This window comes from Lissotriton vulgaris, chromosome 4_1 (genome assembly GCF_964263255.1).
Source record: "Lissotriton vulgaris chromosome 4_1, aLisVul1.2, whole genome shotgun sequence".
Lineage (NCBI taxonomy): Eukaryota > Metazoa > Chordata > Amphibia > Caudata > Salamandridae > Lissotriton > Lissotriton vulgaris.
The window spans coordinates 1,549,964,625-1,550,108,803 of record NC_141691.1 but is presented as its reverse complement, the minus strand read 5'-3'; the positions used below and the strand labels follow the sequence as shown (position 1 = coordinate 1,550,108,803).

Here is a 144,179-nt window from a genome sequence, read left to right as displayed (position 1 = left end):
CTTGCTCTATCAGACAGAGCCCTATTCTCCTGACCTCCAGGAAAAGTCTTAAAACCGTGGGTCTTCCAGTTGTGAGCCGATCATCAGTGGTTTGCTTTGCTCTAGATTACGTGACGTATGGCTGTTTTCAGCGCCGGGACACTGCAGGGAGTAGCTGTGCGCTTCATAAATATGGGCTAACATAACGTAACCTTAGCTTTCCCCACAGAAGTGCTCCATATATTCGATCAAAGTCCACGTTCAAATTTATAAAACATAAAAGCAATTCTTTCTTTAAGCCTTTACATTTGTCAGCAATTGTAATTACTGCTAGCGTGTGGATGGTGGTTCCATGGCCTTTCTAAAACCCTAACTGATCGAATGGGTTTAGGCTGTAGGACCACTCGACTAGGTCGTCCAGGACTAGTGAAGCCAAGTATTTGGCCTACAAGTCAATGAGCCCAAATAACCTGTAATTGACTGGGTTTGAACGGTCTCCACCCTTGAAGACTGGGTTTCTAAACAAGCCTCTCCAGCTGATGGGTATTAATCCAGTTGCCTCCACCTCTTTTAACAACGACGTTAGTGGGCAGGCCAACTATTCCCACTCTAGTTTGTATATGTGATGAGTAGAAAAGAGAGGTGGCCCCGCCAACCAAGGAGACCAGGGCACTACTTGACAGTAAAGGAAAAATATATCCCTTGGAAAGGAGAAAGAGCTCAGATTCACACAAACACAATGTACTCAGGCTCATAAATCGCTGCAAGCAGGAAGTGCACATACACTAGAATCACTTAACTAAAATACCACCAGGCACAAAAATGTAGTGTGAAAGGCTTCACTCGTCAAAAAAAAAAAAAAAAAAAAAGGCGCATATTTTAAACATTACACCTCGAATCTAATAAAAACCATGGTTGCCTTGCAATTAAAAACACAATACATCCAATGTACATTTAAAACCAACACATTGTACTGGTTGAGACAAACATATGAACAATAACACCAAGATGTCGCGATTTTTAATAGGAAAATCAGGTTTCACAAAGATATGCAATAAAAAACAGTGGAAACCTAACCAATACCCTATTGCACAGTCTAGGCGTTACTGTTACAGAACCTGATCCAACTTCTGACGTAGAGTTCATATCATTACGTCCTTCATAGTTTGTTACAGTAATTTTTCTCTACTGAGGGATGATCAGAAAGCTAACTGCTAATATCACGTGGGACAGTAAAGTGAGCAATGTACTAAACGGTGCCATGGATCCTTAAAAGGTGTTATAAGAAATAGCATTTTCTTCATTATAAAGTGACATTGTGCGTTTTCTTATTTAAATGAGTTTTTCTATCGCAAAAAGTAGAAGTTGTTACTTTCAATTTAGCTGGGAGAACTTCAGCATAATTCACAACTTTTATACATTTTATCAAAATTCAAGTCAGTTAAAAGGTTGTGTAAAAAGTGCAAAACAATGTGCACATTTGCTTAAGTAAGCATTCCGAGACAAGTGAAAGTGTAAAGCAGCAAAGTGCAAATAGTCCCCGTAAACCCATGAAATACATTATTGAAAAAGGACGGTTTTATGACAACGTATTCTCCTTCAAAAGTAACACTGCAAAAAGCGAGCCACCAGAGCCTTGCGTCGGCTAACTGGAGTCGGTATTACAATTACAATAGGACAGTAGCTACTGCCAGCTTAATTTAGTTAGCCAAGCATCAACATAGTTCATAAATGTTATAAATCTGAACAGCATTTGCAGATTATCTCATTTTAAACTGAAAATAATGGAATGGTGGGAGTTCTTGATGTTTGACCAGTTGAAAGAAGTACAAAAACACTTCCAATGTTCTGTAATTAAAACATGTGCATTCGATGTTCATTAACTATTCTGCTTTAGACGTGCATAGCCTGCACTCCTGCGTGCTTCGCTAGTGTAACCATTTGGGGAGAAAGAACAACGTTGGAAACCAAATCGTATTTGAGGATAGAGTTGCTTGTAACTGGATTACTAGTCAAGTGCGAAATTTGCTTTGTGATTTTATTTATTGGAATAAATGCAGAAAATGTGATTTCCGATATCTACAACACATGGGCATTTGGAGATTTTAAGAAAAAGGAGTTAAGATCAGGAGATTTCAGAAAAGACAATTCATTTGTTAGCAAATATGAGATGTAAGACTATTGTTTTATTTTAGGATACAATTTGAAGAATGCAGATTTCAAAGCGAAATACTTCTCTAACAGGCCTAACTCCATTCTGATCTATGACTATGATTAAGTATGTGGGAGAAAGAAAATGGACCTATACATGTGCATTAAAAACAATGATCCAAGTTTGGCAGGAAAGGATTCCGCTCCATATGCTAGTGTGGAAATTAACTTAGACATTGTAACTTTAGGTATAGATGATAATGTAGAATTTTTTGTTGATCTCAAGAAGGGTTTTAAGGCAAAATAGTGAAACTGCTTTTGGTTTTAAAGAGTTTAAATGTTTTGGATGATCACCTCTTTCAACAAACCAAAACACCCAAGTATTTATATTTTAAAATCTTTTCAACTGGTTGATGCAGCATACCTGGTTTGAGCATCTTTCTGCCAAAGACCATTTCAGTTTTATCGAGATGGACATTCGTACAATACATATAGCAAAAGGAGACAAACTTGTTTAATAACCGCTGGGGTTAGAAGCACAAAGATGTTGGCAGATTGAATAAAAGTGATCTGTTGGAAGACAATTTCAGAGGGTAGCACTCTGCCTCTTGGAGATGGTGACTAAAATCTGAAATATACACAGATTGAAGAGTAACAGGCAAGCACACATTCTTGTTTGAGTTTTCTAGGCGTATGAATGTTGGCGGAAACTGACCGGTTTGTCATAAGCTTAACCCTGATCCAGGATCTAACAGCTGAATGGCACTAAGTAAATGTGGAGGATGTTCCAATTATCCACTTTTTCCCCAAAGGTGATTTCCGTTACCATGGTCAAATGACGAGCTGAAGTCAAACGGGTGTGCATTATGGATTTCTTAATCAGCATGGAATAAGTCACTAGATCGGTGGTGCTAGCCGCTGCTTAAAAACCAGAATGATTAAACAGTAGTAGATTGTATTTATTGCACTATGCGCCCAGGTATTTAGACTAAGCAATATGAAAATAAACAGTGAAAATGTGCGGTCCAATACTCAATGTCGTGTTTATAAAGGTCTGCAGGCATGCCATTTGGGCCCAGACACTAGCATATGTACTTTTTTCTATTTAGATCCTTTACTAGTTGCAGCGTACACACAGTTGAAGCAAGAGGCAGGAAACGTTTGAATTAGTGAGCCCCTCGATTTGAGGTGAACAGCTCTCATAAACAGCCCACATAAAGTGCAACAATGTGGGCTACACATCATTGTGTGTGGAACATGGTTACCATGCACATGGATTGCTCCAAAATGTCAGATGAAATGACAACTGGATATCTACTTAAGAAATTATGGGGTGAGCCAGCTCCCTCACATTTGATTTAACATGCCTGTTTCAGACCATGCTAACAAAATGAAATACAAATCAAGCGAAACACTAGAAATGTCCAGCAGACCTATTGCTGAAACTCAAATTAGCGTCTACAAAAAGGCATGCAATTTTGTATTTTGCGCAATGCAATCCTTCATGGTGCATTTTATTTTAGATGCACTGAAGTGCACCATTCAGCCTAGATAAAGGAAGTTGGAAAGAAGGTCAGGTTGACCAATTTTTCCAGCCCTAACACTTAAGGCCCAATTAGGTGTCTGCCCTGTTGAATGCACTAATAATCGCATCCAATAAAAATTGTGCACCAAGGTGTTCGGAATGTTATCGATGCTGTAATTATTGCGTATTCTGATATTTGGGGTAATAGCATACTGATGTTGGTGCTCCTCGCACTAAAATCCACATGTGCCAGTAAATACTGGCTTTTTCTACTTGTTAAATTTCAGCAAGTTTTACCGACCAAAATTTAATGAATGAAGGGTGCCATATTTATTGCACCTGGTAATTACCGTGTGCAATAAACATCGATCCACTAGCAATTCGGATTCCTGCACAAAACGCTTGTGCACAAACAGGTCATTTGTAATCAGATGCCAATATGCACCGCTGTGGTTTTTCCCAGCTTGCCTAAAATATAGAGTTATTTTAGATTGACTAGATTCCCATCTTTCGCTATTATCGATTACAAATCTATCCCTCAACTAGATGATACTGTGTGGCAGAGCTCTGACTGCGCAAGAACAGGAAGTGGAGCCCAGGAGCGCCTGTGGAAACCAAGGTACACCACAGAGCAGCAGAGTTGCCTGCAAGGATTATTTCCTTTAGCTCATTATGTTGCATGTAGTAACCTTCTACTGTTGCAACGAAGTCCTCCGATAAAGTACGAGAAGTTCTCAACCTGCCTCCTGTTTAGCACATCTAGTAGGAAGACAAAACAAGATAAATTTTCCTGTTTCCTTGGCTGCTTACGTAACCTAGGGGAAAAGTGAATATTGAGGGGGTAGGGGGATAAAGTTCCAAATTAAAACAATGTTGTACACCAAAGTGTTATGGTGTGCCTAAACAAAACTAGGAGTTTCACACTTTACAGTTGTGAGGTAGGCTTAAACATCAGCCCAATTACTGTAGAACCTGGGTCCTGAAAGAGTAGGATGACAACCCAAAGAAGCAGGTGTTCACATACCTCTGAGGTCATCCCCCACTCTGGGAATACAAACTCACTCCTTTACAAAGCAAGAGTAGGTACATTTCCAGGATGGGATGGGTCACACGTCTAAAAAGGGGTGCAGGGGAAGAAGTGAGAGTAGGTAACCATGCAATTGCATTATTTTACACATTCTACTCATACCATCTACATGAAAATTGCATATACATTTTGTGAATCAAAGTGATGTGACTTGCATTTGCAAAAGTCAAATCAGGAGAAATACACTTAAATGCCAGATACTGAAGAGTACACAAGAATTACCACAACACATAATTGTCAAACACTACATCAGATAATTATTCTTCAGGAACAACGGGGCTAAGAGCCCCTTTCGAAATCCTGAATAAAGCACTGGACACCATTACAAATTACTTTTTTGCCTACTAACACCCCCCCTCCATACCACCCCCCGCCCCCAAGAGTACTTGACACATGTTACTCATGCCAGCCAACTAATTGATGGGCCAAATAGGACCACAATAACTTGAGTTTGCAGTGGAACGTGCAGCCTTAGATTGGCTGACGGTTACAGCATGAAAAGTTATGTCTAAATATACTACATAGCGCCAAATGCATTTTTCACCCATGTTTAGGTCTGCATTTGGCAGCAGCAATCTCAGTTACACATATCAAATCATTGCAAACCAACGTTCCCAATAAGGTCAAAGAGAGCAATAGTACATTTCCTTTATCTTTCCACCATACCTGGATCTATTTTAACCTATTTTCTGTTTTACTACCTAGACAACGCTCTCTAAATAGGTGATTGATAAACAAAGTACTTTTTTCACTTTTCAAAAAAGGACCCAGCAAGAGTCCCCACTAACTCAAAAAGGACATTGAAACAAACTCCACATGAGCAAGACGGACTGGCACAGAAATTGAATACCCTAGAGAAATGACAAAAAAAAGACCTGATCAACAAAAGTTAATGTCAAAAATCACTCTAGGGGGAACAATACTCACATCTGAAAAATACCTAGTGAGGTGGCCAACAAGGATCTCAAAAACTATGTGAAGGCTTTCTTTAGACCTGTGCTCTAAGAGGCAGGCTCAAAGGACATATGACTAGATCATACTCAGTGTTCCCGCAAAAGAGAAATCTAGCATTGAAGGCGTTAATTAAGGTCCATGACTTTAAGGAATAAGAAACAATTCCAGCAGCTGCACACAAGAAAGATTCAATGGCCTTCAGAGTTGCCACACTTACATTGTATCAAGAAGTCTCCTCACTTACTTTGGGAAAATGGAAGAATTTCTAAGATATTACTACCTTTCTGAGACGAGGGGGTATAACAGAGTAGGGTTTCATTTTCTGTTTAATACTTCCCGGTCAAGGGCAGGAAGTATTTGGGAAAGAAAGTGGCAAGAGTTATCCTGGGCCTCTCTGACAGCAACGAAGCCACACACAACAAGAACTTGCCTCCATGGGGAGGAAGGATGCCGAGGAAACTGGGGTCTAACCAAAAAAAGGACTAGGCCCATAAAGACAGCAAGTGACTGCAACAGCGGAGCAATTAAGACTGTAGACATCGGAATAGGATTATGCTCACAATGGCTTTAAATTTGAAGCCGGGAGCCCATCTATGCTGTTGCGTCTATACCAATGAATAAGGCTACTTCCAGGCAGAGTTACATGTTCTCAAATGCACACATCAGTGACTTCACTTTCCCATTTGCTTATTTTAACAATGGCTCTTATTTTGAAGGGATCGCCTGTTCACCTATCATGGTTGCAAATTCGGTATCTGCTGCAAAGAAGCCAACGGGGCTCTGTGTCCTATACGTAATATCAGCCCCTTTGAACAATGCAGGCCATCCAGGACTACATGATCTTGACGGCAGCTATTTGTTATTAGTGTATTATGTATCTGACAGTTTCTTACACCAAGATCAGCAATGCTGCATTTATGTTTAGTTATCCTATTCTCGATGCATGCAGAGATATGCTACAATAGAGATTGCAGACAATCAAGTATACCTGCATGGAATCAGTAGCTTATTGCGCAAAGAGACATAGGATGCAGTACGAGCATTTATAAGCTGTATAAATTAATGAGCCCCGATGTCCTAAAGAGGACAAAACGCGTAGGCTGTTCTTGACTAAAGCTGTTCTTTTTGGGTAAACTATTAATCAGGATGAAATAATCATTGCATTGGATTCAGGAATGGATTAACACTTTTGTTGGAATTTGGATTTTTAAATTCTCTTGCTTCGAACTGTGGAGAAATAATGTTGGCGAATAAAGAACTTAAGAAAGAATCTGACACTGACTTCAATATTAGATTGGTTATTTATTGTGAACTAGATGCTCCTATCACTATTTTTATTTTTGGCACGTTATTGGTCTTAACGGTGAGCAATAGGAAGTAGAGCGCCCAAACTAATAAGGACTTCATTGGACTATTATAGAAATATCTCACCAGTGCATACTAAGAACTACCCTCATCATTGTTTAGTTATTGATTATTCTACACAATGGATGAAGTCGTGCGACCTCAAGGAAATTCTACATTTATTTGTCAACGCCTTATCCTTACCCTCAATGGTTATTATTTTCACCAAAGATTTGTGGTCTGCATGTAGTGCACACTGTTTACCCCACATGAATGATGTGAAATGTTCCAATGCCCACACACAAGCTAAAGTATCTCTCAATTACAGAGTACTTCTCTTCAACTATGGTCCAGGCATGTGAGGCAAATGCTTTGGGGACTTCCCATCCCTATTTTTCTGCTTTAGGACACTACCAAAGCCATTATTACTGGCATCCGTTGTCACAATGTTCAACGACCCAGAATCAAACCTATTCAAACCTGGGGCAGTAGCTATAGCCAGGAGCACTCCAATTATGCGGCAGGAGAGGGCCAAATTATGCAGCAGGGTTGAGTAAATTGTGAGGCAAGAAAAGGTAAATTATGCCACATAATGTAGCACATTTTGTAATAGTATTATTTCATTATTTTAAACTTGGTAGCACTGTCTGCACCTTATTAGTACCAGTTTAATACCCAAACATAGCAATAAGCAACAGAATACAGTCAAACTTTAAAAAAGGAGCTTCTACTGTGCAGCAACACATGCTGCTGTATTTTTAGTACCCTTTGATCCGTTTGAGCTACAAACAGTTTTTTAAATCTACAGATCATGGATTATGCTGCAAATATATAGTTATGCAGAAATCAAAGTGGCCGCACAACTGCATAATTCCAAAGGGCCTGGCTATAGCACTATGTTAATAAAAATTTTAGCACTTCTTATGCCTGTTCAACTTTTAGCCCCTTGTTCTCCAGAATGTTCAATACCTGTTGCAAGATGCCATGTTCCTTCTTACCCTTTTGAAAACTTGTCATTTTCCATTTTACCAAACAATTGATACACCAATCTTTGAAAAACTGCAGCAGATTATGCCAATTCGAAAGACATCCTCTTATGCTGATAGCATACCACTAGGGGTGATAAAAGCTGTGTACTGTTTGCTTCCTTTAAGCATGAAATGTGGTGGTAAGCTAGTGACAGATCAAATGTCAAAAACTATTTAGCACCCTTCACTAAAGCTAACATTACTGAAACTTTTTGGTAAGAGGAAATTTGTCAAGCACAAAGTTGTCAATCAAATGGTGCATGTCTATGCATAGCCTAATCTTACCATTGATATGTTGTGCTACCACCACAGGAGAAATCCACTCAGGAGACTGAGATTTCTTTTAAGTCAGCATTAATCAATTTCTCCAGTTGTTTCTCAACTTCCTCCCTCAAACGAATAGGAATATTCCTTACTTTGTGAGTCCTTGGAATTTTTCCATCCTTCTAAACAATTGTGTTGAAAGTCAACTCAGTTACCAGCCTTACCACTGTAACCATAATGTTACCTGTACATTCACTCTTATCCAGAATAAAAATTTTAATAAGATAATTTGGGTTCAATACCACATGCAAGTCTAAACGTACAGACAGATCTGCAGATCTATAAACCAGTCATTCATGTTTCAACAACTTTTTCAAACTCATTAGTTTCCAAGGGTGCTCCCATGGTGCTAAAATGCTCACCCACCTCTAAGCCCACTAGACCTGCAGAAAGCAGTCTAGAACAAAATGTCCAACATATACACCAATGATGGTCAAACCAATTATTTGCACGAGTGAAGGTATTCCTACTATTTCCTTATTTAGGAGCTAAAATAAAGTTGGCGCTCCTTGTGGACAAAGTTATTCCAATATATAGTATTTGCAATATTACAAACTTATGTATATACAATAAATGTAGTATTTTTGAGAGAAAGAAAAAGAAGAAATGGATGTGCAGGGACTTAACTTTTATCAGAAAACAACATTAATTTATTTTCATTCCAAGCTTTTTTCATTTATCATGAAAAACAGTGGTTACTCCGAGGGGGAACGTGCAAAGAAACAGTGCCAAAACACGTGTTCGCTCAGAGGAGTTTCAGTCTCAACAGTGCTGTAGATTGCCACTAATTAAAAGTACACACCAATAACAGAAAACCCTTAATGTGTCTGCTGCCAATCGTCATAATGGTGCTGCCGGCTAAGTTGCATGGCCATGATGCGCCTATGTGCGTATTCCTAGTAGTTGCCAATGGGCGGTCGTAGAAAAGTACAGTGCTCCTTAATGCCAACATAAGATGTTTACAGCGCAATAGTCTTGTCTGTTAATGGCCACAACCAATGGCCGTAAATTACCCAGTATCTGCGAGGAGGAGAGCCTGCCAATTACGTGATACCGCCACAAACCGGAAAAACTTAAGAGGGAGTAATAAATACGCCAGCCCCGGTTAAATTAGCGAAGTCTGATGTTTAAAACAAATATCACTGCAAACTGTATTCTCGACAAGCCCTCTAATCAAGGCAAAGTTCCCTAGAGTTGTGCGTGGGGCTCCTGACAAAAGGCTCACCTGTTTGTAGATCGTTCTACGCTGGTAGAAACAAGGACCATTTCCTGCGAGCACGTCTAAGGTTATGCGCGCCGGAGCCAAAACTCCCCCCCGCGCGTGGAGAATAGAAAGGGGAAACAGACTACCACCTCGGCTCGTCTTTTCCTATCACGCTCGTAGCGGTGCTGGAATAGACTGCGAGATTCCTACCTATTCACATGTGTGGAAAAATTATTTAAGGGATCAATACGTGTTTATACACTTTAGGAGAGGGGCATATTTAATACCTATTCACACGCTGTGTCATTTCCTATCGTGATATGAGCGGTGCTTATGGTGCATGCTACAATTACAGTCATGCAATTTAACATTCTGGAAAAATATGGCGATATACAAAGGGAACCACTACCTGGAACAGGGGTATATATCAACAATTGGTGCATATTTGAACAATGCTTTAATAAGCACACACAACTCTAGGGAACTTTGCCTTGATTAGAGGGCTTGTCGGAAATACATTTTGCAGTGATATTTGTTTTAAACATCAGACTTCGCTAATTTAACCTGGGCCGGCGTATTTATTACTCCCTCTTAAGTTTTTCCAGTCTGTGGAGGTATCACATATTTAGCATGGTCTGCTCCTCGCAAATACTGTGTAATTTACGGCCATTAGTTGTGGCCATTAACAGACAAGACTATTGCGCTGTATACATATTATGTGGGCATTAAGGAGCACTGTCCTTTTCTACGACCGGCCATTGGTAACTACTAGGAATACACACATAGGCGCATCGTGGCCATGCAACTTTGCCGGCAGCACCAATTTGATGATTGGCAGACGACACATTAAGGATTTTTTGTTATTGGTGTGCACTTTTAATTAGTGGCAATCTACAGCACTGTTTAGACTGATAAACTCCTCTGAGCTAACACGTGTTTTGGCGTGAGACTGAGAATAGACTTATTTTACACAGATCTTGTACAATTAAATTGTCATCCGGACTGACCCCTGGGCATCCGAGAATAAGGAATTATGTTTCAGACATAGCTCCCCTAACCGCTATGCTTCTAATGCAGGTAAGTACCAATACTACTTTATAGTGATAGTTTTTGGATGTGCAAACTTTAGTGGTTGACTGATACCTTCTCTCCTTACCACTAGATGAGGTTTCTAAACCACAGGCTGGTTGCCTCCCTGCCCACCCGGTCCTGTCATGAGGAACTCGCAGGCAACGGTCTTACTGTCCCATATGCCACAAGTCGAGTCGTCGACAAACTCATTCCCTTGTCCCTGGACGTACCAAGCCCCTAATGATCACGTGCCACAGATAACTACAATCTGTGATTGTAATAACCAATGTAAATAGACCATGTAAAATATATGAGTTGGCCTTGACACCAAGGTTGATACACTTGATCAATCTCACTTTGAACCTGCCTACTTTCTCTTCTAAGATTTCACACTGGGAATACTTCCCCACCCACTCATACCTTCAAGTACTGTTTCTTTGCACGTTCCCCTCGGAGCAACCACTGTTTTTCATGAGAAATGTCAAAAAAGCTTGGAATGAAAATAAATTCATGTTGTTTTCTGACAAAAGTTAAGTCTCTGCACATCCATTTCTTTTTTTTCCTTCGCAAAAATACTACATTTATTGTGCATACATAAGTTTGTAATTTTGCAAATACTATATATTGGAATAATTTTTTCCACAAAGAGCACCAACTTTATTTTAGCCCCTAACTAAGGAAATAGTAGAAATACCTTCACTCGTGCAAATAATTGGTTTGAGGACCACTGTTTTTCTATATCGAACGTTACACAGGTCCACAGACTTGTCTGGGTCACCCCATACTTGTAACGGCAACATATACACCAAAGCACACCAAAACACTTACTTTTATCCTCAATCAGTAGTACTGCAGAGACCACCACAAAATTTTGAAGTTCAGTTGGCAAATTTCCAATCAATAATCCATAGTGGTTGATGTATCAGGTCACTCTTATTCCATTCATAAAAATGCTGTCTTTTTTCCTTGAATGGAATAAAATAGAGTGACCTGATACATCAACCACTGTGAATTATGGAGTGGAAATTTGCCAACGGAACATCAAGATTTGGTGGTGGTCTCTGCAGTACTACAGATTGAGGATAAAAGTAACAGTGTTTTGGTGTGCTTTGGTGCAAATGTTGGACACCATATGCAAGTTTCCCTGGTTGGGCCAACTAGGCGAGCACCGACGGGCCCTTGTTATTGATGTATAACTTGCCTATGGTTCTTTAATCTGAAAAATCAATGTCCTATACCTCAGCAACTCTATTCTCTCCTCCTTGAAACTTTCAGGGATAATATCAGGGTTTGTTTAGACTCTCTCTCATTCAACTTGTTTTGAACAAGTTGTGCCAAACTTCTCCATTAACAATAGCATATGGAGATTCAGAATTAGCATACAGGCTAACATGGACTCCTCATATATACACACCACACAATGGTTTATTTCTTTTAGTATCCTGTCCACTTACATATATTACTAAAGACGTTTTGCTATCAGTATTTGGCCTCTCACATAATGGCAAGAATTTATGAGTTTCAAATCCCCGCTTACCCACAATATTTCTTAGCATGACAATCTTGTAACTTGCCAAACTTACAATCTGGAGATAATTTCTTAAGAGAAGCAACATACTCAACCGTTTCGCTCTCCTCATTTCTTTTAAAAACAATTATACTTAATAATACTAATACACACATGGGGCGAAAAGTAACTATTGAAATCACTAATAGCTTTCTTAGATTAGTATCCCACCTCTTACATCTTTAGATATATGCTCACAGACTTTTGGCCCTTCAGGGGCTACTGAATGCTAAAAGAAAAAAATATATATTTTTGATGAGCTGACATTTTACCATCCTAATCAATTGTTTCCAAATAATTAGGACTGTGCTACTTCCATTCTGCCCATTTCATACGTACTTGGTTCACACCACCAGGAGGACAAAATGGTTGAGGCAGAGCAAGTGAGTAACTCTGTGAAGAGATTTGGCAGCTAAGGTTGTAATTTGGAAAGTGAGGACAGAAACAAAAAGGAAACGGTTGTCTAGTTGTGTCCCAATTTCACCGCAAAGGACAAATTCAGTGTTCATGCTTCATCACTGAAAACTATACGCTATCCTCCAAGCATGAGCATCAGGAGAGACACTAGTATCATGTGCCACACTTCACAAAAGAGGACAACACCAGTAAGAGGATCAGAATGGCAGGAATGTGTTCACCAATACTGAGCTTCAAAAGCCGAGTTTGTAAATTATGCAGATTATTTTATTCTTACTGTAACTGGTACCTTAACCTGGAAACAATGTAGGATCCTCCAATTTCCCAAAATTATAAGCGCATTTAAAGCATCCACCAATTAACTGTAATGCACCACACAAACACACACCTTTTAAATAATGTTCAATGAAAGATGGTGGCACGTAGAGTAATCCAGTGTTTGCAACGCCGGGTAAACACGTCACACAATCAGCTCCGAAATAGTGGTGTAACAGACGTAAACAGAGCTGCATGCAGAGGCGGAGCTCAGTGTCGTGTGAAGGAACCATTCCTGGCGACAACCATCCAGAACGCTGACAGCTTCATATGCGGGGACCAGAGCTTGATTTTGTGCCCAGAGTTGAATAATCCAGGTAACGGTGATCGATTAATTCCTTAAGAAAGTTGAAGATCAAAGCACAAACCATGATGACTTGATGAAAGGCTGATACCCATAAGCTGTGTTCCACAAACGTCTTTTACTCATTAAAGATTCTTACATAGCTCCCAAAAAAAATTGGCTCAAGTTTCGTGCACGTTTTTGTAGGTGTCTCAGGAACTAAATCGCCAATCTTGTAACATAAGGTCCAAGGCAAAATTGTAAAATAAATCCGTGTTATTCCAACACAAAAACCAGCCAGCAACAGCACTGCCAACTGCTCAGGATCCTCCAGTCAACTGCCACCAAAGATTTGAAACTAAAGAAATACAATTCTAAAAACACAGTGAACAAACATTATTCACAACAAAGTAAAACATAACACAGCCCTCAAACAACACGTTGTGGCCTTAATTTGTCACTCATTTGTTTCACCCATTGCACTTTGAATAAAACATGGGTTGTGGGGCACAAAAAGGATCAAGAGTATTAATTATATAGCATTAAGAAGAACATTTTGCACAGATCGTTGTTTCCACCAATAACAAGTAGTCATGTTCCATGACTGGCTTTAATGGGAAAAGGTACTGTTTTTGATTTTTAAAAAGATTCTTTCCCATACAAAAATGGGAAATTGACAATAATTGCAGGACACCTGACGTTAAAGTTGCTACATGGAAATGTTTAATAATATATTATGGATCTGATAGGTCTTCACAAAAGGTCATCTTTAGCATAGCTGGCTGCCCAATAACATTGATGCCCAACGTATGTTCCCGAGGCATAGCCCATGGAACTGTTTATTATGGATGCCCCTTTAAAACAAGCACATGGCTCCTTCGTACACATTAACAGCATCTGAGGAAACGGCGTGAAAATACAAAAAAGAAAGATAAATATCTTGCAGTACCAAAGTACATAGCAAGGACTTCCAATTAGTGAAATCATCAGTGCCTGAACAGGGAAGTATTTCAGTGTTGCAGGTGTCAGCTTATACCAATAAATTACTCAAAAGTGTCCAAACACAAAATGTTGTCCCAATTGACAAAAATAAAAACTTTAAAAACTTCCAACCCTTGCGTGTTTGTTAAAGTGGTCGTGTTTAAACAAAAGAAAAACAAAAAAAGCACTCTAAACACGACCGTCAACGAAGGTAAACGAGGACGATTAAATCAGGGTCCAGAAAAACCATCAATTAATGAACAGTTTGGACAATCGTAGCTGTAGAATATCTACCAAGTTCCACCATCTTAACAGTCTCCTACTCCTTTCATAATAAAAAAAACGTTATCAGATGGACTCGTTTTCATGAAATAACGTAGAGTCACAATATTGTGGGCATAATCTCCAAACTGATACCAGTGACTTAAAAAAAAAAGCCAACGCTGCGTACAGTACTGCACCTATGGCTGCATTAGTTATAATCACTTGTTACTATTGCACAGTGTTTGGTGGTGGAGTTTCGCCATTCTGTGTATTAATGCACTAATCTATATATACACATATATACATATATATATATATATATATATATATATACACACACACACACTTTTTAGAGGGGGAGGAGTCTAAACTTCTGTATATCGAACGCCTGCTTCCTCAGGCAAATATGTATGAAACCCCTTGCTGCTTGCTTTATCTGCGCTATTTGTTTTGCCACTTTATTTTGAGATTTAAACTATATTGGGGGGGGTCGATGTACCACTAACATTTAGATTAAATCTGTGTCTCACCCCTTCTATTCAAAAACAGGCGAAGCACTCAATATTCATGCCGTAAGTATTATAAAATAGTAGACTGCTGATGGTATAGGCGGTGCTTCGTGCAGGGGTAAAAAAAGAGGCGAAGCAGATCAAAGTCTTTCAGGAGCCCACCACTGGTAGCAGTTTAGTCCCCGGGATGCAAACTCTCCCATTCAGCCACCACCCTACAGTTCATGTCTCTTCAGTTCACCTTGCATTTCATTTTTATTTAATAACCTCCACGGAAACAGTTCTCAATAAGACCAACATAGCTTTTGCTGATCACTGCTTACCCTCGTTCAGAAGAAATTTGAACGAATAAACAGTGCGGCTGCGAAAAGGTTCAACACAAAGAATTCAAACAACAGAAGAACATACAGACCCAAAGGCATACAATAATACTCGTGCACCTTTGCAACCACTAGAGTTCTAAGAAGTAAATTACATGGGTTATTGTCAACCTCGGTCCAGGTACAATGCACATGAAAAAGTATCAACGGACATAATTACCTAGATGCAAACTCCACAGACCAAGACGATATATGTGCACCGAGAAAACTTTTCTTCAAGGAAAATTGCCAGCGTCAATTGCAGGTTATGATGACATGAACATAACACTCAAACCTAAATCTGATGGCATTTAGGTTTTGCTTCTATGAACGCTCAATCTACATCAGTGAATGGTTTAATAAAGTGGATTGCCTAGGTTTAATTGGAGCGGGGACAAACCCAATATTCATGAAATGTATGCAACTATACCAGGATATTTTCCTCCTGGGAAAAAATAACATTAACTAATGCACATTTCAGTAAACGTGCCCTTGTTTATTTTCTGCAGAAACATACGACCACGACTACCTGTATGCAGGGCGTTACTGATCCTTAAACTAAACTGGTACAAACAGCAAACATTTTTACTATCAAACCCCAGCTAGAGGGACAAGACTTACAGCTAACCGGTCATCATTGTGGAAAACGTTTCTGAACTTAATAAACATGGCGGGCATTGACAGATACAGTGAACTACCAAAAGTAAAGACTTTTCAAACCTCTGTGACAACCACGGCCCGATGCTCTACCATCATTCGGGCAATTCCTCCGATGCTTTTGGGCCACTGAAGAACACAACATCAACAATTGAAAGGAAAATAACAAACATGCATCGAGGCTTTCAAGAGTACATCCATTCGAGATACCCTCACAACACAATTGCCCAGTAAAATAAAATAACTGGATGCCAATTCAGATAAAGTACAATGCAAAAGGCCACTGATTCATCTACCTACCGATAGATGGAGACGGGGCTGTCAAACGTATTCCACTGGGAATAGGCACATATCCCAATACACTCTTGATATCATGCTAAAGGGAAAACATGCGAAACAGATGGCAAGTCACACTAGAAGAACAAACTAGTTTATTTCGACCGACAAAGCCTTTGTTATGCAACCTGTTGCCTTTGTAAACAAGGCAGGGCGTGTCTATGAGCAGCTTAGAGAAACATTTTCCTTTAAACAGTAACCCTAAAATGATGCTCAAACTGTATGCATATCACATGGATGGATGTGACACTTCTGATATGAAATTAGTTATTGTGCAGTAGATTACTTAGCATAAAATATATGGCAGTGTTCCTAATCAACAACCTTCTGAAAATAGATGCAGAATTGCTAGTTTTTGGTGAAACGGGGTTCTTAGATCAAACGGGGCTCCCCAGAGATTAATATACTTCACCCAGTACACAAAGGCATAATTTAGGTCTGATTGGTCACATCCAAACTAGGCTGTACCTAAAATCAGTCACCCTTAACAGCCAAGAACGGTTATTAATGGACACATCCAACGGACATATCAATATAATAAAAGGTACAGTAGGTGTCAAACCAAATGATTGTTCCTATTCAATTTAGCCTTTGGTTTACATTAATCCAAATACGCACTAGTTAAGGAGTCATGCCACAATCACGTAAAACAAAAAATATAGTTTTGTACCAAAGGTCATTCACCAGTAAATGGCCGCGAGCAAATAGAGAAGCTGCATTGTTTTACTGCAACTAAAAAGGAAAGCTAGTAAGCTGAACGTGTCGCCGGTCGCATGCACGAATGCAGTTTGTGTTGGGGGGGGAGGGGGGACATGAACCTGGATGTGCAGCGCAAGTTGAGTAACATACGTCAACACCGATCTATCCCTGAACGTGCTTAGATGTCAGAACGGCTGTGGCTCCCACTGCCACGTTACCAGAGCACGAGGGGCTGTTACCAATGAAAACACACGAAAATCCGTCAATCATACAGAGAGCGGACGGCCTGAAAGTTTCTTTCCACTGCGGAGCCGAGCAGCGTGCCCCAGGCCCTCTGTTATTACCGTCAATGAATGGGCCGCAGTCAAATTAGAGCTGCCATTTTAGGTTACGGGTTAGAGAGCTTCTGTGTGGAAGGAAATACACACAGCAACTCAACCGGAATGCGTGTTTTCAATGTTACGATTATTTTACGTTTTCACACATATGAACGGAGAAAGGTGTAGGTCTGGGAGAACAGGGGCGTGGGACCGTGCTGAACAGCCCCTTGTCTTGAGTCACCCATACTGCGGGCAGGCAGGCAATTCAGCTTTACGAACACACATTTACGGGTTTCACCAACTGAAAACTAAATAAATCTCCCTATTTCTAATCTGAAAGTCCTCGTATTGGGCAGGCACTTTAAATAACGACCATCTACTCGTACAGGAATGAGTCCTTAATGAAAATATGCTGGTTTTTGTTTGGAAGAGTCCGGCTGGGAAAAGGTAGAAGCCAAATGCTGCTTCTTTCTGTCTTTGTCCGTGGTTATAAATACTTGCTTTGGGAGAGAGAGTCTAGAAAAGCACTTCAAGAAGCAGGCTCCCCACGTGAGATGATTAGCATTTGGGAACCCCTTGGCAAGGTGTTATCCCTCTCATATGATCGCTGCTGCCCGTAGCTCCTTCTGTCTCTCGACTAGTGCCTGCCCTGGAGGAGCTGCGGACGGACAGGACAGATCAATCAACGCACGTATGATAGCAACCCCATCCCCCACTCAAAGTCAGGAAGGGTGACTAATGGCCTCAAATCACCTGAATGGTGAACGTGCGCTGACCTCCCACTGTGGAAGACGGCCCCCCACCACCTCAAGACTGGGCCACCAATCATTAGAAAAAGAACGATATCTGGAAATTCAGTCATTCACCCGGCAAAGATATGGGTTGGCGAGAAGAGATAGTCCCTGACACTATCCCCGACACTAACCCCCTCACCCCATCGAGAACCACACCGAGCAATTCAGCAGGGTTCCTCGTTCACCCGTCTCTGTCCCTTTAAACTTCGAGAAACACCCCCAACCCTCCAACCGCAAGGAGGCACACTTTGCTCAACTTGTTCCACAACAACAGAGACCGCGTGGGGAGCCCCCGTCAGGATCTTGGGGTCCCCATCCCAGTCCGCGGCCCTCAAGCAGAACTTTCCACTGCTTGATTAAACAAAACAACAAGGGCAGCGCGTGGGCCCCGTAACACCGGATGTATAGGTGCACCGGCAGCCCGCACCCCGGGTCCGCCTCCCTCCAGGAGGTAACCCGAGAGCAGACACAGCCGATGGATTATTCACGAGGGCTCAAGTGGGTCACAGAGAAGAGCAATGGCAGCTCCAGGTGCTGCCACCCGCCAAGTGTCTGCTCTGTCGCCGCTCGTGCCCCTGACACCCCTTGACCCCGAGGTGCGCCTCGGCGCCCGCTGACAACTCCCTCACCCCCGAGCTGGCCTCGTTGGATCCCCCCACCTGCCACCCGTCTCCCGTGCCTCGTGGGGCCTCCCAGCACTCACCAGGCGCCGGTCAGTGTGTGTGCGGCTCGGTGTGACGGCTCCTGCCCGAGCGCTCACTTCCTGCTGTCGCGGCTCCCGTGCCGCCTCCGCGGCGCTCCATATTGCTGTTTGCCGCGGGGCTCCGGCCCCTCGTGTCCCGGGCTGCTTCCCCCCCCTCTGTGCGCTGCGGTGCCGGTGTGCGCGCTCGGGTGCCGGTTCCTGCTGCCCGCCCGGCCCCTTTGTGTAACCTCACTCGCTCCAAGTTTAATCCGATAGTTCCCGAGCACGAGCGCGTCCGGCACCAGAGAGAGGCAGAGCCCTCGCGCCGCTCTCTCGCGCTCTGGCTAGGGGCCGCGCACGCGCGCTCTCGCACGCCTGGGCTCCCCCTGGGGCCGCGCGCGTACACGTTGCGGAGGACACCCAGGCCAGGCACGCGTGCCCGCGCGTCTCACCCCTCCGGCTTCTGCTCACCCCACCCGCCTCTCCTTCCTCCCTCCGCCCTGACGTCACCCGGACAACTGGCATAATTTATGCAAGAATCCGGGCGGCTGGGGGAGGGGAGCAGGGGGACACTCATTCATGCACAAGTTTTTTTCCTCCCTCAAGAAGGCTATTTCTCCCTCCCTCCTCTCTCCCCGCCAGTGCAGGGGTCGATGGGGCTGTGGAGAAGAAGCCGGGGAAAGAAAACAAGCTCGGCCTGTCTTGTCCTCGCACGTTTCACATCCTCTGAGTTGTGCGCACCTTCTCCATGTTGTCAGAGCCCTCCCCGCGCGTGCTCCCAGAGCGTGTCATTAGGGCTTCGTGAGATGGAGGAGCTGCGGCTCTAACAGTAAATGGCTTACCTCCCATATATTTGTTATTGCTTATTGGCCACCTTTGTAGCGCTGTATGTCTTGACAGACCAAACACTGGGGGGCTTCTGTGCACCTAGGCATCCACATGCCTTATTCAGGAGCCTGCCTTTCCCCCTCCAAACTATTCACAAAGTCCCTCCAAATATAGGGGTGTTACTATACTGATGCATATAAAACCATTCTCAATGCAGTCTTTACATCTCTTACAGCTCTCAAACGAATTTATATTTCAAGAGTTTGCCGTCCATTTTTTAAATCTAATAACGATTTCAGGCTGTGACCCTCTAAAATCGCGTCCGAGTTCTAATCATTTTGAACGGAATATTTAGTTTAAATAATAGTTAAAAAAAAAGCTAACGCCAATTCGCACTGTTCTAAGGTGGGAAGCTATTTTCCATCTCAATTTGCCTATAATTGTAATTACTCGGATTACTTCGATTATTTCTTTTCCGACGAACCAATAATCATATGGTAAACTTGAGCTCTAACCTTTCCAGTCAACTATCGTTCTCTCCTTTCTACTGTCACCTTCCATATATTTACTACGAATATATGAAGAGGAGACTTTACTATATAGAAGTAGATTTATTTTGCACACCCTATTCTCCTTTCTATGTTTTTCAAAGGTTGTATTCAAATGTATCAACGGTAGAATGACGCACGCGTTGAACCCTTTACCATTGTCCTAGCCTAGACTTCAGCTGTCATACTGTCATACTTCGGCAACACACTTCATCCATGGATGCCCCACCCGCTCCTACCACGAAGGTGCTTCACTGACCTACTGTACTCAACCAAGACCCTTTACATACCCTACAAATACATCTGTGGAAATGTACACACTGTGGCTCGGACTTTCTCTCTAGTCCCCCAACCAGGAGAGCACAATGTCCCCAGAACACAGAGCAAACTAAAAGTTAGATCCCGTTGTACAAGATCAACAGTGGTATGCACTCCCCATAGATACCGTCATTTGTGTAAAAGACAACCTGACCCTAATGATAAAAATGCCTGAGGTTTCATCCTTCTAAGCACCATGGGACATATTTATGATCCCCTTTGCGTCATTCTTGCACCACGCAACCTGGTGCAAGAGCGACGCATATGATTAAGGAGATTTATGATGCCACGCAGGGCCACAGAAAGGGAAAGGCACATTCAAGAGTGATAGAAGAAATAGAAATGGGAAATTGCTAAAGTTAGCATCTGGTTTGATAATTAGTGATGTCATAGAATGCCATCAAAGAGGGGATTGATGGAGCAAGGTTTCGTACATAAAGAAACTTGCTCGGATTCAATACTCTCTAATAACATATAATAATGTAACCAACATGTTTTGTGAATACTAATAAATCCATTACACAACATATTTTTCAGCAAGGGGAAGCTTTTAAATGTGGTTTACTAACCAGTAACCAGAGTGACATAAAATGGCTGCCGAAAATGCAGGAATTTTCTGCGCATGCGTCTACTGCATCTATGTAGTATGACGTCCTTTGCTTGGTGGGAATTCTTAGCAGCTGCGCAGTAGTATTTAAGATGGCCGCTTGACTCGCACATGCTGATGCACATGCTGTGCTAAAACTAAATCTTGCTCATTCTACGAAACTGCTAATGCTATAGTTAAAATATAATAAAGGGAATAGAGTATGAATAAGTGGTATACAGTGCATTCATTTATTTTCGAATTCTAATGTGTTTTTCTTTGACTTTATTATTAGTTCGTATTTGGGCCTGAAGGGTGTCTGAAATTTCCATCTTGGAAATGATGCGCACATGCAAGGAATCATGTCAGTCTGTGAGCCATGACATTGAAAGCTTGCCAAATACAGTATGAAGCAGAATACGCGCCTGGGAACGTCAACTCTTGACTCGAAAAGAGGGAGAGACTGTAACAAATGTTATATACACTGTAAATGAAATTATATGAAATACGGGTGGAATTAAAGCATGGAAAATTGAAATTAAGGGGAGGTAAGATAGAACAATAAAACCTAAGAAAATGACATTACATTAGTATGATGCGATGACCTCTCCCCATCCCATTGTCCAATCAGGAGTTAGGAATACACAAATATTGAAGCATTGGGGTGTGGTACATACAGTGAGAACAGTATAACTAAGGTAGGCTTAGCCAGTTAGATTGTCACTGACTTGTCAGTCTTGTCATTGACCTGTCACAGACCCATCATTGAAGCAGAAGACAGCGGACGCCACAGAGGTCAGAGACGCTGTTCGAGCACTCTGACAGAAGAATTGAGGGGGAGAGTTGGAGAGATTGTGGAAGGAGAAGAATTGATCCATCTGGAAAGGAGAATAATCGTGGAGAATAGTACCAGAGAGGGGTGCGACACTGGCGTTGCACTTAGAAGAGGTCACCTGTCCTGAACTGTTGGCTCCTGACTATTTGGGAGTCCCTTTTTCCAGCCCTTGGCCAGGGGTTGGTATTCATACCATTCTAGGGAAATATAAATCTGTGTGGTATGTCCTTGTACTGTTTTTCCTTTTCCACCCCTTCTGTCGTAATTTGACAGTGATCGGGTTAGCGTTAAGCTTTGCTACACGTGCTTTTCCTCTTATCTTGACTATAGTTGTCGGACGCCATTTTGTATGTATCGGCGGCCATTTTAGAGAATGCGTTGCCTCGTGGTCAGCATGCCCTTTTGTCCTTCCTCTGTACCACTGACCACTCGAGTTTGCCCAGCAACAGGCTATTTTTAGTAATGGTCAAGCTCACACATGCGCAGTTTAGATTGACCAGTCATCACTTAGGAATGTTCCGCCAAACTGACCAGTGGTGTTATAGCTCCTCCCACGAGTTGGCTGTGTTCCAAAAATGACCATATATGTACCTAAAACTCTGTAACTGTGTACCGCCTACCTTTTTATGACTGTAAAACTGTATAAAAGAAGGATTTGCACCGATGTTCGGTGTGATACTTCTTGCATTACCGAAGGGTGCTGTAGGAATGTCCCACCACCCCATGGGGTCTTAATAAACTTGTCTTTTGCATTTTCTAGTTTCCGTGCCAACAGTTCTTATGGTGTAGAGGGTATTCTGCGGAGTATGTAGGCCTGGAGGACCCAATACCACAAATTGGCGACCACGAAGGGACTCATCGGCGACTCGGATGCCCGAAGGAGGGGTCGTGACGAAGGATTGGAAACTCGCCATGGACGCGTACGCTGCCTCTGAGTGACCCGAGTCTTGGCACCCACGGTGTTTTCTTCCTTTCCTTCTGATCTGACCTTCCAGGTGGCGCCGGTCCCCGACTGAGATCCTGCTCGTCTGAGTTGTCGTACAGTGCCGATTTGGCTGATTTGATCACAGACCTTGGCAGTTGGAACCTGGATATCTGAGATTTTGGTAAGCTTGTGATTGGTAAGGTAGTCTGCGGACGCTACAGCGGTTCTATGAATATATTTTGAGTTAGCTAACATTTGATTCTGTGATTTGAACTATATGTGCAGTGCCCTTCACATAGGCAGGCATGTAGAGATATTTCTCTAACTTTGTTTGTGTTTGAGCGGCACATTTGTGTGAAGTATAGTAAGTGCCATTTTTGTGGTATCACGTTTCTGTGATACTTTTTGAACATGCCTGTTTTAAGCACACTCCGAGGAATGTGCTGTCTTGGAAATGGTACCACTTATCGATTAAATGAATCTCAGCCGGCTCCCCCAGAGGGGACACCTAATCGTGAAATGTATGTTGAATTTGGCCTTCCCCCTATATTGTACAGTAAATTATGGAATAAATACACCAAATCTGATCCCGAGTTGCAATGGCCACTACATGGGTCGTTTGATTTACGAAAGGTTCAGTTTGTGGAGCAATGTTTGTTTCAGCGCAGGTCTAGACAAGATATGTTTGATTGTGTACGAATGTGGGAGAAAGCAGTGCGTGAACGAATGAAGCGTGAGATTGCCTTGGTGGAAAAAGAGCAGCGCAAGGCTGCTCGAGATAAGGCTTTACAGCTAGAGGAGAAGGAGTTGCAGGAAAAGAAAGAGAGGGAGGCACGGGAACGTAATTTGCAAACGAGCGGTCAATTTCCTATTCGGCGTCCGCTTTATCCTGTCCTTACTAATGAAGTTGATGATTTTTCATTACTAGATCGGTGCCCGCCTCCGTATGTTTCGCCTACGGCCCCGGACGAGGACTCGGACGACGATGGTCGAGGGAGTAAGAGTAAAAGGTTAACTGCCGGTGAAGATGCGGAGTTGCGCAGTTTTGCCTGCAAACTTAATTTGAATAAAATAACTATGTCAGAGATTAACATTGAAAGAAATAAGTGGTCAGAGAGAGAGCAGTTGTATTTTTTAAGTGCTTTTGGAGATGAAGTTGTAGAACGATTTAGGAAATATTCAGATGATCTAGAGCCTAAGGACATATCAGTTCATCGTGAGAATATGCGTAAAGGTTTATTTGTTATTGCAGATGCCGATGGGTTTCTCCAACGGTTGGTCCAGCTACGGGATGAGGCGTCCAGATTGCGGGAAGCACAAAAAGCATCAGACGAGTCTGCGCCGGGGTCGACGGAGCAATCCAAAGAGTGTTCTATCTTTGGAGCAGATAAGAATTCTAAAGTTCATGTTATGCCTATGCGTGAAGCCGCACCTTTGTATGTCCCCCCCAAAGGGCAAGGTACCAGTGATGATAAATTGTCCGGGGATGCAAAAGGGTATTTTATATATAATTGGGTGTATACGCCTTGGAATAGAGCAGATGTTATGGCATTGAAAAACGCTTTACCTGACCCCCGTAAAAATCCGGCAGCTTTCTATGAAGGAGTGGAGGGGGCTATTTCTTCCTGTGTTATGACACTAGTTGATATCGATCTTTTCTTTGGGTTAATACTGCCCCCTGATATGTGGAGAGCAATTCGTAAGTTTGATGACCAAATGATTTTAGGAGCGGATTGGAAAGCTATAGCTCAATCTGATTTAGACAGGGAGCCTGCATGTAAGCCTTGCCAGTTAATTCTAGATCTCCCAACAGCTATTTTGAATAAATTAAATACGCTTGTTCCCCCTAAAAAGATTGATTGGACTATGCTAGCCTCTTGCAAACAGAAACAGGACGAGTCGGTATCTGACTTCTTTTCACGTTTTGAAGAAGCGTTTCATGATTACAGTGGTCAATTATTAACAGATGATACGGGTAGGCATTTGTTTGTCGATAAGTATGTGGCTAATCTCCTACCGGAGATTGCAAAGCGATTTAAAACTAGTGAAAGTTCCTGGACCACGGCGACCCCTGCGTCTTTGTTAACTAATGGTCAGTATTATGAGCGGCAGGAATTAGAGGCTAAAGAAAGTATCAATAAGAAAGCGAAGGAGTTAAAGACGAAGGTGATGTTGGCTCAGGTTCGTGCTACGCAGCCAAGAGGGAATGATAGAGGCAGGCGAGGAGGGTATGGTACGTCTTATGGTCGTACCGACATTGCTGAGGACCAATGTGCATACTGTAAAGAGTTTGGGCATTGGGCTGAAGATTGTCCGGTGCTTCGTGAGCAACGTAGTCAGCGTGGTCGAGGAGGTGGAAGGACACAGAATAGTTATTCGGGGGCGAGAGGTGGAGCAAGTGATCGTGGTAGATTTGAGGCGAGAGGTCGTGGTCAGGATGATCGTAATACTTTTGATCGACGGAATCAGTATCAGATATCGGAGGGTGAGAATATGGAGTCTCAGGATTATGTGCACGCATAGGATTGCTTAGGATGGGGTGTGGAATCGGTTGAAGTGCCAGTAGATCAAAGAGGTCCATATGTATCAGCGGGCGTTATGGGTTCTACTGATCAGTTTTTGGTTGACACAGGAGCTACTCGCAGTGCTCTGTCTAAAAACTTGGTTCCAAGGGCTCCCCTGTCTGGCGAAACGATTACATGTATAGGGTTCGATGGCACACCCTCTCCAAGCCCACTGACACAACCTCTTACATTTTGCATTGACAGATTCTTTGGTCTGTGCCCATTCTTATTGTCACCTCATACCCCAGACAATATTATGGGCATAGATTTGCTTAAATATTTTCGAGCAACAATATGCTGCGCTCCTGAAGGAGTGCGGGTTATTTTGAATGACAATTATCCGGATGTAGGAAGACTATGTACCATGCATGAAATTGAAGCATTAGCCTCTCTCCCACACACGTTATGGGCTACATCAGACACGGATGTGGGACAGATGCTCATTCCGCCTATTCGAATAACTGTTAAGGAGGGAGTGTCTTTGCCACGTGTACCCCAGTATAAGATATCTAGAGAAGGTGAAATTGCTCTGACGCACATTGTTCAGGATTTGATTATTGCAGGAGTTGTGGAGGAAATTCCCTACAATGTTTGTAACAGCCCGATTCTTCCGATCCTAAAGGAAGACACTGACGACAAAGTCTATCGATTTATTATTGATTTGAGAGAAATAAACAAAATTGTAGTGCCCCAGTACCCGGTGGTGTCTGATATCACCACCTTACTTACTTTGGTCCCCCCCACTGCCACCACGTTTTCTGTAATTGACCTTAAAAATGCCTTCTTTTCCATTCCCATCCATCCCGACAGCAGATATCTATTTGGCTTCACGTTAAATAATAAATCGTATAGATTTTGTTGTGTTCCTCAAGGCTATACAGAAAGTCCTAGCATTTATAGCCAGGCTTTAAAAAGACAGCTTGATTCTTTTGATCTGCAATCTGGAGTAGCTCTTATCCAGTATGTAGATGATCTTTTACTGGCTGCAGACACATATGCACAGTGTGAGGAGAGTACTCTTGCTTTGCTCTCCTTTCTTGCTCAGAACAATCACAAAGTTTCTAGGAAAAAGTTACAATATTGTAGACCAAAGGTGACCTACCTCGGTCATCTTTTGTCTAAGGAGGGACATGCATTAACATCTGATCGAATTCAAGCAATTTTAGATACACCAGTCCCCCGCACTCAGAGAGATGTGCGTGCCTTTATAGGTTTAACGTCCTTTTGTAGACAGTGGATAATGGGGTTTTCACACATTATAAAACCCTTGTTAGCATTATTGTCCAAAACTACACCAATGCCTCTTGAATGGACAGATGAATGTCAGAATGCTTTCGAACAATTGAGACAAGCCCTTTGTTCTGCACCAGTGTTAGGTACACCAGATTACACAAAGATTTTCACGTATGTGCACGAGAAAGATGGCTGTGCATTGTCGTGTTAGTGCAGACACACGGGGATAAGCAGAGGCCCTGTGCATACTTTTCGGCAATACTTGATCCTGTGGCACGAGGATTACCTGGGTGCTTTCGAGCAGTTGCAGCAACAGCAATGGCTATACGGCAGAGTGAGGGAATAGTTTTGTCACACAAATTGTTGGTGTTAGTTCCCCATGCGGTAGATGCTTTGTTAAATCAAACGAAGACTCAGTATCTCACGAGTGCACGTTTAACAGGATATGAGCTCACACTTTTGGCGCCACATATGACTCTAAAGAGATGTGCTACCCTGAACCCTGCCACTTTATTGCCGTATCCGGTTGCTGAGGGCCAGGAGGAAGAACACCATGTTTGTGTTTTCCTGACTGAAGAACAAACAAAGGGTCATGTCGACTTACAGGATACGCCACTTGCAGATGTGGATGGGGAACTGTGGGTTGATGGATCATGTTTAAGGCTGCCAGATGGCACAACTTCTGCAGCATATGCGATCACGACACTTAAGACAGTGGTAGAAACAGCACGAATACCACAGAAGTCGGCCCAAGCAGCGGAGCTAATAGCTTTGACAAGAGCCTGCGAATTGAGTGCTGGCCTATGTGTGAACATCTACACAGACAGCCGGTACGCCTTCGGAGTAGCGCATGACTTTGGCCTACTCTGGAGAGAGCGTGGGTTTTTGACTTCGCATGGAGTACACATCATGCACGGAGAACTAGTGCGTGATCTTTTGAATGCGTTACTTTGCCCAAAGAAAGTGGCGATAATCAAATCCAGTGCACATAAAAAGGTCACTGACAAAGTGGGACAAGGCAACGCTTTTGCAGACAGTATAGCAAGACAAACGGCTATGTCACGAAATGACTCACCAATGTATGTGGTGAAGTCACAGGCTGAGCGATGGCATGATGCTAGAGAGGAGATACTAGACATTCAGAAATCAGCGTCTGAAGCAGAACTCGCAACCTGGGCAGCAGAGGGAGTGCTGGATGATGAGGGTTGCTGGCGAAGCAAAGATATAGAAAGATGGAAATTGCCTGCAGCTTACTTGCAAGCGATGGTCCAAATGACACATGGATTGGCACATGTTGGAGCTCTTGCAATTACTCGATTGCTAACGCGAGTTTGGGAGCATCCTGAGATTGCCAATACGGCCAAAAGAGTAGTGCAGACCTGTCTGATATGTTTGCAGCACAATCCTGCAAAAGGGACCCATACTCTGAAAGGAGGGTTTGTTCCACCTACTGCACCGTTTGAAGTACTGCAAATGGATTACATCCAGCTTGAGCGTTGTAATAACCTTAAGTATGTCTTAGTGGTGGTGTGTGCTTTCAGTAAATGGATTGAGGCCTTCCCCACGAAGGATAATACAGCGTTGACAACAGCTAAGGTTTTGCTCAAAGAGTACTTCCCTCGATACGGCGTTTGTAAATTTTTGTGGAGCGACAATGGTCCTCATTTTGTTGGGAAAATTGTGGAATATGTGATGAAGGGATTGGGAATTCAGCAGAAATTTCATGCTGTGTTCCATCCTCAGTCAGCAGGTCTTGTTAAGCGATATAATGCTACTCTGAAATTAAAGCTAGCAAAGATTGTGGCATCCACGTCTTTGAAATGGCCAGATGCCCTGCCATTGGCATTGCTATCTATCAGATCAGTGCCCCATTCCCGAACTGGCCTCACACCTTATGAAGTGGTGTTTGGAAGGCCTATGAATATATGGGGAGTTCCTAAGCCTCGATTGTTACATGATGTGCCTTGTACAATGATGAACGATTATTTGGCACGATTAACAAATGATTTACTTTCCATTCATCAACAGGTTCGAAAAGCGCTCCCCGACAATTCCATTGGAGAGGCTCACAATCTTCATCCTGGGGATCATGTTATGATCCGTTCTTTCGAGAGAACAAGCAGCCTGGAACCGAGGTGGCGTGGTCCTGAACAGGTATTGCTGGCAACTCGTACGGCTGTGCGAGTCACCAACAGGAAGCGGTGGGTGCACTCTACTCACTGCCGCCGTGTCTCTCCGGATCTGGTGAGCCGAACTGTGCTGTCTGATTATCAAGACATCTTGGACGAGGAGAAGAGCCCAGCTGTAACGTCTGCCGAATCGGAGGGAGCCTTCCCGGACCACACTGTTTCTGGAAGAGAAAGATACAACTTACGACCACGATAAGCAGTTTTTTTTTGGTGCGAGACTGGTTGAGTTACCGCTCTGGGGTTTGTGAAACGGAAGCCGGGAATATCAAGGGGGGGGGATCTGTTCTGCCAAGTGTAGCGACACCTGTCTTGAATCTCGGAGAAGAAACCAACAGCTACCTCGGAGCTCAGCACTCCTATTTTTATTTTTTAGTTGTGTTTTTGAGACATTTTGAACTTTGAACTATGGCCTCTTCTGCAGTGCGAGACAAGAGAATTCTTGGTGCTGTATTATTTGTACTGACAATTGTTGTGATAGCTGTGATAGCCTGGGTAGTAGAATTTGTGGTACCGGTGCGAGAACATTTGTTACCAACTACCCCGATTCCATCTGAACATTTTCATTTTACTCTGCCTTATCATGAAGAGCGACACCGACAAACTTATTTGAACAATAGTTTTATTCAGATTCTGCATCACACTCACAATATGACTAACACTTCGAACTGCTGGGTATGTGGGATGTTGCCTGGACATCAAAAGAAAGGAGGCACACCGCTTATCCAACTCCCGTTTTCTCATAATGGTTCTTGCAATGCCTGGTACACCCTCCTATTCACTTTCCGATGGCCAACGAAAGGGGGCTGCTCTTTTGACTCAATAAGATATGTTATAATGATCGAGATGGTTATCCGCAAGCTGAAGGAACTAAGTTTGAATGGGAGGAGTTCCGCCCCGATAATGTGTCAGCACCACGAGTTTATAATAACCAACGGAGTGTCAATATGTCCAATTCTCATGTAATTACTGTTATCGATACCAAAGCTGATCTCTGTGTTCGTAATAAAGGTACAATCCCAGTTGGCAGAAGTGAATGTAACACCACTCTCACCTTTGACACTCCAAATGGCATTTCATTTGTGGCCTCCCGAAATACGTATTTTATATGTGGAAATAAAGGCTATCATCGTCTCCCTATAGGATGGTTAGGAACATATTATATATCCTTTGTATTACCCCCTGTGTTTATTGCCCCGCCTATGTATCATAACAATTACATTCTTTATCACGATTTCATATTGAATCGGGTAAAGAGAGCATTAGTTCTTGAGGACATAGACCAAACGGACACTGCGTTGCAACAATATGTCGATTTTAATTTAGGCCTGTTTTCTTTTGTTGGAGCTGCTCTGAATAGTCGAAAAATACGAAGGTTAACTCGTGTTGTAGAAGCTGTTGCCAAGGATAGATACTGCTTTTGCGTTAGGAAATTTAACTGAGGAGCTTCAGATAACTAGAATTGTAACGCTCCAGAACAGAATGGTATTATATGTAGTATTAGCTGATCGTGGAGGAGCATGCTGCATTATCGGAAGTAGTTGTTGTGTATACGTGCCAGATAACTCACCTTCTGTGTATGATGCCATATCCAAATTTCATAAAATTGCTGCTGAGATACATCCTGATAATGGTACATGGACATTTTCGGGGTGGTTTTGGTCAATACTTAGTACCTGGGGTTGGAAGTTACTGACGATTCTATGTGTAATAATTGGGATATTATTCTTTTTATGCCTTTGTATCCAGTGTGGCCCTGTATTATGCTCTATGTGCCTTTCTGCTTGTATTCCATCCAAACAAGCTTTTGCTAAACATGAACAAATGATTCATAAAGAAGTGGCACAGATTATGTCTATTGATATAGAAGATGAGTACCCCGACTATGTCCACTATGAAGTAGCTTCAGATAAACGCTAAAAGGGTCGTCTGTCGTAATTTGACAGTGATCGGGTTAGCGTTAAGCTTTGCTACACGTGCTTTTCCTCTTATCTTGACTATAGTTGTCGGACGCCATTTTGTAGGTATCGGCGGCCATTTTAGAGAATGCGTTGCCTCGTGGTCAGCATGCCCTTTTGTCCTTCCTCTGTACCACTGACAACTCGAGTTTGCCCAGCAACAGACTATTTTTAGTAATGGTCAAGTTCACACATGCGCAGTTTAGATTGACCAGTCATCACTTAGGAATTTTCCGCCAAACTGACCAGTGGTGTTATAGCTCCTCCCACGAGTTGGCTGTGTTCCAAAAATGACCATATATGTACCTAAAACTCTGTAACTGTGTACCGCCTACCTTTTTATGACTGTAAAACTGTATTAAAGAAGGATTTGCACTGATGTTCGGTGTGATACTTCTTGCATTACCGAAGGGTGCTGTAGGAATGTACCACCACCCCATGGGGTCTTAATAAACTTGTCTTTTGCATTTTCTAGTTTCCGTGCCAACAGTTCTTATGGTGTAGAGGGTATTCTGCGGAGTATGTAGGCCTGGAGAACCCAATACACACTTTCCGGGTACCAACAGTATTAGATTTACTCAGTTTCCATATATGTATTTTACTTGATCTTAATGCACATGAAGTTGGTGTTTGACATGTACTGGTATTTGACTCACAAAATGTAAGCATAGATGAAGGTTTTAAAACTCTCCCTAGTCTGTGATTATTCAAATAAAAGTAAATGTAATTCCTACCTATTCTGCTACAACCTGATCCAAAGGACCAGAGGAAGTTTAGAAATTGGGTAATGAAGTTTGGTAAGTTATGGTATAAAGTGAATACATTATACGGTTAAAATAATCCTGATTACCAGTAGTAACTATCAGTTTAAGTATAAGGGTTTAAGGGCCCAGGTGAGTGTGGTAGTTTTTGAGTAACCCAAGCTGGTAAGTATTGCGCTGCATCAGTATTTGCTTGGTTGCAGAGCTATGGTTAGGTTTAGTTAAGTTAGATAGAATAATTGTATATTGATTTATGTATTAACCAACACCCGTATGTATTGTTTTATGTTGTCAAGAAGTCCCCGGGGATAGTGAATAGCGGGTGGTAAATGGAAGCCACACTGCAGTGAGGTTACTTGCCTTGATGAAGAAAATGTGAAAAGTTAGGTAAAACTTAAAGCCCTGGTTAGTGTTATTTTTAAGTATAAAAAGTGAGAGTGATTGGTAGCAAAAGAAGTTTGTGGTTGAAACTTTGGTCTTATATCACCTAGAAAGGGTAATACTGAAGGAGTAGCAGGTTCTTTGATGCTTGAGTGAAGAGTAAGCAGAAGAGGTTTTGCTCATAGTGTTTGAAGAGTAAACGAAAAGGTTTTAGTCGCAGTGGAAGAAATGGACTTTTCTTTGAAATTTAGTAAATCAGGTACATTAGCGAATGTTTTTAAGTTGTTAATTAATGAAATACGTAAGTAAGATTGAAAGAAATTAAGTTTTGAATTACCTTGTAAAGGAGGGGTCAGTCGCGTGTGCTGCACTGACGTCGCAACGAGCCGCGCTGGGATTGATTGTGATGGGGGGTGTGTAGCTGAGGTAAAATTGTAAAGGAGGGTTGAGTACAGAGGAGTGAAACTAAAGTCATAGAAAGCCGCGCAAGCATTGGTTAAGCAAAAAGGTAAAATAGAACTTGATCAGTCACCAAAAATAAAAGACGCTCTGGTATTAGAGAAGCATTTAAGTAGAAGAAAACAATTGATTAATTGGTCAAAATAAAAGTTTTAGTGTTAATAGACAGTTGGAATTGTATGTGAACCCTGATCCAACCATTATTGGGACACGACCAGATAGGAGATTCATAGGTTTTGCCCACGAACAGTATATTAGAGGAAAACCAAGAACAATTGTCGGAGAGAAAAGGAAAATTTAATTTATGCAGAAAATAAATAGTTATTTTAAAAAGGATAAACCCACTAAAACTAGAGAAGGAATTATTATTTCACCCCCGAAAACCCCTGCATCATACATGATGATAGAAAGAGGCTATCACACTTGTGTATGGTTAGAAAATTGGATAGAATCCACACAAGATGATGGAGTATTAGCATTCCCAGAGTACGGAACATTTAATGGGATAATTTTACACAATTTATGAACTCGCATGAACAAGTTAGAACCAAGACCTAGATTAACACAGTACGAAGCCTTGGAAGAATGGAAAACGGAGGCCTTTGAGTGAGACAGACCACGATGTGACAGAAATTTGAGTACATTTTATCCCAGATTTCCTCGTGAGACCTGAGACAAACAGATGAAACAATGGAGGCAGGCCATGTTAGTGGAAGGATGATATCCTGTATTTACTACAGAAGACACAACAGGAAGTAAATGTACAGAGAAAACAAAGCATTTAATGACTAGTAGTGGAGATTCAGAAGATGATTATTTTGAAGAGATTTGAATGAAAAATCCTCTACCTAGAGGGTTAGCGCTCTAGTGCGCGAAGCGTATAAAAACAGCAAGCCCTGCACGCAGTGCAGCGGACGCGTGCAGGCAGCTTAGTCCATTCTGAATAGCTGTGTTTGGGGACATATTGTCTTTTAACTTTTTTAAATACTGTGTGGATATTTTGAATAGTTTTATCTGGCTTCTTTGCACATCACAACTTGTAATTTTGCACTAACCCATTCTCTAGTAGCTTTTTGCTTTAGCCTTGCCTCCCGGTCCACCGCAGTCTCTACCGTTTATTGTTGCGGGTGTAGGAGATTCCATTGCTTCTTTGCCAGCTGGCGAGGCGCGGCGATGGGGGGTTAGCGCTCTAGTGTGCGAAGCCTATGAAAACAGAATGCCCTGCCAGGGATGCTGGTTCTTCTCTGCCAGGTTTAAAGGTAGGGATTAGGTATTCTAGAGAGGAACCTTTGGAACCGTGCAAGGTTAAGGTCCATTGCAAACATATTTTAAACCCAGAAACCCTGGCTAGGAAAGGGTCTTCTTGTTGTATGTTTTGTGATTTTGGTATTATAAGGAGAGGAGAGGGGAGCTCTGTTATTACTAAGGCTATAGGTACTCCCTCCTTTACTGAGGACTCAGTACAGGGCTTCCTCATTAATGCTAGATCCCTGATTGAAAACAAAGTGGCTTTTAAAGATTTTGTTCTACAATGAAAACCGGACTAGGTGTTCGTTACTGAAACGTGGGCTAATGATTACTCAGGTCCTGACCTTGTAGAGGCATCCCTTTTGGATACTGCCTTACCAGATCAGACAGGGCAGGACTGCGAGGGGGGGAATGGGTATTTTGTTCAGGGATACTTTTATCTGTCGCTCTGAACCACTCACCACATTTCTCGACCAGTTCCAGGCTTTATACTTCTCTATAAATACGCATCCTACAGAAAGTTTTTCTGGTGTTCTCTGTTACTGACAACCTGGCCCTAGGACATCCTTCAGTCAGGATTTTTGCAATCTTTTGGAGCTCTACCTAGAATGAACACATTTTAAACTTTAGCTTAAGCCACAACACACAAACCCTCCTGGAAAGTATGAATTGCTTTGGCTTTTCACAACTGGTTACATCCCCCACATATGCGACGGGCCACACCCTAGATGGGATCTTTTCTAATGATCATCGTATTAGGGTGGGTAAGCCCCTTCCGCTAGCGTGGGCAGACCACTTTGCCATTCCCTTTAATTTAAGGGTCTCGGCATCTTGGAATACTCGATCTGAAAATAGGAAAGTGGCTGACAAACGGAATCTTAATCTGATTAGTAATGAGGCTTTCGCTAATCTTTTCACAAATTGTCAGCTTCCATGACATTTAGGCGCTAATTTAGCTGCAGACGAGTTATCTAAAAAATTATTAGCCGTTAAGGACACCTTAGCACTGGAAAAGTTTCATTATTCAGCAAGAAAAAGGCCTTCCTCACCTTGGTTCTCCGATAGACTGCGTAAGTTGAGACAGGAGTGTAGGAAGCAGGAAAGACTTTGGCGCATTGACCTAGCACCTGCAGGCAGAGAACTGCATAAACAATACTTGAAAGCATACAAAGCAGCTATCATGGAGGAAAAGGGAAGATACTATGTTAAACTCTCAAAGTCGATTAAATCCTCCAAAGAGCTCTTTAACATTGTTAACTCCCTTATCTCTCCCCCCCGGTTATTGACCCTGTTTTAATTCTTGTAAACTTTGTAATTTGCTTATTGTGAACTTTTATGGTGTTTTTTTAAACTACTGAATAAAGTTATTATTGAATTGAATTGAATTGACCCTGTGGAGTCTTCACAGGAACTTTGCGACAGGCTTTCAGCTTTCTTTTGCACTAAAATCTCAGATATCTATGCCCAATTGGAGGCTTTAAATTCAAATAAAGACTTAGATGCCCAGCCTGTAATTCATCCAACGGAAAGTTCCAGCAGGAAGGTTACCCTTAGGTTACTTGCTTTTCCGAGTATGTCACCAGAGATTATAGGCCTTTTATTAGAAGGAGCTAAGTATGTATCTCCCATGCATCCTTGTCCCCTAAAGGTCCTAAAAAGTGCTGAAGATGTTATCATACTGCATCTCACTACTGTCCTAAATTTAGCCATCTCGGAGGGGCAATATCCCCTGGTATGGAAGGCGGCAGTGTTTAGGCCACTTCTAAAAAAGCCCTCATTGGACCGATGGAACTGAAAAATTATCGTCCCATTTCCTTCTTGCCTGTCCCAGCGAAGATTTTAGAATCTCACTTGAATTCCCATCTGAGTTTCTATTTGAGGGACCATCAAATCCTTGATGGTTCACAACACTGGTTCAGAAGCTGTCATAGCACAGAAACTGCTCTCACTGCGGTTTTTGACAACATTCGTACACAGGTGGATGCAGGTCATACCACCGTACTAATTTTACTTGATCTTACCACAGCTTTTGATACCTTATCCCCACTGAGACTTGTCGAGCGTCTCAGGGAGCTAGGGATTGGGGGCTCAGCTTTAGGGCTTCTTTCCTTAGTGAGCGGACTCAAACAGTGAAACTGGGACATTTCTTTTCGGATCCATCTCCCCTATTATGCAGAGTGCCTCAGGGCTCTTGCCTGAGCCCTACGCTATTTAAAATTTATGTTGCCCCGCTGGCAAAGGTGATAAAATCTTTTGGTTTGGATGTATTATCGTACGCCGATGACACGCAAATAATGGTGTCCATCACTCATAACATCGGTGACTCCACCCGCAATTTTAAAAATTGGATGCAAGCAGTTTCTTCATGGATGGTGCAAAACAATCTGACATTAAATGGCGAGAAGACAGAGGTTCCTATTTTTGGGGACAAGTTGGACATTTGGTCCGGGGAGTGGTGGCCTGACTCTCTGGTCACTTGCCCAAGTCCCGTCTCCCATGGAAAAAACGTGGGAGTTTTGGTGGACAATTCCCTTTCTTTGAATCTGCAGATTAGCAGGATGGTGGCTACCTGTTTTGGACTAATCAGGCTTATAAGGAAGATCGCGCAGTTTCTTTCATTTGCCTCATGCAAACAAGTTCGGTACAAAAGGGGGTGGTGATGGACGGAGCATCTGAATCAATCAAACACTCACACCCAGTCAAAAGATCTGGGTTTAATCCATCACCGTTCTTTAGCCCACTCTGCCACCCCAGTTCAGACATGGCTATATGCAAATCAGTCTGACCCTGTCCCTCATGGGAACAGTGCAGCCCAAACTGCCAAGTCATGTCTTCCCTGGACCGGAAACAAGCTTCCGAGGACCGGTTTCTGGCATTCCAGCCGTCTTCAGCCCGGCTTGCTTGAATCCAGTGGCACAGTGAGCAAGGGACTCACGTCTGAGCATACCCTGCCACACTTATGGCGGCCAAAAGCGGTACAAAAGGGGGTGGTGATGCAAATAAGTTGTCATTGCGCTTATAGTGTCCAGATTGGACTATTGTAGTGCCCTTTATTTGGGCATTAACAAGGGACTGTTGCGGTGCCTGCAGCTGGTGCAGAACGCCGCTGCCATGCTGGTGATGGACTTGCCTAAATACAATTCAGTCTCAGCTTATCTTCTTTCTTTGAATTGGCTCCGTATGGACCGCAGAATTATGTTCAAAACCCTCTGCCTCATTCACAATGCTTACTACGGTCTGGGTCGTGATGGCATTAAAGTTTTATTTCAACACTATGCTCCCACTAAGAAACTCAGGTCAGCAAGCAAACACCTCCTCACTGTTCCTAGGTTTAAAAGGGTGAGATGGGACAGGAGAGTCTTCTCAATTGCCGCGGTCAAATGGTGGAATTCCCTCCCTGGGGAAATTTTGGGGCAACAATCATACTCTCTTTTTCAAAAGGTTTTAAAGACCTGACTGTTTCCTTAGAAGTTTGTCTGAGTACGTCTTCTCCTGCTTGCATATTGTTCTGCTGATAGCGCCTTGACGCCCTTGGGCTAAGTTAGCGCTCTATACATTTTATATTCATTCATTCACCTTATCAAGAAGAGTTTTATAGAGTTGCACCTAGTGCCCCGTATCTAAAAAAAAACTTTGGTTCCACAGATAGTGCATGAGACCACACTAGAAAGAGTATTTCAAGACAAGGAGCACTAACGATACCAGTGACTATAGGTTCTGTTGTTCCCTTATATGGGTATAAGCCAAACTGTCCCAAAACTCCTGTTATGACCACACCGAGAACACAAACTAGAAAGGAAAAAATAATAATTGACAATCAGGCAAGTGAGTGTGCATCGATAATTTCTCTAATGGATTTGCCAATAAGAGAGCCATTAAATGATTCCTTCAGAAAAGACGCACCTGAATGCTCAAAAGAAGTAAAAATTGAAACACCCACTGGAACAAAAAGTGCCACTGTAGTTACCCCAGAAGAAATAGAAAGATGAGCACGAGAAATAGAAAAGCCAAAAACAAAGCCAAAGATATTGGATATATTTACATTAAGAGTAGAATTAGGAAAAATGATTGCTGGAAACGTAGGAATAGAAAGATTAAATACTTTCAGTGAAGAAGAGTTCTTATTCATATGCAGAAGCATCACTCGAAATATGAAAATATTTCATGAAAAATTAATGAATTTGGCTTCAGAAATGGGCGTCGATATAGGGAGATGCAAAGTATTACAGAAACCGTATAGAGCAGACTTCTCAGACAAAGATTTAGAAAACATGAATGTGTCAGGAAGGAAATTACAGATAAAAGAATTGTTGACATTATTGCAAAAATGGGGAGATTTAGATAGGTGGAAAAGGAGATGGGCAAAGAAAAAGGAAGAAGCACAGGCAAATCGAACAACAGCTGAGTATCTAATGAAAGAAACAGAAAAGGTTGAAAGTTTGTACCTAAATGAGAGAAGTTCCAGGAGGAGGGTATGTGCGTGTCCCATGGACCAGACAGGATATTTTGCCATAGACAAATGATTTTCCTAAGCTTAGAGAAAAACCAGTAGAATGGTACAGGCAAGTTGAAAGGATTGTGAAGGTTTCAAAAGTTTTGTTGAAGAATCTAGATGCTTTATTTGACATTGTCGTTCCTACTGATTTATGGGCAGAATGTAAAATTACAGTAGATTAGCCTACTGATGAATACCCAAGAGATGCAAAGACAGGAGCCCCATCAGAAGAGGTAATGAAGAAATATCATCAGGTAATCACCTTCCTGAAGAGAAGATTCCCCCAATGGAAACTGATTGGATGAAAATAGATAGAACCACCCAAAATTAGGACGAATCAGTACATGCATATTATGAACGTCTCTTACAGGTGTTCAAATAGTACAGCAGGTTTGAAAACATTGAAAACAAAGACATGACTCATTTTGTGTATAACTTTGTGTCTGGCTTGAGGTTGGAAATATCGCAAATGATTAAACAGCACATGTTATGCTGGCAAGCGAAGCCTATTGATGATATCCTTAAATATGCAAATTACTGTGGGCAGGAGATTGACAATAGACAAAAGAAATTAGAAGAAAAAGTAATGTGGGCCCAAGTTAAGTTAGCAGAACAGCAACAGCTTCAGTTAAGTAAACAGGCAGAAAATCAAGGGAAAAATCATGGTAAGGGTGAAAATAGTGGGGGCAAACCTAAAGGGCGTATGAGCAGAGAAGAAGCAAAGAAAAAGTTTCCTTGTAACAGGTGCGGAAAACTGGGGCATTGGAAAAACGAGTGTAAGCTTAAACAGAATAATATTATCCAAAATCAAAATTTAAATCCACAGACACAGAATGAGGTGTTAATGAGTCAACCACAGCAGGTTGTAAACATACAGAATCAGAAAAACAGTATCTCCACAGTTTCTTTTACAGGATACATTCTTTGAAAACTATGAACAATGACGGTGCCTGAGAGGGGAGGAAGATGAATGCATACTTGGTGCATCCTTGCCGGTAGATCCGTCAGGTCCCTACGTAGATGGTAGAGTTGAAGGAAATTACATCACCTTCTTTTTTGACACTGGTGCTATCCGTTCTACTGTGAGAACAGCAGACATCCCCAACCTACCCTCTCGGGAGAGTTGATCCAAGTTGTAGGCCTTTCTAATAAACAAATTAGGACACCAATTAACGAACCAATGGAAGTATGTATTGGCAACTTTAGAGAAATGCATTCGTTTGTGGTGTGCGACTTAAGCCCCGTAAATCTGTTAGGAAGGGATCTCCTATGCAAATTTAACTGCACAACATTCTGCACACTGGATGGTGTTGCAATTCAAACTCCAGATGGAGATGGAGTATATAAAATGATGTTAGCAAAACAGGGAACAGAAGTAAATGACGAACCTACACTGATGACCCCAGATAAGTTACCTGAAGAGGTCCAAGATACGGTAAATCCTGATGTATGGGATTTTACCAGGAAAGAAGTAGGATTAATGGCAAATGTAGATCCAATAAAGATAACTGTAAAGGAAGGTGCAGTTTATCCAAATACTCAACAGTACAAAATGAGCCCAGAAATTAAAGCAGGAGTTGCAGCTGAAATTGATCGATTGGTTGAGCAAGGCATTCTAAAAGAAATAATGAGTAGCACTTGTAATTAACCCATAATTTGCATATTGAAACCTAACGGGAAATATAGGGTAGTCCAAGATTTGAGAAAAATTAACAAAATTGTCATACCACATATGCAGCTACCACAGACCCAAAAAGAAATAAGAATGTTTCTTGGAGTTGTAGGTTATTGCAAGCAATGGATTGTGGGATTTGCAGTACTAGCTAAACCATTGATCCAAATGACCAAGAAACAAGCAAAGGATCCAGTAGGATGGGATGATGAAAGCATGACAGCTTTTATAAAACTACAAAACTGTTTATGTGAAGCACCTGCTCTTGGTATGCCAGATTACTCGAAAGAGTTAGCATTATTCTGTGACATGAGAGATAACTGTGCACTTTCAGTCCTGACACAGAGACATTGATTAATGCAACGTCCTGTGGCTTACTTTTCTGCTACTTTGGACCCAGTGGCATCTGCTCTGCCCGGGTGTTTAAAAGCTGTAGCTGCAACGTGTATGAGTCTGAAACAAAGTGAATCCATTGTAATGGGACATCCTGTAAAAGTGTATGTTCCACACTCAGTTGTAATTCTACTGACAAGAACCCGAACTCAGGGGCAGATTTACAAGCTCTTTGCGCCACTTTTGCGTCACTTTTCCTATGTTAAAAGAGACACAAAAGTGGAGCAAGGGGCTTGTAAATCTGCCCCTCAGTATCTTACGCCTAGTCGATTGACTAAATATGAGCGAATCATATTAGGGGCTGAGAATGTAGACACATGTACAGTATTGAACCCAGCAACCTTGTTGCCAGATCCACATTGTGAAGAGGTAAAAGATGAAGTCGAACATGAATGTCTTGATGTCATTGAAATGAGTACAAAACTTCAACTAGACATACAGGAAGAACCTTTACAGAATGCAAAACATGAACTTTATGTTGATGGCTCATGCATGCGTCATGAGGAAGGAGGATTGAGTGTTGCTTATGCCGTGTGCACATTGGCTGGAATTGTCGAAGCATCCTATTTACCAGGAGTCAAGTCAGCACAAGTAGCCGAATTGATAGCTTTAATTACAGCTTGCAAAATTGGGGAAAATTGAGAGCAACCATTTACACAGATATCCGGTATGGTTAGGGGGTTGTGCATGACTTTGGCCAGCTCTGGATGCAGAGTGATTTCATAACTTCTTCAGGAACCCCTATTAAAAATGAAAATTTCATAAACAAATTAATTGAAGCAATTCAATTGCCAAAAGAAGTGGCTGTGGTCAAGTGTGCTGCTCACCAGTCTAGAAATGATAAGGTGACAGCTGGCAATCGTTATGCTGACCAAGTTGCCCAACATTGTGCAAAATACAAAATAGCATTAAATAAGAAAATTCAAGCATATGGAATCAGCTGCTAACTTATGCCACTTAAAGGTGTAGGGACATAGAAAGAAGTGAGAGACTTACAGAATGAAGCAGACCAAAAAGAGAAAGAAGAATGGGAGAAAATAAGTTGTCAGAGAAGGGCTGACGATGGTGTATGGATTTACCTAGATGGAAGACCAGTGTTGCCTGATTGTATGCTTGCACCCATGGCTAGAATGTACCACGGAGACACTCACATAGGTAGAGCTGCTATGATTAGACTTTTCAGACAAGATTGGTTCAATGCATGGTTCAGGAATGTCGCAGAGAGTCTTTGCCAGAGATGTTTAATTTGTCAACAAATGAACCCAGGCAGGAAAAATTGGAAAAGCAGAAGGTCCATTTATAAGACTTCAAATAGATTTGATTCAGTTACCAGTCTGTCAAGGACTAAAATATGTACTTGTCATAATTTTTTTATTTTCAAAGTGGGTGGAAGTCTACCCTACCAGAAGGAATGACAGCTTAACAGTGACCAAACTTTTGTTGAGAGAACTTATACCTCATTTGTTTATCCAGTAACAATTGAATCGGATAGAGGGTCTCATTTTAATAATGAAATAATTCGACTGCCCAGAGGCTTCTGGAGTGGTAGAACAATTGAATGGCGCAATAAAGTAAAGACTGGGAAAAGTCTGTGCATCCATCCCACTGGAGTGGGCTGATGCTTTACCTCTTGTTTTGATAGGACTCAGAAGTATACCACACAAAAAGCAGGCTGGAGTCCCCATGAAATACTCATGGTAAGGGCAATGAGGCAGGCATGTATATCAGGACACAAGCTGTTGAATATATCTGATGATTTGGTTTTGGAGTATTGCAAAAAGTTGGCTGACCAAGTGCGTTCTATCTCTCACCAGGTTGGAGAAGACACTGATACCAGGCAGCTGAACCCTGCGCATGATCTGAATCCTGGTGACTGGGTAGTAGTGAAAAACCACACTCGAGAATCGTGCCTAGCACCAAAGTGGGAAAAGCCACATCAGGTTATATTGGTTTCAACCACAGCTGTAAAATGTGCAGGCTTGCCTAATTGGATTCATGCAAGCCATACCAAAAGAGTGCCAGAACCTGACGAAGTAGATCCACAACAAACTCAAACAGTTGAGGTGGCTGACGGTTGTACAGCTGAAGGATCACGAGAAACAGATCCTGAGGTAGCTGAACAAGAACAACCTAGCACTAGTCAGGATGACTGGATCCCATTAGTGGATATACCTGATTTTATTGTGAGAACAAGAAGTCAAACTCGATTAGAGAGACAGAGTGATAGTGAGGATGAAACAGGATTAGAAGAACATACTCAGATTAAAGAAAATAAAGCTAACACTGAATCTGAGGAAGACCAGATAGGGAAAGAGCAATGTACTCAGACAAAAGAAAATAATAGCAACATCCACAAGTCTGAGGAGGGATAGATAGCATTTAGAAAAAACACCCAGGCAGAAGAAAAACAATAAATTAAAATACCTGAGCAGGACCAGTTAGGAAAAGAAAAACAAGTTCAAGAAGAAGACGAACAAAGCCAAATCAAAGCAGATCCTGAACAGGGCCAGATAAAAATAAAAAGAATACACCCAGGCAAAAATAGCTAAGGTAATAATCCCTGGACAAAGTCAGAGAGAGAGGAATTCAGAAGACAGAAATAATCAAGTTGTGCCACAAATTAATGAAAATAAAAGAGCACTTGAAGGAGTTAAAAGCACATTGCCAGCTAAGAGACTTAGGAAAGGTGATACTTGGCCTGGTATTATTAGGAGACTGAAATATCGCCTTAAGAAAATAAGTGAATAACTGGATCAAGTAAATGAAGTAACAAGTCAATCTGGACGGTCCACTGAAAAGCCAAGAAGGAGAAGTCCAAAATTACAAAGACTGAATAATAAATTCAAAGGTCCTGAATGGACATATGTAATTCTTGAAGATTTCGAGAATTTAGAAATAAGTGGAGATAGTGATGAATAATTAAATGCTGATCGAATTGATGAAGCAGTGAGACCAACTTGAAGAAAGACAAAGTCCCCAGGTTGAAGTCTGTATAAAAGATAGAATGGCGTGCAGCATTACCATCTCAATTAATCATACTCACCTGGGCCCATAAATATTCACACCTTGAACCGGTAATCCTGCTTCTACTTACTGCCTATCAGGATTTTTATTTTCTTAGGATTTATACCTGTACACCATGACTTACCAAACCTTTGTCACCTATGCTATACGTCCTAGGGATCGAAAAGGGAGTTAGCATAATAGGTAGCAATTTAAAAATGTACCTTTCCTGTAATAACCACAGACGCGGGAGAAGTTTTAAACACTTTATCTATGCAAAATTTTGATGAGTCAGTGGCCACAACAAAGTGACCAGAAATTCTACAAGTAAGAATATAATCAATAAGACATAGAGTCTGCAAGAAATTATAGTAACACCTTTAGACATTAGTACCTGGGAAGGGTGAGAAAGAGAAATAGCACAAGGACACACCACATGGATTATATTTACCTAGAATGATGTGAGGACCAACACTGGCCATGGGCTGGGACAAAGAAAGGCTCCCGACTAATCAGGTGCCAACGGGACAGGACAGTTGCAGATCAGGACAGGTAACCTTCACTAGTGCAACGCCAGCGTCACACCCCTCTCTACGCCAATTTGGTACCCCGACTGGGTAATCGATACTTCTCCCTCAGCATACCTCGATTCTTTTGACAAAGTGCTCCGCCAGCACCTCTGATCTCGATTCTCCTTCGCAAAACCAAAGGGGATGATGGACGGAGGGTTGAACATTGCAAGCACTAACCCCCAGTCAACTGATCGGGGTTTAATCAATCATCATTCTTTAGCTCACTCAGCCACCCCAGTCCAGACATGGCCATATGCAAATCAGTCTGACCCTGTGCCTCATGGCAACAGTTCAGCCCGAACTGCCAAGCCATGTCTCCCCAGGACCAGAAACAAGCATCCTGAGACCGGTTTTGGGTTCATAACCCTCATCAGCCAGGCTATCTTGAATCCAGTGGCAAAGTGAGCAAGGGACCCACGTCTGGGCATACCCATCCAGGTTATAGCCACACACCGTCTTGCCAACACCAGTAATAATTGTAAAAACTTTTAGGACAGGTTCCTCTTTTTGGGCTTGGGTACCAGTGCCAAGAGACAATGGAGAGGATCCAGAGCAATCCGGAGTTTTGTAGCACGGCCAATATGGTCCACCACCTCCCTCCAAAAGCTACCAACCAGCAGGCACTCCCAGGCCAGATGAAAGAACCCGGCTCTCTCGGCTCCACACTTAGGGCAATTGTGTCGTCTATCCGCAGAGATGCGATTCAGTGAGACCGGGGACATATAGGTACGGTGGACAAAGTTAAAGTGGATTAACTTGAATCGTGCATTACACAAGACTTTTCGGGTCAGGAGGCCAATTCGTTTACGCGGTCCCGGCTCCAGGGTCAATCCTAAGTCTGCCTCCCCGGCCGCCCAGGACGGGGCGGTCGGTGGGGTCGAATCCTGTCGCATAGCTGAGTATAAGAGGGAGACCAGCCTCCTCCCTCTACCACATGATAAGATGATGTCGAGGGTGTGGGTCAGCGGAGGAACCTCCAGGAATTGAGGCCACGTTGTTCTAGCTACTTCCTGGAGCCCTCTATAATGCAGATATTACCCCCTGCCCAATTCGAAGGACTCCGTGGCCCGTTCAAAGGACACAAAGGTGTCATCTGGATAGAGGTCCGCTAGAGTCTCACAGCCTCCGTTCCGCCACTCCTGATAGGACACATTCTCTTCCATTCGGAGCACCGGAGCCAAAATCCACACTGGCAGCTCCCTATGGAAAGGGGCTCGCCTCAATATCCTTTCGACAAACCGCTGCCAGACTCCCGCTGTGTGTCGCACCACATATGGCAAGGTTTCATCTGCTCCTCTTCCCTGCATCAGAGCCTCTCTCAGAGCCTTCTCATTAGCTCTGCCCGTCAGTAGTTGTAGTTCCCAATTGTCCACATCAGCGAACCACTGTGCAGCTGGCAAAAGCTTTGCTGCATAGTAATAGAGGTCAAAGCTCGGAGCCTCCAGACCCCCCTCCTCCCAACTCCGGACCACAGAGCTACTCTGCTACGCCCGCCCGCCCAAAGCAGAGAAGTGAGCACCGAGTCGAGTGTTCGAAATATCCAAGGGGGAAGCGGACACAAGGTATTTTGCAAGATATACAGCATCCTGGGAAGCATCACCATCTTGGCGATCGCCAAACGTCCCATAAGGGAGAGAGGGAGTGTGTTCCAGAAGGACACAGACTGGTGAAGGGTCTTAAGCACTCGGTTGGCGTTGCGGGCTAGAAGGTGCTCATCGGTCAAGGCCACCTGAATGCCAAGATAGCCTCAACCCTAGACACGGAGGGACAATATTCGGGTCGGCAGCACAGCCGGCCAGTGGGAAAATCAACAATTTTCCTGGATTGATGCGCAGTCCAGAGGCTGCGCCAAAGCGGTCCAAAATCTGCATCAAAGCGGGCAGCGAATCGCTGGGAGCCGTCAAGTAGAATAGAGCGTCGTCAGCGTAGAGGGAGATCACGTTTGTGGTCACGCCCACCTTAATGCCCCACTGCTCCAACTCAGTGCACGCGGAGACCGCCAAGGGCTCTATTGCCAGGGCAAACAGGAGCGGGGAGAGAGGGCACCCCTGGGGGGTGCCCCTCCCGAGGGGCCACTCCTCAGAGCGGGCCGATCCAAGTCGGACTCTAGCCCGGGGCGCCCCATAGAGCACTCGGATCCAATTGCAGAACACCGATCCCGAACCCCGTCCTCTGGAGCACTTCTAATAAATACCCCCAGTTAACCGTGTCAAAGGCTTTAGCTAGATCAATGGAGACCAGTACGTGTGAGTCCTCCCTCCCACGCACCTCATGGAGGATATGGTTCAGACGCCTCAGGTTCATCGCCGTGTTACGGCCAGGGAGGAACCCACATTGGCCTGGGTGGATCAGGTGGCCATATGGGGGGCTAAGCAAGTAGCCAATAGTTTAGTGAGGATCTTTGCATCTGTGTTGATCAGGGTGATGGGCCGGAATGCTGCGGGATCAAAACCAACCCCACCCGGCTTCAGGATCATGCAGACCTCTCCCTGGTTCATAGTAGGTGGGAGAACGCCAGCCTCCAGGGCTTCGTTATAGACCTGCAACAAGAGGGGGGCTAGGACTCCACCGAACGAATGGTAAAATTCAGGCGGGAAACCATCCCCACCTGGGGTCTTAGCCCGTGGCAGGGCGGCCAATGCCACTCTGATCTCCTGAAGAGTTAAGCCAGCATCCAGTTCCTCCGCCATTTCCCCCTAAAGGGCCCGGAGATCCAAGTCTTGGAGATAGGGCCGGTAGGAAGCCTCCGTGATCGAGGGGTCAGCAGCATACACGGTCTCCAGATGGGATCGAAGGACCTCGAGAATAGCAGACTCCGAGTGCATCACATTCCCGGACGGGGCCCGTAGGGCAACTATCCTCTCAGGTGCGAACTCCCTTAGAAGAATCCAGGCCAGCAGGCGGCCAGATTTGTCACCCTCTCGGTGGAGGCGCTGTCTGTATTGACCTAAGGTGTATTTATCAAGGCGAGTGAGAATGTCATGCACAGACACCTGGGCCGTCTTCTCCGCCATCCGATCCGAAGTGTCAGGATCCGGCCGAGACTGACAGAATCGAAGCACGCTCTCAGCATCATGCAAGTCAGAGAGTAGCTGTTTCCGCACCGCATATGTGAGGCCCATGCAGGCTCCGCGTATCACCGCCTTCAGGGCTTCCCACCTGGTGGAGTAGGGTATGTCACCACTCTCCCAGTTCAAATCTATGTAGTCCGACAGGGCAGTCGCCACATGTTCCCTTCCCACCTGGTCTTGGAGGATGTCAATCGGCATTCGCCAGGTATGGGGACGGGCAGCGTGGTCAGCCCACTGAGCCATGCATGTTACCGGGTCATGATCCGACAGAAAGCGGGCCTGGTGTGTGACCGTCAAAGTGAGAGATGGGGGAAGATTGTCCTCAAGGACGCGGTCCAATCTGCTATGTGTCCAGTGAGTCGGGGTATGGCAAGTAAACAGTCTCTGTGTAGGGTGACTCACGCGCCACACATCCACAGCCCCCAAGTTGTGCATGACTTCCTGAAGGCGCGCCGTCATACGCGGCTTCGTGCCAGACCGAGGGGGGTGTCTGTCCATTTCGGGGTCCAAAACGCAATTGAAATCCCCAAGCCAGAGGAAGGGGGCATCTACCTCAGAAGCAACAAGATCCTGAAGGTGGGAGAAAAAGGTCGGATCAGCAATATTCGGTGCATAGGACTTCAAGAGTAAGATTTCCCTGTCATCCAGCTTGATCCGCAAAAGCAGACACCTGCCTTCAATGTCTGCCTCAACATATTGGACAGCACAGGGAGTCCCAGGTGCCACCCAAATAAGGACGCCCCTGGCATACGTGGAGAAGGAGGAATGGAACATCTGGCCGCTCCACTTCTTGGATAGCCGCTGAGCGCCCTCCTCATCAAAATGGGTCTCCTGAAGGCATGCCACGGAGACCCCATGCCGTTTAAGGAAGGAGAGGACCCTGTGTCTCTTGGTGCAAGTACCCAAACCGCGCATGTTCCAAGTTAAGAATTTAAAACCCTTGGTTGAAGACTGTGCCCAAACGGGCCATTTAATGCATACATTGCGACCTGCCACCCCGGGGCCCAAACACCAGACGGACCGGGAGGAATAGTCCACCCAGTCAGCCACACAGAAACCTGAATCACAATATACTTGATGCCAGTAACTCTTTCCGCACCCTCCCCAGTCCACCCTCCAAACCCCCCCCAACTTAGAAACCCCTCAACAACACTGCCCCCCCCACCCGCGAGCATAAGGACAGCAACAACCAAACATGCTACCCCGCCCTTCCCCTGCCAGTGCCAGGACGTACACAGCCACCCCATTCACCCGCTCAACACACACTCACACACAACCCAACCAATTCCACCCACCCAGCTCCCCAAGGGGACCCAGCTTCGCAAGACAATCTCTAGGCATGTCTGCTGTTATCAGCCTCAGATCGGCTCGGTCCTCCGTCCAGGAAATGCGGATCCCACCCCTCATACCTCTGTCCAGCGGAATGCAAGTCCTCCGTTCCACCCAGCCATCCAAGGACTCCCAGTACAAGTTAAAAGCATCAGTGAGCCAGCAATGTACGATCAGAAGGCCCACCAAGGACATTAAAACATTAACAAGACAGTACCTCAGGCTGGAGCCTCCTCCATCCGTGGCTTGGAAAGGCCAGTTTCAGGGATCACCGGGGCCATAGAATCCGTACCGGGTATAGTGTCTTGCAGGGTATCCGGAACCAAGATCTCTCCAGGGGCGGATGCTGTAGGAGATTCTGGAACGGCTCCCGCCGACGACAATCCCATGCGGAGAGCACCATCAGCTCCCACCGAAACCCGGGGCTCCAGAGAACCCCGCGATCCAGATCGGCATCTCCCTCTGCACCGACGCCGTCGCTGGGGACGGGTCCCCCACGACTCACGGGGACCACCACGTTCACTGGGGGACAGATCGTCCCCCCTTATCTCCAGCCACTCCCACACCTCCGCCGGGGATTCAAAGAAGTGCGCCCGGCCCTGGGAGATTACCTTGAGTTTGGCCGGGTAGAAGAGCATGTATTGAATCTTCATCTCCCGGAGTTTTTGTTTAACTCCCAGGTAGGACTTCCGCTGCTCCTGCACTTGTTGTGTGTAATCAGGGTATATGGACACTCGGCTGTTTTCGATTGTGAGGGACTCCGCTTCCCTCGCCGCCCTCAGAATACAGTCACTGTCTTTGTATTTTAGGATCTTTGCAATTAGAGCCCTTGGAGGTTCACCCGGGCGCAGAGGGGGCACCAGAGCCCTATGCACCCGTTCAAGGACAAAAACACTGGACAGGCCTTGCGGACACAGATGGGTGCGGATCCAGGTCTCTAGGAAGCGCTCTGCATTGCCCACCTCCAGTCGCTCCCGCACTCCCAGGACCCTGATGTTGCTGCGATGGGCCCTCCCTTCCGCGTCCACTGCCCTTCTCTCCAGAGCTCGTGTAGAGGCTGTAAGGTGTGCGACCGACTTCTGCAAGAGGCCACCTCCCCCTGCAGCTGAGTGATATTACCTTCAGCGTCTGTGACCTTGTCCGTGACCTTTCGGAGATCTGTTCGCAGCAGATTAACATCTATGGAGAGAGTCTCTATCTGTCTCTTGAGGGCGGAATGGGATCCCTGTATGGCCTTTAATAACTCCGCCCGGGTCGGCTTTACTGGACCATCTCCACCGTCCTCTGGACCAGTCTGGCGAGTAATCCTCTGCGATGGCAGGCGCGGCTTAGTATACTGCATAATGGTATTAGGCTGGGAAGACCTCGAGGACCTATCCTTGCGTGTCGCCATCTGGAGGAGAAAGTCACACACCATTTGCGATGCGCCACAGAGGGTTCCCCCCAGCCACCCCCGGCTAGGCACTCAGTGCAGGGACGTCCTGAAGTTTGAAATGCCAGGTGATTTAAGCTCTCCACCAGGTAGCTCCGAGCAGGTGCAACTCAGGATGTTATCACACAGAGCCGATTTGTAGTCGGGCCAAGCAGGGGCAGAGAGGCAGCCCACCCCGCGTACCACAGTCCAGCTCTCCGGAGAACTCCCCTTGATGGAGCGTCCAGTGACGTACAATCCACCCGCCGGAACAGGCGGCAGGATCTGAAGGAATCCGGTTGAGGCCAATGGCAGAGCCCCTGCGCCGAGGCGGGCGCCCGGAGCGACGTCCGTCACCTCCTAAAGCAGCAGCGCGATCTCCAAGGCACCAGGGGCATCCCCTCGCAGTGTGAGTCCGGTGGCAGCTTAGCTCCGGTCAGCAGGCCTGCAGCCAGTGTGTTCCCGGGGCGCAGAGAGACAAGCGCCTCGGGTGAAGGACAAGATGGCGGCCAGTGGGGGAGGGGTGGCGATCCGGCTGCGTCCACTCCCCGATGCCCAGCAGTTCAATTCGCCTCAGGTCGTGCCACAGCCCCCCGGGCCCCCAGAGAGCAGACAGAAGCCCACCGCAGGGGCGCTCACCCATTGCGAGGCTCCGCTCCACTGCAGCGTCCAGAGGAGGGGTGATCGCCGCGACTCCTTTCCACCGGGCGCAAGGGCCGCCAGTTCACCGAGGCCGGCCGGAGTCACCCAGCCACTCACCAGCGCCCGTCAGATGCTGTTGCAATCAAGGAAGGCTCCGCCAATCCTGGGCTCGACTCTGGGCCGGGTAGAAGCCTCGTACGAGCGGGCCGCCTCCTCCGCAGCGCTCCGGTAGGTTGCTCCGGAGCCCTCAGCGCTCCTCAGTATCACCAGGTCAGTTTACGGGGGTTTCACGAGTCGCCACCTCAGTGCGGGGGCTCCCCCAGCACGAGGGAAGCTTCGGGTGTTTAAAGCTGGATAAAAAGAGTCCAAGCAGGATCTAATTAAAGGATAAAAGGGTCCACAGGACGGTAGCTGGCGGAGCTCACGTCCTGTCGGCCATGCTGCTTGGCCACGCCCCAATGTAATCTACAAGGTAAATTGTCTTTGTGTGCTTCAGCTATATCTATTGCTTTCATTGTTAGAAAATATTCACCCATAAACTGTGAATCTCTACTGCTAAGGACAGGATTCAATTTTCTGCATATAGAAATTTCAGAAAAAATGAAATCTATATTAGAATAATAATACTGTAACTGTAAATAATACTGTAAATTTCCAGTTCTAATAAACAAACTAGTTAAAATACTACATGAAATACCATATGTCAGTGGTAAATGATGGTAAGTAACTCCTTCTGCTACTGATGTCGGTAATATCATACAGACATAGCAATCACTAACTTGCATTGTCTCTACATAGTGTACTAATAGATTAGCAAACACATTCAGATCCGTCTCATTTCTATTTCTACTATGAAGTAATTCAATCTCTTCTGGTGCTTCTAAATCTACTCTGCCTTGTTTAAGGTTTGCTACCTTTCCATGTATACTAGTGTCGTTCTGTTTATTACCAGTCATCAAGTAAGGAATTGCTATTGTCAGTCCTAGCCATGTCATAAGCACTATCAATACACTGCATATGCATATTTTACAGCATGTCTTTATACAATTTCTTTTCGAGTTTCCAGTAACTCTAGCATTAGCCATTTTGAATAAGGAGCCTTAGCCCCTCTTTGGAAACTTTGCACAGAATATAACTGAATTTATCTCAAGTTGGTCTCACTTCTTCGAAAAACTGATCAGCAATCAATTATTCCACACTTTCATCACTTTCATCACTGATTTCCAGATTCTCAAATTCTTCAAGAATTACGTAAGTCCATTCAGGACCCTTGAATTTATTGTTTAGTCTTTTCAAGTGTGGTCTTCTTCTTTGTTTACTTGTCAATGGTTCAATTTGACTTGTTACTTCATCCACTTGTTCAGGTTCTTCATTTATTGTGACTAGGCGATATTTCAGTCTTTTAACAAAACCAGGCCAAGCATCACCCTTTCTGAGTCTTTTAGCTGGCACTGTGCTTTCAGATTCTTTAGATGTTCTTTTGTTTTCTTTGAGTTGTGGCACAATTTGATTTGCGTCATCTTCAGGTATCCTCTCTATCTGACCTTGTCAAGGCCTTATTACAGTTGATGTTTCTGCCTGGATGGGTTCTTCTATACTAATCTGACCTTGTTCAGGATTCTGTTTTGTTGGGCCCCCATCCCCACACTCTCTATCCGCCGTCGCGGATATCCGGCCCCCGGGAAATTAGTAGGAGGGGCATATAGCCGCCTCCTCCCCTGGAAGGGGCCTATGGCCGTCTCCCCTTAGGCGACCCATCCTTAGTGGGTGCCGCCTCCCCATGGGAGGGGCCAATGGCCGCCTCCACCCGGGCGCTCCCATCCATAGTGGGTGGCGCCCCCCTCTAGGGACCTTGAAATTACTGCTCACCGATCATGACCTTACCGCCACAGGCCGGATAGTTGACCGGCTATCCGGCCCCCCCAACTCCTCCTAAAGGTCATGCTTCCTCAAACCCCTTAGCGATGCTACAAAGTCTCCTATGAGTAAAACATTCCCCTCCCGGGACAGGTGAACCCCATCATTCAGATACATGTGATCACCCCGAATACACCCATGAGGAATACTATGCAACTGCGCAGAGCGAAACAATCTACCAATTTTGTTGTTTACCTTCTTCACCGAATGGTTCAGTGCTGACACTGAAAGGCCCCCCCGCCAAACTTTCCTGGGAATCATGTGGGACCAGGCAATCGTGCACCCCGGGATTCTTTTTGCCAACCAGCTAACAGCAGACAACACTTGCTCAAACAACACTCGTCTACCCAGTGTCACCAAGTCATTGCCCTCCAGGTGTACTATGACTACAGATGGCGGTGACCTTTGCCGCCCTAAGAGACCCTCAACAAATGACTCGAATTGGTCAATACAGAGCCCGCCCTTCCCATGGAAGGTCACTCTGTACCTGTTTTCCCCAGCTGCGCGAGTCGCGTCACCTGCTTTGAATACGTCCCCGGCGCGCCTCACTTATGAGTGGCCCACGACCCATACCACTCTCTCTCCAGTCAGTGCTCCTTGACCGCTGGTCTCCTGGTGCTGGGTCGACTGCAAATTCCGCCCCGCGTGACAGGCTCGCGAAACTGTAATTCAAACAAAAGACAAGAAGCGTGAGTGCATGTCACTTGACTTTACAACATGTGCAATCGCACATACCTTCTGAAGCAATTCGAGGACCATCGTCCCAACTGTTTCACTTCATCCGCACTCTGACCCCTGGCTGTAGCCTAAGTAGCAGCCCCTATCCTAAAGGAGTGGGTCACAAAATCACACGGGTCCATGCCCGCGGCAGCGATTGTCAGTGCTAACACCCTCTGGAACTGAAATCTCGTCAGCGGGGTGCCATCCCTGTGCCTCAGCAAACTCCCCCCCCCATGTAGCCGCCCTCAGTGCCAAGTATTCCTCTATACACATTATCAGGCACGTGGGGGACCCTCGCATGCGCTGCACAACAACACTATGTCCCGTAGCCCCCTGGTCGGTCTTGGACCTGGCTATCGTGACTACCATCGAATCACCCCTAATTAGGATGTGATCCCTGCACAAGCCTCCCTCAACGTCTTTCTTATTCCTTGCGACCAGTTCGCTCACCCGCATAGCCCCATGGAATGCTAATGTGAAAGCCGCCCGGAACAGAACTGCTTCGAATTGGGAGGAGCATGTCTCGATTAGTTTCGCCATGAGCAGGGACAACCTTTCCAAGCCAATCGGGCGCCTCTCATCTTGCTTGTGACCCTCAAGGCGCTGCCAGCCGCGAAGGGCTTTTTTCGCCAAAAAGGAACTTGTTGGGTCTTTTATGCCATGCACCTGCGCCATGAATAAAATGGCCGCCCTGTGCCTATTGGCCGTTGCCGCTGATCGGCCTTCTCTGTGTAGAGCTACCAAGAACCCCAGGAAGGATTCCTCCTGACCCCAGTTCTGACTCCCTGTCAGACCCAAAAATGTGCAATAGGAACGAAACGCTCCTTCGTATGCTTTCCTCGTCCTGGGGGCTAAGCTTGCTGCCACGAGGTCTTGTAATCCAGGGCACCGATTAGCCAGAGCGCTTCGGGGAATGGTGCCGCCACTAGGTCCGCTGTAGGTAGATAACCCGTGAACGCCTGCATATGTGAACGAGAGAGTGCATCAGCTGCATGATTCAGTACGCCCGGCACATGTTTCGCCCTGAACTGTACATTCAGTCTCATGCAAAGCAGCACGACTTCTTTCAACAATCTCAAGATCCATTTGCAGCGTGCTGCCTGTTTGTTAATGCATTCGACCACAGTCATATTATCAGACCAAAATACCACAGAGCGGTCTCTGAAATCGTCTGGCCATGCCATCAGAGCAACAAACATAGGGAATAGCTCCAGGAACCCAATGTTACTTGTGAGACCACTGGAGTGCCAACACGCCGGCCATGTTTGCGCCGACCATCGGTTACCAAAAATGGCGCCAAATCCCACGCTCCCCGCCGAATCAGTCCACGAACCCAGCTCGTCTGACGATGCTGGCAGCTTGCTCCATACCACTCGACCATTGAAGTCCGCCAGAAATGCCATCCAAATGCGCATATCCTGGCGAACCTCTGCAGACAGTCTCGTGCGGTGGTGTCCTTCTTTGAGACCAACCATAGCTTGTGCAATAGAGCGTGAAAAGGGGCGGGCCATTGGTATAACTCTCAAGGCAAAGTTAAGCTGACCCACTGTTTGCTGTAACTGGTGCAGGGTCACTTTCTCCTTACTAAGGCAAAGCTTCAGGGAAGCCCTAAATTTGGCTACCTTTCCCACCGGCAAACGGAAACATCCCTCCACAGAATCTAGCTCAATTCCCAGAAACTCGAGTGAAGTAGATGGTCCAACCGTCTTACCTGGTGCCAATGGGACTCCAAAATCCCTCATGAGGATGCAAAAGTCATGTAGCGCCTGCGCACATTTCGTGTCGCCGGCTGCTCCCAAGAACAGGAAGTCATCTAGATAATGCATAACATGTCTATGCCCTGAGGCCTCGGTGAATGCCCACTCTAAAAAACAGCTGAATTTTTCAAAATAGGCACAAGAAATGGAGCAACCCATCGGCATGCATTTATCCATGTAATAACTCCCTTGGAATACAAAACCTAGCAAACGCTGATCCTGTGGGTGTACCGGGAGCAACCGGAATGCTGATTCAATATCTGATTTCGCCATCAGCGCCCCGGGGCCCAGGCGATTTAACATGGCGACGGCATCATCGAATGATGCGTACCGCACCGAACAGACTTCTGGGTCAATGGCCTCGTTCACCGAGAAACCCCTTGGAGCTGACAGTTTATGGATAAGCCTAAACTCCCCCGGGTCCTTCTTCGGGACCACACCTAACGGGGAACAGATGAAATCCGCCACTGGTGGGCGCTGAAAAGGCCCCGCCACTCGCCCCAAACTGACTTCTTTCGCAATTTTTCTCTCTACCACAATTGGATTATGTTGCGCAGATAACTGGTTCTTACAAAGGATTCCCCTCGAAAATCCCTCGCCGGGATGTGGAAGCCGTTCAAGAATCCCTTCCTCAACACCCCAGCGGAGACATGATCAGGGTATTTGTTTAACCAAGGAGTCATAGCCATGAGATCAACGGGTGTAGGCAATTGGTCACAACGATCTACCTCAGTCCTGCTTGGACCCTCCCTTTCCCCCCGCCCCGTTATTTTTCGATCTACATGAACTCTCCGGGTGTGAGGAATTCCCACAGCCCGCACACACATGTTTGAACCTACATGTCCCTTGTGGTCTGTTACAGTTGCCTCGATTGAAGCCCCAACAGACCCCCCACTTTCCACCATTCCCGCCGGTTTTCGGCTGGTGATCGCCACCGGCGCCTGCTCGAAAGGGCACCGCGGGCCTTTGGCGGGAAACCCCCGACCCACTCCCGCCTGGCGAGGATGTACCTGCCGCCCCCGGCAGGAGCTGCTTATGCCAAGAGACTGATTCGAGGCAGTCCCATGTCAGAGAGGCATCATATTTGTTCGCTTTTCGGAATTTCATGTCATAACCTTTCCATTCCTCCCCCTCATACATTGCATAAAAATCCATTATACGAGTTTGATAACAAGACAGTTCAGTTAATACCTCGGGCTTACGTCCCCCCATAACTGCAGTAAATATTGCAAAGGCCTTCGCCCAATTCGTTATCGTCTCATCCACCCTGAACTCCGCCATCTTGGCGCGCCAGACGCTCGGGTGCCACAAATCTTTCTGGGTTTTAGCATATTCCATTTCGCGATGGTCAGTTAATAACGAAAACATATTGACATACTTGTCTCCCCATATCAATTCTTTTGTGGCAATAGGGATGTGTTGTGCCACCCTCTCCCGCCTTGAGGCTAATGAGCCCTCCCCCGCCATTGGCAAAGCGAGCTTACCCGGTTCGGTCGTTGTTCCCGCCGTTTTCTCGAGACCAACTGCCGGACCTCCCGGTGTCACCTGTGGGGAAACAAGAGGAAGATTCGCCTTCGCGGCATCTCGCGACTGCCGCAACTGCTGGATTAGTAACTTGGCCTCTTCGGCCGTGTCTCCGGGCGCCGTAGCACCCCCTGCCTTCTTATTGAGCCATGCGGCTAACTGGGTGGCCAATTCAGGAGGCATATCCTCATCGTTAGCGGGCGTAATCACAACCGGGATCGGTTGACCCGCGTCTGGGATTGGTAACGGATCGTTAGCTGGTGTGACAGGAGTGACCGGGGGCTTCTTAGGTTTACCAGGATTGTTTAGTGCAGCCAGTTGCTTTTTGACGTCCGCCAAACCTCGACCGATCGCTGGGAGTTGTCCGATTTTTCGCTCCATGCCAGCCATCCGGTTCACCAACATGCGTAGCACCTTATCTGTCTCGGAACCCTTTCCTGCCTTTTTGCCATGGTTTCGATTATCCGCTCCGAGTTGATCAACACGGTCCTGGATTCTTCGCCTTTAAGTCACTGAAAGAGAAACACAAGAATTACAAGTTCTCAAAATTGCTGCTTGTTCCGTCGAGGGCTCACGAGCAACGAGTGGGTGCAGCCTTCAGAGCACAGGAACAAGAGGACGCTTCTTCGGATTCCCGCTCTATTTATTCCTCTGTGGGAGGGCGTGTACCCTCCTCCGGTACGCCTACCGGGCGTGGCCATCGGTGTAGGTGTCTTGGACAACCCCTCTTGAGTGGGAAAAGGCGCGCCCCGGCTACGCCGCTTCGGGCATACCAGCCGAGACACGCCCCGCGCCCAAAATGGTTTCCCGGGAGGATCGGGGCACCCAACCATACGTTCGGGGGGACCGAGTGGTCGCCCCTTTCCAAATTTACAACTGTTTTGGTATTCATAGATTGCACTTACTACTTTTCGTATTCACAGAATGAACTTACTACTTTTGGCATTCACCCAAATTTTCGGTAAACAGCACTTACTACTTTTGGTATTCGCAGAATTAACTTACTCATTTCGGTATTCACAGAAGTTAGGACTCCTAACTTTAGGACTCCTAAATGCCTTCTGTGAATACCGAAAGTCTTAAAATTTGGATTTTTCTCAATTTAGTAGTAGCAAAGCTAGGACTCCTAACTTTAGGACTCCTAAATGCCTTCTGTGAATACCGAAAGTCTTAAAATTAGGATTTTTCTCAATTTAGTAGTAGTAAAGTTAGGACTCCTAACATTGACCATGGAATTGGCAACATGGCTGAGAGCATGCAGTCAATTGCAAAGGGGATGACAGACATCACACAGTACATGAGTGTTCTCTGTGACAAATTGGATAGAGACCACTCAGAGCGGCGCAGGGAGCGCCAGTGTATGCGGCAGCAGTCAAAAGCCCTGAACCGCTTTGCCAGATCAACCTCACTGCTGTGCTGGCGTTTTGTCGCCATGCAGGATGCAATTGTGCACTGCTGCACAGATTTGTCAAGGGGGATGGGGAGAGTCACCTCTGCCATGGAGCAGATGCTCACAAACCAGGCAGGCACTGCTGGAGACATAGGTGTCGATGAAACTGAAGAGTCCACCAGCAGGAGTGGCTCCAGCACTCCTGTCCCTGAGATATGTAGGAGCGGCCGGCAGGCGCCAAATTTCAGACCCAGGCACCACCGGAAGTGTTGAGACCCAGCCTCGTGCATCCTGCACTGTAGTGCGTGGGCGTAAACATTAAAAATGGCCTCAACCCACAGGACAGGCCACAGTGAGGAGAACTGCAACCACCCTGTCATGGACACAGACATTGTAGGACCATGGTGTTGAATCTTTAACATGCTGTAGTGACAATTAAACTACATACTTCACATACAACGCCTGTCTGTGTCTCCTTACTTACTTAGAAATATCGACGTGTGATCTCTGTCCATCTCAATCTCCCATCTGTTGCTGCTGCTCCTGTTGCATGGGGCTCTGCCTGTTATTTGTCATCATCAATATCCTCGTGATGTGTGAGCTCCACATCTGTGCCTTCCTTGGTGGCAAGATTGTGCAACATGGCACAGGTTGCTATCATCTTGCAGCACAGGATGGGAGTATACTGCCGTGCACCTCCACTCTTGTGGGGGCAGCGGAACCTGCTCTTGAGAAGTCCAAATGTGCGCTCCACTACGTTGCGAGTAGACCTGTGAGCCACATTATAACGCCTCTCACTCCTGGTAGTTGGATTGAGGTAGGGTGTGAGCACAAGGGACCGCCGGGCTTATGCACTATCGCCTAGGTTGAAATGAAAGGCCCATTAGTTTTAGTTACATACTCATGATACATTCATCTGCTATGACTATCAGGGTGTGTCACAGTTATTTACCTAGCAGGTATCCATCCCCAAACTCTCCAGCAACAAGGCGTGTGTATATCCCACTGTTCTGGAATATGTACGAGTCGTGGGTACTCCCAGGGAATTTAGACACAATGTCTGTAATGATGTTGCCAGCATTGCATATCACCTGCACATTGATGGAGTGCGTTGACTTACGGTTCCTGTACATGTGTTCAGTGGCTGCAGGTGGACAGAGTGGAATGTGGGTGCCATCTATGCAGCCTATCACGTGAGGGAAGTGTGCCAGTTGATATAAATCAGTTTTGGTCTTGGCAAGTTCTGCAGGTGTGTCAGGGAATCGGATGTAATGATGCATTCTCTGCATCATGGCCTCTGGGACACACCACCAACTGCAGCTATGACACTCTGGTAGCTCCCAGAGGCAAGCAGGTGTAGGCTACACAGCACCTGCACATGGGGTGGGATGGCTGCCGCACTTGGTGTTGGGTGGTTCAGGTGTGGGTGGAGGTCCCCAATCAAGTCCAGGATGGTTCTGGGGTGTAGCCTGTACCTCTGCAGTATCTCTGGCTCAGTCAGTTGGAAGAGCGCTATCCTCTGCCTGTAGACCTGCTCCTACCTTCTCCATACCCTCTCTCCTGCTGCCTGTAGCCGTAGCCACCTTGCTATGACGTAGAATGCCGCCATTCTGGTTGCAATGTTGCATTTTGGGACCTTCTTTTATATCCTGCACCTGGTTACCACCTGCTTTCAATCCATGGTAAATACCGACTCTTAAATACCGAATTTCATGGAATTCGGTATTTTTTTGGGTTTCCTACATCCCGATGGACATTTTTGACCATTTCTTATTTACCGGTTCGGTAAATAAGAACTCAGTAAATACCGATTCAGTAAATACCGATTCGGTAGATTACCGACTCTTATTTACCCGTTCAGAATTTTTTTGCCTCCTACATCTCAAATTCCAAATACCGGTCGGTATTCGGCCATTACCGACCGGTATTTGGCTACCTACATCTGGCCCTAAATGTTTTGTTTTCTCAGTACTGTTACTTCCAGTTGGTTCTTCTGTGGTAATGACAAGATATAATTCTTCCACTAGCATAGACTGTCTCCATTGTTTCATCTGCTTATCTCAAGTTTCTTTTGGAAATCTGGGATAAAATCTGCAAAAATTTCTATCACCTCGAGATCTATCTCGCACAAAAGCCTTTATCTCCCACTCTTCTAAAGCTTCATACTGCAATAATCTTGGTCTGGGGTTTAATTCATTCATGCAAGTTCATAAATTGGGTAATATTCTACCATTAAATGTACCATGTTCTGGAAATACTAATATACCATCTTCCTTTGTGTACTCTATCCAATTTTTTAACCATACACAACTGTGGTAGCCTCTTTCTATCGTCATATATGATGAAGGCATTTTTGGTGGTGGAATAATAATTATTTCTCTCGTGGTCTATCTTTTTTAAGTAATACTTGATTTTCTGCATAAAAGTCATCTTCCTCTTTTCTCCGTACATGTTATATGGTCTTTCTCTAATACTTTGTTATCGGGCAAAACCGAAATATTTTTCTATCTGGACGATTTCCTAGGATTGCTGGATCTAAATGCCACATACAAATACCGCTAAATTTAAAGAAAAGACAATTTCTTTCACAACGAGTAAAACTTTTTCCGTCTACTTTGCATGCATTACGAGTTAAACAACCTTCCGCTTACTCTTCACTCAAGCAAAAAAGAACCTTTTACTCCTTCAGACTTACCCTTTCAGGGTGATATAAGACGAAAGTTTCACCACTGAACTCCTTTGCTGTCGATCACTCTCACTTTTATACAAGAAAATAATCCTTAACGAGTGCGTCAAGTTTTGCCTTACTTTTCCGCACTTACTTCATCAAGGCAAGTAACCTCACTGCAGTGTGGCTTCCATTTACCACCCGCTATTCAATATCCCCGGGGATCTCAAGACAAACGAATAACAATAAAAACGGGTTTTGGTTAATACATAAAATCAATTAATAATCAATATGCAACTAACTACCTATCTTTAACTAAACCCTAACCGTCGCTGTGCTACCAGAATAAATACTGATGGTGTGCGGGATTACCAGCTCAATTAATCATACTCACCTGGGCCCATAAACATTCACACCTTTGAACCTGTAATCCGGCTTCTACTTACTGCCTATCAGGATTTTTATTTACCGAGGAATTATACCTGTACATCATGACTTACCAAACCTTTGTCACCTATGCTATAAGTCCTAGGGATCGAAAAGGGAGTAAGCATACTAGGTAGCAATTTAAAAATGTACCTTTCCTGTAATTACCCGAGACTCGGGAGAAGTTTAAGCACTTTATCTATGCAAAATTTTGATGAGTCAGGGGCCAGAACAGAGTGACCAGAAATTTTACAAGTAAGAATATAATTAATAAGACATAGAGTCTGTAGGAAATTATAGTAACACCATTAGACATTGGTACATGGGAAGGGTGAGAAATGGAAATAGCCCAAGGACATACCACATGAATTATATTTACCTAGAATGGTGTGAGGGCCAATGCTGGCCATGGGCTGGGACAAAGAAAGACTCCCAACTAATCAGGTGCCAATGGGACAGGACAGGTGCAGATCAGGACAGGTAACCTCCACAGCTTCACACCCCTCTCCACGGCAATTTGGTACCCCGACTGGGTAATCATTACTTCTCCCTCAGCACACCTCGATTATTCTGACAGAGTGCTCCGCCAGCACCTCTGCTCTCGATTCTCCTTCAGCATACGTTGGGTCAGTGACAGTTCTGTGACAAGTCGGAAAAATCATCTATCTTAGGCTACCTTAGTTTACCCTGTGTTCCCTTCATTTGATTGGTCAGCAAGACGAGGAGAGGTCATCACACCATACTAAGATGAGATCATTTCAATTCAATATAGTTTATCAATGTTCCCGCCCATAATTTATTTTCCCATGTTTTTATTCCACCCATCAATATATTTAATTTTATTATACAACGTTTAATAAAGTTGCAAATTGTCTTTCTTTCCCAGGTTATGGGTTGTGGTTGCCAGGCTCGTTGCCGGAAAGACAGTCACTGGCAGCAGTTCAATGTCACTGCTCGAGGTCTCTCAGAGTTCTTAGCACATGCGCAGAGCGGATTCAATATGGCTGTTCATGTCACCCTCAGGCCCAAATATGAGCTATTAATGAAGTCAAGGAGAGACACATTAGACTACAAAAATAAATGAATGCACTGTATACCACTTATCTCTACTCTAACCCCATTACTTTCTTTTAACTATAGCATTAGTAGTTAAGCTAAACACACAAGTGTTAATACAAGCAAGAGCATGTGAATTAGTATGTGACAGCATGAAGCAGCCATCTTGGCACTAGTGCGCAGATGCAAGGAATTCCCATCAGAAGCGAAAGACGTCACACCACGTTGCTGTAGCGGACGCATGCGCAGAAAGTTTCCTGCGTTTCCGGCGGTCATTTTAGGACACTCAGGTTACTGTTAGTAAAAGCACATAGACAAGCTTCCCCATCTTACTAGAAATGGCGTGTAATGTAATTTTAGTAAAACAAAACATGTTGATTAATTAGTTACATGTTATTTCGAGAGGATTGAGTTTAAGCAAGTTTCTGTACGTATGAAACCTTGTTCCATCAAGGGTAGAGATCTCATTGATCTAAAAATGTCTGATAATAGAGCTGCTGAGAAACCAAAACAAAACTATATAAAGAGATGCTGTAGAATGTGTATATGTAGCATATTTTTAGTACTTATAGTGTGGTTAGGATTGACAATACTGCTCTGTGAGTGTGTAGACCCGCACACCCGATTGATCAATGAATAAACTACAGATTCTTAAACACTTTTGCAACAATATTACTAAGTTGGCGTGCTGTCTCACTGAGGGGTACAGCCCGGACCCCTTTGCTATAAATCACTCTGTCAAGGCCTGCGATCATAATGAGATTTTTATCATTATTAATCGAATTAAATGTGGTTTTGAGTTTAAAACCATGAATTTATATTAACTCAGTGAATAATTAGTTTCATCCTTATTTGTTTTCTTTAGTGATTTGAATCTACTACTTACCTTTTTTAAGAATCAACACATCTGTGAATTCGAGATTTTATAACATCTGTGAATTCGAGATTTTATAACATGACGTGTAATGGTTCCTGACCGATAGAAACTTGAAGTAAGTGGTTATAGAAGTTGTCTGTATAGGCTGATTACTCATCTTTGAACCAGTCTTACAACCTGGAATTTTTTCCATCCCTTATAGATTACTTTATTATCAAATTGAACTGGATAAAATCCAATATCCATTGAGGGTCTGGATACCTGTTAGTGTCCGATTAGTAAGTATTCTTGGTCACATCGAGCACATGAAGTACACTATCTTTATAGACTTAATATGTAGAAAAGTCTGGCTTGTCCACGAAATGGGAGCATATGAATAATCCAAAATGTTACATTTTGAGTCCTGTTGTTGTCATATGATTAGAATCTTGTTTTGGGTGATAATTGATTTGTGTTAAAATGTGAACTATGTTTAAAATCATGTTGGATAAAATGTATATTGGTAATAAATAGATTTCTTTTAACCTATTTTTAATTCAGGTCATTAGTGGCTACTCCTGAAGAAGGCGCTGGTCCGCCGAAACGCGCGTCGAATTTATCTTTTTTGCCACTGTTTTTTTAAATTTTATTTTACTGTTATTGTGTCCTTGATATGATGTATTGATCAGTCTGACATTGTATGTTGATACAATTTTTTAAAAATATGCATTTTATGATGAGTTTGATACTGTGACAATAAAATTTTGGACTGAACTTTTTGGATTTTTTAAGTCTCCTAGCTAGTATTATCTAGACAAGCCTCGAAATAATTGCCTAGGTTGTTATTTTCCAGTTATGAATTTTCCCTGCCCTAGGAATTGTATAAACTATTTTTCAGGGGGTCCTTGTTGCATACATTAAAAGACCTGGGATCACCCAGGTCTGTGAGATGCTCTGTCTAGTCCCTAAGGTTTCAATTTTTTCACATTAACTTTAACAGGTATGTTAATCAAACTATTCTTAATATGTACATGAAAACAAATAATATAATATCATTGTTCTTCAACCAAGAAAATTGTATTCAAAGCACTTCTTGTATTCAGTACAAGTTAAACAGAAATTTGAATAATAGTATCATCCAGTTACCAATTCACTATTTTACATGACAGCAGTGCAAAGGAACATGAGCCATGAGGCTCATCAATATAAAGAGGCCTGGTTCGCGTCTGATTGCTGTCAACACATTTAATATAATATGGAGATTTGAATAGTTCTAGGGGAAGGAGGAGTACCTCTGTAGGAACTATGGAAACTTTGTCTATCAAGAGAGAGTCAGGTATTATATCCCTAATTTATAGGTGCACCAAGAAGACCCAAAACTCAATAAGAGGTTGGACATTTTGACCATGGAGTTGTTCTGCTGTGGGTTAAGGAGTGGGGTTGAGGGGAGCTGAACATTTTCAATCTGGGCTAATTTTGGACGTGTTTTATGATGATCTTTTTAGATGCACTTTTAGAAGTGCCATTCAGTTTTCCTAACTGGCTCCAAGTTAGTACAATAAAATGTGACAAACATTAAGTCGCCAAACAAATGTCAGCATACTTGGAATTACTTTAAATGTAAACTGACATTCAATTAATAAACACTCTTGATTAGAGCAGACAATTCTGTATGCGAAACAAAGCCTACCCATAGCAGGTCTGGCTAAACCAAACAAAGTTGTCATTATATACAAGTCACAATTCTGAGAATCAAGTGGAATTTGAAAGGAGATTATTACTATTAAATATGGAAATCAAGGGTAGGCAGCTGTTGTTAGTGAACCTATATGTCCCCAATGCAGCACTGGATAAATGTGTAGCTGATCTCTTCACTGACATAGTGTTATATTTTGTGTTTTGCTTTGCATGCCCAGACGTGGGTCCCTTGGTCACTTTGACACTGGATTCAAGCTAGCTTGGCTGATGAGGGCTGTTAGCTCGATACCGGTTCCAGGATGCTATTTTCCGGTCCAGGGAAGACATGGCTTGGTAGTTCAGACTGGACTGTTCCCATGAGGCACAGGGTCAAGACTGATTTGCATATAGCTGTGTCTGAACTGGGGTGGCAAAGTGAGCTGAAGAACGATGATGCTTGGATGCCCCCTTATGACAAGAAGTATGTCCATTAAGCAGTAGCTTGTCTCCTTTCTGGTGAAGAATTGGCTTGGTAGTTTAGTCTGCCCTGTTCCCATGATGCACTGGGCCAGGGACAGACTGATTTGCATATAGCCAGGTTCTGAGCTGGGATGGGGCAGTGAGATAAATAACGGTGATGGATCAAGCCCTGATCTTTGGACTGGGTAAGAGTGGTCTGTTTAACTCAGACACTCTGTTCATCACCACCCCCTTTTTGTAAATCGTTTTTGGCCACTATAGGTGTGGCAGGGTATACTCAGACATGAGTCCCTTTCTCACTGCTCCATCAGGATTCAAGCAAGCCGGGCCGAAGAAGGCTGAAATGCCAGAAACCGGTCCCCGGTAGCTTGTCTCCTTTCTGGTGAAGAATTGGCTTGGTAGTTTAGTCTGCCCTGTTCCCATGATGCACTGGGCCAGGGACAGACTGATTTGCATATAGCCAGGTTCTGAGCTGGGATGGGGCAGTGAGATAAATAACGGTGATGGATCAAGCCCTGATCTTTGGACTGGGTAAGAGTGGTCTGTTTAACTCAGACACTCTGTTCATCACCACCCCCCTTTTTGTAAATCATTAAGCAGTATCAGCATTTTGCATATGCCACGAATCACCTCTAGTGTGCCAGTGCCAACATTTTGCCTCAGGTACCCATTATACTAAGAATTACCTCCCATGTACAAGTGCACCCTTTAGCTGCAGGAGTCTCTTATGCCTAGAATTATTTCCAATATTTCAGCAATAACATTTTACTATGGGTTTCCCTTATTCCAAGAATTATACCCAGTTTGCCATCTCTAGTTTTTGCCATGGGTGTGCTATATACTAAGAATTGCATCTAATCCACCAGCATTTTGAATAGGTGTCTCTTAAGCCAAAAAGTACCTCCAGATTCATATGTGTTGCATATTCAGATACACACTGTTACTCATGCTCACTTACATTCACTCACTTACTCTTAATCTCAAGCAAACTCTCTCTCACTCCTTTACTCTCTCTCGCACTGACATTCCCTCTTTCTCACTCACGTTCCCTCTTACTCTCAGTCACTCTCACTTACTCTCCTATATGTGTAAACTAGGATCTATCTGTACATTACACCAAATAATGCTACTTTTGAGTTCTTTAAAAGTGTGTGCTTCCAGGGCCACTAGACTATAGAGACTAGTTCAACCTTCAAGGTAAAGATAACAACAACAGTTTAGGTGTACTTTGAGAAGTAAGGCACACATTTTAGAAAGGTAGCCAAGTTGTGAAAACATGGCAATCTCCTCTCATGAAAGATTCATGTCACACTTTTAGGTAGGGCCTACTGTCGTCGACAGACCTGTTGTGGAGAATACCAAAACCTACAGGAGGCCCACAGCTGATCATAGTTTAGCTTTCTTATCAATCTAATATATTTGCTTCTTATGCAATAGTTTTCCTTCCTCCTCTTGTGATTCTCCCTCCCACGGACCATTGCTTCTTTACATTCATTTTTATTGAGGGGATTTGTATCCTTCCACAGCTTGACATTGAGGAACTATTTTTTCCTCAGGGCTCCCCATGGGAGTGCATGCGTGTTCATGCTCTATCCCACACATCTCTTCCACCCATGCTCTCTGTGTTACTCCACCTCTCCTTTCCCGTTTGTTATGTAAATGGACAGCAACAGCTACTCCCCAGTGTTTGACTTAAAGCTTTATGAAGCTGGTTTAGGTGTATCCCCTGTATTCTCAACAAGTTGCATTTATTATACTGGGGAGGTGCAGGGTGCTGCACTCCACCTCTGCTAGAGAGGTTGCTTTTCCCATAGCCTCATAAATCATCTCACTGGGCTGCTGCATAGCACCAAATGGTCTGAGAATTTATTCCAGTTCGGAGCCATGTGGAAAGTAAATTAGGCTTGCGAAACTTTTTTTCTTTAAAGATGGACACTTCCTGAACCACAGGCTCAGACAGCTGTTATGTTCTGTTAAGTACCGGCAACTAGCCCTCAGTGTTCTTTTTTTAAGGTGTATCAAGTGCAAAAGACCATATTAATATGTTCTGAATTTCCAGGGTGAACAGTATTTGAAAAATAAAACACATTGTTTATAAACAATGATGCATTCAACCTAGATCTGTGACTTGGGGTGAATGTCTGAAATGTTTCAGCGCTCCATCCATCATCTCCTTGTGTTTGCTTTGTTCGCCCTAAGTTGGCAGGATATACTCAGACATGGGTCCCTTGCTCACTTTGCCACTGTATTCAAGCTATCTTGGCTGATCAGGGCTGTTAGCCTGAAACTGGTCCCAGGATGCTTGTTTCCAGTCCAGGGAAGACATGCCCCCTTATGGCAAGAAGTATGTCCTGTAAGCAGTGCCAGGTTTTCAGGTTTCAGGTTTTAAAGTCTTTATTTCGATTTTTTTAGATCATAAAAGACAATTAAAAACACAATAGAAATTAAACATACATAATAATATAATATATACAATTGAAAAAAATGTGATTAAAAAAACCCCCTCAATTTTACAATTTCATATATTTCATAGCGTTACAATACTAATATCAGAATTAAACAATATGATAAAGACCTAATACAGATCAAACCTGTTTAGAAATTTAAAATACAAGGAAAAAATCAGGAAACAAGTTCAAAGTGCCTGCAGGTATCTTAATCTAATCACCCATGACTACCCCAGGAATTTGGCAACGGCCACAACTACCACCTCTGAGGTATTAGTTCGAAGCGTCCAAATAGCTTCTGCGCTTCCTCTGATTTTAAGATGGCGGCAAATAGGCCCTAACCACCTACCATGCATTCAACCTAGATCTGTGACTGGGGGTGAATGTCTGAAATGTTTTAGCGCTCCATCCATCATCTCCTTGTGTTTGCTTTGTTCGCCCTAAGTTGGCAGGATATACTCAGACATGGGTCCCTTGCTCACTTTGCCACTGTATTCAAGCTATCTTGGCTGATCAGGGCTGTTAGCCTGAAACTGGTCCCAGGATGCTTGTTTCCAGTCCAGGGAAGACATGCCCCCTTATGGCAAGAAGTATGTCCTGTAAGCAGTGTCAGTATTTTGAGTGTCTGAAAAGTTTCAGCGCTCCGTCCATCATCTCCTTGTTTGCTTACTTTGCATGTTCCCTGATGCTCTCTCTAGTCCTTGCTGTCCAGCCAATATGAATGTGCTGTGTGGAATGTTGGAGTGCATGGTGATGCAATGGGATGCTTTGATGCATGGTTCTTGTATAAAGTACAAATCATCACATTAACATTTACATAGTGAAAATCAAGACTCTCCCAGTGATCAGATACACAAACATAAGACATTGGAACCACAAATAATCAAAATGTCTCAAACATGTTTTGTTCAGTGTATCCTTATCTCTTCTTTATATATTCCAAGGATAGCTGACATAGGACCTAATGTAATGTCGTTGACGTTTCGACCCTGTGTTATTCACTATCATGTCATCATGGCGGGTCTTCCTCAGCACTTAAACAGACCAAAGGGCAGCCTTAAATGTATTCAAAGAAAGACACATATAGAATATCCAAAGTGGTATCCATTAGTTATGTAACATGCCATCCCAGACCCCAGGGCTTCACTCGATGTGGGTATGGGTTTATTATTACCCTCCTTAAATTGTAGTCCTCTTGACTGAATCGTGGCTTCATTTAAAATTTACAGCAGCAGCTCCTGTCTTGTCTCATGTTTGTGTATGTGATCACCGGGAGATTTGTGATTTTCACTATGTGTATGTTAATGCAATGTATTTTTCTTTATGTTCTCTGGACAGCCGTTGAAAGGAGAAATATGAAAAGAGATAGATATACATGTTTTGATATATGAAAAATACTATATTTAAAATAGGTTAATGGTTGTGTGGTGTCAGTGGTTTTTGGGAATCATTTTTCTTTAAAGATTTGTGTTTTTTGAGTAAGAGAAATTTCACACACGTTTGAGGCATCATTTATAGGCCCTTTTAGTATTTAATATTTAATGAAAAACAGTATTTTACAATTCCCCTTGAGGAGATTCTGTTCACTCGACCGACCTGTTTGTAGCTCATAACTGCACACCCAGGTTCTGAGGGACACAGGGTAACCCTATTATATTTAATGGGATGTGCAGGTGCTAGCATGTGCTGTGGACTGTTTGTGTGATCAATCAGGTTGGCACCTATGGATTTACTGCTTTGATTTTGAGGGATCTTGTTTCGGTGAGTTTCAGCAAATTTGTTTGTTTTGGGACTTGTGTTCCTGTTGCAGTTGGTGTGCCAGTTGAAAGGCTCGCGTGCACCTGCCCACACCCACCACGCACTGAGGGGCCTTCTCGCCATTGGTTTAATGAGTGACGCATGTGCCGCAGCCTTGCCGTGGCTGTGGCATTTGAATGTGGCACGTATCCATAGAGATTCTGTGAGGGCTCCTTTGGGTTGCTTCCCAGGCTAGTGGTATGCACAGACGCTACCAGTGGAAGCCGTCAGGAGAGAATAATCTGGCTATGTTATGCGTGCTGGTGCATGCATTGAAGTAATGTGGCGCTTCACCGACTGTGACATCATGCCTATGGAGCAAGTCTAGTGTGAGACCCGTCTACGATATGCAGACTGTGCTGGGACTTCGGATGTGTGTGCGTGCACTACTATGGCAGGCACGTGGACCCTGTGGCTTCAGTTTTATTCCCCCATTAATGCGTGATGTCCGTTGTCATTTTAGAAAATAAAAACACAGACTGTTTCTTTGATTGCGCCGGTCTCCAATATCACCAGAAGAGATGACATCCTTTGGAGCCAACTGGTATTGACATGATCTGTTTTTGATCTGGCTTGTTGAGGCATTTTTAGGTTTCACTGAAGCCATCCCGTTAGGGATGCTTTGGCGAGATTAAAGTAAGGGCTTTCAAAAGTGCACCCAAAGTGGGGATCGGGTACAGTGCATGTGAGCACAACCACGCACATTTTGCACAGCTTCCATTTGCCACCAGACACTTTATGCACACCCCCTCACCCCCATATGCTCGCTCGCCAATGTCCCTCCCAAACTTCCTTTGATCTCTGCCGTGAGTTCTCACAGGCTCCTCTCCACCCCCTTCCGACCCTGAGGAAGCATCATTAAGGTAGGCCTCTGCCAGTGCCTGCATTTTTTCCCCTCCCCTTTTAACATGATTGCATGGATGACAGGTTTTCTCCATCGTGTCCTCCATTTCACTCCTACGCAGGAACCACTCGTTCTTTGGTTCAGTTCACCTGAGGCTCTACACTGCCTTTGCTTCATCTTTCACCATCTTTTCACTTTAGATACGGAGTTCAATTCTGACCCGTTTCTGGCCTCAACCACACAGTGTGTTGCCACACTACCATACAATTTTATCCAGTTTTTCGCATTTTCATGTTTAATGGTACTCGGTTTCCTTTTCCCTTTAGAGAGGCTGGTATTTGCATATGTTCATATCTACCAACATACGCATGCTGGACAGTCCCTTCACAAAGTCTCTCATTAGGTTTTATCCTCAGCTTGTCACAATCCCTCTTTTCTCTAGTTGTGACCGGGATTACTGAGAAGGCATGGCTTGGCAGTTCGGGCTGGACTGTTCCCATGAGGCACAGGGTCAGACTGATTTGCAAATAGCCGTGTCTGAACTGGGGTGGCAGAGTGGGCTAAAGAACGGTGATGGATTAAACCCAGATCTTTTGGCTGAGTTTGAGTGTTTGATTGGTTCAGATGCTCCGTCCATTACCACCCCCTTTTGTACCACATTATTATATGCTACATAATTACAATGCAACATACACTCCAAACAATACCACTCAGTGCCACATACTTACACACCACACAATTACACTCTATTGAATACAACATACACTCCTCATAATACCACTCAGTGCCACATAATTATATGCTACATATACACTGTGCTCAAGGCAACACACACTCCAAATACCACTCTGTGCCACATAATTACACGCCACATAATTACACTGCATTCAATTGAACATACACTCCAAACACCTCTCAGTGCCACATAATAATATGCTACATATTTACACTGCGCTCAACACAACATACACTCCAAATAAAACTCAGTGCCACATAATTACACGCCACATAATTACACTGCACTCAATGCAACATACATTCCAAATACCACTCAGTGCCACATAATTACACACCACAAAATTACACTGCACTCAATGCAACATACACTCCAAATACCCCTCAGTGCCACATAGTTACACGCCACATATTTACACTGCAATCATTGCAATATACACTCCAAAAAACACTCAGTGCCACATAATTACACACCACATAATTACACTGCGCTCAACGCAACATACACTCCAAATACCACTCAGTGCCACATAATTACTCGCCACATAATTACACTGCATTCAATTGAACATACACTACGAAAACCCCTCAGTGCCACATAATTGTATGCTACATATTTACACTGCGCTCAACACAACATACACTCCAAATACCACTCAGTGCCACATAATTACACGCCCAACAATTACACTGCACTCAAGGCAACACACACTCCAAATGCCACTCAGTACTACATAATTAAACACCACATAATTACACTGCACTCAATGCAACAAACACTCCAAATACCACTCAGAGCCACATAATTACACACCACATAATTACACTGCACTCAATGCAACATACACTCCAAATACCACTCAGAGCCACATAATTACCCGTCACATAATTACACTGCACTCAATGCAACATTCACTCCAAATACCACTCAGTGCCACATAATTACATGCCACATATTTACACTGCACTTAATGCAACGTACACTCCAAATACCACTCAGAGCCACATAATTACACGCCACATAATTACACTGCGCTCAACGCAACAAACACTCCAAATACCACTCAGTGCCACATAATTACATACCACATAATTACACTGCACTCAAAGCAACACACACTCCAAATACCACTCAGTGCCACATAATTACACGCCACACAATTACACTGCACTCAATGCAACATACACTCCAAATGCCACTCAGTGCTACATAATTAAACACCACATAATTACACTGCCCTCAATGCAACATACACTCCAAAATACCCCTCAGTGCCACATAGTTACACGCCACATAATTACACTGCAATCATTGCAACATACAATCCATAAAACACTCAGTGCCACATAATTACACGCCACATAATTACACTGCGCTCAACGCAACATACACTCCAAATACCACTCCGTGCCACATAATTACTCGCCACATAATTACACTGCATTCAATTGAACATACACTCCAAAAACCCCTCAGTGCCACATAATTGTATGCTACATATTTACACTGCGCTCAACACAACATACACTCCAAATACCACTCAGTGCCACGTAATTACACGACACATAATTACACTGCACTCAATGCAACATACACTCCAAATACCACTCAGTGCCACATAATTACACGCCACACAATTACACTGCACTGAATGCAACATACACTCCAAATGCCACTCAGTGCTACATAATTAAACACCATATAATTACACTGCGCTCAATGCAACATACACTCCAAATACCACTCAGTGCCACATAATTACACGCCACATAATTACACTGCACTCAATGCAACATACCCTCCAAATACCACTCAGTGCCACATAATTACCCATCACATAATTACACTGCACTCAATGCAACATTCACTCCAAATACCACTCAGTGCCACATAATTGCACGCCACATAATTACACTGCACTCAATGCAACGTACACTCCAAATACCACTCAGAACCACATAATTACACGCCACATAATTACACTGCGCTCAACGCAACAAACACTCCAAATACCACTCAGTGCCACATAATTACATGCCACATAATTACACTGCACTCAAAGCAGCATACACTCCAAATACCTCTCAGTGCCACATAATTACATGCCACACAATTACACTGCACTCAATGCAACATACACTCCAAATGCCACTCAGTGCTACATAATTAAACACCACATAATTACACTGCACTCAATGCAACATACACTCCAAATACCACTCAGTGCCACATAATTACATGCCACATAATTACACTGCACTCAATTGAACATACACTCCAAATACCTCTCAGTGCCACATATTTATATGCTACATATTTACACTGCGCTCAACGCACCATACACTCCAAATACCACTCAGTGCCACATAATTACATGCCACACACTTACACTGCACTCAATGCAACATACACTCCAAATGCCACTCAGTGCTACATAATTAAACACCACATAATTACACTGCCCTCAATGCAACATACACTCCAAATACCACTCAGTACCACATAACTACACGCCACATAATTACACTGCACTCCATGCAACATACACTTCAAATACCACTTAGTGCTACATAGTTACACGCCACATAATTACACTGCGCTCAATGCAACATACACTCCAAATACAATGCAGTGCCGCATAATTACATGCCACATAATTACACTGCACTCAATGCGCCATACACTCCAAATACCACTCAGTGCCACATAATTACACGCCACATATTTACACTGCACTCAATGCAACATACACTCCAAATACCACTCAGTGCCACATAATTACACACCACAAAATTACACTGCACTCAATGCAACATACACTCCAAATACCACTCAGTACCACATAGTTACACGCCACATAATAACACTGCCCTCAATGCAACATACACTCCAAATACCCCTCAGTGCCACATAGTTACACGCCACATAATTACACTGCACTCAATGCAACATACACTCCAAATACCACTCAGTGCCACATAATTACCCATCACATCATTACACTGCACTCAATGCAACATACACTCCAAATACCACTCAGTGCCACATAATTACACGCCACATAATTACACTGCACTCAATGCAATGTACACTCCAAATACCACTCAGAGCCACATAATTACACGCCACATAATTACACTGCGTTCAACGCAACATACACTCCAAATACCACTCAGTGCCACATAATTACATGCCACATAATTACACTGCACTCACTGCAACATACACTCCAAATACCACTCAGTACCACATAACTACACGCCACATAATTACACTGCACTCCATGCAACATATACTCCAAATACCACTCAGTGCCACATAGTTACACGCCACATAATTACACTGCACTCAATGCAAGATACACTCCAAATACAACTCAGTGCCACATAATTACATGCCTCATAAATACACTGCACTCAATGCAACATACACTCCAAATACCACTCAGTGCCACATAGTTACACACCACATAATTACACTGCACTCAATGCAACATACACTCCAAATACAACTCAGTGCCACATAATTACACGCCACATAATTACACTGCACTCAATGCAACATACACTCCAAATACCACTCAGTGCCACATAGTTACACACCACATAATTACTCTGCCCTCAATGCAACATACACTCCAAATACAACTCAGTGCCTCATAGTTACACGTCACATAATTACACTGCAATCATTGCAACATACACTCCAAAAACCACTCAGTGCCACATAATTACATGCCACATAATTACACTCTACTGAATGCAACACACACTCCACACAATACCACTCAGTGCCACATAATTAAATGCTACATAATTACAATGCACTCAATGCAACACACACTCCACACAATACCACTCAGTGCCACATAATTATACGCTACATAATTACACTGCGCTCAACGCAACATACACTCCAAATACCAGTCAGTGCCACATAGTTACACACCACATAATTAAACTCTATCTATCTATCGCATCACCACAGCATCACTTAGCACCACCACAGCATCCCTCAGGGGCTCCACAACATCACTATGTGCTACAACAGCATCACTGAACGCCACAGCATCACTTGTCACCACCACAACCTCACTTAGTACCACCACAGCATCAATCTGTGCAACCATTCATCAACAACTCGTTCAAATATGTTCTCTCAATGTTTCAAACTTTATTACAAATCTCACATAAAGATGTTAATATTTCACTTCTGTTCTTGGATTTTCGTCACAATAAAATACACTGAACATAATCTTCACAAAAGGTAATTACAAAAGTTTAAGCTATTGCAATTATACATTACAATAACTTTTATTTAAGTATTAATTATTTAAAAAAAATAAAAGCAATTGTTATTTGTAATATCAATAATCTAAGTCACGTAAATACAACACATATTGCATTACAAATGCTATAGGTGTCACATTTGCGAAAGTTAAAAGTATTGGCATTGTAAATGACAAAGCTATTAATTTCGCTATTTTCAAAACCAACACATAAATAAAAAATGTGCCCTTTACAATACCAATAGCTCAAACTTTCCTAATGCGAGACCTATTGCATTGCAAATGCTTGTTGAGACTGTGAACTGCGTAAGCGTTTTCATCATGCTGTTTTTTTCGGGTGAGAGGTCGCTCCAAGGCAAAGGTATTTCTAGTGTATGGCAATTGTATTCAGTACCATGCCAAGTATTGCATTAGTGTTGTTCTTATTTTGCTGCAGTGTTTTTCTCTCCTATCATGCTTAATTAGTGTTGTCTGCCCAAGTGTTATTTACCATATTCAAGTATCGAGTGGCTGCTTGTGCAATACCTTAGTTCTTTTAATTTCAATTTGTGACTATATGGTTGTTGGTGGATGCTAACCTGGACAAAGTGTATATCAGTAGAACCCTAGTATAGGTGTTTGGGAGCGTGCAAGGTGTATGGCTTGAAAGCTATCTTTTCTACACTTTTCTAAAATTCCCTGAGAGTGGAAATTTGGGCATTTAAAGATACACAGTTTTACTTATTGGTGAAGCTTTCCTGTGCATAGGTATCTTTACTACGGTTTTTCTGTAATAGTTTATTTACAGAGTGTGCATCATTTCCCACAGTGCAAAAGTTTCCTACTATATTGATTTCCTGTTTAGTATGATGTCCTACTATTTCCTGTGGGAGGAATCGCCACAGATGCTACTAAGATATCTTTCTTTGAAGTATGAATGAGAAGGAGTAAGTCACCTATTAATCGCTGTACACTAGATACTTTGTATGAGGAATGACTGTGAGGGAGTAAGTCACCCTATGCATGCTGTACACTAGATGCTTTGTTGAGGCATGACTGTGAGGGAGTAAGTCATCCATTGCTTACTGTACACTCTATGCTTTGTTTGAGGGATGACTGTGAGAGAGTAGGTTACCCATTGCTTGCTGTACACTAGATGTTTGTTTGAGGTATGACAGTGAGGGAGTAAGTCAACCAATGCTTGCTGTACACTAGTTGCTTTACTTTAGTGATGACTGTGAAGGTGTAAGTCATCCGTTCCTTATGTGTGAGTTTGAAAGAGCTTTGTTGTGTAATTGAGTTTGTGAGTGCATTGATGTTTTGTGTTACTGTGGGTTAGAGTGCAGTGCCACTTAATGGTTGAGTTTATGTGTTATGCCACATTTCTTGCTAGTCAGGCCAGATGGTGTGGTTTGTGGTGGTAACAGGAGCAGCATTTTTTGGTATGTGTCTTCATGAAATATGTGTGCGTTGTAGGTGTGTGGTTTGTGTCTGTATGATATGAGTTACATGAGAGTTTTGGGGTGCGTGTGGATGGGATATATGTATATATATATATATATATATATATGTATATTACCTACTGGCGGTCGCCAGTAGGTATATATAGTTAGGATTTTTTCTCTATGGAACTTTTGGAAATTCTATGTCTAATAACTTTGGCGTTTGTGGACGGAATCGGCTGAAATTTTCAGGAAAATGGCACATTTTGTTTCTGAGCAGCCCCTGAAAATTTTGGGGGGGTTAGTCAAGGGGGGGCCGAGAAAAAAGGGGGGTCCCAAAACGCGTTTTTCCCATGTTAATTTCCATAGGGCGTTTGGCCTCACTTTTAGCTCGAACGGCTGAATGGATTTGCACGAAACTTGGCAAAATTGTAGGGACTGTTAGCCCAATGTGCCTTTGCTGGGTCTCAATATATGTGCTACAGTGGATTTTGAGAAATTAACGTTTTAAAAAATTTATATATCTGTGACAGCGTCCCAGATAGCGCTCCAGATCGCGTACTTTTCGCGTCACGGAGCTTTGCGAAGCGATGCTGATTGGCTCTCCGGTGTCTGTCAACATTCTAAACAGTCCGGAGCGGCCGCCATCTTGTCACTCGGTAGGATCGAGAGACAGGAAGAGGTGAAAAACGAAGGGGGAATTTAATGAAAGGGGGCAAGGTAGACCCCTCTTGACCCCCTAGGAATGATGTTGCGGTTATTAAAGGGTCCCGTGGGGAAAATTAAAAAAATTTGATTTTTCACGGTAGAAGCGCTTCTCGGTTCGCAAATTAACGGCTGAATGGATTTGCACGAAACTTGGCAAAATTATAGGGATTGTTAATCCGATGTGGCTTTGCTGGGTCTCAATATATGTGCTCGAGTGGATTTTGAGAAATTAACGTTTAAAAAACAGGTATATCTGTGACAGCGTCCCAGATAGCGCTCCAGATCGCGTACTTTTCGCGTAATGGAGCTTTGCGTAGCGAAGCTGATTGGCTCTCCGGTGTCAACATTCTAAACAGTCCGGTGCGGCCGCCATCTTGTCTGTCGGTAGGATCGAGAGACAAGAGGAGGAGAAAAACGAAGGGGGAATGTAATAAAAGGGGGCTAGGTAGACCTCTCTTGACCCCCTAGGAATGATGTTGGGGTTATTAAAGGGTCCCGTGGGGCAAATAATAAAAATTTGATTTTTCGCGGTAGAAGCGCTTCTCGGTTCGCAAACTGGTAGCGAAACGTGAATTCGCCATTTTGTGTTTCGATTTCATTAAATTACTAGGTATAAGGGGGTACGGGAGACGTATCCTGACCCCTTTTGTTTTCTGAGGGTGGCTGAGGAGGCTCATATATGTTGATACATGTCTTCCAGCGGCTGTGCGTGAGCGTTTTTTTTTTGTTGCGTGACGTCTGTTAACGTTCGATTCGATGGAAATCAGGAAGTGTTGACCGCCATTTTGTCACTGCGAGTAAATATTTTGTTTTAAATAATTGTTATAAATTAATCCTTATTGATAAACATTGTCTGCGCCGTCTTGTCTTTTTTGCAATGCCACACTTTTGTTGAGCACGGCAGCCATTTTAGATGCCTTGACCAGACCCACTCTCTGCACGCCGCCGATCCTCAGCATGGCTCCTCACTCTCGCAAGCATCTCCCCCACGCACTGCTCACCCCCGCTCTCTCTCTCATGCATGGGCCAGAAACCTCCTCCCATGTGCGTTGCTCTTCCCTGAGAATCACACCCTGTGCCCGCCCGACACCACCCTTTCACCCTATTCACTACCGCACCCTCTGACACTCCTCTTCCTCTGTGTCCGATTGTCCAGGCCGGTCCCAGGCTATCACCTAGCCCTGCAGATGTAGTTTATGGCCCCAGCTGTAGAGAATCACCCCTCTTCAAAGGAGTTACAGTAGATGAAGGCCCCCACCCGATGAGATCCGTCACACCACACGCGTTCCTACTATCTGATAACCATCCTGTATTGTGCTTGGGGAGGGGATTCTCACTGTGAGGGTGTGTGGGACCGAGCCTGAAGCGGAAGATTCCAGGGATGCCTCTTTGTACATCAAAGCTTTTACAATTATGTGTCACATTAAAAATATAAAGCACTCCAACAAAGTAGAATGAAAATAACACTTTAATAACTTATAAATATATAGAACGCAACAAAAACAGTAAATACATTTAAACATTTTTTTAAAAAAGAAGCAACAATGGTCAGTAGCTGTGTTTTGTGCGAATAGTCCCAAGGCAGCACAACGTGCTGAGTTCTGGACGGCACCCAGGTGATGTTACCTGGGTGCCGCACTGGTTTTTGGTATCCTACAATGCAGCTCCGAAAAACGGCGTGGGGCGTCCCGGGGGGTGTGCGGGGAGGCCTCGTCAGTAGCGGTCTGTTGTGCAAATGGTCCCAAGGCAGCAGAACGCGCTGAGATGTGGATGGCACCCAGGTGATGTCCAGTAAGTTGTCGCACCGGTTTTGGCATCCTACAATGCTGCTCCGAAAAACGGCGTGGGGCGCCCCGGGGGGGGGGGGGGGGGAGGCGGCGTGAACGGGTCTCCCCAGGTGGAGGCTCGTCGGCTGTACTGGGGCGCCCCTTTACCGTTTCAGTTGCCATTCCGCCCGCTTTTGCTACACTGTGCCTCATCCGCCATTCAGCTGTTTATCGCCCGCTCTTGCGGCTACAGCGTCTCGCTCACCATGTAGTTGAGTTGCGCCCACTCTTGCGGTGCAGCGATAGGCGGCTGCCACGGGACTCTTAAAATGGCGGACGGCTCTTCGGATTTGGGCCTGGTCCACTAACATGGCCCTGGGACACCTTGGAACTCGGACGTCCCCTGAGCCTTGAAGATTTTACAAAAGTCTTGGGGGCTCCCGACTCCTGCAGGCTTCCGGTGGGGAGCGGCTGCCATGATTGCTCGCGGAATGACCACGACGGAGCCACGAGATGGTGGTGCTCTCAGGCTGACGCCAGCTTTAGTCTGAAACATCTAGAAACAAGGTGGGGCTTTCATCGTTTTGGAAAAAAAAATGTTTTAATCCAATGAAAAGTGATATTTTTAGGCCATATGATCAAGCCTTCCATCATTAGGAAACCAAAAGTAAAATGAACCAATGAAAAGTTTTATAAAGAAGTCACATGACCTGTTATGCTTACGTTACGCGCTGCTATAAAAAGCGTAGAAAATCCGTTGGCACGTGAGGCGGCGTCAGTAGCGGACCGATGTGCGAATAGGCCGAAGGCAGCACAACGCGCCGAGATCCGGATGGCACCGAGGTGGTGTCCAGCAAGTTGCACTGGTGTGGCCATCCTACAATGCTGCACCGAAAGTCGGTGTGGGGTGCCTGGGGGGGGGGGGGGGGGGGGTGGCGCAAACTGGCCTCTCTCGCCTCCTCAGGTGGAGGCACCTGATGTGCAGTGCGGCGCCCCTTATCTTTTCACTCGCCGACCAGCAGAGTTGCGCCCGCACCTGCTGCTACAGTAGGCCGAAGGCAGCACAACGCGCCAAGATCCGGATGGCACCGAAGTGGTGTCCAGCAAATTGCCGCACTGGTGTGGCCATCCTACAATGCTGCGCCGAAATTCGGCGTGGGGCGCCCCGTTGGCCTGTGAGGTCGCGTCAGTCAGTGGGGGCTGTTTGAGAAAGCAATGTGATGCTGTGCGTCGCCCCCAAGATGGAGGTTCCTCGGCTGCAGTGGGGCGCTGCTTGGTGTTTCACTCGCTATCCAGCTGAGTTGCGTCCGCACTTGCGGCTACAGTAGGCCGGAGGAAGCACAACCCGCCGAGATCTGGATGGCGCCAAGGTGGTGTCTAGCAAGTTGCCGCACTGGTGTGGCCATCCTACAATGCTGCGCCGAAAGTTCCATGGTCCGGCGGAACTTTTTTCCTTTTCCTTTCTGCATCTTGTCCCACAATCCGTTTAACCTTTAGACACGACCAGGTCCCTGAATGTGTGCAGGGGGACGCTATTGATTGAATCAAAATGGCGGCTTCACACAAAGCTGACTCAAGCATTGCTGGTGATGCTATACAGACAAAAAATGTTTTTCAGTTTATACATTCTTCAGGATTTTTCCATCCAAGTCTGCTTGAGAGTTTGTAGAACAATGGCTTTAGATCTTGCCCTCCCCTCTTTTGACTGTTGGTCTTGTTGCCTATGTCTTCTGTTGTCATTTAACTGAACCTTTTTTGACTGCCGAAAGGGGTTCTGGTCCGACCGCTGGTTGGTGGAGATATTTTGACTATATCCTGGACCTGCCCGGCCTCGCCCAAAATGGCGCCGGTATAAATGGGACTCGTACCTCCTTGTTGTGTACTGGTTGTACAACCTTGATATCACGAGATACGTATGCAGTTTTGAAGCACATGGCGGGCGGGAATGAGAATTGATTGAATATTTCGACATCCCTATTGATATTAAGTTCTGATGTGTTATTGGTTACTGTACTATTGAAAGTTCGAATTAACGTCACCCATGGTACTTGCCCGCAAATGTATATCTAGATAATTTTATTGTAAGTGGCCCTGTCGTATTTTAATTACAAAATGTACGTCCACCGATTCCGCAACTGTTAGACACCTTAGTTCTTGCAACCTAATGGCCCGCTCGTTGCGTTCCTCTACAGTGTAAATGTCTCCTCATCATATACGATTCCAGTTTGCTCCGTGGCCGGCCCACGTGGTTATAGGCCCGTATTTGTATACTGACATTTTCACAATAAAGGTTTTTAAAACAAAACATGGTAGTAGTATTTACATTGGTAAAGTTTTTAATTTTAGTCACTGTTTTCGAATCAGTAAAAGGCAAGTGAAATAAAGCAGTCCAATTACATGACGGATAAAAGGTATAATACGCAGGAACGCAGTAAAGATAAATGGTCAAGGGCTGTTGTGTTTTTTACTCCTGCAACATAAAGTGATCGATAAGAATCTGATATTCGGGCGTATCGGCGACTAAGACAGCAGGCCAAGCATCTTTTGCTCAACGGCTCCGTCATGGGACGAAGAAACGCCCTTTTGCTAGAAAAAGGAATATATTTTACTTGCAGGACAGTTGTAAATTTTCCGGGAAAATACATTAGCCTGGAACATTATAACATATATGTTTAAGAAAAAATAATGTTCGAAAGCAAAAAAAAGCGTAATTTTTAGGTCATATGACCAAGCCTTTCATCATTAGTATAACAAAAGTAAAATGAACCAATGAAAAGTTTTATTAACAAGTCACATGACCTGTTATGCTTACGTTACGCGCTGCGCGCCTCGCCCCGGATCCCTTCCGGGAAGCTGCGCTTCGCGCACTGGAGTACTTCCGGGTGCGCTAACGCGGCGTGTCATATAACGCATTACGCGACAACGTAGGTCCAGAATATAGTCAAAATGTCTCCACCAACCAGCGGTCGGAACACAACCCCTTTCAGCAGTCTAAAAAGTTCTGTTAAATGACAGCAGAAGGGACAGGCAACAAGAACCATCAGTCAAAGAGGGGAGGGCAAGTTCTTCCCTACCGGGTCACGTTGGGGCGCTACCGGAACTGATCAAATTGGTAGTCTACAGTGTTTCTGGATGTTTCAGACTGAAGCTGGCGTTAGCATGAGAGCACCAACATCTCGTATCTCAGTCGTGGCCATTCCATGAGCAATCATGGCAGCCGCTCCCCACCAGAAGCCTGCGGGAGTCGGGGGCCCCCAAGACTTTTGTAGAATCTTCAAGGCTCAGTGGACGCTTTCGAGAATGGGGCCCAAGCCCTAGCAGACAAGCGTCCGAGTTCCAAGGTGTCCCATGGCCATTTTAGTGGACCACGCCCAAATCTGAAGAGGCGGCCACCATTTTGAGAGTCCTGTGGCAGCCGCCTATAGTTGCATCGCAAGAGCGGGAGCAACTCAACTACATGGTGAGCGAGACGCTGTAGTCGCAAGAGCGGGCAGTAAACAGCTGAATGGCGGAAGAGGCACAGTGTAGCAAAAGCGGGCGGAATGGCAACTGAAACGGTAAAGGGGCGCCCCACTACAGCGTGTCTTCAGGTCAAACGGATTGTGGGATAAGGTCCAGAATGGAAGAGTCATCAAAAGGCAAAAAGTTCAGCCGGACCCCGGGAGCCGGCCGCCTATGTCGGGGCGATCTTAGGCCACGCCAGGGCAACACGACTTGGGGAGGGGGCAGAAGTCAAGCGCACCCTCCCAGTCCGCGCCACCACACCGTATGTTGAAAATCTGAAGCCATCGTTCTACAAACTCTCAACCAGCCTTGGATGAAAAATCTTGAAGAATGTACAAACTGAAAACCAGTTTTTGTTTGCATAGCATCAGCAGCAACGCTTGCTATCAGAATGCATGAGTTTCATGCTCGATCGATTGAGCTAGCCGGATCAGGCAACAAAAAGTATAAAATAGTTATGTAAATAGTTATTTAATAAAATGTTTTACCCTGTTACTTTGCTGGTGTGTTGTATATATTTATAATATTTGCATAGAGTTTATCGTTATTTTGGGCGGGGTGGGTGGCGGAGCCGAGCTGTCTTGCAGCCATCATGGTGTGGAGCTCAGTTCATCTCACTAGTTTCGTATTTCTCATGAAGGGTTGTTCCTAATGTTTCTATTTTAGCGAGGTCAAAAAGAGATCCCATTAGTGGTCTACTGATTTTGCTCGATTATTTTTTTTTTAACACGATTTTTCACTATCTGCAAAGACTAAACAGAGTATTGCGGCTTTGTGCTTGTTAGTAAATAGAGAATGAACCAAAGAGAATAAATTCTAAAATAGTAAATGCTTGGATAACAATCAATCAAATGGAGAGACAAGCAGGCACGACGGATTACAACGGGGGCAAAGGCCTGCGTTAACTACCCTTCACTATCTGCAAAGAGAGAGTACTTCTAAGAGAAAAGAGGGGGGGGGCAGCGTTTAAAGCACATCAGCGTGCATAAACACGAAAATGTTTTTACCTATCACGTACTTGACATTTGACAGCTTTTGATATTTGCTATTAAAAAACCATTGAAATTCAATGAAAAAACCATAGGTTTTAGCCCATATATAGTTAGGGATTAGCATTTACAAAACCTTATTTTACTCGCATAAAACCATTGAAATTCGCATATATAGTTAGATGCGCTAACTATATATCGCGCACCCGCAATCCACTGCTGATGATGTCACATATTACATCATTCATGACATGCTCAGTGACATCACTGATGACATCACTGATGACATCTCAAATGACATCACTGATGACATCACTTATGACATCTCAAATGACATCACTGATGACAACATCCAGTGACCGTATGTTTCTGTAAAGTTAAAATATGTCTTACATATTGAAGAATGAGTGGATGTATAAGTGTCTGGATGAAGGATTTAGTAGGTGCATGACTGACTGTATGAGTGAGTGATTAAATGTGTCTCACTGAGTGAATGGGTTAGTGACTAAACTGTCTTAATTTGTGCATCATTATGTCTGTTGTTCTGTAAACTGCTGCATGTGTTGATCAGTAGCTATATGAGTAACTATATGGGTTATTGATTGGTTGCCCAAGTATTTGTATGGGAGACTGAGTGTGTGTGGGTGGCTGGGAGGTGTATGACTCTGTGCATAGATGTGTGAGCAGTTGATTCACTAGATGTATGGGTTCAAAAGTGCATGTGGAAACAGCTGTATGGGCGGTTAACTGTGTGCATGAGTGTATTGGTGAGTGAATGGATATCTCAGTGCTACATGTCAAAGTAAGTACATATGTAAAACACAGTACATGTGAGAGTTGACATATATAAATAACTGTGCATAAGAGCCAGTGAATGTGTGAGTGGCTGTATGGATCATTGTGAACTTGTATCAGGGATTGTATAAGAGAGTAAATATATGTTAGTATATGTTTGAATAAGTAAGGTGTGTATAACTGTATAGTAGAGGAAATGGAGGTGTGATTGATTCTTTGCATGACTGACTAGGTGTGTGAGTAACTCCATGGATGAGTGACAGTCTGTGAATGTCTGTTTACACTGAGTGTATCTAAGGTTATATTAGAGTCTGAAGAGGTTCATCGTATTATCACATGAATGATGTCATTAGTGATGTGCTCAGTAATGTCAAATGAGATGTCAAATGAGATGTCATCAGTGATGTCATTTGAGATGTCTTCAGTGATGTCATCAGTGATGTCATCAGTGATGTCATTTGAGATGTCATCAGTGATGTTACTGAGCATGTCATGAATGATGTAATATGTGACATCATCAGCAGTGGATTGCGGGTGCGCGATATATAGTTAGTGCATCTAACTATATATGCGAATTTCAATGGTTTTATGCGAGTAAAATAAGGTTTTGTAAATGCTAATCCCTAACTATATATGGGCTAAAACCTATGGTTTTTTCATTGAATATATATATATATATATATATATATATATATATATACATAATATGACGAATGCAAGATGGAAACAATGCATTTAAATAGGATCAAATGTTGCTAAATAAAGGACAGAAGATCACAACAAAACAGAACTACATCACCATTACAAATAGAAAGGGACAACAGATATACATGTATATATATATATATATATATATATATATATATATATATATATATATATATATATATATATATATATACACATACATAGCATTTGGAGGCGGAGTGTCAGGGGACTTAAGGGAAACTGACTTTTAAAATAAGACATTATTTTGGCAGCACTGCTCACCTTCACAATGGCACTTACAGCGCGAACTTGACAATGAGCTCCACACAAGACAGCTTTACATCTGATGTCTTGTGGGATTGGTAGTCCGTGATATCCGACTACGCAACCAAAACTTTGTTGTTAATTGGGGCCAGCTGCACTCCGATGTTTGGGGTGGAGCCAGGATGGTTTTAAATCGAAGGGCTGCCTCATTTTCATCTGCGAAGGCATCCGAAGAAGACTCACGTCGAAATGCATTATGCCGCAGTTATTGAGCAATAAAGCAACTTTCCCTACAATCCTCGCTGTGTCCTTCCTGGTTTCTTGTAAAGGAGTAACCTGTGGATATAATATATATATATATATATATATATATATATATATATATATATATATATATATATATATATCTGTTGTCCCTTTCTATTTTTAATGGTGATGTAGTTCTGTTTTGTTGTGATCTTCTGTCCTTTATTTAGCAACATTTGATCCTATTTAAATGCATTGTTTCCATCTTGCATTCGTCATATTTTGATGTGTTCTGGGAAGGGGGAAGAAGATGTATTGCATGGTGTAATTTATCTCCAGTCCTTTATTTAGCAACATATGATCCTAATGCAAATATCTTGTTTCATCTTGCATTCACAATATTTGTATGTGTTCTCTGAAGGGTAAAGATGTGTTATATCTTGTGTTTTACTTTGCATGTTCCCTGATACTCTCTCTGGTTCTTGCTGCTCAGCCTGTATGAATGTGCTGTGTGGAATGTTGCAGTGCATGGTGATGCAATGGAATGCTTGCGTGCCTGTGAGGTGGTAAGTGTGAGTTGGTGTGTGGCTGAGCAGCAGGGAGGCTGCTCCGGAGGTAGCCTGGACAGTGCCTTTGGTAAATACCAACAGCCTAACTCTGTATAATTGGAATAGATTCAAACAGGAATTTGAGAGTGTTTGACCATCAATCTGTCACCATGTCAGCTGAAAAAGCACTGAAAAAGCACTATTAGAATTTGTGTAAAAGACGTTGTCACATACCTTATTCAATTAAATAGCTTGGCTGCTGAGACTCATTTGCCAAAGGAGGTACAATCTGCCCAATATTACCAGAGGCTTAAGGATGAAATGAAAGATACCCTTGCATAAAATGATCCCCATCAAAGTCTTGAGCTGAATTAATCAATTTTAAGTTTAAGATTGTACCACAGATTATTTACTTGCTTATGCCTACACACCATCCTGCGGCCTAGGCCATCAACCAGGACTCTCCAGCTTTCCCTGTCCTAGGTTTTTCTTTCAGTCTGACTCTAGGTGTAACCCATCTTATCACAATTAAACCCAAAGCCTCGGCACCAAGTGTTTCTTGACCTTCCTCTTTTCCTTTTCCCTTGAGGGTTCTAGGTCAGGGCTTGCCTGTGGTGTTTGATGCAAATTTGCGGAGGGTGTTGCATTTCCAGTCCCAGCATCTTTTCATGATTTTATCATGAGCAGGAATTCGGAAAGTCTGCCGCAATAGGTCATTGTTGATGACGATGTTTGGTCAGCAGATTTGGAGGATTTTCCTCAGACAGGTATTGATGAAGGTCTGGACTTTCTAGGCAATGGTAACTGTTGTCCTCTAAAGTTCTGCTCCATACAGAAGGACTGATTTTACATTGGTGTTAAAAAGTCTGATCTTGTCAACATTTGGTCCTTGGAGCTCCAGATGTTCTTTAGCTGAATCAAAGCAGAACTGCCTTTGCCAATTCATGCCTTAATGTTGGCTTATGTGCTGCCCTGGTGGTCTATGACAGCGCTCAGGCAGGTGAAGGTCTCAACCTTTTCCAGGGCATCACATAGAAGACTGACTGCAGTTGTGATTTCTTCAGGATCTTGGTTTTTCCCCTGTGGATGTTAAGGTCAAGTTGTGCTGATGTGGCTGCCACATTGTCAGTCTTCTTTTGCATCTGCAGATGGGTATGGGAAAATAGAGCCTGGTCATCTGAGAAGTCCAGGTAGTTGAGCTGCATCTAATGTGTCCATTGGATCCCATTTTTTTCTTCTTGATGTGAATATTTTCATGATCCAGTCTATGGCAAGCAGGAAGAGAAAATGCGAGAGCAAACAACTTTGGCGAAATCTGGTACTCACTTGGAGGCTTCTGTGAGTTTTCCTCAAAGGACTATCTTGCAGGTCATTCCCTTGTAAGAGTTCCGAATGATTCTTATGAGTTCATCTGGCACACCGTAGTGGCGGAGGAGTTTCCAAAGGGTCTCTTTGTCCATGCTGCCGAATGCCTTCTCATAGTCGATGAAGTTGACACAAAGGGGGAAGTTTAATTCCACTGACTGCTCAATAATGATGTAGGGTGTTGCAATCTGGTCTTTGCAGAAGCCAGCTTGCTGTTCTTACAACTAAGACTCAACTAATTCCTTCAGTCTGTTAAGGATGACTCTGTTGAACACTTAGCCTAGGGCAGATAGAAGAGTTATCCCTGTGTAGTTTGCACAAGTACTCAGGTCTCCTTTCTTGGGGATCCTGATAAGATATCCCTTCTTCCAGTCTGATGGCACCTTTTCCTCTTCCCAGATCCTTCCAAACACGGGGTAGAGGGTCTCTACTGATGTTTTAATGTCTGCCTTCAGTGTCTCTGCTGGAATGTTTTCAGGTCCTGCTACCTTCCAATTTCTCAAATGTTTGATGGCTTGCCTTATATCTTCCTTGGTTGGTCTGCTGCAGTTGACTGGCAAGTCCTTGTCAGCTGGCTGTATGTCTGTTCAGCAGTTTTTCAAAGTGCTCCACCCATCTCCGTTGTTGGCTTTGTCTTCCCAGCTTTGTCTTTAACTGGTCTTCCTGGTTTTGCTATATCTGCTGGAGAGTTTCCGTGTTATGTCATAGAGTTCTTGCAAGTTTCCATGGCTTGCTGCTTCCTGGACATCTGTGGCAAAGCCATCCTTGAAGATTCGCTTGTCTGCACTTACGAATATCTTTACATCCCTGTTGGTTTTGGTGCATTCGCATTGAGATTTCGCTTTTTCTGCACATCTTCAACTGGTGTTGACTGCAGATTTCTTATCCTTTTTCTCTTGGATTTTACGTAGTCTTGTGGAGATCCATTCTTTTTTTTTTTTTTTTTTTTTTTTAAATTTTTGAAAACCTTTATTGTGCACAAAGTCAGTACATATACAGGCCTACAACCGTCCGGCCGGCCACGAACTCTCATGAAGCACTAGTGCAAGCAATACGGTGACAGGGTAATGCAGCCGAGCAGCAAGTATAACGTAAAATACAGAACATGAAACACCACAGTACCCAGGCACAGGAGCAATGCAGGTTAATTTTGAACTTTTTAAGCGACTATTCAGATCAGAACACAGTACTCCGTACATGAGCTAGTAGAAGATAAAAGCAGGTCCGTGTAGGTGGGACTTGACAAGGAACAGCAGCACCAAACAGTTCGATTCACCACATGCAAGTCCCGACCAGAGGAGGGTCACAAACGAGTCATGCCACCAGAAAGCTGTTTCAACAACCCCTAAACATTTGCGCCGCCACCCATCCCCCAATATGCCTAACACCGACCAAAGAAAAAGGAAAAATCATAAAAGAGCAAAAAAAGGCACCATAGAAAAAAACTCCTCGAACCAAAAAGTAACCCCCCACCCTACACACATGCAGAGGCTATGGCCTGCCCCCCCCCCTAGCAGAGTGTCTGTCGCCCCAAAAAACCCGAAATATAGCGAGAGTAGAGAAAGGAAGAAGAAGAGAAAGCAAAGGGAAAAGTAAAAGTAAAAATAACCCTGTGACTTGGAGAGTAGGAACAATAAACCAGCCCCGAACTCCCACAAGAGTGAAATCGGGAGGAGGACCAATCGTATATACATGCAGACTCCGCCGGCCTAAGAAACAATTTCCGCCCCCCCAACAGTATCAAGCAAAGCAACAACAGTAAATCAGTCAGGGCGAATCAATAGACAATCCGTAAAAATCAGGCCTAGGTCAAGAACCACCGTGCCTCCCCCCCATCCGCCCGGCCATCAAACCATAGAAAGTCTCCTAGCCCTGGCCCGTTCTGGGACACGGCCCCTCACCCCTCCTACATGGTAGTCCAGTGCGGTCCAGGAAGACGTTAGGAAATGGCCGCCCTAAGGAGGGGGGCGGCGCGTAGACAAAGGAGAAATGGCGTCCACTCCCAGGATACTGTCGTCCCTCGGTATCAATCCCCTCTAGCATGTCCAGGCCATCAGAGTCACAAATCAAAGCAATCCAAACTCGCGACAAGAGTGTAGTTGAAAAACCAGGAGGGTAATCCACCGGCCGCCGACCGTCCCCCATCACAGACTGTAGCACACAGTTGAGCTCGGAGCTAGGGGGAAACTCTGTAGCGACGACCGAGCTGTAAAATGGCAACAATCCGCTACTCTCCACAGGTGTAGCAACTGTAGCATCCACTGTATCCCTTCGAGGAAATGCCGCGGCAGCAGGCTGTAGCAGCTCCCGCCTGGAGCTCCGTGGAGAACAAGACCCCTGCTCCTGGCCGAGGGCTTGGGCGCAAGTATCGAGCCGCACCCCCAACTCGATATATGTGGTCTTCATCGCTGATGCCAACTCACCCAGGGCTGCCAGCACATCTCCAAGAGTGAAGTCAGGCAGAAGTGTCCCCGTTCCCGCACACCCATGGGGGGAGCCAGCCACGGCCCCCTCAGGATCAATGCGCTCGCTATGCCGTGGGGTGACTAAGTAGAGGTCCGCACCATGGCGAGCCGCCGGCATCGACATCTTGTCTTCTCCCCAACGAGGCGCTGTGGGGTGGGGAACGGGGGAAATCACGGGGCGCGATGTTGTTGCCGGAGCAGTCCCCGGGCGTGCGGCAGTCCGCCCGAGCTGGGGCAGTGCCTGTGGGTCCATAGCCAAGCAATGAGGCAAGCAGTGCCTGGTGGGGATTGCAGTTAGCGACCAGTGGGACGAGGAGAGCAGAGCAAAAACATGGCGGCCGGGAACAAAGGACTCGCCGGGTAACACTTCTTCTCCCTGCCACCGCACCGCCCGAAGCGTGTACAGTGTTCACCAGCGGCAGGCAGCGCCAAGGGCGCGCTCCTGCGAGGAAGCGCCGTCCGATCGCGCCACCCCCGCTGCAGATCGGCTGTGCAGCGTAAGCGGTGTCTGGGCGCGTTGTAGTGCAAGCTGGTTCCCGGGCCGGGGCAAATCGTTCCGTAGCCGACGATTCCGGGCGAGTGGAGAGGTCGGCGGATCACCGTTGACAGCAGCGCCGTTTCCCGCACCTTCTAGGACGAAAACAGGTCAGCGAAGCTAGCAGGATTGTGGTGCGGGATTCCGGGGCCGGCGGAGCCAAGGGCTGCGCGTCCGATCAGGTCGCCATCTTGGCTCCTCCCCCCACCTGGAGATCCATTCTTTATGCTGGTGCTTCTTGGGACCCAGTACCTTATGGCAGATTGGTGTCACTTTCTTTGATCTTCTCCCACTGACTTTCTACTGGGTCCCTGTCGTCCCCGTGTTCTTGCAGGACTTGAACCTTGTTATAGAGCGGGACTGAGTTTTCACTCTGTTTCTGTGCATCCTTGAGGAGGGTGGTGTTATATCACTGGCGTTGATTTGTGACTTCCAACCATGCTTTCTTCAGCTTTAGCCATGACAGTGTGATGGTCTGATGCCACGTATGCTCCTCTCATCACTCTCACATCCTGCAGGGACCTCCAGTACAACTTGGCAATGCAGATCTGATCGATCGGATTCTCTATTGAATGGTCTGGTGACAAACACATTGTCTTGTATATTCTTTTGTGTGGGAATACGGTACCAGCCATCACCAGACTGTTCAGGGCATAGAGATCTGCAAGCCTTTCACCATTCTCATTCATGTTGCCAAGGTCATGCTTGCCCATGACCTCTTCATACTTAGTGTTTTCACTTCCAATCTTGGCATTGAGGTCCCCTATCAGTATGATGATGACTCTCTCAAGGTATCTCTTCAGTATGGACTGGAGTCTGTTGTAAAACTGTTATTTTTTAACTTCTTTGCTGAAATTTGTAGGTGAATAGCACTGGGTAACATTCATGTTGATCCTATTTTTCTTTGTGCAGAAAGTTGATGTGAGGATTCTAAACCTGTGGGCTTCCCATCCAATCAGAGCTCGGATGGCTGCTGGTAATAGACTCAGTGCTACTCCCTTAGTGTGTGGGGCGTTCTCTTTCTTGTATCCATAATGCAGAAGAATTCTTCCAGGAGCCAGTCCTTACTGTCCGGACTGTCTCGGTCTGGTCTCGCTGATGATGCAAGTGCAGACATTTTAGAAACTTTTCCTTAAATAACGTCACTCAAAACTTACTTACCAAGCCTGGAAGTTCTGTGCCTTCCTAAGTTGATGAACCTTTGTCATCATGTTAAAATGGATAAATTTCACAACACCAACATCATCTTTTACATTTGATGTTCAGGCAATAAAGAAAGGTTTGGGGAAGTTTATAAAGTTTATTTTCTCATTAAGAGATTAGTCGACATTTTTGTTTCTTTTATGCAGGTTAATCATATCAGATCAATTACAGAAAATAATCAAAAAGATTGGTTATAACAGGCATAGAAAATAACAGCATGTTCCATTCAGAATATAGTCCCTATTATAATCTAAATGATGTATCCTGTCCTAACAGGAACCCATAAAGAGTCCCTTCTGGAAAAGAGCAAGTAGAATTTTGAAGTAAAGTCAGATAACTAAGAAAACAATCAAACTTACCATAAAGAGTAGTTCTGGAGACTCAGCTAAGTACTCCGGACAGCTGCAGAAGCAAATGTCTAAATGAGCGAGAGGGTGAGAAAAATCAGCATATGTAAGGAGAAGTCAAAGAAACTTACTGTCAGCATTAGCTTTTGTTAATTTGAGCTAACACAACTAAGTACTAAGGGGCATGGCAGAGTAGGAGTGCATAGAATACCTTGACTCTCCAGCTAGGAACGTGTACTATATAGAAATACCACTAAACATGTTGCAAAAAGAGGTGAAAATGTCATAAGCATCCAATGGAGGAAGATCTTCCAATGGTCTTTCGTCTTCATCCTTCATTCTCACGTTAAACGTTCATGTCGCCATAAAGTTATTCAGAGGTGGATTCGACGTACTACAAAAAGTTACATCTACGAAGGTTCTCATGGGAACCTTTTGCAAACCTACTCTATTAGCTGTATGGTGTCCCATTGTGTAACAATGAGCTGCTCTATGGAATGAAACATTTGAATTCTGGGATGTCCTGGTTAGATCAGGAAATGTACGCTGTATTAAGCATTTCGTTTCATTAATATGATTGTTCATTATGAATATGTGGCAAAGAAAATACAATTAAGTCGTATGGTGTGAGAAGAAGAGAATTACATTTTGCATGAAATAGCACGTTTCACAAAAATGTCACGCTCGGTAATTCAGTTATAACATTAAATCACTAATTTTGAAAGGCATTTATTTTTCTGAAAGGGTTAGAGAAGAATAAAAGAATAGTGCGGCCTAGCAGTTGGAGAACAATAGTAATTACAGTTTTTTTTAATGTAAGCAGCATTTCCATTTTTGCATGTTTAATAAAAGCACATTTCCTAACGTCTACTTTATTATGCATTCTATGTTACAGTTTTTAACACGTTTCTATATTTTTATGTGGTAAATTGTACATAAAAACTTTCAGCTTCGTCAATGCCAAGCAGGGCAAGGTTGTATTATTTCATCTCTGTTGACACTTGGGCTGTCTTGCCTGTCACGTGCATGATCCTCACATTCCATGTCCTAATTGTGATGATCTTGGTCGAAAGCAGGTGGATCAGCTTTGTGACTTCCAGGGTTCTCTGGATTTCACCACAAGGTGTCATAGCTCTCCGTGAAAGAAATTACTCTCTCCCCAAAGCTGAGATGTCTTTTGGTTTATGTTTCGGTAGCAAGGCATTTTTTACATGGTGGGTTAGCTTGCCCAGTGCATAACCCGCCTTCTTTCGCAGCTGGGCTTGGGACCGGCCTTAGCGGAGTTGAATCACAGATTAGCTTAATAAAACAATTATTGAAAGAGGAGTGAAGTAAATGGATCTTTTAAACCAAAGAAAAGATCCCTGCAATATCCGACCCTGAAGAATCAATGGAAATTAGAGGAGAATGAAGAAGTTCCAGTGACATAGAAATAGATACATTTGTTATAATTTATTCCAGAGCTAATAGTAATTTCACTGACGGATGTTATTATCAGAAATTAAAGTCACTTACCATATGTAAACTAAGACCGGAAGCAGTAAGAGCTGTGAAAAGGATTTGCTTCTGCGGAGAAAAACAAAGTGAGAGCAGTCACAAAGTCAGGCTGACAGACGAGGCACCTTGGGCGGATTGTCGAGCAGTTTGATTCCGCTCTCCCCTCGGTTCTCAGAGCAGTTTTTAGCCAAAAATCTTTGACATCCCTAGTTTTAGATTTTGTCTCTCTGGGCACCATTAGCACCACAACCAAGGGTGCATTGACTGGTGGGACACCAATTGGGGGTTCAGACTCAATCTAGCCCTTGGAGTCACTCTAGTAACCCTGGGTTCAGTAGAAGATGCAGGGCTCACACAGCAGGGCTGGACTCTAAGGGTTTAAGGAAGGCTCCAGGCAGCAAATCAGTCCTTCCAAGTGCAGCAAAAGTACACAGCAAGCCACAGCAGCAGGCAGACCTCTGAGAGGCCTTCTGCAGGCCCAGAAAGTGAACTGAAGAGAGGGTCTTCTGGTGCCTCCCTAGAAGCTGGGAGAAGTTTCCCGAAGTCTCTCTTTGAAATGCTCAGAAATTCCTTACTCCCCTGCCCTGGCTCCAAGCTGGCTGCTGAAACAATGCAGAAGTGAGAAGCCCTTTGTGTGAAAGCAGAGCACAGCCTATTAAGTTGCAAGTGGAGCTGTGCCGAGCTAGGCTGCCTCCTGCATGCCAGCAGATAGCCCATTTAGGCACATCTAATCCCTCTCTTGTGTGACTATCTGGAAGGAATTCACAAAGTCATGTGACCCAGTGGAAGCTGCAGGTGCCAAATAGCTAAGACCAAGAAAATGTCAACTTTGTAAAAGGGACATTTTAAAAATTGTAATTTAAAATTTGACTTTACTAATAAAGAGAATTTCTCAGACAGCAAACATGAAATGCTTATCAGTCCTCAATCAAATGTTAGTACATATTAAATGTAATGAGGACACAGACTGTTATCCTATGAGACATATAGGCCTCACAGTAGTGAAAGACGAATTTAGGAGTTTGCCACTACCAGGACTAGTAAAACTTAAAAGAGCATGTCCAACCTTTTAATTACAATGCACCGTGCTCTATGGGCTGCCTAAGGCTACCGTAAAATGGGAGCTTAAAGCTTGACAAGGATGTTATGTTGCCAAGTTGAATTGCCAGTTTAAAACTGCATTCAGGCTGAAAATGGTAGACCTGGGACATGTTTTAAGGGGCTACTTACGTGGGTGGCACAATGTGTACTGCAGGCCCACCAGTTACTATGCATGCAATGTACTGTGGGTCTCATTTAGCATGTAGGAAACCCCATAAAGTATTAGGGGGGTCAACCAATCAATGTATTCATTCAGCATTCCAGTAACAAGTTCTACCTTGAATTATATATAAAGTTAACAAAAGACAGAGAGGGTTCCTGTTGCTGATATGTCTTATCTGAAACATAAGCAGTAGTCAGTATGACGCTGTATAAAAATTGCAGATGACGAAGTGCTCGATTGAGTGCATAAATACATAAAACAAATACTTAAGACACTATAAAGGCTGGGGGCACTTGATGTGCCCCACCAAAAGTGTACGATTGTGCATGTACTGTGTGGCATGCATGATGTAGTGGATGCAACACTATGCACGGACATGCTGGAGGCCCTGTCACTTCGAGGGTATGCTGTTTTAGGCTCTCCTATGAGCCAAACATAGCAGCAGCTGTGACACCGCCACCGCACCACCACCAGCCCTAGATTTAACTTGGAAACCAGTGGGCGGCTTCACAACTTGCTTGGCGGTCTTCCTGGGACAGCTGCAGTGCAAGTCCTACAGGAAGATCGCCAAACTCATAATCAGGGCCTTCATCTGGAAACCAGGGAGGGGATGTAGAGGTTTTAACCCTAAGTGAAAGAAGGGTCTTTTTAGGACTTAGTCATCTGACTCAGAACCTGCATGTAAGGGGAGAGAAAACAGGAACTAATCATCAGTTAAAAAACATCTCAACTTTAGGAGTCAGAAATCTTATCGCAAGATTGAAAGACCTCTGAAACACTCACTAATTGGTAGCATTTCCTGGATGTACCGTCCACTTCAAGGATATGCTACCATAAATCATAGTAGTCCTCTATGAATCTAGAATACATATAAACAGTGGCTAGCACTCCCAGGGATGGTGCCCTGCCGGGGTCAGTAGACCACCATGTCTGGAACTGCTTTTTAAATAAAGCAGGTATTTTTTTTAAATGCAGCTCATTTTCCATAAAGGAAACGGGCTGCATTTAAAAAACAAAAACAAAACTTTTCAGTTTCATTTTTTTTAAGGGCAGTCAGTGGTCCGTGGGACCACTAGTTTATTTATTTTTATTTTGAAAGTTTTATATAGCGCAAGCAAGATCTTTGCAGATATCAGAGCGCTTTACAAAAACAAGGGGTAAGAAAAACAAGAGAGTGTTTAACAGACTTTTTGAGCACAGAATAGCTGTAGGTAATAAATGGGTAGCAAAATAGGGTAGGTAAATCAAGGAGCATAGTCGATCAGACAAAACAATTAGTACAAGTAGGTGCAGAGTCTCAAATAAATCCAAAGTAAACGTTCAGGGGAGTTTAGCCATGAGGATAGCTTTTACTTCCTTCTTGAAAAATGCAGTGGAGGAGATAAGTCTGGTTTCTTGTGGGAGTGCATTCCAGATCTTGGGTGCCATTCCTGAAAAGGATATTAAAGAAAGGTTCCAGCAAGGGATTTTTATGGAAAAGATTATTTAAAAACAAATATGGTATAGTCTATATTATTTAAGACTATTGGACCGTAGTAATCAGCCACTGTTTTGAGGATATTTTTGACTTAAGACCTTACACAAGGCTACCACACTAGCCAAGACGAATTTACCAACTGTACTGGTAGGTCTATTCAACAAATGAGAAAGGAAAAGCAACACAATGAATAATTTGTTCGAAACTTATTTATCTTATTCAAATCAGATTCAAAATTGTAAAAGGGTACATATTCGAGAAAGAATGCACATAGCTCTTAGGTATAAGGAAACAGTAAAATCAATCCATCAATACATAAGAGAAAGTCTAGTCTGAAAATGAACACACAAAAACCTCCTTTTTAAAAATAAACAGAAAGTTTGATGTAGATGTAGACATAGACTTTTGGTGTCGACGTTTCGGTCTCACACGTTAGATCCAGAGACCATCATCAGGACGGTTATCTTTTAATGCAGTATGAAAGACCCTCATAAAAAAATGGAGAAAGCGCAGAGGATGTTTTTTTTGAAGGTACAGAATCACTTGTATCCTTGGGGATTCCACAGGTTATCCCTTGGTTAGTGCTCCACGTATTAATCCAAATATGCAAATCGATTTCTGATTCAAGGTCCAGTTGTCAGAGTAACGCTCCGGCTTGTCGGGAATCGGGTCAGAAGGCGCGTTTATAAGTTTTTTCCTTCCGGAATCTTCGAGGTTTCAGAAGAAGATTTTTTGTGCTTCTAGTGGCTTTTGAGCAGTACAAAAGGGGGTGGTGATGGACGGAGCATCTGAATCAATCAAACACTCACACCCAGTCAAAAGATCTGGGTTTAATCCATCACCGTTCTTTAGCCCACTCTGCCACCCCACTTCAGACATGGCTATATGCAAATCAGTCTGACCCTGTGCCTCATGGGAACAGTCCAACCCGAACTGCCAAGCCATGTCTTCCCTAGACCGGAAACAAGCATCCGAGGACTGGTTTCTGGCATTCCAGCTGTCTTCAGCCCGGCTTGCTTGAATCCAGTGGCATAGTGAGCAAGGGACTCACGTCTGAGCATACCCTGCCACACTTATGGCGGCCAAAAGCAGTACAAAAGGGGGTGGTGATGGACGGAGCATCTGAATCAATCAAACACTCACACCCAGTCAAAAGATCTGGGTTTAATCCATCACCGTTCTTTAGCCTACTCCGCCACCCCAGTTCAGACATGGCTAAATGCAAATCAGTCTGACCCTGTGCCTCATGGGAACAGTCCAGCCTGAACTGCCAAGCCATGTCTTCCCTAGACCGGAAACAAGCATCGGAGGACCAGTTTCTGGCATTCCAGCCGTCTTCAGCCCGGCTTGCTTGAATCCAGTGGCAAAGTGAGCAAGGGACTCAAGTCTGAGCATACCCTGCCACACTTATGGCGGCCAAAAGCAGTACAAAAGGGGGTGGTGATGGACGGAGCATCTGAATCAATCAAACACTCACACCCAGTCAAAAGATCTGGGTTTAATCCATCACCGTTCTTTAGCCTACTCCGCCATCCCAGTTCAGACATGGCTATATGCAAATCAGCCTGACCCTGTGCCTCATGGGAACAGTCTAGCACGAACTGCCAAGCCATGTCTTCCCTAGACCGGAAACAAGCATTCGAGGACCGGTTTCTGGCATTCCAGCCGTTTCAGCCTGGCTTGCTTGAATCCAGTGGCAAAGTGAGCAAGGGACTCACGTCTGAGCATACCCTGCCACACCTATGGCAGCCAAAAGCAGTACAAAAGAGGGTGGTGATGGACGGAGCATCTGAATCAATCAAACACTCACACCCAGTCAAAAGATCTGGGTTTAATCCATCACCGTTCTTTAGCCCACTCCGCCACCCCAGTTCAGACATGGCTATATGCAAATCAGTCTGACCCTGTGCCTCATGGGAACAGTCCAGCCTGAACTGCCAAGCCATGTCTTCCCTAGACCGGAAACAATCATCCAAGGACCGGTTTCTGGGATTCCAGCCGTCTTCAGCCCGGCTTGCTTGAATCCAGTGGCAAAGTGAGCAAGGGACTCAAGTCAAGTCAAAAACTTTATTCGGAAACATGTAAATCATGTCCATAAAAGTACATAACAATACATACAACACATATGAACAAAAAATACAGTTGACAATCGCAATCTGCTAAAAATACAGTAAGATACATATATGTGTCAGATAAAAAAAAAAAAAAAAAAAAAAAAAAACGATTCCAATAAATAAATTACTTTAAAATTGTGATTTTTTTTTTTTAAAAAAATCATGCTTTTCCTAGAGCTGATAGCCCTGAGTATATAACTAGCCGTATAAAAACAGATGTCAGGGTGATGTAGATTAAAAAGTAACTTCATTGCCGCCTTAATAGTTCTTGCTCCATGTTTAATAAATAGAGGTTTTAAAAAGAATTTTCGATATTCACTGTACAGGTTACATACAAGTAGAAAGTGCTCTGTGCTTTGTTCTGAAAAATTGTCACACCGACATGGACCTATAGGGCGCGCCTTAATCTCAGGAAATGCAACCAATAGGTGGGCCGTACCCATCCTCATCCTGGTGAGGACAAACCGGTGTTGCCCTTTAGTCACCTGGGGGAGGTAGGGATGTAGGCCCACGAATTCGTTCAATTGATTATAACGTATACAGGTGGTGAGTTTGAGATCATCCATATCTCGTTTTTCTGCACAATGATTTAAAAAGATTGTCTTCAGACTCTCTTTAGAGAGATCCGAGGCAGAACAATGATCTAGTATAACGTTTAATCCAAACACCCTGGAAAAGGATTCAATTGTATACTTAATCCATGGAATTTTAAGGAAAAAGTCTAGACGTAGACAATCCTCAATAATAGCCCTGTTAAATGAGGTTTCGTCTTTCATCCAGACCGAGCGCCATAACATCAGAGGTCTCAACAATAGTAGATCATTTAGATGTTGTAATCCTAATTCTTTGTGGACCAAACTGTTAGCAGTGGATGTCGGGAGACACAGTAATTTTTTCAGAAAAGTATTCTCTTCTACCTGTAAAGGTTCTACCCTGGATACCCCCCAGACCCCTGCTCCGTAAAGAGCAGCCGAGAGACACCTGGCTTCAAAAATCTTAAGCATTACCTTGGGCCTTCTACTACCTAGTTTACTTGCGAAAGCAAATATTCCGTGGGCGCTCCAGGTCATTTTATCACGCACCACCTTGTGCTCAACATCCCAGCGCCCATTTTTAGAAAAGGTAACCCCCAGGTAACAGAAATTTTCCACACATTGTACCACCTGGCCATCAATGTGATATCTATAGGGCTTTTTAGTTTTAACATTGCTAGCACCACACTCCATCACATATGTCTTGCTCTTGTTAATGACCAATTTTCTTTTTTCTATAAAGGCCACAAATTTATCCATCAAGAGCTGTAGACCCCGAGGGGTCCTAGAAAGCAACACAGCGTCGTCCGCATAAAGTAACACGGGGATGGTACTTGTGTTTACTCTAGGGGCGTCCGCTGGTGCTTTCTTAAGGATCGAGTCTACTTCGTTGATAAAGAGAGTGAAAAGCAGGGGTGCCAGGACGCACCCTTGTCTAATACCTCTCCTGACCCGAAGTGAGCAAGGGACTCACGTCTGAGCATACCCTGCCACACTTATGGCAGCCAAAAGCAGTACAAAAGGGGGTGGTGATGAACGGAGCATCTGAATCAATCAAACACTCACACCCAGTCAAAAGACCTGGGTTTAATCCATCACCGTTTTTTAGCCCACTCCGCCACCCCAGTTCAGACATGGCTATATGCAAATCAGTCTGACCCTGTGCCTCATGGGAACAGTCCAGCCCGAACTGCCAAGCCATGTCTTCCCTAGACCTGAAACAAGCATCCGAAGACCGGTTTCTGGCATTCCATCCATCTTCAGCCCGGCTTGCTTGAATCCAGTGGCAAAGTGAGCAAGGGACTCACGTCTGAGCATACCCTGCCACACTTATGGCGGCCAAAAGCAGTACAAAAGGGGGTGTTGATGGACGGAGCATCTGAATCAATCAAACACTCACACCCAGTCAAAAGATCTGGGTTTAATCCATCACCGTTCTTTAGCCCACTCCCCCACCATAGTTCAGACATGGCTATATGCAAATCAGTCTGACCCTGTGCCTCATGGGAACAGTCCAGCCCGAACTGCCAAGCCATGTCTTCCCTAGACCGGAAACAAGCATCCGAGGACCGGTTTCTGGCATTCCAGCCGTCTTCAGCCCAGCTTGCTTGAATCCAGTGGCAAAGTGAGCAGGGGACTCACGTCTGAGCATACCCTGCCACACTTATGGCGGCCAAAAGCAGTACAAAAGGGGGTGGTGATGGACGGAGCATCTGAATCAATCAAACACTCACACCCAGTCAAAAGATCTGGGTTTAATCCATCACCGTTCTTTAGCCCACTCCGCCACCCCAGTTCAGACATGGCTATATGCAAATCAGTCTGACCCTGTGCCTCATGGGAATAGTCCTGCCCGAACTGCCAAGCCATGTCTTCCCTAGACCGGAAACAAGCATCCGAGGACCCGTTTCTGGCATTCCAGCTGTCTTCAGCCCGGCTTGCTTGAATCCAGTGGCAAAGTGAGCAAGGGACTCAGGTCTGAGCATACCCTGCCACACTTATGGCGGCCAAAAGCAGTACAAAAGGGGGTGTTGATGGACGGAGCATCTGAATCAATCAAACACTCACACCCAGTCAAAAGATCTGGGTTTAATCCATCACCATTCTTTAGCCCACTCCCCCACCCCAGTTCAGACATGGCTGTATGCAAATCAGTCTGACCCTGTGCCTCATGGGAACAGTCCAGCCTGAACTGCCAAGCCATGTCTTCCCTAGACCGGAAACAAGCATCCGAGCACCGGTTTCGGGCATTCCAGCCGTCTTCAGCCCAGCTTGCTTGAATCCAGTGGCAAAGTGAGCAAGAGACTCACGTTTGAGCATACCCTGCCACACCTATGGCGGCCAAAAGCAGTACAAAAGGGGGTGGTGATGGACGGAGCATCTGACTCAATCAAACACTCACACCCAGTCAAATGACCTGGGTTTAATCCATCACCGTTCTTTAGCCCACTCCGCCACCCCAGTTCAGACATGGCTGTATGCAAATCAGTCTGACGCTGTGCCTCATGGGAACAGTCCAGCCCGAACTGCCAAGCCATGTCTTCCCTAGACCTGAAACAAGCATCCGAGGACCGGTTTCTGGCATTCCAGCCGTCTTCAGCCCGGCTTGCTTGAATCCAGTGGCAAAGTGAGCAAGGGACTCACGTCTGAGCATACCCTGCCACACTTATGGCGGCCAAAAGCAGTACAAAAGGGGGTGGTGATGGACGGAGCATCTGAATCAATCAAACACTCACACCCAGTCAAAAGATCTGGTTTTAATCCATCACCGTTCTTTAGCCCACTACGCCACCCCAGTTCAGACATGGCTGTATGCAAATCAGTCTGACTCTGTGCCTCATGGGAACAGTCCAGCCCGAACTGCCAAGCCATGTCTTCCCTAGACCGGAAACAAGCATCCGAGCACCGGTTTTGGGCATTCGAGCCGTCTTCAGCCCAGCTTGCTTGAATCCAGTGGCAAAGTGAGCAAGGGACTCACGTCTGAGCATACCCTGCCACACTTATGGCGGCCAAAAGCAGTACAAAAGGGGGTGGTGATGGACGGAGCATCTGAATCAATCAAACACTCACACCCAGTCAAAAGACCTGAGTTTAATCCATCACCGTTCTTTAGCCCACTCCGCCACCCCAGTTCAGACATGGCTATATGCAAATCAGTCTGACCCTGTGCCTCATGGGAACAGTCCAGCCCGAACTGCCAAGCCATGTCTTCCCTAGACCTGAAACAAGCATCCGAGGACCGGTTTCGGGCATTCCAGCCGTCTTCAGCCCGGCTTGCTTGAATCCAGTGGCAAAGTGAGCAAGGGACCCCCGTCTGAGCATACCCTGCCACACTTATGGCAGCCAAAAGCAGTACAAAAGGGGGTGGTGATGGACGGAGCATCTGAATCAATCAAACACTCACACCCAGTCAAAAGATCTGGGTTTAATCCTTCACCGTTCTTTAGCCCACTCAGCCACCCCAGTTCAGACATGGCTATATGCAAATCAGTCTGACCCTGTGCCTCATGGGAATAGTCCAGCCCGAACTGCCAAGCCATGTCTTCCCTAGACCGGAAACAAGCATCCGAGGACCGGTTTCTGGCATTCCAGCTGTCTTCAGCCCGGCTTGCTTGAATCCAGTGGCAAAGTGAGCAAGGGACTCACGTCTGAGCATACCCTGCCACACTTATGGCGGCGAAAAGCAGTACAAAAGGGGGTGGTGATGGACGGAGCATCTGAATCAATCAAACACTCACACCCAATCAAAAGATCTGGGTTTAATCCATCACCGTTCTTTAGCCCACTCCGCCACCCCAGTTCAGACATGGCTATATGCAAATCAGTCTGACCCTGTGCCTCATGGGAACAGTCCAGCCCGAACTGCCAAGCCATGTCTTGCCTAGACCGGAAACAAGCATCCGAGGACCGGTTTCTGGCATACCAGCCATCTTCAGCCCGGCTTGCTTGAATCCAGTGGCAAAGTGAGCAAGGGACTCACGTATTCCGCCCTAAGTGCGCTGGGGATGCCCAGACGTGGGTCCCAGGCACTCCACACCACTGGAGTCAAGCTAGCCGGGCTGATGAGAGGTGTTACCTCGAAACCGGTCCGGTCCTCGGATGCTTGATTCCGTTCTGGGAAGGACATGGCTTTTGTAGTTCGGACTGGACTGTTCCCATGGGGCACAGGGTCAGAGCTGATTTGCATATCGCCATTGTCTAACCCAGGGTGGTGTGGAGTGCAAAATAACGATGGATTTGGGCCCAGATCTTTGGACTGGGTTGAGTGTGTGACATTGATCCACATTCGGTCCATCACCTGTTGTGTTTGCATATTCCGCCCTAAGTGCGCTGGGGATGCCCAGACGTGGGTCCCAGGCACTCCACACCACTGGAGTCAAGCTAGCCGGGCTGATGAGAGGTGTTACCTCGAAACCGGTCCGGTCCTCAGATGCTTGATTCCGTTCTGGGAAGGACATGGCTTTTGTAGTTCGGACTGGACTGTTCCCATGGGGCACAGGGTCAGAGCTGATTTGCATATCGCCATTGTCTAACCCAGGGTGGTGTGGAGTGCAAAATAACGATGGATTTGGGCCCAGATCTTTGGACTGGGTTGAGTGTGTGACATTGATCCACATTCGGTCCATCACCTGTTGTGTTTCCATATTCCGCCCTAAGTGCGCTGGGGATGCCCAGACGTTTGTCCCAGGCACTTCACACCACTGGAGTCAAGCTAGCCGGGCTGATGAGAGGTGTTACCTCGAAACCGGTCCGGTCCTCGGATGCTTGATTCCGTTCTGGGAAGGACATGGCTTTTGTAGTTCGGACTGGACTGTTCCCATGGGGCACAGGGTCAGAGCTGATTTGCATATCGCCATTGTCTAACCCAGGGTGGTGTGGAGTGCAAAATAACGATGGATTTGGGCCCAGATCTTTGGACTGGGTTGAGTGTGTGACATTGATCCACATTCGTTCCATCACCTGTTGTGTTTGCATATTCCGCCCTAAGTGCGCTGGGGATACCCAGACGTGGGTCCCAGGCACTCCACACCACTGGAGTCAAGCTAGCCGGGCTGATGAGAGGTGTTACCTCGAAACCGGTCCGGTCCTCGGATGCTTGATTCCGTTCTGGGAAGGACATGGCTTTTGTAGTTCGGACTGGACTGTTCCCATGGGGCACAGGGTCAGAGCTGATTTGCATATCGCCATTGTCTAACCCAGGGTGGTGTGGAGTGCAAAATAACGATGGATTTGGGCCCAGATCTTTGGACTGGGTTGAGTGTGTGACATTGATCCACATTCGGTCCATCACCTGTTGTGTTTGCATATTCCGCCCTAAGTGCGCTGGGGATGCCCAGACGTGGGTCCCAGGCACTCCACACCACTGGAGTCAAGCTAGCCGGGCTGATGAGAGGTGTTACCTCGAAACCGGTCCGGTCCTCGGATGCTTGATTCCGTTCTGGGAAGGACATGGCTTTTGTAGTTCGGACTGGACTGTTCCCATGGGGCACAGGGTCAGAGCTGATTTGCATATCGCCATTGTCTAACCCAGGGTGGTGTGGAGTGCAAAATAACGATGGATTTGGGCCCAGATCTTTGGACTGGGTTGAGTGTGTGACATTGATCCACATTCGGTCCATCACCTGTTGTGTTTGTATATTCCGCCCTAAGGTCGCTGGGGATGCCCAGACGTGGGTCCCAGGCACTCCACACCACTGGAGTCAAGCTAGCCGGGCTGATGAGAGGTGTTACCTCGAAACCGGTCCGGTCCTCGGATGCTTGATTCCGTTCTGGGAAGGACATGGCTTTTGTAGTTCGGACTGGACTGTTCCCATGGGGCACAGGGTCAGAGCTGATTTGCATATCGCCATTGTCTAACCCAGGGTGGTGTGGAGTGTAAAATAACGATGGATTTGGGCCCAGATCTTTGGACTGGGTTGAGTGTGTGACATTGATCTCCATTCGGTCCATCACCTGTTGTGTTTGCATATTCAGGACTGTTCCCATGAGGCACAGGGTCAGAATGATTTGCAAATAGCCATGTCTGAACTGGGGTGGCAGAGTGGGCTAAAGAACGGTGATGGATTAAACCCAGATCTTTTGACTGGGTGTGAGTGTTTGATTGATTCAGATGCTTCGTCCATCACCACTCTCTTTTGTACCGCTCTTGTGGCTCTTGAGCCACCTTAGATTGTCAGCTTCTAAGTGAGGTAGCTGGGCGAGTTGTGTTGTACAGCCATGTGTGTCATGCAGGCGATTTTCAGATGGATTCTGGCTTCAAAAGGTATCCAGTTCAGGGATTTTAAGTCAGAGGAAATATGCGAGCTTTTTTTGATCCAGTGATAAGTCTCGCTGCAGCGTTCAAAGAAGCTCTTACGGGTGCGGTTGTTGATAGGGGGAGTCCGCAGAGGGCGACGCTTCCGTAGTCTATTCGAGGAATAACTAGGGCTTGTACTGCAGTTTGGAAGTCCTTAGCTGGGAGGAAGGGTTTAAGTTTCCTCAAAGTATTGATTTGGAAATTAGCTCCCTTAGTTGCCTTGCTGATATGATGTTGCATATTGAGATTGGTGTGAAGGGTTATGCCTAAGGATTTTGCGGAGTCACAATGGTAGGTTGGACATTGAGTGCAGTTAGGTGCTTAAGCCATGTTTGAGTGGTGGAGATTTTCGCGGGAGGTGAGATCAGAAGGAACTCAGTTTTCAGAGCATTGAGTTTGAGGTGATTTTCGGCCAGCCATGATTGGGTGTTTCTGAGCGTTGAGTTCAGAAGTTTAATGTCTTAGGGAGATTGTAGTTTGAGATAGAGTTGGGTGTCGTCAGTGTACATGTGAAAGTGTACATTAGATGCTTGTAACAAAGTGGTGAGTGGCTCCATGACTAGGTTGAACAATGTTGGGGATAGGGAAGATCCTTGTGGGACGCCTAAAGTTACAGGTACAGGTGGGGACATCAGGTTGTTGCTCTTGAATTTCTGAGACCGGTTATGCAGAAAGGAAGTAAACCACTTGAGTACAGTCCCTGGTAGACCCATTCTGATATTTAACAGCTCAAGTAAGTTCTCGTGTTTGACGGTGTCAAATGCTGAAGAGAGATCAAGTAGGATGAGGAGGCAGGTATCGTTCTGATCTAGGATTTGGAGGGCGACATCAATTATGTGTGTCATAGCTGTTTCCGTACTGTGTCCTGCTCGGAAGCCTGATTGATGAGGGTTGAGGAGGTCAAACTGATCAATGTGTTTTGTCCATTGGAGTTGTACGCATTTTTCCAACAGTTTGGCCAAGGTGGGGATATTGGAAATAGGACTGTAAATGTTTAGGTCAGTAGGGTCGGCTGTTGGTTTCTTGAGTATAGGCGTGACTTGTCCCACTTTGAGGGAGTCGGGGATGACTCCTTGTTACAGTGAACTGTTAATAATTTTGGTACAAAGTGGGAGGAGCAATGGGATGACGTCATTTACAGCGTTAGCAGGAAGGGGGTCTGGGAGGTGATTAGAAGGTTTCAATGTACTGAGCAGTTTGCCAATTGTTTCTTCTGCGTAGGTGTCAAAGGACGACCATGTGGCATTGTGTTTTGGTTCAGTGGGTGTTATGCTGTGGGGGCTAGAGTTAAGGCTTACGTCATTGAGGAGATCGCTCCTGATGTTATCAGTCTTTAGATTAAAGAAAGCAGAGAAGTCTTCACAGGATGGTATATCGCCCATTGTGCTATGTGATTGTTGGGGTTGTTCCTTGGATTGTGCTTTGATTAGCTCAAACTGTTTTCTTGGCCGGTTTTTTGCTTGGTCGAGTTGGAAGCTAAAGAAATCTGATTTTGAGCATTTGATTTTCCTAAAGTAGGCGTTTCTCTTTTTCTTAAGAGCTTTAAGGTGCAATGCCGAAGGGGCTGATCTCCAGGTGCGCTCTGCCAGTCGCATGCCACGTCTATCTTCGTTGAGTCTACCATCGTACCATGGGTTAGAGTTCTTAGTGGAGACTCTCTTCAGTTGCAAGGGGGCGGCCTCATTGATTATTAAGGTCATAGAGTTGAGGTAGTGGTCGGTCAGAACTTGAACGTCTGAGGCGCCGGTAGGGGGAAGGAGGAGATTGCAGCTGGGGGAAGGTAAAGAGTTGGGGTTGAGTTTCTTCAGGTCCCTTTTCCAGACCTTGGATTTGGTGGATTGAACCGGGTTAAATTGAACTTTTTCATTGATGAAGAATGTAATAACGTAGTGGTCTGACCAGTCACAGGGTTGGATTGACCCAAGTTGGGTAGAGTCCTCTTTAGAGATGATAAGGTCGAGGATAGAGCCTTTGTCATGGGTGGGGCTATTGCAGATTTGGGTGAGGTCAAGAGAGTTGAGGAAGTTTTTGAGACTATTTACCAACGCGTCATTGTGATCGTTCCAATGGAGATTGAAATCACTTAGGAAAATTTGAGTGCTTTGCCGTCCGGAATTGGTTGTGATTGTGTTCATGAGTTGTTGGGTGAAGATGAGGTTGTCCCTAGGGGGATGGTAAATGATGTGTAGAGAGCATACAGGTTTGCCCTCGCTGTTGACATCGAGGCAGATGTATTCACAGGAGGTAAGGGAGGGGGAAGTGACTCTAGTGACTGAGAGGTTGCTCCTATAAATGCATGCGATTCCACTGCTGTCTTGCCGGTCCTGTCAAGTCTAATAATGTGATTGTTGGGGGGAACTAGAATGTCAATGATTGGTGTAGAAGATTCTGTTAACCAGGTTTCAGTGAGAATGGTCAGGTCAAGGTCCAGTGTTTTGATGAGATCAGCGATGTCGGAGGAGTGTCTAGGGGCTGATCTGCAGTTGAGTAGTGTGCACTTGAGCCGAGGGGTGATAAGGAAGGTAGAGGGTTCTAGAGTGAGGGGGACTTTTTTAAGGTTATTAGGGACGGAGCCTTTGATATTGTGTGTGGAGGGCCTAAGGGGGTTTGAGTGAATCGTGGGGATGGAAAGGTGTGTGGTGGCTATGTGGTTTTGGGGTCATATGAGCGGAGGAGGGTGCGTATGTCGTGTTCCGAAAGTGTTTTGATGGTACGTCGAGGGCGGTTGGTGGGATTGCGAGCGGGAATTGTGGTCCATTGTGGGGGGTTTGTGTGAGAGGGTGAGTAGGATGGGTGGGGGACTTGTTAGGAGAGGAAGTGGTGGTGGGTAGGGGGTGTCTGGGGTGTATAAAGAGTAACTCTTGGAAGGTGTGAAGATCCTCTTTGATTTGGAAGAGGGTGGACATAATCTTGTCCAGCGTGGGATTAGGAAAGGGGTTGGGGACGGGCACTGAGGATGAGTAAGTGTGAAGGGTACTGGAGTGGGGGGAAGAGGTGTGGTGGTGTTAGTGCAGGGGTTGGTGGTATTAGTGAGGGGGTTGGTGGTTGGAGGGGGAGGGAAGTTGGGGGGGTGGGGTGTGGTTGGATTAGGGTGGAAGTTGGTGGTATATGTGAGGGCGTTGGTGGTAGGAGGGGTAGGAATGTTGGGGGGAGGGGTGTGGTTGAATTAGTGAGGGTGTTGGTGTTAATGGGGCGGGGTTAGTGGTAGGAGGGGGTGGGAGGTTGGGGGATGAGTGTAGGCTAGGGGTGGCGGGGGTGCAGGTGTGTTAGTGGGGTCTGAGAATGGGGGAGATGAGATGGGAAAAGGTCCTGTTGAGGGGAGGGGGAGTGGAGTTAAAGGAGGTGGGGTGTTCTGAGAGTCCAGTTGGTAGTGGGAAGGGAGGATTATGGCGGAGGGTGGGGAGAGTGAGGGTGGGGTGGATGTAGGAAGAGGAGTGAGCTACGCCTGGGATTGAGGGGTGTGAGGTTACTGTAACGGGTGGGTGAATGACTAGAATACTGGGGGGAGGGAGGAGGGGTGTGTCGTTCTGATGCTGTGCTAGGTTAGAAGGAGGGAGGGTGGGGGAGGATAGGCGATTAGTGGTAGGAGGCGCTGTGGAGTCAAGGGTGCTATGCTTGGAGGTCGGATGGATTGGAGTCTGAGGGTTGGAGATATAATCTTTGAAAGTGGGGAACAGGTTGTCGAATAGGTCAAGGTTCCTGTCTGTGGATTGAATTAAGATAATACCATTGTTGTAGATAGTGATGGTTGCTCTGGCTGGGGAGAGTTGGGATGGTGCGGTGGAAAGTGTTAGGCCATGAGCGGATTTCCTAGTGGCGGAGATAGTGAGTAAGGTGAGGAACGTTTTTCTCCATTGTGCTCTACGTATAGTGTAGAAGATAATATCGGTGCTCTTGGCTCCATTGTTTAGTGAGAAGTAAGTGTCCACAAAGGGAGTTTCGGGTGGGACTTCAAGAAGTTGTGTTTAAAACGCTTGGCGGTTTTTTGGGGGAGCTCGGGGGGGGGGTAATTAATTTTATATGTGTGTTTGCCCGTGGGCTCCATGTTGAGAGTAGAGGTGTAGGTCGGTGAAGGAGGTTGTTTGGGTAGGTGTAGATACAGAGCTATAGTAAGTGTGTGTGAGGTGTGCTTGGTTAAGCTAAATAGTGGGCATGAAGGAAGAGAGATTATGACTAGTCTAAAATGGCCGACTCCTTAGGCATGGTTAAGTAATTGGAAATGACTAGTCTAAGATGGCCGAAAAGTTGGGGAGAGAGAGAATAGCATTGTAGTCCTCTGTTTGTTTTTATGCTTTGAGACCAGGGGAGTAGACCAGTTTCGCTTTCTAATCCGGGGCGGATCAAGATAGTCCAGTTTCTAGCTTGCTAAGTGGGGAGGACAAGTCCTTATCTATTTAGGTGTTCCCAGTGCCAGGCAGGGTTGTTGTTCAGCCTTGTGAGCGTCTGGTAGTAATGGAGGCGATTTATTGCTGCAGTTTATGGGCTAGGCCATTTTGGGCCATAGTTCTCAGAGGGGTAAATGGACAAAAATCAAAAACAAAAATGAAGCAGAGACATTAACTTGTTGCAGACCTGTGTAGCAGGTACGCTGGTGTTGTTGTGGCAGTAGTCAGAATGGGAGAGGATTTGATTTGGACGGTGTTATGTCCGTTCTATAGTCCCTAAGATCCGGTCCAGTGAGGTAGGTTTGAAGACTTGAGGAATAGGTGAAAGATCATGGCAGACATCACTTTTTTGCATGGGCTCTTCAGGTGGGGGGGCGGTGCTGCACCTCGGGCTCTCCCTGATGTGTAGCAGGTCAGGTTCAGTTTACGGGGCGCTCGGCCGTCACAATGTCCACACTGTCTCTCCAAGATGCGGAGCACTCTGTGGGGGACATCGCCGCTGAAGGACGGGCGGCCGTGCAGCAGAGCAGCTGAGAAGTGGGACTTCCGTTCCTCGGCATCAATGCGGGTCTCGAGCTTTCGCGGTAAAGAGCTGAAAGGAGGGGCAGCTGCTGCTGTGCAGGCATGGAGGAGCCGGGCCGCAGCAGAAGGGAGGCTTGGGATCCTGTCATTTGGCTCTACGGAGCAGAGGGCGATCCTCGGGAGCCTGTCACGTCAGTATCCAGGCAGATAGCGTACATCCTCTGCTACCAACAAGGCGTATCTGTTGTTTCAGATCTAGGGGTGAGGGTCAGCAGGGAAAGACCATCACGCCGGCAGCGCGTCGTCTCAGCGATGATTGAGCTGAGAACGTCGCGAACAGCCTCCGCTTCAGGAGGGGGGGTCAGCCCGCTGCACCGGACCGTTCGCTCCCTATAATCGTCACTCACAGTCCCCAACGAACCTGAGCAAGGCGTCCTGGGCTCGCTCGACAGTGATGGCGGCAGCAGCTTCACGGATGTCCCTTTGTCTACAGACGAGCTCCGATGCCAGAGAGTCCAGTGTGTCGAAATGTCAAAAAGAATATGTAAAGATGGTAGGGCTCGACGAGTTACTTTTTAAGCGATTGGTTTCAGGTGGTGACTGCTGCTAACAGGGATATGTCCAGAAGGGGATCCCAAGTGCTTGGAGCTCCTTCCCAGAACTCCTACCAGTCGGCCAAAGGGGAAGGGGTCCCCTGCAGACCCCTTCCCGTTTGCAAGTGGTTTACCACCTACTTAAAGTAGGTGGTAAACTGCAAGTGTTTTGCGACCGCAAATGCAGTCACAAAAGAACAGTACATGGCATGGTGACTCGCTATTAGGAAGGGACGCCCCTTCTTAATAGCGGGAGTCGCAAATGCTATTTTGCAAGTCAGTGACTCTCAAAATAGCATTTGTACATGCCTGGAACCTTTTTTGTGGTTGCAAATGGGCCGATCTCCCGTTTGCAGCCGCAAAGAAGGGTTGTACATCTGGCCCCTAGTAGTTACCCAACAATGGGATTCAGACCAGTACCTGGATCCTTTTAACCTAGATGTGCTCAAGGAATTATGCTTGCCCGAACAGTTCCTTACAATATAAACACTCATGAGGTAAGTCAAGATCCTAACTTACATAGGCTTGGACAACAACTATGCTTAAGTCAAGATGGTGGAGCACAGTAAGTGGTTCTTCTTGACCATGCATGGATAATATGTTAATGACTTAAGTGCCTATACAAGAACATTCGTATAATTGAGGATGTACCAAATTGTGAATGTCCATAAGGTCAAAACGACAACACTCGTGCCATGTGAAGCGTTACACTGAAACAGACAACAACAAGATTGTATCCTCATATTATACTCGTGCTCATTATGAAGCTCCCATGCAGTGCAATATGGTGTTAGACCACTACTTTGGCTTTTTGAACAAGGTGCACTCAATTTAAAACAATCTTGGTCAATTGTGAAGGACTCATCATGACCATATCCTTGTGGCATGAACGTGCCATGTGCGACTAGCTGGGCCCATTGGCTCATACATCCCCTCGAATAGCAAAACAAGGTCCAGCATGTGGACTCCCTAATGCATGCACCATCATTGCGCTACAAGTGTGTGCATATTGTAACCTTCATGCTTCTAATTGTACCCACATTGGGGTTAATGAGTAGAGCTCAGTGTGTTGCCCACCTTTGCCATGCATGTGCAATGTGCTTGTTAAATGCACCTATCTGTGCAGAAAGAACATTAGGTCATGTTGCGAGTTGTGTGCTCCTCAACAATGTGTTAAACAAGCTGTGCCAAATCTAGTGTTGCGCGTTGGGCTACCTAATAATGCACTATACCGATCGTAAAGTGGGCACACATCATGCATTACTAAACTGTATCCAACCTGCACAGTCTTACTTTTAATCAGTGCCCTAATTGGGTCTTCCCTAAACAAGTCTGTATGGTCTTTTCTAAATAAATCCAGAATTCAAATTCCTGTTAAAAGCATAATTGACCATCAGTGCAATTAACTATCATCACTCTCTTTTAAGGCCCCAAATGTTCACTTACTATCATGCAATGATACTGATCCACTCTCTGTGACAGGCAGGGTCTGTATTAATATATTAAATCTTGTCAGAAACCCCAAAATGTCAATCAATGCCCATCACTAAAATCTTAAACTTGTGCATTCTGGCCAACCCCAAGGTCTAAAAGACCCCTAACTGGCTCACTGAAGTCAGCATCAACTGCCTCTTGCAGAACCAAGAAGCCACACCAGACACTGCTGGCTTATCTAACATGAGTGCCCTTGATACAGTAGAACACTACCCACGGGTGCCATCTTGGATGAGGATGCCAGATTTCAAACCAATTATTAAGCTCAAAAGAGCAGGCCCACTAGTAGCATTTAATTTAGAGGCCCTGTGTATGTGGTTTACCACTCTAAATGGAATTTACAATTTAATTATTTTAACTATGTTTAGGGGAGTGAGCACAAGCTCTTTTTGTACTGGCTAGCAGTGGTAAAGTGTACTGAGTCCTAAGATCAACAAAAACTAATTTCAGCCGAAAATTGAGGTAAGTAGGCAAGAAGTTTGGTGGAAGACCACCCTAAGGCTTTGATGTCTAACAATATTTGTATCTATTCGATATCAGAAGAGGAACATCATCAACATGATTAATTCACTTGTATATGCTTGTGTCAGTATGGCTTGTATTGCAAATTGTTGAAATGTGAATTTTACGTCCCTGAACCGGAAGGTTTGGGTTTCGTTTTATCACCACAAGATTTAAAAACAGCTGAGAAAAGGATTATAACTGTTTTGGATTGGCCCTGCCGGAAAAACATGAAAGACATACAATGTTTTCTACAGTTTTCAAACTTTTATTATGATTCATCTATCATTTTACAGTTAAAGCTGCCACGCTTACATTACTTTTGAAGAAAGAGATCAGGTTCAGTTGGACTCCAAAAGCCAAAGGTGTTTTTAACGTGCTAAAACAAGAAATTCATTTAGCTCTGGTGTTGACTCATTTTGATATCGATCAGTCGTTCATTGTCAATGCAGACCATTCTAAAGTTGCTGTAGTAGTTATTCTATCTCAGTGATGGCCGGAAATGTCACAGCTGTGTCCTGTAGCTTATTTATCTTAAAAGGCCTGCACCTGCAGAAATTAACTACACAATAGCGGAAAAAGTAATGTTGGCCACTCAAACAGCTTTTAAAAAATGTCATCGGTATTTATTGGGAACCAAAAATAAGATCAAAGTTTATACCGATTATAGAAATTTGCAATTTTCGAGATACACCAGAGCTTTAAGAGCCCAATAGTTATGAAGGTTTCTGTTCTTTGAACAGTATGAATTTGTAATAACATTCTGAACCGTCACTTCCAAACAAAAAGTTGATTCTGAGATATGAGAGCACAGCAAATAAAAGTTCTGAAGAGAATGACCCAACAATAGTTTCCAGTCACCAAATAATTTTCATAAGCCATGTACCTGGATCCCAGATGAATCCAATGGGGCGGTGACGCTAATTCCCAAATCCTCTCGAGACTTGCCCTCGGTTTACAGGAGGAGACACTGCTCCGGTGGCAAATCCCAGGGGGAAGAGGGTTAGGACAGAGAGAGTGTGTAGATTCAATGATGCTGTGGTTCATCTACTCAACAGTAACACTGCAGCAGGCATTCACATCAGTTTGATGAATGGACCTGCATATATGGTACCTATAAACAAACAAATAATAAGGCTTTAGTCTAGTATTAACTCTATCTCTTAAGGTATCATTAAAAACGAAAGCTTTTCAAATGTCAACCACTCTTTAGTTTTGTTGTAGTTTTGTTTACATTTAGATTGTCCGTAGAGGTTCCTTTATGAAGATTTTCTAAACTGTATTGAGTATTATTTCAGCAGCAAACCCACAAGCAAATTTGGGTGGGGTTAGCGTCACCCAGTTCCTCTCTGGCAAGGCACTGCCAACAGTATGTACAAGTTGAACAAAAACACTGGTTACCTTTGTTTGCAGCACAATCTTGCGACCGAGCTCAGCTCATAGTAAAATCATGTCTGTTAATGCGTCTCTCCTTTTCTTCTTGTTCTTTTTTCCATCCAGGTGTGAGACTAATGCAGTATGTTCTTTGTGGTGAGGTTGAAGCGGGAGGATCAAGAGAGCTGACAAGACAGAGTCCTGGAAGACGAAAAACACGTAAGTGGCAGGCGAAGGGGTGGAGTGTGGGCGGTCTTTAAATAGGACTGCTTTCAATTGTTCATAAGGGTCACATTCTAGTTGTTTGTAACAAGGAACAGGTGCAGATAATTAACTTGATGAGTCTGCCTTCTGGAAGGTACTTTAGAATGTTCACAAAGGTGACATTCTAATTGCTTATAGTAAGGAACAGGTGCAGATGATTAATTTCATGAGGCCGTCTTCTAGAAGGTGTTTTAGAATGTTCACAAAGGTTGTGTTCTAATTGCTTATAGCGAGGAATATGAGTAGATGATTAATTTGATGAGGCTGACTGCTAGAAGAAGTTTTAGAATGTTCACGAAGGTTGCATTCTAATTGCTTATAACAAGGAACAGGTGCAGGGGATTAATTTGATGAGGGCCATCTTCCGGAAGATTCTCGTTGAATTAATCTATGCCGGTTGCTTGATGCTTACTCTGGTGGATTTTCTGGATGTTTCCGTGGTGCCTGAAACCTGACCTTTGTATGGTAAAACATTTGTAAAAGCTATTAAACCTTTTCAAACAAACAGGGGAAACACTAGCTGCAACTTGCTATTACCAACAGCATGTAATATGGTAAAAAGTCAGGGTACCAGACGTTTCTTCATTCATATGTGTTGGGATGGATGATATGAGTCATACCGGTAAATTGTGATAGTCAAGAGAGGTGACCGGCGTCAAGAATCCGGACAATAATTGGGCTAACTCATTTTTTGTTTTAATCTTTTTATTGACTTTTTTTGGGGTTGATAGCAAGTTGTACAATCAACAAGACATGTTACAGTACATAGGTTTTATAGATCCCCAGAAGCTGAGTGCTAGGGCATACTGCAAATGAGGTTCTACAGAGAACAAAAGTACCGAAAGGAACTGGCCATACTTCAACATGCAAGTGTCCTTCAGGTTGAATGCAACCACATAGGAGATAAGATAAGCCTACTGAGTGGGCTGATAACATATGCATAGAGAAATAGACAAATAATTCCAATTTTGAGTAATACAACAATTAAAAAAACCTGCACCCCCCAATCAGCCACATACATTTTGATTAGTTAACAGAACACATGATTAAACTACTTAGTGTATCAGTTCTATATCCTGAAACATAGTGGACAACGAAAGTCCAGACGCCCTGTGGGGACCATGTGATTAAGTGAGACTCCGTTCATCTGTCATCCCCACCCTCTAATAGGAATAATTGGGCTAACTCATAATCCAGATTTCCTAGGCGAGCTAAGATCAACTATGACATGACACCAATTATTTCAGTGGAACTCTGAAAATCCAGGGCATTTAATGCATGATGGATTACCATTTCAAAATGAATCCTTGTATTTGCCTACCAAGCCTTTCCAACTAAAGCCATGCAGTGGTGTCACAAATCCCCAATGAGTGGACATCTAAGATGAACGAAAACATTAGAAATGACTTCAGAAAATGCTTTGTGGCCAGATTGGAACAAAGATGTATACATTTTTGTACAGCAATCTGATGTATGTCCTCGAGCCAAGGTATATCACACTAAACCTAAAGAATTCTTATAGCTTTTGTCCACTTCTGTTGTGGCACGGGACTGTGCATATTAAGATTTCATTGTAGGACTCTTCATATATCAACGTTAGAATACTCTTATGGTAGTGGTTAACAGTTTAACCAAAATTACACACTTTATTCCATGCAAAAGTTTACCTTCTGCTTTTGAAGTAGTTAAGAAAATGTTGTCTTACATTGTGCGGTTACATGTCCTAACACTGTTTATAATATTTGATAGAGGTACGCACTGAGATACCCCGGTTGTGGTGATTTGTGTGCATTATTAAATAAAATGATAATAAGAATAATGTTCCATTAATAAATAGCCTGGTACAAAGTTTAAGCATTCAGGTTAAATTGTCTACTAGCTTTCACCCTCAAACTGATGGATGAACGGAAAGGGTGAATAAAACTTATAAGCATTGTTTAAGATGCTTTCTAACAGTTCTGGCAAGAACCCAAGGTACAGAAACTTTTGCTCACCGAATTTGCGTACAATAACTTGTCATTATTGAACACAGTTTTCCTTCTTCTATGTCAATTATGGTTTTCATTCTAAATGTCTACCTTTATTAATTTCTAAAAGATGTGGCACTGTACCTTCAGGTGAGAAAAAGTTACAGTAATTGGAAAAATTAATACAATAGACTAAAAGAAATGTGATGTGAACCAAGTTTCAATTTGAAACACTTGCCAATTGATAAAGACAATCAGGTACTCAGTACTCAGCTGATGAGAAAGTGTGGCTTTCTACTAGGAATTTAACTTTCAAGCAACTAAGTAGGAATTTAACTTTCAAGCAACTAAATAAATATTGCGGGCCCATTTGAGATCATAAGACAAGTCAACCCAGTGACATATATGACTCTTACCACCTACACTAAACATACATTCAGTTTCCTATATTTTGCTTTTAAAGCCAGCGTCAGAAAAAACCAGGCTTTGAACGCTGCTAAGTTTTAGTAATGGGGTTCCTGAATATGAAGTCACATGTATTAAAGATAACCGATGGAGAAAAGGTTGTCTGTGGTATTATGTGGCCTGTGAATGCTGTGGCTGAAAGAATAACGTTTGGGAACCCATGGCTATGACCCATTCTTAAAGCATTTTCATGCCTTACATCATGACAAACCAAGTTTGTGTGCATGAGCTTGGCATAGAGAGAATAAGTGATGTAATGGGCACTGCTGGTGCCCATCTTGCAAATTCCCAATCATGGGCACATGCACACACACACACACACAAAACAAATTGACATTTTGTCCGACCTATTTATGGTTACTGGGAATAACAGCTTTCTGTTCACAGACCCTCCCTGGCTCTTTCGATGGAAAGCTTCCACTGACAGCCCATTGGAATAGGGCCATGAGAGGAAGCATATTACACCACCCATTTTATTAAGGATGTATGGTGTGATATGCTTTTTTGGTCCATAATGGCCAGTTAAAACCTAGTAGTGAGGGGCAGAAAAAAACTAATAAATACACTCCACACCCATGGAAAAACTCTCTGGGTTTGGGGGATCATAAATTATTTGTTTTTCAATTTCAAACAACCCTTTGGAGTTTTCTATTGAAAAACAAAATGTTGGGTAAAGTTTTATGACTAGCCATTAAACGATGGTGGACTTCCACAAAACCTTTTGCACCTTGACAGCAACGTCCATGATGGCAGTTTGTGTCTGGGTCCAGAGATCATCACAGGGCTAGCAGTGATCTCTAAATTTGGGGGACTGTAGTCTGCCAGGATGACAGATGTAATGTTCTTCTCTACCCTTACAGAACTCTATTACTGCCTCCTAATGTTGACCAAGAAAATTATACATTGTTTGTGATGAGACGTGAGTAAATTATGCTCAAGTTATTAAATTATGCACAAGTGATTTTGTGAGCAAAGAGAGTTTTTACTGCAAAAACAATTGGTTCAATTGTAAAGTCCAATCTCTATATGTGAAATTAACAGAAAGAAGAATACAAATCAATGGACTGTTACACATCTTGGCAAGCTTTTGAACTTTAAAACGCAAAGGGGTTGATTTATATGTTGGTGACAGACTACACTGTCAACTTGAAGTTCCGCCCATCCAATTTTGATATGGGTGGCCCTTTGTTGTGGCTACGGTGATTACTTCTCTGTCACTGCCATAGCGGAACCTCTTTAATGGCCCAACAGAGTAAGAGTTGTCAGAGAAATGGCTTCATGTTCGACCACCCAATTTAGATGGGCGGGACATGTAGTCATATGTTTACTGTCTATCACCACCACGCAAACCCTAGTGGTGAGGGACAATAAAATGTGAACCAGGACTCCCATGGCGAGGGGAGTATTTTTTTTATTTTGAAAAAGGAAATCCTGTGGTAGGATTTTAGTTTTTTTTAAATAAAAAAATCTAACTGTTTGCAGCAGGGTTGTGTCATGCTGATGCAACCCTGCACCAAACAGTGATATGCACTGACAGGAACCATCATGGTGGCCAACTTATCAGTAATTTATAAATTTGACGAGCAGTCCCTCCAACAGGGTCTAAACTACTCCGCCCACTGGCGGAACAACGGGCCATCAACCGAAATATAAATCTGCCTCTAAGTCTTACAGTTTTACCCGGAGTGCTTGGTTGCTTTCTTTTTTATGGAATTACATTTTGGAAGTGTTATTCTGCTAATATGTTTATGTCTCAAAAATATCTCTACTAACTACGCTCCGGGTTTCTCATTCCAGCTCTCCCTCCTGGCAGTACCCTTGCCCAAACCCTTCCTCTCATCTAGCCACCCCGAACCTCTGTTTAAAACACATCAGACACTGTGATTAAGAGGGTACTGCTCATGAGGAAATTACCTTCTGGCAGTCCATGAGACTGGAGAAGCCAGCGGAGTACATCCAAGGGTGCTAGCATAATATGATAACTGTGTTCAGGGGATGAGCAACAAGATCTACAGAGTCAAAGCTGTACCTCAAAATCTTTTTGGACCCATCTAATCCATCATTTGTAATTAAAAAAAATGTTTACGTGATTATTGTCATTTTGTTAATAACACATACATGGTATATAGGAATATATCTGCAATGGCATTCTAGTAACAAGTAATGAGCTTTTTTGACAAAGACATATCAGGGTAAGTGAATAGGCAGCAAACATAGTATCTCAAGGGTAAACCCAAAAGGTTCCAACAGTACACAACTTGCATTGAATGGTTCAAAGTAGCAATCAGAGTCCGCCCTGAAGCATGGTCGCCAACCCAACCAAAGCAGAGCCACTGTAAGGGTATAAAAATGACTAGGTCCATAAAAATTACTATGTCTCCCGTAGCCCACAGGGATTTGGTTCAGGAGTAAGGGAAGGGGAAAACATGGAAAGTAACATTAGAAAAAAGAAAACCAAACAGTCTCATTGGGCGTATTTCCAACATGTAAGGAGTAATGTCAGAGTGAGTGCAGGTAAGCGGGTATCAGCGGTCTGAGAGCTTCGGAAAGTATAATTATTAGCCATCTTTTTCTTGAGGACTGGCAAACTGATCACAGTTATCTTTGCCAGTTCCAACAAGGCATGCATATATCAGCCCAGGAGGCAGGTGGCATTAGCAGTGCAGATGGCTAGGCTGCCAAACGCAGACTCTTTGGCCAATAGAATCAAGTTTCTTTGACTCTCTATCATGAAGAGCCATGGGGACAGTATTTAAGTTTTGCTTTGAGGTGAACATGTAACCCCAAGCTTTACATTGAGAGCAAAAAAAGGGGGAATCGCCCAAACCATGCCAGTGGCATCTGCCTATCTGTTTATGAATGGGTGAGCATGCAAAAGATTTCTCAATGCAGCCATGATAGGATCCAAGAGAGCCTCATTGCATGGAAGTAAAGGCTCCTTCACCAAGGAGAGTTGCAAGATTTAAGTCAAAATGTTATACTTCCCTTACACAGAGTGCAAGGGTTATTCTAAGGCTTCAGATTCTTCCTGTTCTACAGTTGTAGGGTGAGGGAGCTCCTCATCTGGTGACATGTCCAGACCACTAGCATTTTGTAAGTCCACTTACAAAGCAGCATGAGTAATCCAATGGGGAGGGAGGTTATCTGCCTCTGAATCATCATATTCTGTAAGGCTACAATCTTTATCAGGTATTGTAAAGGTGTTAGAGTTGGGCAGGATATCTCCAGGTGGGCAAATCTCTGAGTCTTGGGAGGTGCCCTTCCAAGGGAACATCATTAAAGTCCACCCTCATTTTTTTCCTTTCCCATACTTATGTCTTCCCAGTGGGAGTTGGCAGCTTGGCAGACTTGACCTCTTTTTATACACTGAGGTCAGAGTCTGTGGAGACATGGCATGAGGAGGTGCCCGGCCGGAGCTGGCAGAGTTGCCAAACTTTGTGAGACCCCGCGCCATCACTCCTGTTTCATTTATCTTCCACGACATCGGCCATGCTGCCGTTAACTGTGTTAAGCTATGTCATGTCATGGCTTTCTTTACAAAATGTTGTTACAGCACACAGTGACAGTTTCAGGGCACATCCTGCCATTGCCAAAATTACAGAGTCATCGCCATATAGTAGTAGCGGGATCAGACTAGTTACCAGCTTTGGAATGTAATCGAAGATTTTGTGTAGGAGGGGGAGGGAGTTCTTGGTTTAGTGTAAAACAACAAGGGCACCAGCAGACACCACTAGTTTACCATTATATTGGTATTAAACCTTTATGTCATCTGGCCTTTGGGGCAAATATGAGCCTTTGAGTATCTAGAGTTGTTTTTTTAATTTATTTACCATTTTAATACATTGAAGAGAAATAGGAATGAGAGGTATCTGTCATTTAATTACAATTGCAATAAAGGGCATGGAGCATCAAATGGCAAAGCAGTGGCAAACATGAGTTGTGACTAGCGGTATAAAAATACTAACAAATCAGAAAAAGGAATACAGTCCCGAGGGGCCATCCTGCCCCATCAAGAGCAATCTCCCACCCCTCTTTTAGCAGTACCACATGCTAGCCCACTCCCAGCCACCCAGAGTTAGGCAACACAATCCAAAAAGACACACCAGACACTATTCGAGGTGTCATGAAGCAAAGGAAATCAATCAGTCGGAAAGAATGAGGTTAAATTAACCAACCCCGGTAGGGACAATGCCCCGTTCCAGTTGGAAGTCAGTGGGCCCGTTTAGCTTTTTCCACATAGGTCCTATATATACCCCAGATGTCCTTGGGGCGGGAAGAGCCAGGTAGTGTGTTTGAATATATTTCGCTGTTGTTGCAATAGGCCAGGTTTCCCTCTTGGCTAGCAACAGGCTAAGAGATGCAAACCTCCAGATCTTTTTGGGAAAATTAACCACATACCCCAGTAGTGCTACTTCAGGCGTGGGGACAAGGGACTTGTCGGTCATATCGTTCAGTGTACTGTGCACCCCCTCCTTGTATGCCTGTAGTTTTGGGCAGGTCCAAGCGAGGTGAGCAAAATCAGTATGAGGGGCATTGCATTTACAGCAAGTATGGGGTCTGGACGGGTCCAGTTTGTGGGTCTTTGCGGGGGTGATGTATATCCTGCGTAAGAACTTGAAGTGTAGTAATTTATGCCTGCTGTTGAGAGACACTTCCTTCGTTCCCTCACAGCATCTAGCCCATTGGTCATCAGTAATGGGGTGGCCTAAATCCTCCTCCCAAAGTTTGCGCATCTTGTCGTCGTTAATCAGGGATCATCCCAGAGCATGTCTTGTATAATTTAGATATGAGGTGAACCCCACTCTCGCTTTCAATGATGAGCAAGAGCGGTGTAAATGAGTCCGGTTCTATTGCGAAACCAGGAAGAGTGGGGCGAAGCGCCAAATGAATCCGGCCCAGAACAAAGCTGTCCATAAATGTGACATCATGAAAGCGGACATCTTCAGTTGCCGAGAAGATGTGGGCATTCGGGTATAAATCACCCAGTTTTAAGATGTTGAATTTGGCCAAAGTGCACTGCACCAACTTTTCACCAGTGATGGGCAACCAACGGGCATTGGGAATAGGGAGAGCTATAGAATACGGCGTGGAGACGCCAAGGACGCATCGCAGCTTATCCCAGGCCTAACTGGTGGTGGAGATGGTGTGAATATCGTTAGGGTCTCTGGGTATGCCGTTAGGCAACACAGTAGCTAACTGTTCGGGAAGAACGAAATCAGCCTCTGGGCCGAGAAAGGGAATCCTGGCGTCAGGGTGGTACCATGCAAAGGCATAGCTGCATTGGGTTACCAAATAATACAAGTGGAAATCCGGAATGCCAAACCCTACCCTCTCATATGGTAGAGTGAGCACTCGCCAGCGTAAACGGGCAGGTTTACCCCCCAGACCAATCTGATAAGGTGGGAACGTAACGTTAAAAAGAAACTGTTTGGGAGGGGTATGAAAATATTGTTGAAAAGGTATAAAAATTTAGGGGCACAACCATCTTAATGATTGCCACCCTGCTGGCAACAGACAATGGAAGCCGCAGCCATCTTTCCACCTGAGCCTCGAGGGCGCTGACTGCCCGCCCGTAATTAAGGCCGAGGATCTGAGCGGTCTCCATGTGGATGTGTATGCCCAAATACTTTAGTGAGTCAGAACACCATTGGAGGGGAAATTCACAGTCCCAAGAAGTAGTGGTGAATGTTAAGGGAAAAATAACCAATTTACGCCAGTTGATTCCCAGGCCAGAGTGTTGACTAAAGCGGATGATCTCTCTGATGAGGGGCTCCAAATTCACCTGGGGCTCTCTGACATAAATGACTGTGTTGTCTGCAATAGAGCAAGACCAGGAGAGGGCCAGTATTGAACTGTAGGCCTCTCTGAAGATGCCATTCCTGAAAGTGTCGGATTAAGGGGTCCATAGCTAAGATGAACAATAAAGGGGACAGAGGACAACCCTGCCGGGTGCCGTGGGAGGGCGAAGTCTCGCCGCAGGGCGGCAATATAATAATGCAGTTGTGGCAATGAATCCTACAGGCATTGCCATACAGCGCAGAACCGAAATGAAGAAAGGCCATTCTAAATAATCAAAAGCCTTCTCGGTGTCCAGTAGGATTGCAGCAGGGACCTCAGGGTTAATCCTATGGAGGACTGAGAAAAACGTCCTGAGATTCAGGGAGGTCGATCAACGGGGGACAAAGCCGGACTGGGCCGGCAAGATGATAAATTCCATCAGTTGGGATAGGGGGTTGGCGATTATCTTAGCTAAGATTTTGTAATCCAAATTCAGAAGGGACAGGGGCCTATAGGAGGGGCCATTAGGACCCACATATTGACGGGTCTTTGCCTGGCTTAGGAAGCAGTATGACAACCACTTCACGGAGAGTTGGGGGAAGAATTTGTTTCTTGAGGGCTTCTGCATAAACTTCAATAAGTTGCGGTGCCAAAAGGTCTTTCTACGCTTTATAGAACTCCCCTGTAAAGCCTTCCAGCCCAGGGGCAGAGGAGCATTGTAGAGTCTCAATGGCACCTAGGACATCGGCCTCAGAAATTGGCTCCGCTAAGAAGTCCTGCATGTGCTTTTCCAAGTAAACCAATGCAATCTCTGATAAAAAGACTTTCTGGGATGAGGGGTCAAGCCCCACCCTGGAGATGTAAAGGGATGTAAAGAAGTTAAGAAATTTGACACAAATTTCCTGGATGCCGGGGAGCATCTGGTCCGTGGAAGAACGTAGCTCCATAATGTAAGCCCTACTGTACGAAGCATCTGAGCCAATACACGACCTAGACGCTCGCCTTTGCCGTATCGCCTGGTGGTCTGATATTTGCCAAGATAAAGTATCTCGCGATCCCCAGCAGTCCTGTACTCGGCAAGAAGGGCCAAGCGTTTACCAGCCGCCCCTGTGTAAGGGGAATGTGTTAAAGTGTTGTCCAGTTCTGTCAAGTCACGCTCTAAGAGTGAAACTGTAGTACAGAGATCCCCGAGCACCCCCGCATGTTTGGCGATGCAAACCCCTCTGATGAATGCCTTGATGCCCTCCCAGAGAACAGCCCAGGTGTCGACTGAGCCCGTAATGATAGCAAAGTATTCTTCAATGACTTTGCTCACTTCTGCATTGAAATGATCGTCATTAAGGGCGCGACTTGGGAAACACCATTGTCGTTCAAATGCTTCAGGTCGGGGAACCCTAAGAAGCAGCTTAACTGGGGAGTGGCACTGAATAAGTCCTCGGTAGAGTCACCAGGGACTGGACCCAGCTGGAGATGCCAGGGGAAATGAGCCAGTAGTCATTTCTAGTCCAGGTGTTGTGTTGACCAGTGTAATGTGTATAGTCAGTGTGGGATGGGTTGCGCCTTCGCCAGTGCCCAATGTCTAAGAGAGAAAAGTGCTGGCAGACTTCGAGGAGAGCATGGCGTGCACGTGGTTTAGTGCCAGGGGAGGTGGCAGTACTGTCCAATACGGGATTCAGGAGCAAGTTGAAATCCCGCCCACTAAAAAAAAATGGGATCTATCTTTGAAAGCTGCACGTGTAGAGAGTAAAAAAAATCAGGGGAGTCAGAGTTCGGGGCGTATATGCACACCAGAGCTGAGCTGTGACCCATTAGGGACCCCTTGATGATCAGGTATCTATCTTCAGCGTCCATAATGAATGAGCGAGGGTGGAAAGAGAAACTCTATTGTGAATGAGAATAGCCGAACCCCTGGCATAGTGGCTGTAGTTGGCGAAGTGTGCGCCCCAGCTGGAAGAGAAATGGACAGTGTCTGACTTAGGTAAATGCGTTTCCTGCAGGAAGGCAATGTCCACATTGAGGCACATAAGATAATGGACAACTTGCCATCTTTTACGATTATCGTTAAGGCCCGTGACGTTCCAGGACATCAAGGGCAGGCCGGAGGGACCCTTAACATTACCCAGCTGTGCCATCTGCTAGTAGTTGCATAGGTGACAGATGCAAGCTCCAACAATTGAATGTGAACCATGACAGTGTACCAAACAGAAAAAAAACATAAATGGAAAAACCATAGCAATTATCCCCCTCCACTCTTACTATTAGAAAAGCAAGGCAAACCCATGACAAGCAACACTACTTTAAGTACCAATTGACTTTACAGTGGAACGAGGAAACCCTGAAATAGTACATTTGTGTAACCAAAAACAAACCCAAGGTGTACACCACGGGGGTGGCAACGCCTCGTCAGACAACCAGCTATTTGCAACAATTCACTATGGTGAATGACATCATCCCAAGTTAGTCCTGCTAGAAGATGGGGAGACAGCATGCTTATATCAGCCAGTCCCGGACCCAGAGAAAAGATCCACCCTTGCATCGGAGCCACTGTGTGGAGGGGAGGGCCCTCCACTCACCGCGCCCATCTGTCTCTTGCTCTGCTTCTATGAATGGCAGAATTCCTGGTCTTCGGTGGGATTATCAAAGATGCAGGGTCTGCCATTAACATCAGTTCTCAGTCCAGCGGGGTATAACATGACATATTTCAGACCCAAGTTCCTGAGGGTGGCCTTGACCCCATTGAATTTGCACCGGGTCTCCTGCATCATGATTGTAAAGTTTTGTTAGAGAGATAGCTTGGAGCCCTGACAAGATGTGTCACTGCATTACTTGGCAAGTCGCAGTGCAGTGTTGCGGTCCCAAAAGTTCATGATGCGGACGATAATTGGTCGTAGAGGGCAACCCGGGTTAGGGCGGGGACCCAATGTGCGGGGAGCGTGTTCCACTGTGAATCCAGGAGTAAAGGAGTCTTTCCCAAATATGTCAGTGAACAGTGTCTCAACAAAGAGGTCGAGATGGCCAGTAGCAGTGGATTCCGGAACTCCCGGGAAACTGATGTTATTGCGCCGACTGTGCGCTACAAGATCCTCATTCTTGATAACCACATCTTTGAGGATGGGCTCAACGCTCTCCAACCTCTTAAGGGACTGTGCGGTACCATCCTCTATGTCTGAGATGCGTGCCTCTGCCACATCTAGGCGCCTGTCATGCACTTGGATTTTAGCGCCCAGGCTCACCAGATTCTTTTGGTGCTAGGAGCTAGGGTTTTAGTATAGAGGAGTTGGTGGCGCCTTGCAAAGTTTACGGTAGTCAGCCTGACACAGTTCCTAATCCTAATGGTGCTGACAGGAAAGGAGTGACCCTGGTAACCCCTTACTTTATGATTGTAGGACAACCACATACAATAATTACAATGGTCCTGTGCACACATATAATCAATATTTCACAACGTAAGTTTGGTAAATGAGACAGCATCAAAACAAAATCAGTTTGTGGTTTTTCTCTGTTCCTTTAATTCATGTTGGCACAGAAAACAGCCAGCCGACACGTGTTTCATCTGAGACAAATGATCTCCGACTCTTCAGGGCTCAAGTCACAATAGACATAGTATGTATATTCCCTAAACTGGTGATAATTCCAACCCGATTGGGTGCAATGAAAATTCCATGAAAGGTGGTAACAGATCACCAGTTAAGTATCAATCAAATCAAAGTCTTAATGTGCGGCACTAAAGCCAATAAGGGATCAATGGGAAAGGATAATTCCTTCGAAAATAACGTCGAAGACCGAAGAGGTAGTATACGGTCTTTAATGACACGTGTATGTGTCCTTGCAATATTGGAAAGGCGTGGATCCCGCGTCTTGGCGAAATCAAGTAAATAGGGAATTACTCACCAGATTCTTGTCCAGGGCATCAAACCGACCATCCAGCACCCTGAAGCCCGCTCTCATCTCCTGCAAGAGGGAAGAAGATGGGACGGTGGATTCATCAAAGCGCTCCATGCCCTGTCCACCCTCCACCATGCTTATGCTGTCTTCTGGGCTCTTTTCCACACATTTTTCAAAAGGGAGAGTCTTCGGCTTTGGATCTTTGTGGCCCATGCCGCAACGCAACCAGGCGGAGGCAATGACAGGGGAGTGGACCCAGTGGGTGGGTGCGACGAGAGGGCTGGGCAAATCCAGGAGCCAGCGGTTGACAGGGAAGGCAGAGCAGCGCGCCAGTCCCTGGGCGTCGGTGGAGCAGATAAAAAAGTTACCACTGATCAGCTCGGCGCTGGACCCACCAGGCAGACCAGGATTCCAGCATGCGTTTTGGATGGTCAGGCGCCCAGTGTCGCCCAGGTTTGTGGCCCAGCACAGGAGGGGGATGGAATCCCTGGAAAAGCATGTGACGAATCAGTGGCAGACCGGACAAACAGCGCAATCAGGAGTTGCCAGGGAATCAGTGCGCCAGAAAAGGAACCCAGGCGAGTGACAGTGACAGGGTCCCTGTCAGGTCGTGTGGTGAAGATGGAGCCACTATGGACACCTGTGGGGAGCAGGCAGAAAGAGACACAAGAGGCGCTTATGCTGGAGCAGGGGACACAGCGCCAGGAAGATTGCACAACCACGAGGCAGCGGGACAATGTCAGGAAGTGTGCAGGAGGCGTGGAACTTGCGAACCGGAATGGCACCCCACAATTCAGACAGGTGGGTGGACCTGGGGACCTGCACTACCGCCTGTCTCTGCCATGATGAAATAAAGCAGCAAGGCCAGATTGGAAGGAGAGCGGTGCACCCGCAATGGCAGTGGCTACAGGGGGGCATGTGGCGTGATGCACTTGATGTCTGGGCCAGCCCCTAGGCAAGGCAGCCCACCAGTCCAGAGGCCATCGCCCCACCCGTCATTCTCCGAGAGGATAGTACTATGAGGAGGCTGAGTGGCGGCAGATAAGAGGTTCACTCAATGAGGATCCAAGGCAATTCAGAAGGGGCACAGGAGTGTCAAAGGGCCAACGCTGTGCTCCGAGGAGAGCCCGGACATTGGGTAGCGCGACGCCCGGCGTATGTGAGCCTGGGCCACGCTTTCCCCAATAGCCCCTCTGCCGTGATTACCTCTAGGGGCGCAGGGACTACTGTAGGACAGAGCGGAGGCCCCGCCACAAGCTGCAGCCTCGATGCAGTCAGTCGCAGGGCCCTCAGAGCTGCAGAGCGGGGTGCCAAGTGGCCGTGGGTCCTAGGAGGCAGAGAGTGGAATTCAGCCAGAGTATGGAGGACTCCTGTCAGTGCGCCCAGCGCCGGGAGAGCAGTTACAGCCAGCAGGGTTGAGGGGGCTATTGGGCGCCGGGACCAATGGATCCAACACCACCACTCCCCCGTTGCCACGCCTGCATGTGGCTGAGCGGATGCCTCCCATGCTCACACGCGGACCCTGTCCCCGCACGGCCGCTCTGTCCCCACACCGCCTCAGGGAGAATGCAGGCGCAAGTGAGGGTGCCGGTGCAAAGTCAGCCCTGGCAGGAGGAGAGTGACAGAACACCGGGAGGGTTTCTGGAGGGACGCTCCAAGAGCACTCACCGCTGGTGGGGACGTCCGCTCAAGCTCCACAGCTGGTCCGGGACTCGTTATCTCAGCAAGCAGGCTCGGCAGCAGGACAAAGAGTCTGAGGCCTCTCGTCGCTCTGCCCCAATCTGCTGCGCGAAGATTTCATGGCAGCGGGAGCTCCATTTCCCGGGATGGCGGGCTCAAAAGGTGCTCCATATAATCCGCACTTAGTGCATCTCGAGCAGGAGTCGATTAAAGCAGTGCTTACGGGGATATAGCTTCTGTGCTGGGGAAGGCTGACGGAGCTTCAGTGCCGCGCGGCCATCTTGGTCGGCGGCCTGGCCATGCCCCAAGAGTAGCACAAGAGGAGTACAAAGTTCCCCGATGAGAGTGTGAGAAACAAGAGTGCCTGCAGCATAGAGGAAAGACAAAGGGAAAAGGGCATTTCCCTTTTTGGAACTAAAACCCTCACACACCTAGCAAGCTAGATGTCATGCTTCATCATATGGGTTCTGCTCCTCGTCAGACTGGCGCTGCAATGTCTGACGGGCACCCGTGAAGGGGCTCTTTATCGGAGATCTTTTGTTCCGGCCATATGGTGCATGTGGGTGAGAGGGCGAGTGAAGGTGTAGTCGTGAAGTGGTGGTGAATAAAAAAGGTGGGTCAGTCCACAGGGAATTTTATTAGCGTGGCTGACACCCTTGGTTAAAAATAGTGGGAGGGGAGATATGTGCTAAGAAAGTACTCAGCAGGACATCTACGACCCTCTGGTCAGGTCAACATGTTTCTTGCTTAAGTGGCAATTCTTCAGGACCTAAGTGCTCAGTACTACACAGTGAATAAAAAATGATTTACAACCTTATTCCAGGAGGTCAATAGGAAGGCAGGCCGACAGGTCCTGCTAGTGAGTGGCGACCCTAAGTAATTCCCTAAGGCGCCTCGCAGTCTGCTCTCGTGGGACCTGCGCCAATGGTCAGATACCGGATAAATGCGCGGTCACAGCCGTCACAAAATACCCCCACGAACATGGTCAGGGCATCAGAGCCACCAGTCGCTTTAGGGAATTCACTGTGTAGTACTGAGCACTTAGATCCTGAAGAATTGCCACTTAAGCAAGAAACATGTTGACCTGACCAGAGAGTCGTAGATGTCCTGCTGAGTACTTTCTTAGCACATATCTCCCCTCCCACTATTTTTAACCAAGGGTGTCAGCCACGCTAATAAAATTTCCTGTGGACTGACCCACCTTTTTTATTCACCACCACTTCACGACTACACCTTCACTCGCCCTCTCACCCACATGCACCATATGGCCGGAACAAAAGATCTCCGATAAAGAGCCCCTTCACGGGTGCCCGTCAGATATTGCAGCGCCAGTCTGACGAGGAGCAGAACCCATATGATGAAGCATGACATCTAGCTTGCTAGGTGTGTGAGGGCTTTAGTTCCAAAAAGGGAAATGCCCTTTTCCCTTTGTCTTTCCTCTATGCTGCACGCACTCTTGTTTCTCACACTCTCATCGGGGAACTTTGTACTCCTCTTGTGCTACTAGTCGTCCGGACATGTACACTGGACCCCGTTAAATATTGTCAGCACACGGTTCCCCTTGTTGTTGAAATACATGCCCCAAGAGTACCTAGAGTTCAGCTATTCTCCTAAGCAAGTGAACTTTAATGTTTAGATCATTGAGCAGGTGCCTGTCCACTCCATCTAAAGCTCAAGAAATGTCGAGACAGGCTTTGATTAGATGCACCTTTTTCCTAAATATTTATACATGGAAAGTGCAGTATTAACACCTGTCCCTTAGCAGCTAGTCCTGCTTTACACCCATAGGAGTGTGTTATAGGCATGTTACAAACATTTCTCACTCTTCCAGCCACGCTTCTAAGTTTAGCAGGATCACCTTTAGAAATTGGTTTTCCTATACATCAATAAGGCTCATCGGCTTGAACAACTACAGAATTGGCCATTGCCCCCCCCCTCCAGTAAAGTCAGATTTCTCCTTCTGAGCCTCTTATGATGTCGGTGATGACTAAATTTGTGACATGATATGCTTGACATATCTTTTCTGAGAGAGGTAGGTCCAGTGAGTATATCAAGACCTAGACCAAGAAGTGTCACAAAATACCATGGGAAACGAAATATTCATATTTGGTGAACTGCTTGTGAGCCGTTCATCCTTGGCCAAAGATCTCATATATGATTAACAAATAAAAACAATCAGATAATGTCCTCATCTGTCTGTGCCTTTATAGAAATGTGTTCTCTTCGGAACAGGAGCATGCAGTTTGGACACAGACAATTTGGCAATATTTGAAAACAGGTTAATAGATGATCCACAGGGGTTTTGGCTCCACTGAGACATTTTCCAGTAGAGGCAAACTATGATAAAGGCGATCTATTTAACCCTTTGTAATAAGATTGGTCTGGTGGCTCAGTGGACTACTGAATCCAATGCAGGGATCACTGGCAAATCCTCTGTTCTCAGATACAAATCCCAGGGGGTTAATTCTGATTCTTTCAAGGGTGACAAAAGCAACATCAATGAGTTGTGTAACGATATTCCTCCATTATTAGTAAATAGTACCAATATACCCCTTTGGGTAAATGTGTACTCTACTAATTTGCTTGTTAGTGTGAATGTTGAGAAGTGCTTGACCTGTTTTCATAGAGTTTCTTGTGAAAAACTCTTAAGAACGTTGGCGTACCTGTAAATCTATTAAAATGGATTTAAACTTTCTTTATTTCTGGTAACAAAATGTGAACACCAACAAAACAAACATTTTAAACTACAATTGTTCAAATGCCGATGATTCTAACACTCTGGGTTTTCGAAACTTGGAGATTCAAATGCCCCGTATATTTGCACACATACAATTGTTGACTCAAATGAAAAAGAATGGTAACAAGCATTTACAATGCAATGGTTTCGCCTTTGGAAAAGTTAGAGCTATTGGCATTGTAAATGACAAAGTTTGTATTTATGTGCTGGTTTTGAAAACAGATAAATAAATGGCATTGTCATTTACATTGCCATTAGCTTAATCTCTCGCAAATGTGAGACCTATTGCATTTGCACCCACACATACACACAGAGCCACACGCACACACACACACACACAGAGCCAGCCGCGCACACAGAGCCAGCCACACACACACACACACACACACACGCACACACACACACACACACACACACAGAGTCCTCCCACACACACACCCACACAGAGCCCCCCACACACACACCCACACAGAGCCCCCCACACCCACACAGAGCCCCCAACACACTGCGAGCCCCCCCCACACACTGTGAGCCTCCCCCACACACTGCGAGCCCCCCCACACACACTGCGTGCCCCCCCCACACTGCGAGCCCCCCCACACTGCGAGTACCCTACCTTTTTTAGTCTCCTGTTTATTTTTTGAAACGTTCTATTGAGTAACACGTTTCTCATGTAAAGTAACTGGTCCTATAGTACAGCGCTCTGACACCTTTGGGTAATGTCCGCCCTATATATAAATGCACTAAATAAAAAAAACTCTGTGCTTAGTTTCTTCCAGGGTCTGCACCTCTTTGATCAGGTGTGCTCTGGTGTATGTTCTGGATTATGGATTCTAGTGTTTACTCCGTGGGCTGGATTCCAGCGTATCCCCTGTGTCCTCCTGGTGTGTAACCTTCCGTGCCGGTGTGTTCTGGAGTTTATTACACACATTTTCAGGCGCAAACATACCCACAACAGCCACACATTCATCCTGCAGGACACACACACATGCATTCAGAGAAATACCCTATATACTGCCTGAGCTCCCAGCATGATTAATCTCCTTGCTGGATACACACGCATACATAACCATGCATATTCACACACATACAGCCATCCAGAGGCATAATAATAGTGCAAGAGCCCTAAGCAAGGTAACGTAACCCAGTAGGACTCCGTGGAGTATTTAAAAGACTCCATTGTGGGGGGCAATGTACCACTCACTCACCTGTGAGCTCATTCTTAATGCACTGCATTTGCATACTAGTGTACTAGTGATAGCGACACCAATGTAATTATCTCAAACACATGCCATGCTGCAAAGAAGTGCACCGATCCTGCGGAAATAATCTGTGAAAGAAAAAATACACCTCACGCAGATAAATAAATCCACGCTGCAGACACACTCGTGCATGGTAGACAACCTCCTAACACATAATACAGCAAAAGCCAAACTGCAGGGGATGGTGACAGCAGGGAGGCGGATGGGGAGGTTGGGTGTTTAAACTCCCGTCATGAAGGAGATGCCGTGAGATGAGGGGTAGTGCGGGGGCTGTCTGTGTGGATGAGATGGGTAATTGCAGGTATTGGTGCTAGTTGATGGACAGAGGACGAGTAGCTCTGCATTCATGAATGGAGGTGCGGAAATTCTACTTATCCAGCCGAGCGCTGTAAAGCGCCAAAGACAATAAATGGCACAAGCATAAAGACATATTATAGGAAGTAGCATTGATAGAACATGTTCTGGAGATATTAGGTACAAATAAGTGCAACTAGGTAGATTGGGGCATCAAATGAAAGAGGCTGCATTGTGATCAAAAAGATAGCAACATTTCGCTAATTCAAACAATAATGGTTAAACAAGCATTAAGCACGGGCAAACGGACAGCGGGAGGGGGGCGGGTTAAAGGGCACACGGACAGCAGGAGGGGGGGGCGGAACAGGCACACGGTTTTTCTCCAGCTTGAACAAGGCAGGCAGAGCCCAAAACCGAACAGATAGCGAAGTTCCATTATCAGCAGAAATGGGGAGGCAACTGGGAAGTCATTAACTTGAAAATGAAGATGGCGAGCACGCGCCGCTGTTCATTCTGCCCCTCGCTGGTGAGCGTCGCGCCGGCTCATTGGCCCCCACAAACCTGAATTTGAAAACCATCTTTTTTCAGCTCTGTTATCGGCAAAGAAAACCTGCAGGAATGTTTGATGGAAGCCGATGGGGCTTTTTATTTTGGTATCTGCCGATTCCTCATCGGGACAGTAGCCGTCCCTGGCGGCTTCCGTCGCTGGCAGTGTTTGGGGTATAGGTGATAGGAAAAAAGAGACGTGGGTTTCTATAGTTTAACGTAAGTGCTCACAAAAAAATACAGAAACGGCAAGGCAAATTGATGGACACGGACACGGACAGCGGGAGGGGGGGTGGGAACGGGCACACGGACAGCGGGGGGGGGGGGCGGAACGGGCACACATGGACAGCGGGAGGGGGGCGGGAACGGACAGCGGGGGGTAATGTGAGATTCCGTTTTTTACATTGAAGCCCCCCCAGAGCCCGTTTACCCATGGCTGTGCCCTGGGGGGCAGACAATGGCATTTCCACGGATCCCACGTGGATCCCGATGGTGCAGAGACACGGACAGCGGGAGGGGGAGGCGGGAACAGAGACACGGACAGCGGGAGGGGGGCGGGAACGGTCAGCGCGAGCCAGAAGCACAACGGTACACGGAGAAGCCACGATGAAATGATCAAAACATGCCCTCCCCCCCCCAAAAAAAAACCGCCCACCGCCGCAATGACGTCCTAAAATGGGGCGGATGAGAAAAAATCTTAGGAACGCCCATGAGTCGCCTCGCAGAATGACAGACGCCTCTGTTTTCCAATGGCAAGCCTCCATTTATGGAGCTAGCCAATGGGAAACAGAGGCGGGACAAACAGCCATACTGTAACTCAAAAGATTTCGCCCTGCGTGAAAGTCTGCTGCGCAGCTTTCGGCGAGGCGAAACCTAAAAAGTAGAATGAATGACAGTTCTCTCGAATTGGCCTTACCAATTTAATGACAAATGTTCCCCCTCCTTAGGTTACTATTTTGAATTCAAGCACTTCCTGTAAGGTAACCTGCAAATGTAGTCAAGAGGTCCAATTTCTTTATATATCTGATGTTTCTAAGCCCTGGACATCTTCTACAATTTCCTGCCATAAAATAACTATATCCAACAATAAGAAAGGCCAACGTTAAGAATTAATATTGACCCACAGCACTAGCTGAGGAACGGGAATTGATTTCCAGTTATGTAAAACATATAATCGATTATTAAGAATTAGCATGATGTATCTAGATTACTCACCTCAGGTACGCAAACACTAGCATACACCCGAATCGCAGTAATTTAGGGTTCTAACATACACTGCATTGCAAGTTTTACACTTGCTTGACTTGACCGACGCAATTTTGTGGCCTCGCTCGAAGCCGTACATTAGCAAACCCAATTCACTGCCTGCACCGAAGTCATTCCCATGAGAAATAGCCCAACTGTTGCAAAACTGCTGTCTCTGCTCGTTAGGCCTGTCAAGGTTATAGGTAGAAGGAGGAGGCCCGATAGGCACATTCCGGCAGGGGTGCAGGGCGGACTCTCTTGAAGTTAGCAGAAGGGAGTCACCCGTACGACCTTGCTAATCTAGGATGAGCTAAACCTGGAGCGCTTTGTCTCCCATATATGGTCTTTCCCCCTGCACCAACCTGTACCAACTTGTATTTTTCCATCTTGGGTAACGGTTTCGAGAATGTAACAGTATATATGTGATGTTCTGACAATGTACCAGCAGTCTTCTTGGCGGACCTCGTGGGGTTAGGTCGCAAGGAGCTCCTCTGGCAGAGTTTGTTTGTTGTAATAAACGATTGGACCTTCTACACTGCCAACCGACTGATTATTGGTAATGGGAATGGGATTGGTTGTAAGTATAACTCTAATTGGGTGGTGGTAAATATTTTTCGGTACTTCATAGCCTCTAACAAAACGTAGGGTATTAATGCATCCTTCATTTTACTCTCCTAGTATAAAGTCCCATGGCTTTTTATGTGCTTCTTAAATCCTAGAATGGTTATGATTTTCTAAATGATGAAATATTACAAATAAAAATTATAGACTAGGTAATAGTAGAATATTCGTTTTTTAATTTATAATCAAATTTCAGAATTTCTTGGGATTCTCTTATAGTTTAATCTTAATTTACCTAGCAGTTTTCAAGATATTTGTTAAGACTAAAATGTAAAATGAGATTTAGGGATGCTTGTGGACAAAGATAAAAGTATTCCCTTTATAGCACTCGAGTTTAAATCATTACCTATGATAATATTTATTGAAATATTTGAATTTCACAACTTTGTGCACAATCAGCTGTCACATATCTTATCTCCTTCTGCCCAACTTGAGGACAGTATTTATTTCAGCTCAGATAACTAAGTCTCATATGTGCAACAAGCAGGGAAAAGGCATGTAAAGTTTGAGGTCAATCACACCTTCTTTCCCAGTGGGTGAACTCACCCCCTTGGGAAATATTTCAAGGGTTGTCAAATATGCCACTAGATAAAGGGAATAACGGAAGTGAGGAGAGAGCGAAAGAGAGACATATCCCTGTATATCAGTGGCTTGAAAATACGGACTGGATTGGGTAAGGTGAAGAGAAACAGGGGTTGGTGCGTCTTCATATACTGGTCAGAGAACAGAGGTACACAAATGGGCCACAGAATATTAGGACTTACCCAGTGCTGCCAGTAGGTCAGAATGTGACTCGCCCCCAATATACTGGGAGTCCCACTCAGGAACCAAACTGGGATGGAAGGATAACATCAGCACCAGAAGCCTTGGAGGAGCATCAGAGACAGGAGGGAAAGGAGAGAGCACCACAGGTAACAGGAAATCCAACACCTGAGGTCCCACAGAAACTGAGGGACTGGAAGTGGGAAAATCAATAAAGGTAAGAGTGCAGAATAAGTTGGTTGCGAAATACAGCAGCAAATGAAAGAGTCACAACTGATGTTGCCAGACAGTCTGTTATTGCACAGGTGAATTCCTGTATACCCTGTTTGACCATAATGTCTCAAAAGTGTACCTCTCATGGATGGCCCCTACAGTGGCTGGGACAGGACAGCTTAATCATAAAGCTTGCTTTCTGAACCTTCTACTGGCCTCTCTTCCGTATTAATATGAGGTAGAGGCCATCATAGACTTACACTGGTTCTGAGGAACTTGCAGTATTTAATTGCCTGGAAGCGGTACGAGGTCTCTGACAATTCCTAGGAACCAGCTTCATTTGTCCATGCTACAGGTTTGATCTCTTATTTTCACAAAAAAAGTTCTCATTCAAGCTCAGACTCCAAAGGAAGGGGGGGCAGGGGGAGGAGGACCTGCGGAACTGTTGGCCACAGGACAGGTTAGGGCATAATAGGATCATAAACACCAAACACGGAGAAGACGAAAGAGAGGGAAGTGTAAGATGCAGTATGCAAACTTCACAATTCGGCTCTGCTCCAGGCAATTAAATGCTGTAAGTGCTATCAACACCAGGGTGAGTCTAGATGGCCTTTACCTCATATATATATTTTTTTATAAATATTTTTATTGGCATTTAAAAAAAAACACAGCGAGGACAAAAAGACAACACTCCACACAGGTTCGACGGAAATAAATGACCACAATCAGATATAGACATTAAAGTACAGGGTGGCATATGTAACTGTTCTGCAAGAGGAATATGCATCACTCCATCCAGTGCCGCAGCACGCTCGGGGATGAATGCGGAAGCTACTACAGGGAAAAAAAGACAAAACACATTCCTTTGCATTGCTAGGAGCCCACCATGTATCGCCATGTAAATCATATCGACCTCAGTCCGGGGAGGGTGTGGGGGTGGCATTCGTGTGTAGCTCAAGGACAATGTCAGCGTCAGCTACATCTGTTGCCGCTTGTGTCTGCCTCCTCACGAGGAAGGAAGCCCAAAAGTTCTTCCGCCTGTTGCGGAGGGGGGGGTAGCAAGTCACAGTATAACTCTGTTTGGGTACAGCAATAAGTCATCTCCCTCGACCACTGTTTTAGAGTGGGGCGGGCCCTCGCATCCAGCGCAGCGGACGCACCTTTTGGCCAGTAAGAACGCCATGTCCACCAGTCTTCTGTGCAGCGGCCGTATGGGTTTGGAGTAGCCTAATATTGCTAGCAAAGGGTCAGGTGTCAGCGTCAATTGTGTAGTTTCGTTAACCCTCGCGGTACACCCCCTGCCAAAATGTCAGTATCTCGGGTCAGAACCATGCCACGTGTAGTAAGTCTGCCGACGCCGTCCCGCATCTCTCACAACGAGGGTCCTCACTGAGTTTATACCTATGTAGCCTTTCCGGAGTGTAGTACGACCTGTTTAAGTATTTGAAGTGGATTAGCCTGTGTCTCCCGTTTAGGGAAAATCACTTAGTGCTTGCGCAGCAATATCGCCAGACTTTGTCATTTAAATCCATTTGGAGATCCGCCTGCCATGCTAGTTTAGGTTTAGCATATTCAGCGTTCCTTTCCTCCAGGGCCATGGCATACAATTTAGCTATAAGTCTAGCGGGGGACTTTGCAGAAACCACTTAGGCAAATGTTGTGACAGTCTGCGGTTCCTCCATCTCCGAGCCCAGGAGCGCCCGCAGCGCATGTCGCACTCTATGGTATTGGAAACGACGCAGTGGGTGTGCCTCTTGTTCTTCTGGTCCTAACTCTTCCCACATGCGGACATCGCCCACCATAAACAGATCACTCATCTTGTGTATATTTAGTGCCTTCAGAGCTGTAAGCACTGCCCCATCTAGACATGGCGCCAGCCACGAGCACCACTCGATCTTAGCTTCTGGAGCGTACATCATACTACACGCCTGCACGTCCATCAAATGATGCCAAGCATGCGTGACCGAGTTCAAAGAGTCTAGTAGGCCTGGTCGTCGGTCTCTAGGTTTCGCCAGCAGCGCTGGTAAGGGCGTTGGATCCGCCACAATCGTTTCAATACGTATATGGGGAATGTTCGTCGGCCCGTGGACCCAGAGTAGTTCCGTGAGTTCGTGGGTCTGGTTCGGGTGTTCCGAACCCGTTCAAATAAGGTCGTCGGAAATTGACGATTTTGGTGTCAGCAGACCGCAAATGACGAGTGTAGCGTGTATGAGCGTTTTCGCATGAATCGATCTATGAGAACACTCTGTATTCAAGGATTTCGTTTGAACCTTCGGGTTCCATTTTGTGTACGGCAGCCATTTTGTATGGTTGCCCTCACATAGGCCGAAGACTACGGCCGAACGAGTCCTTGAGACACGTATGTCTTAGCTGACTTCTGAATGACCTGGCCGAACTGACTCCGTGCCCGAGGCTGACCTCGCTGAGCCAGTTCCCAGTTAAGCAGCTGGTCAGATAAAGATAAAAGAGTAGGGCAGGCCCGAGTTTATGGTACACTGCTCCTACCTTTCTATCTCACTTCCAATTTGTTTCTGTTCCTTCCTTTACAACATACTCACTGATTTGGGTTGAGGGTTTATGATGGGTTTGTCCGGCCTGACCGAACAGGATAATGGAATGTGCTTGGTCATTTCTGGTGGGTTGGACAACGGAGAATGGGATTGTCGTCATACGCTACTTTCAAAATGTTACTCTGCGATTGGTCAATTTGTATGAACCCAATGCTAATTTGGAATGTTGCCTAAGGCTTGATTTTTGGCATGAAAAACCATGCTCCGCTCATTGAATTTGTGCAGTCTCTAGCGAACAACCCGTGTGTGCTTCGTAGATCTCTGTTCCTGGTTGCAGCCAAAAGACTTTGGTCTTTGACGTCATCAAGAAGTATCCCGTGTCTCTGTTTGCCAAGGCAAGGGAACTCGAAGGTATCAGGCGTTTTCCCTGACGCCACTGGGTTCCAAAGCCCGGTCCTTCAGTTGGCGCCCAACGTGGGGCGACTTCAGCGGTACCGGTCCAAGCCCGAAGATTGTGGAGAGCTTCGTGTGGAAATTCTGGAGGAAGGCCTGTCACTTCATCGACCCCTGTATGTCGTCGTGGTCCGAAAGTCTTTGCTGCGAGGTTCCCCGCCTTCCGACGGCTACAAAGGACTGCTGCCCTGACTGTCGCCTTGCCTTGGAGCCTTAGACAATTTGTAGAGCGAGACGATTGACGGATCTTCTGGTGACGCCATCGACATTTCAGTTAAGTATGAGTGGAGCGTCTCCTAGTTCTTAGTTTGTTTTTGGTATCCCTTTAGTGGATCGCTTTGAATTGGTACCTGCAGGCCCCAAAGCCAAGGGACTCGTGCATTCGCGAGACTATCGTTTTGAAATTTCCCTTGTAGTTTGAAGCTAGACTAGTGAGCAAGATGCCTGGTCTTAGCAGACTTGGAAAGATATTTGGTTGTGGTTCTTCTAAGGCAGTGTTATTCAATCTGTGGGGCGCGCCCCCCTGGGGGGGCGCGACACCATCCCAGGGGGGGCACCACTCCACGCTAATCTGACCTTTGTTCCCTGCAAGTCTTCCTGGAGGACTCTGGTGTGTGGAAGGGGGAGGGAGGGGAGCTCGAGGCAGGCTGGCGTAGCTAGGGGGGTGCGGTGGGGGTGGTCTGCCCCAGGCGGCACAATTTTGGGGGCGGCCATGGACAGAATGCAAAGGACGAACACCTGGAAAAATGGGGCAGTTTTCCAAAGATAAAGTAGCTACAGTCTTTTTTCGTGTGTTTGAATCATGTTAAAAGTTTTCACTTTGATTGCTGGAAACACAGTACAAATGCGTGCTAACTGGCCAAGCTTACATCTAAGAAATTGTTTAACAAATAACGTATTTTATAGAAAGTACGGAAATTAAGGCATGCAGCCAGGACCAGTTAAATGAAAGCCCACTGAAAAACAGAAGGTGTCTGAGAATCAAAGATACATATAAGGAAATAATTTGACAAACAACAAATATTAGTGCAAGAACGCAAACAAATGGATGCAGGCAGGGAAAGCTAAATGGGCTAATAAATTACTGAAAGTGTGCAAGAAAAAAAGACAATCAGTGTCTGCTGCTAACAAAATGTTTTCAGGAAATACATCCCCAAAAGGCATTTGAGATAGCAGGGCGGTTCCTGCTCGAGGGCATCGGGGCTCCGCCGCCCTTACTTTCAGGTTCAAACAAATAAAAGGTAACTAAACTACTGTTTTTTTTAAAAAAAACACGTTCACACACTAACAATTTGGCTGGGGGGCTTTTGGTCCAATCTGTGCAGGGATGCTTTCAGTTTCCAGAAACTTTCACCTCTGGGCGGGCCCAAAGCTAAGAGTATTTGCCCTTTGATAACATGAGTGTTACATTCCCCCCGGGCGTTTTTGACAGAAGAGGTAGAGAGCATGGTATCCCCACCCTTTCCCAACTCGTCATGGAGGGGCGAATCCTATCCTGTGAGGAGTTGGGAAAGGGTGGGGTTGAGGCTGTAGGCAGGCGGGAAGCAGAACAATCGAAACTGCGCAGTTTGTCATCAAGACTTTTGAAGACATACTGTGCAGACTTACTGTGCTGCAATTAATGCAGGACACCAATTCAGCTAGCAGACTCATGGCGCAGATGTACCACACTGCAGGAGCAACAGCTTCCCTTCCAGACAGTCCATGTAGTGCTCACAGCCTCCACCCTGTCAGTGAACCACCATGGAAGTAAAATAAAAGTGTCAGATGTATTTTCACATCCTTTTCCCTTTCACTTCTCCCTTCAATTAATCTAGTCACCAGCACCTGTGTTTATGCCATGGTTGAGATGTCTGGGACTGCGGCTATAGGCAGTGCAAGTTTCTCACACTACCTGTCAGTTGGTCAAAAATGTGTTCAGAATACATGGTCATCCAATCCTTGGCCTCTTTGCAGAGTGAGCACAGGGCAATGGTCATGTATTGAAGTTGTAATTGTGATTCTGTGCAAATGTGTACGATGGGCCCCCAAACATGGGGATACACAGTCGTTAAAAATATTGACAAGGTGAAAGTAATAAAATACGGGGCTTGCTTGCTACTTAAAAGTAATCCTTCACTTTTACGCCTCACCACTTTCAAATGTCACCAGCCGCCACTGGATAGATGGTAAAATGTTTGCAAATGTGTGTGCGACTAGTATTAAATAATGAAAAATGTAGGCGCAGAGAAGCAGATTTAATAAATAATGTTTTTTTGGCGAAAACTAGGCAACTTGCCACCTCGCTTGCAATGCGTGCTATGACAAACTGATTTATTCATTCATTTTAGGATAAACTAAGAACTAAGTTTATGTACATCCAGGGTTCGATGCAGTTTGTGTGTTCTCTTTTGTACTGCCAGTCACCGGTGTGTTCAACTGTGTAGCCTTGGACCGCGTCATGCATGTGCATGTAACTGGCGCATTTATGTTGGTGGTGTTATTATTAATCCATGTCATGTGTAAAACAAAGCACCCTAGTAAAAACAATTTGCACACATTTTATCTTGGAAAGTGGTGTTTTGAGCTGTGTAATAAGCCTCTGTCATTTCACCGGCCCCACTCCCAAACCTGCAGTTTACTAAACACTCTTATTGTATTGAATGTTATTCGCTGAATATGCCCGGAATGTGCGCGTGGCAAAATTTCTGTCAGGTGGTGGGGGGGCCCAACATCTAAAAAAATTCAGCTGGGGGGGCTCAACCTACAAAAGTTTGAAGACCTCTGTTCTAAGGATTCCCGGTTAGAGGATTTGTGTCCGATTCCTCCAATTGGAACTCCTACATATGATTTATACGTGAAACATGGCGTGGGCCCCATTAGTTATAATGAGATCTGGGTAAAGTATACGAGGCAAGACGGTGTCCTACAGTGGCCCCGTTACGGTAGTTTTGAAACTGAGATTTTAGACAATCTCGAAGTGAAGTTATTCAAGAAGAAAGCCCGGCCGGCAATGTGTGACTCTTTCCGCATATGGCGCAAAGAAGCCAAACAGAAAGAAATTAAGTTAGCGAAAAAGAATAAACGAGAACGAGGTATGTCAATGGTACAAGCTGCTGTTGCATATAGGGATAACGAGTAAGAGCAAGAGAGCGAGCAGATGCTTAGAGTGAAGAAGTTAGCGGTAGATAGATGCTACCCAGTTTTGCCTCCTAAAGAACAGGAAGGCAACAAAGATCTTGCGAAAGATCCTTTAATGTCGCATCTATTGAGTTCGCCACCCCCTTATGCACAGAGTGCTACGGCACCACCGCCACCAGTTGTGGCTGTGCAACATCCAGTTGTTGCACCACCTGTGATTCCTCCACAGCCAGCTCCTCTTCCGTTGGTTGCTGTTCCTTTGGCGCAGCCTCCTCAGGGGCCGCCAACTTTGCCTCCCCCTTTGCCTGCTACTTCTACGCTTGTCCTTAATACTCCTTCTGTTCCGACTTTGGATTCTTCTACTATTGTTCCGTCTTCCCTTATTCTTCCATCTTCTCCTTCTACTAGAGAGCGCATGACTGCTGCCTTTTCTGGTTTTCTGACTCCTTTGTTGGGTCAATTGGGTATGTCTCCTGTGAATGAGCAAAGACAATCACGTAGTCAATTGCCTGATACAAATGAACGTGTAGTTTTGGACCATATGGCACGTAGATGGGTTACGTACACTTCTCAGTATGATCTTGAGGGTATTATGGATGTTTTCCGGCAATGAAAAGCACCAAAGCAACGGTACGTCTTTGAAATGATGTGTGTGTTCCTCCATGAACAATGGATTGACGAAGTGGGTAAAGCTCCTGAAGAATTATATCGATTGCGTTCCGAGTTTGCGAAAGGGACGATTGTGAGTCTTCTTGACATTGAGAGAGCAATTGCGACGTTGTTGTCGTTTCGTAATAATGCTTCTTACGAGCGGTTGTTTGAGCCTGATTCGTCGGTTAGGAGAAAAGCGCGTCAATTCCCGATGCGTGAAGTTCCTCCGGTATGGAAGGAAGCAGTACAGGCCGATGCTGGATTGGGTATTTTAGCTGCGCCTGCACAATTTCAGCGAGTATGGGTGCATGTTCCTTGGAAGCGTGTTGAAGTCCTAGCGATTAAGCAGACTTTACCTGATCAGCGCAAAAATCCGGCGGGATATTATAAAGATCTCACTCAAACTATGGGTTCATGTGTCATGACTTTAGCAGACAAAGACATGTTGTTTGGCAATGTTGTTCCACAGCCTATCTGGAATGTGATTCGACATACGAATCATGATAATGAATTGGGTGATACATGGGTTAATATTGTTGCTGCCAATGATAGACAAGTTGGAGGTGCTAAGCCTGAAGAACTAATTGCTCAACTTCCTGGTAGGATTATTAACTTCATGAAGACTTTGATGCCCGAAGTGCGTGTTAACTGGGGCAAGTTGTCTGCATGTAAGCAGAAGACAGATGAGACTGTGTCTGACTTTTTCACACGGTTTGAAGAGACCTTTGTAGATCATAGTGGTCAGGATATGGCTACCCAGGGTGGCCAGAGGTTGTTCGTCAACAAATTCGTACATAATTTGCTTCCTGAGTTGTGCACTAAGTTGAAGGATTCCGAGAGTGTTTGGGCAGTCTCTACGTCAGCGCAGATTTTAGCTACGGCTCAGTACTATGAGAATAGGCGCAAAGATGAGTTAGAGAAAGCGGATAAGAAGACTAAGGAATTGAAGACTAAAGTTCTTCTACAGCAAGCTTATCCACCCGTACTAATAGTCAGCGCAATTATCAGCAACCTCAGCAATATTCGAGAAACTCGCAAAGGAACGAGTCTTCTCAACAGTGTTTCCGTATGGGCCTAATCAGTGTGTGTATTGCAAAGAAGAGGGCCATTTCAAGAATAGTTGTCCGGTTTTGTTACAGCGCACGAATGGTGTTTCTGGTGTTAGAGGTCGAGGTGCTCAACAAGTACCTAGAGGTAGAGGTCGCGGACAGAGCGTACGTCCTTTGCCTCCACAGAACTCGATGAACAGTTTTGATCAACAGCAAGGTTCGTCTGGTAGGACAGCACAGTACTATATGGATGATTACTATGTTGAAGGTGACGAAGTGCATGGTAATGATTGTTAGGACAGCCATGGACAAAGAGAGGGAGTTGTTTCAGTTCCAGTAGATCAGAGTGGACCCTATGTAGAAGTGATTGCATCAGGTGTGTCGGAACCTTTTCTGCTAGATACTGGTGCTACAAAGAGTTCAATTATGCACTCTAAACTCCCTGGCGCACCTTTGTCTGGCTTTGATAATGTTTCTGTAGGTTTTTCTGGCGCCCCCGTTACGAATCCGATTTCTGCTCCATTGTCTCTCTCTGTTGGTCCTTGTAAGTTCGAAGCGCCCCTCATTTTGACTACAGGTTGTAATGAGAATTTGTTGGGATTGGATTTATTGAAGAGATTGTATGCAACACTGTATTGTTCTCCGTCAGGAGTACATCTTACTTTGGGTAAGAGAGTGATCTCTCCGATGTACCTGTCGAAAGACAGACTTCCACCTGAATTGTCTTCTTTGCCAGATTCATTGTGGGCTACTGGTCCGAATGATGTGGGCCTCCTGGAAATTCCTCCATATGTTGTGACACTGAAAGTGAATGCTAAGTTACCGCGCATTTCACAGTACCGTATCTCGAGTGATGGTGAGCGTGCACTTTTAGCGATCATTTATGATCTGATTGAAAAGGGTGTTATTGAGG

General features: G+C 45.0%; 1 protein-coding gene and 2 pseudogenes across 2 annotated transcripts in view; all 3 read right to left on the bottom strand.

Annotated features, from left to right (window-relative positions):
• Nucleotides 1–19,235, bottom strand: part of CHD7 (chromodomain helicase DNA binding protein 7) — a 794,978-nt gene extending 775,743 nt beyond the window's left edge. For both annotated transcript variants that reach the window (XM_086965786.1, XM_086965787.1), the window contains exon 1: nucleotides 18,872–19,235. The gene's annotated coding sequence lies outside the window, so the exon portion shown is untranslated. The remainder of the gene's footprint in view (nucleotides 1–18,871) is intronic.
• A 29,198-nt stretch (nucleotides 19,236–48,433) lies between these two features.
• On the bottom strand, nucleotides 48,434–89,754 carry LOC147724227 (uncharacterized; annotated as a pseudogene).
• Nucleotides 89,755–90,569: 815 nt separating this feature from the next.
• On the bottom strand, nucleotides 90,570–126,336 carry LOC147724226 (protein CFDP2-like; annotated as a pseudogene).
• Nucleotides 126,337–144,179: the final 17,843 nt, after the last annotated feature.